The following is a 144,179-nucleotide window of genomic DNA, read 5'->3' as shown; positions in this document are numbered from 1 at the left end:
CGATAACTACAGCAACACCAAGACAGAGACGGCCTTAGTACTAGCCAAGCACACGGAGGGAAAAGCTAAGGCAGCCCTTACCTCACTGGAGAAGAGCCAGAGAGGCAACATGGTTGAAGTGCATAGTCATTACGAAGGCCTACAAAATAACCCCGGAGAAATGGAGACAGCAGTTCCAAGGTCTTGCCAAGGAAGTCGGCTGGTCCTGGACTGAATGGGCCTGTCACAAGACCCAGTCTGGTACCTGCTGGTTCAACTCATTGTCTTGCACTACGTCTGAGGACTTCTTTAATCGGACCATGCTGGAGCACCTTTACCAATGGAAGCCTGCCGCATGGCCGATTCATGGGAAACCTTCAACCAGTCTCACAGCACATCTCAGCCAGAACTCCTCTCCCTCTTCATCCACTCAACCCTCTCCACCAACAGTTACTGCAGGTCACCGAGCCCCTACAAGAGGCCAGTGCAAATCCTGTGGTGCTGCCAGCCACTACAGTGCTGGACATCCAGCCTGTCCACATCATGTCCCCACCACAAAGTTCCTCAACCTCATTCTCTGCGGCCGGACATCAGAAGATCCTTTACCCCGAGAGACTGGAGACCCAGTTCATCTCAGTGGCCTCTCTTAACAGCTCTAGCCTGCCGTGACCCTTCCAGTCACAGTAGACACTGCGGCAGACATTAGCCTGATCGCCAGGGCCCAAGTGCCAGCCGGTGCCACAGTTGACGAGAAAAGCCGGTGGGAGATAAAGTGGACAGAAGGCCACACCATTACTGTTCCCATGGTCAAACTCCAGGTCACGACACCTTGGGGCACGCTACCCCACCACCTTGGCGTGGTGGGTGGAATTCAGCCCTGAGTGGACTTCCTGTTGGGTCGGGACCTTCTCTGGGGAAGCCCTTCTCCAACGCCACTGCTCAGGCACGCTACCTCCACCACAGAGGCCCAGACTGTAGGAGAACCCAGTCAAAACCAAAACCCACCTTCCACCCACCAAAGTGGTCAGCAGAAGGGGCATACATTAACCCGCTCTTGGCCTAGCCCTCTCCAGTCGCGAAGGGCCGGCCAACCAAGAGGTCCTCCCTCTCCCCGAAGAGACGTTCAGGAGGAGTGTACTGCTCCTCCTGAATGTAGGACGTGCTAGCGGACAGGCCACTCCACAAATTGGGAGGGCTGCCTGAATAAGCAATGCCTAGCGGACGCCCCCGAGCAAGACTCTCCGAGAGGCTCTGATCTCCAGCTGTGGCAGGAATCTCTGCCACAGCCAAATTCAAGCTATCCGCAAGGTATTGCACCTCTGGACCCCTTGTCAGGCATGCCTGACCCTCAGCCGCTGCCACTGCCACTTGTGAGCTCTGAGCAGTGCCACACTCCGTCTGGCACGGACGTTGAGCCATCAATTAAGAAGGACCCTGTGCCCGGTCCAGATCATGAGGCGGATCCTCCTCCGGGAGATTCAGGATTCCCCACGGCACTAATCATAGCAACTGGAGAGCCTCCGGCACCCGACACTTCTTCACCAAATCCAGCCCCAGAGGATGAACCCTGGTGGACCAAACTGTCACACCTTCTCTGGGAGACCAGGAACTGGCCTCCTCGGATGCAGAGGTCGAGGTCGCTCTCGCTCCGGTTGTCGCAGCAGAGTAGGGAGACCTGTAGCTTCTGAAGTTACCCCTGACTTCACGCCTACTAGCCCTTCTAGCCTTTCCCCAGAGTCGGTGCCCTCATTACCTTGTTGGTCTGACATAGACAGGCCTTGGAGGAACCCAAAGAAGAAGAAGGGGCGGAAGAGAACCCAGTAGTTACAGAGCCATGAGCTCATCCTGGCAAGGGTGCCCTCTCCGCACAGTGCCTTACCAGAGAAGGTAGCCAGTGTGATCTTTTTCATACCACAGCCTAGACCAGATTAAGTACTGTACATCAGAGTAGTAATCTTGCCCCTTCCACTTTCCATCGAGCCACAGTAATCACGTGAGTACAGTGTAACTAAACCAGACAATCTAAATCATTGTGAAAAGAGCCACTACGCTCATGACATGCATGGCCTAAGACCTCAGTGAGGCAAGCATTTATCATATGAGGCAAACCTCATGTATTAACCAGTAATTACCAATTGTATTGCAGACAACCTTGTAATTTAGCTAGTTCATTGTCCCTTATGTTGGTGCTACGGTCATGTTAGGATAGGTTAGGCTAGGGAATACCATAGAATGTACCACTTGGCTAGGTCTAAAACATCACAATTACAGTGATTTTGGACATTATTCCAGTAGACTGTATGAAATTTACCGTAAATATTGAACATAAACGTTTATGTAATTAGTACCGCAATACACCACCAGGGCGGCACTGTGGTTTGTTTTACATATGCTCATGCCACAAGCTGCCGAGTGCCGACGTGCTTTAGGAAATTTTCCTTAATTTTATGATAACAGACATACAGTAATTCGGCTTATAAATACTGTATTATTAATTTACTGTAATAATCAGGCTTGTTTTCCAATGTAATCATTATTAACAATCGTTTTCATGTGTACCCATTACAGTACATTCTGGTAGTGCCTATAGGCTACCTGGCCTAGCCAGTGGCACTCGGTCTACCATCGGTCATACAGCCGCATTGGTCGTAGGCCAATTTTTTTGACAGTATGCTTTTAAAATGTAAAAAATGCTTCTGATATGGTAAGTTATTCAACTCTGAACTTATTTAATTGTAATTTGTGTAATGTTTTGTATAAAAAGACAAGGTTGGGGTAATGACTGGTGGTTAGGAATAGATTAATCCATTTTCAGTTATTTCTTATGGGAGAAATTGATTCAGAATTCAACTAAGTCGAATCTCGACGCTTCTTCTGAAACGGATTAGTGTCGAGGACCGGGGCTCTACTGTATATGTATTGTTACATGTGGGCTTTGGGTAATGATTTTTTAATCAATTCCTGTAATTTATGTAGCCCTGCTCTGCCGAAGACACATGTAAACTGTCAATTGAAGTCTTGCTCGGGGGTGTCCACCGGGTGTTGCTTACTAGGGCAGCCCTCCCAATTAGTGGAGCAGCCTGTCTGCTTACATGTCCTACAGCGGTACTGCTCCTCCTGAACATCTCTTCACGGAGAGGGAGGACCTCTTTGTTGGCTGCCCCTTTGTGAATGGAGAGGACTAGGCCAAGAACGTTTTGCTGTGTGCCCCTTCCGCTGACCACTTCGGTGGGCAGACAGTGGATTTTCTTCGTGGAGTTCTCCTACAGTCTGGGCCTCCGTGGAGGAGGTAGCGTGGCTGTGAAGTGGCATTGGGGAAGGGCTTCCCCAGAGAAGGTCCGAACCCAACAGAAGTCCACTCCAGGCCAAATTCCACCCACCATGCCAAGGCAGTGGGGTAACGTGCCCCAAGGTGTCGTGACCTGGAGCTTGACTGTGGGAACAGTAATGGTGTGGCCCTCTATCCACTTCATCTCCCACCGGCTTTTCTCGTCAACCATGGCACCGGCTGGCACTTGGGCCCTGGAAATTAAGCTAATGTCTGGTGTGGTGTCTACTGTGACTGGAAGGGTCACGGGCAGGCTAGATCCCTTAAGGGGGGTCACCGATATGAACTGGGTCTCCAGTCTCTCATGGTACATTATCTTCTGCTGCCTGGCCGTGGAGAATGAGGTGCTAATGAGGTTGATGAACTTGGTGGTGGGGACATGATGTGGACAAGCTGGATGTCCAGCACTGTAGTGGCCAGCAGCACCACAGGATCAGCAATGGCCACTTGTAGGGGCTCAGTGACCTGCGGTGAAGGTTGGTGGAGAGGGTTGCGTGGATGTAAAAGGAGAGGAGTTCTGGCTGTTAGTAGGAGGCTGCTTGTTAGTGCCGAGCTTGTATCGGCACTCAGCTTCAGTGTGCCCCACCCTCTTACAGTGGGTGCACCGAGGCTTGCTAGGCAGTCCATTCTTCAGGCGAGTTGAGCCTGAGAGGTATCCGGGGGGCACTATGCGCTGCTGAGATGTGCTGTGAGACTGGTTGAAGGTTTCCCATGAATCGGCCATACAGCAGGCTTCCATAAGGGTGGTGGGTTGCTTATCATTTAGATATATAGCAAGGGGCCCAGGCACGCATTGGTAGAGGTCCTTCAGCATGGTCCGATTGAAGAGGTCCTCAAATGTAGTGCAAGACAAGGAGTTGAACCAGCGGGTACCAGACTGGGTCTTGTGACAGGCCCATTCAGTCCAGGATCAGCCGACTTCCTTGGCGAGACCTCGGAACCGTTGTCTCCATTTCTCCGGGTTATTTCGTAGGCCTTTGTGATGACTCTACGCACTTCAACCATGTTGCCTCTCTGAATCTTCTCCAGTGAGCAAAGGGCTGCCTTAGCTTTTTCCCTTCATGTGCTTGGCAAGCACCAAGGCGCCTCTGTCTCGGTGGTGCTACAGTTATCAAAGAGTGCCTCTATTTCCTACAACCATGCTTCTGGCTCGTCCTCAGTCCACTTGGGGACAAGGGAATTAATGCTCGAGATTGGAGCATTTGGTGCAGCAGATGTGGGGTTGGAGGCTTGGTGTATAGCCATAGGTTCAGCATTTTCATTTTCAGCCTTTTCCAGCTCAAGCTCCTTTTCTTTGAGAGCTAGCTCACTCTCCTTGAGAGCTTGAGAGCTTTCCTTGAGTGCTAGTTCATGATGTCTTCTCCGTTCTTCTCTTTCATCTTTCAGCCGCCTCTGTTCTTCTTCATACCTCCTCCTCCGTTCTTCTTCATAAGCCCTCTGTTCAGCTTCATAATTCCGCCATTCGAGTCTTTCTTCCTTCTCTTGCTTGGCCAAGTCATCCAGCTGTTCCTTAACCCACTTGGTAAGGTCCAATCCCGTGAGACTTGCCGCCGTCCCCAGCTCCATGACGGCTCTATGAATCTCTGTTGCCATGGTTCTGGTGGGCTAGAGTGTCTATCCAGGTTAACTGAACGTACTTCGGCAGCGAGGAACTGTCCCTCAGATTTAGGGTGACTCTTCAGTGATGTGGCACCTTTCCAATAAGGTGGCACTGCAGTTGAGTGTGTCGTGTAAAGGTCACACTGGTGGCACTCAGTATCTTTATATACTGGTGGAACTTAGGTACAAAAGGACTTTTCTTCCGTGTTCCTTTTTTCTGGGTTTTTTTTCTTCTTTGTTTGGTGGCACTATGGTGCCAGGGCATTCCTAGGAACCCTTGACTTGAGTCCAACTAGTTTGCAGTCAAGGAAAATGCACTCTACCCCAGCAGAGTGTAACAAATGAGTGGGAGAGAAAGGGAAGGTAAAAGAGAGAGGGTGATGTAAGCTATTCAATTTATGACAGTGCCTCAGATTAGTGGCACTGTGGGAAAGGAAAATAAATTGTGGTTGCTTTGAGGCCCTCGTGAGTGACTAGTTCCTAGTACCAGTTGCTATTTTTTTCTGCTTAGGTCTGGATAAAAGTCCTCACTTGTGACCGACAGTTTTCTATAACTGTGATTTTTTGTTGGCTTAACTTGTCTGTATCTATCTTTGGGACAGAGGTGTTTCTTTTTATTTGGTTTAGTTCAGTTAATTATTCCTGTGTCAACCCCTTCTTTCTATGAAGAGGGTGCACGTACTCTCCCAGGTTGGGTTGAATGCTTACTTGAATATATGAGAGAGAGAGAGAGAGAGAGAGAGAGAGAGAGAGAGAGAGAGAGAGAGAGAGAGAGAGAGAGAGAGAGAGAGAGAGAGAGAGATTCAGCCAGCAAATTCGTGCTGCCTGAGAAAATAAGTAAAATTATAATTGTACACTGGCAGGGATCTTATTTGGAGATACGTCTTCTTGGGCTATTTTAGGGGATTGTCTTAGCAATCATAACTTTCCCTGTGGCCTGAGTCGTACGTCTTACTCTGGGAAGTTATGATGAAAATTGGAAGTTCTTTCCTTTCATATAATTTCTTACGTCGGGGTATTTGCATATGAACTTTTTTGTTATATATTTCCTAGATAAGTCCTATCATTCTCTGACTAATTTATGTCTTGCCTTTACCTACTGTCTGGAATCCTAACCTATTTCCTATCTATTGAAGCCTACAGTATTTCCTTTCTACGATTAGCAAGTCTATGTCTGGCTAAGATTTTGCGAGGGGGATTACTCTGCAAAACAAAGTAGTTCCCGAAGTGGCAATTGAAGCAGAACTATGGTGACTGTGGTGCCACCACAAACCATTCACACAAACAACAAGGGTTTCCCAAAATATCGGATGGGTCACGTGATCACACAGCTATTGATTCAAACAAAATGCGGCTAGGAGCAGTCGCAGCGGAGGAATACACGATCTTCCGTGGCGCGTTGTTTAGTTTACAATGAAACACACACAAAGCACTCTAATTCCTCTCACAAAATGGATGAAATAAATGTAGGAATACAGGTTTTAACTAAATACACCATCAATGCAAAGGATTTTACATTATGGAGATGGATAATGAAATTACTATGAGCTACGCTTTTTCTCTTTTTTTTTCCTTTCTAGTGCAGATTAATTGCTGTTAGCTTCCGACATTCTTACTGAGTGGCCAGTAGCGAAACAAAAAAGAAATGGATTCGTGACGTCCTGATGGGCCTGAATTTACGTTACTTAAAAATGCAAATTGTGAAATTAACTGTTGCCGTTCACTAGCTATATTAATGATACAGAATTTTGATATGCTTCCAGTGATATGAAAACTTATTAACTCTGTTACGCTCGCTCGACTGCCTCTTCGTAGTGACAACACGGTTACTGCTTTTAGAAATTCAACGAACTTCGCGAATTTTGTCTGCCCTACCTACGAGATACACATTAGGCACACTTTCTCCGTTCTTTGTCGTGCAACAGTTAACTCGTTCAAAAATCAATATCATGCATTAATCCTTGACCAAGGAAAATAGCAAAATATTAAATATGACTCGATAACTCGGCTAACGACCTTGGGAAATATGTGGCTAGCCGCATCCAAACTTGGCACAGTTTTTCTTTAACTGTGTAAATGTAAATTATATATTAGCTGCTCTCAACACACACTTCCCTACCTATGCTAATTTCTTAATTATAAAATGGTATTCTTATTGCTATTATGCCTTGTCCTGTCTCCTTGTTTGGAAGAATAACATGAAATTAAATATGATCTGACTTTTCTCTGAAATTAATGTGTAATTAATTTGATTCCCAATTCTTTTCTCTCTAAATTAATTAGAAATCCTGGCAAGGTCGCCAGTGTTACATGTGGGCTTTGGCTAATGAGTTTTTTAATCAATTACTGTAATTTAAGTAGCCCTGCTCCGCCGAAGACACACGTAAGCTGTCAATTGAAGCTAACAGTTACCCCCAAAAGACACAATTACTTAATTGGAGTAGGTCGCCAGTTGGAACTATGATTGAATAATTGGATTATTTCTATAACAAATGAATTACATCAAACCCCTTTCATTAGCCACCTAGTCCCAACAAAGAAAAAATGTGCTGTGATAGCGAGGGAAATTACAGGAACCACTTAGTCGACGTCGGACACAGTTAATTTTACCTGCCTCATTGAAGAATAGTGCAACGGCTCATATATTAATGGCTACCGTACGAAGTTAGTGTTGGTAAATGCCATTTCTCTTCCAAATAAAGGTGATCAGGATCCAAGGCTCCCCTGAATTTTTGCTTACACTTGACCTTCCCTAATTCCTATTTAATGCATGGGAATAGCTTATGCAATTTCACTAGGCAATGATCATTATGCATATACTTTGACTTCATAAAAGAAATATGGTTATACCAGGTTCTCTCGTAAATGGCGGCGAAAGGGGAAACAATGGAAAAATTAAGTACAGAGGAAGAGTTACCAGCAATCAGCAAATACTTGTCAATTCCAGACTTACAGTTTATGTGGGCTGCTTGCGCAATGCAATGGATGATCGGGATTCTTGAAAAAAAAAAAAAAAACGTTTATTATCAATCCACTAGTAAAGCAAAGACAGGAGGAGGACAAAGCACAAAGTTGGCCTAAGCACGATGCATGCTCTTAGTCTGAAAGTTGGTCTCTCTATGCCTTTCACAGGTCAGGTCAGGACACTGTGTCTCGCCAGTAACGTTTGTATGAAAAATTGACAAAACATTGCCAAATGCATAGAACAGGGAAAAAGGAAGCTTAATACTACCTTCACTAGAGGCAATTTGGCAAATCCCTCCCTGTGGGTTAGGCACCTAATGCTAACCTATCCGCTACTAAAGGACGTTACTTTTTTGAAAACACACAGCCCACCTCCCTTGCCCACGCATTCTCTTAGTTTCGACAAACTTTCCTGTCTTTGTTAGAATTATATCCCTTGCTAAAATGATGCAGAGAGGGTGAACAACAGAATATTTATAAAAGTATAAGTAATGCTAAAATGATGCAGAGAGGGTGAACAACAGAATATTTATAAAAGTATAAGTAAATATATATATATATATATATATATATATATATATATATATATATATATATATATATATATATATATATATATATATATATATATATGTAGAATCTACTGGTCACTTTTACCAGACACAAATGTAATTCTAATAGCCACAATGCCCTCTTAACTTCTCGAATTCTTTGCGCTTTTTCGGATATGCTTGCAACTACGAAGCCGTAACATCCAAAGGCAAGAAATTGAAGAGACTTGTGATTGCCGGTCATGGGACACGAACCAGCGTCACCATAACCACAAGGAGGTCACGTTGCTGACCTGACCACAAGAAGGTCAGGTCGGCAACGTGAGAGTCAAGATGAAATGGTGTTAAAATACAGGAGTGAAATAAAGGTTTTAAATCCAAAATTATTACTTAAAACACCATTATATTTGACAAAACTTACACTGTGTATATGATATATACAGTATATTACACTGTATGTAATATATATTAATAAATAAAAAATAGGAAATGCAAAAAATAGCTACATCATAATGTTCACAACAAAAGCGTTGAAATTTGTCTCAGGAATCTGGTTTGCTCCAACAACAAATATTTTCAAATGAATTATAATGAACACGTAATACATTTACTCAATTTATAACTTGATTCTGGTGTTTAGCTACCTAGTTATGTAAATATTATCTAGCGCTCTGGCATCCTGAAAGTTCACTAGAGTTCCCCATCCAAGCCCCAAAACATGCCAGTGTTTACCACCGATGTCAAGGAAACGGTGACCACGAGAAGGTCAGGTCGGCAACGTGACCTCCTTGTGGTTATGGCGACGCGGGTTCGTGTCCCGCGCCCGGCAATCACAAGTCTCTTCAATTTCTTGCCTTTGGATGTTACGGCCGCCGTAGTTACAAGCATATCCAAAAAGCGCGAAGAATTCGAGAAGTTAAGAGGGCATTGTGGCTATTAGAATTACACACACACACACATAATATATATATATATAGTCCCGGTTTATATATTCCGATATATATTCAAATATATTCATCAGAAATTATTTCCTGGCTATATATATATATATATAAATGGCAGAATAATCATAATTTGAAGGTTTTTTGATGTAAAACTCAATAATAATGCAGTTTACATCGTTTTCATTCAATACCCAGAGCATTAAAAGTATTTTCTTATATTTTTGACATATAAATACATATATATATATATATATATATATATATATATATATATATATATATATATATATATATATATATATATATATATATATATATATATATACAGGCAGTCCCCGGTTTACTGACGGTTCCGGCTTTACGACGTTCGAGGTTACTGACGCTTTTCAAATATATTCATCAGAAATTATTTCCCGGCTTACGGCGCTTGTTCTGGGGTTACGACACGTTGTCGCCGATCCGACGGAAGAAATATGGCCCCAAAATGGCAGAATAATCATAATTTGAAGGTTTTTTTATGTAAAACTCAATAATAATGCAGTTTACATCGTTTTCAATGCACCCAGAGCATTAAAAGTAAGGTTTTCTTATGATTTTTGACGATTTTCGAAGATTTTCCGGCTTACGACGATTTTCGGGTTACGACGCGGCGCAAGAACGGAACCCCCGTCGTAAACCGGGACCGCCTGTATATATGTAATATATGGTATTTCTAAGTAATAGCTCTGCATGGATTATATGGAATGGTTCAGCAAATACGAAAGTCATTAGGGAGCCATATGTTCAAGAAGGGATTGGCTACGGAAATCTGTTATAAAAGGAACCATACTAACCAAACGAACCCTAACCTAACTTCTCCTAGTAGGCCATGTTACTTAGCCAGGGAGCTCCTGCCCCTGGAGCCACCAGTAAAGGAAACCACTTTTTACCAAAAGTTTCCCTAGGGTAAACGCTCGGAGCGTGAGACACTGCAACATTCGTCCGCTGTTTGGACACTTCAGGCAAATGGATTCGAACGCGGCCCCCTTCAGCATCAGTGAGACTTGTGCCCCTCTTCACAACACGCCAAGGACTCTACATTCTTATCAATGTAACAGTTTTCTCCTAAATTACGAAACAATGGCATGTTTCCAATTAAACAGAGGTTCGTTAAGATTTAGCCGTGTGTGGTGCTAACTTACTGGCCATGACGCTCTCAAAACTTTTACTTAAAACACTTTAAAAGTGGACGAGTGACGCCATCTCAATATTTGCAGTCACTTGTGTAAACAAACTGCCCATTTCCTGTGTTAAATCTACAAAATATTTGTACCAATGGACACTGACACCGTTTCCTTGACATCAGTGGTAAACACTGGCATGTTTTGGGGCTTGGATGGGGAACTCTAGCGAACTTTCGGGATGCCAGACCGCTAGATATTTACATAACTAGGTAGCTAAACACCAGAATAAAGTTATAAATTAAGTAAATGTATTACGTGTTCATTATAATTCATTTGAAAACATTTGTTGTTGGAGCAAACCAGATTCCTGAGACAAATTTCAACGCTTTTGTTGTGAACATTATGATGTAGCTATTTTTTGCATTTTCCTATTTTTTTAATTATTAATATATATTACATACAGTGTAATATACTGTATATATCATATACACAGTGTAAGTTTTGTCAAATATAATGGTGTTTTAGGTAATAATTTTGGATTTAAAACCTTTATTTCACTCCTGTATTTTGACACCATTTCATCTTGACTCTCGTGCCAGTTTTAGATAAATTGTCATACTCAACTTTCTTGCACTTTTGCCAAAGTGGTAACACTCATATGTACACATTACATGTCTCTGAAGTATACATAGTAATATGGACTTAAATAAATGAAAAGTCCTAACAACAAATACTACATTTCTATCGTCAACAGTTCACTAATGCATCTTCTGCTCTTGGATGTTTGTGGCAGCCAGATGTACAATAAGGCTGAAAAATTGTTCCCACCACAGTCTCACCACTTTGAAGTAAAGTTCTGTAAACAAATATTCTTGCGTATTGTAAGTGGTACTGTGAGTGAATTAAGAACAAAATGTGCAAAATTACAATCAAATAAGCACTGTTGAGCTTCAGTTGTGATGTCAGTAAGGATTAAAAATGAAAATGCATTTCAGCTCAATCACATGACAGGCAGGAATTCCATGTCTCATACTTTCACTAATATAGGCAACAAAATGTTGGGTAATTCTATAGGGTAGCTCCGTGCCTGTTTTTACCTTGGGAACTAACTTCCTTTTCCTGCACTTTTAGACCTCCTGGTAGTGGAGTTGGGCTTCCTTGTTGGTGGTCAAGTGTCATTTGCCCCCTATGTTAACTCAAAAGTAAGGGGGAAGTGTCGGAACACAGGGTTGTGGGTGGGGAACAAGAATGTTGCGAAGTCAAAATGTTTACATTACGGGTGCGCAAGAACAAGTGGGAGCCATGCGCAGAAACGAGGGAGCAGCTGTGCGGGGAGCAACGGGGGCGGGAGGAAGGAATTGCCTCACGTACCCAAATGCGGGGGTAACTGAGAAAACCATGGCGGGGGTAGGAACACTGCCAAGCAATGGAAATGGGGGCAAAAAACATGGCCGTGAACAAACAAAACCCAACACCAGTACCAGGACACCTAAAAGTGCAGAAAAACCAAGTTCCCAAGGCAAAAACAGGGGCAGGAAGGTACTCAACGCCAGCTGAAAGCAGCAACCTGTAAAAAAATGTTGAGTTGCACAGGAAAATACCTTGAGGGGAAAAGAATCTGGGGGACTTACCTTAGGTACCGGGAGGGTAGAGGTCAGCCACTGCCTTTAGGAATGCATGGAACCTGGTGTTGGGTGCGGAGAAGTGAATTTTAAAGTAGGCTACAGCCAGGTAGCCTACAAAATTGTATTTCCTCCTGCCGTACCTGGGGGTGCTGGCTCTGAGTTCCCGCCACCTCCTCTCAATGGTGTTGGTGTGGGCACCGGTTTTGGGGTCGACATAGTTGAGGGAGTGGTTGACCGTCAGGTGGGTGTAGCCTTCGGCACCGAGGGTATCGTAGGCCTTCCAACAGTCAGAGACAACACTAGTGCCGGGAAGGATAAAGTCCTTGATAATGGCCACTAAAGTTGTGGCACTCCTGTCCTCAACGGGGATGATAAAGAAGTCCCGTCTCCCGGCAAATAGTGCCAAAGACCCACTGGCCCTCAACCACCCGGCCAACGTTGTACTTGCGTTTCCCGAACTTTGCCTCATCTATCTCGACAGTAGTGGCAGGCCCACCAATCCTCCTGTTTTGCTTCACACACCAGTTGACGATTACCTCACGCGCAAAACTAGACCAGTCACTAATTGAGGCGTCGCTCAAGTTAAGTTATGACCTAGCAGCGGCGTAAGAAAACCAGTCAGACACGTATATGAAGTGAAAAAAAAGGACAGTCTCAACGTCAAGGCGGGAACCAGAAAACCAAGTATTCCTAAACAGCGACTGGTAATAGCTGCACCTCTTCCGGCCCTTCTTCTTGGCTGCTCCATAGTTCCTTTCGCACCTGACAGCCCGCTTGCGGATGTCGAGGCGGCACTCCTTGCCGCAGTGGGGGCAAATGCACTGGGTCTTGAGGAGGCCGTGGTCCTGGCACAGCTTAATCAACCGCTCGTAGTTGCCAAAGTAGTAAGCGGAAAAATTACGGTAACTGACAGAGCAGTTACCGCAGGTTAGTGGTAAGCTGTGCCGGGTTAACGGCTCAGGCACGTGCGAAGTCGACGGAACGGATTCAGCCATTGTACTGAAGTTATAGGCATGGGTAGCAGGTGGGGGTTTGGTGGATTACAGAGGGGGGTGAATTGTAGGGGTTTTAGCGCAATAGTTGTTGGGGGGAGGGAATGGGTGAGGAACTTGGGGGTGGAGAGGGAAACTTAGGCGGCAACGTAGGGGGCGTTGGAATTTCCCTGCGCCGCGTTCAGTACTGGCTCGGGGTGGATATATGTGTTGCAACAAGTGGCAGTGAGTGCATCAGGGGGCGGGGGAACTTATGAAAGAATAGTTTGGAGAAACTGTTTTTTTGGGGGCACAAATACACTTTCGCTGGGTTCAGTACTGGGTTAGGGGGTATATGCATATGTGGCTTTTGGGGTGAAGTAAAGAAACGGAGTTGGGGTGCGAAAAATGAGTTTGGGGGAATTGGTTTTTTGGGGGCACAAATAGACTTTTGCCAAGTTTAGGGAACTTACGAAAAAATAGTTTGGAGAAACTGTTTTTTGGGGGGCACAAATACACTTTCGCCAGGTTCAGTACTGGGTTGGGGGGGTATATGCATATGTGGCTTTTGGGGTGAAGTAAAGAAACGGAGTTGGGGGTGCAAAAAATGAGTCTGGAGAAATTGGTTTTTTGGGGCACAAATAGACTTTTGCTGAGTTCAGGGAACTTATGAAAAATTAGTTTGGAGAAACTGTTTTTTTGGGGGCACAAAATACATTTAAGCAGTAAAGTTTTGGGGGTTTTCCTTAGCAAGGGGCTAACACTGCAACCATGATTGGTTAGTTAGGGGTTTTGGTGGGTTAGCTCCGTAATCTTGGAATTTCCTCAGTGAGGGGCTGAAACATGAACAGATGGCTCCCCTATAAGTGTTTGGAACGGTAGCAGTAATGCTGGGGTTTGTCTTTGTGTCGGCTCAATGTTCTTGTTTGTTCTCTGTTTATTTCGTAGTTTCTCATGTCTGGGGTGCCAAAAATTGTAGATTTTGACTGGTTTCTCATCCCCCGCCGTGTACCCCACCCAGTAACCCCGCTTTCCCTTGGGGTCCCCTAAATTGTATGGCAGAAACAAGCAGGGGAGCCGTTACATAGCCATCTAACACCCTCCTGGGGGTATACACCACCCAGAACCCCGCATTCCCATCGGGTCCCCTACCTTGCTGGATGAACTTCAGGGGTTAATTACAGGTTAATTAGGCTGGAGCGCCAAAAAATGAATGAACATTACCTATATAGGCAATTAGTGCCAGTACACCGTTAAATGAGCGCTGGGAAGGAAGTGTCTAATCGCCTCTCAATTTTGTCTCAGCATTTGGGAAGACACCATATTGGATTCAAAATTGCCTTCAACACCTATTTTACGAAGACTTCACCTGCTTATTTTAGTTCATATGGCAGTTTCCTTTAATTCATTCTGTTAATGAAGCTTCAAATTTTTGAAAGGTTTTCTTAAAGGTTTAATTTTTTTCTTATTTCTCCAATTAAATATCGAGTGAAAAGTGAAAATTTTGCCATGCATGTGTCTAAACTCCAATCATTTATCCTATAACACTGCGCATGCATGATAGCATTCCAGGATGGCCAGCATACAAAAACATAATCAGGGAGCGCCTGCAGTTTATGTTGACACGGGGTGTGTCTGCCAGTTTTCTAGTCGCGGAGGAATACCAACATATGAAATCGGTACTGAAATGATGAAAACATAACTAATCAACCTAACCTAACCTAGTGCAGCATGCCCTTACCTAGCTGGGGGCTGGACCCCAAAAAGCTAAAGAACATGGCGTTTCATGTGGAACTACTTACCTTGGCGGACGGGACAAACGGCGTTATGTGGCGTCAACGTAAACTGCAAACTACCCTCAAAGGCATTTGCACAAGAGTTACACAGGCAAATCATTGGCCGAAAACGAGCTAAAATCGTTTATTCTGATGTACCTCTCTATGCATTTATTCACAATTTTTGGTGGTATATTTTGTATTAACCTGTATTTATCAAGTTTTGGTAATTCTAAGCCGACTGTCTGCGGTGAGCTAGACTATGGCAATTGACGTTTTCCTATGTTATTTTATTTGCTTTACAAGAATTTACAGTAATATTTTGTCGGCGGGCTGTAACTAAGCTGTCAATGACCTTTGAAGACTATGCGGCTTGAATTGCCTAAGGCAGGTAGGTCTAAGCCAGCATTCCGCGGCAATCCCCCCACCCCTCCATAGATAATACGGCAAAATTGTAACCAGGAAACACCCCTAAAAATACCAAAATAACGTACCCTAGAGGTGTTTATTGGTTACAATTTTGCCGTATTAGCTATGGAGGTGGTGGGGGGGCGGCTTGGCGCGGAATGCCGGCTTAGACCTACCCTGCGTTAGGTAATTCAAGTCGTGTAGTCTTCAAGGGTCAATTACAGTTTAGTTACAACCGGCCGACAAAATTTTACTTTAAATTCTTGTAAAGCAAGTAAAATGACATAGAAAATCGCCAATTGCCACAGTCTAGCTCACCGCGGACAGCCAGCTTAGAATTACCCAAGTTTTTGCCCTACGAGTCAAGTTGAAAACTTTAAACACAAAATTTTGCCTACGTTAACATCAACTTGCCCAGCAGCCTAGACTAGGTCTATAGGCTAGGATACTTCACATGAAGGACACTGGCTAATAAGGGCAGCCTACGAAAAACTTACTGGGTTAGACTGGCTGGCTTCTTACTAGAGATATCCGAAGCTAAAGAATTTAAATCATGCAAGATACAAGTGAAACTGCTTACCTTAAGCTAGCCTAACTGTAGGAACAGCAACCTTGTGGCTCGCCTACGCTAAGTTTTGGTTCAAAATCTCCATTCTAGTACTAAAGCAGTTTTCTGAAAAGTCAAAAAGCATAACACTCTTAAACTAGATAACTCGTGAATGTCACGACAGCCTCTTGCGCGGATATGACAAGTTACGATAAGGCAAATATCCTACCCAAACCGAAAAATCTACCACAACCACAATGATGACGGAACTGATTGCTGAATTGTGATACTCTTCTTCTCTCTTGTTTCAGTGAGATTTCCGGCATTCCCTATCGTAGTCACTGTGCAACGTGAACCTTCCAAAGTTATAACATATTAATAACCAAATTAGATAAAAATTGCAAATTTACGTGAGCCAACGAACCGCAGCCCTAAAAAATGTCAACTGAAATAAAATTGGTTTTCCAAAAATCATCAAAAACAGATGACCAGCATTACCAAGGATAGACACATTAATATATTAAGAGCGGCTCTATTTCTCGTCATGAAAAGTGCTTAAAATTGCAGTCATGTTTTCGTTGAATTTTATTTACTCCATTCTATAATGAAATTAATCCGACAGCAATACCAACAGAACTATGGGCTTTGATTATGAAAAATGCACCATAAACAGAAAAACAGTCGCCTCCTTCCTCTCTCTACAAGGAAAATTAAATATCTGCATTTGAAAAAAAATTAATAAGAATAAATTTTATCGGACATGCATTATTCCCATAGTGAAAAAGTTAATCTCAGGAGAATTATGTTACATTAAAAGCACTGAGAACTGAATATCATTTTCTGAACATTCCTGTAATTGTAAACGTAGGACAATTTTTGTACTACAGACAAGACTACTATCAGGACACTTCAAGTAAACAATTATTTATAACTGCATCAAGAAGCAAGTCTACTCTTTTGTCAAATTTTTTCATGCATTCACAAATTGCACACCAAAGGAAATCACTGTTCAATGGTCTATGCAAGCACTAATTAAAACACAAGGATATATTCGACATTTAGAAGTTGTAGCTATCTCCAACCACCTGAAGACAGCGAAAATTAACGTCGTAGCTAGAGAGGTAACACGTCGGGAGGTCGAAAGAGCCAACCACCAGACTATAAACAATGGAAATGTAACTAGGAGTTCCTAGATGACTCTGTCTGTTGCAGAGGTTTCCATACGTTTCTGTATCGGGGATGTGAAGGACTGGCTGATGAACAGTTACCATTAATCAAATTCGATCACTGCGGTTACTTTTGTGAAATCTGAGGTAGCCTAAATATAAATCACACCTGCTTGCTGATGCTGTTACGAATGGTTTACTTCACGTATTCCAATAGTTCGCCTCTCCTGCATAAGGATTGTTCCTACCTTGTCAAATATAGACACATTCATGAATATCCAAACCTTGTACACAAAAGTATTTCCACTAACGTGACAATGACTTTAATGTAAATAGATAAATCTCGTTTTAAATACAAGATGCTTTATCATTCTTATCAAAATCTTATGTAAGATCTTCGCAGATGAGCACAAGCTTAGTAATGCAGTGCCCGTTCCAAAGAACGGCAGTAACTATGTAAGAGGTGCAAAAAAAACACAGCAGGTAAAAGAGTACTGCTGCTTTATTCAAGATCCAGGCAGTTTATATAGCGGCAGACTGGCGCCGTGCCGTGAAAGACAATGAGATCGTGAGTGACCTGAAGTCGATAATAATTAACAATAAAATACAGCAAACGAGTACACTTTATAATGTAAAAATAGACAGAACTCAAAATGGATATAATCTTGATGCCTATGAACGAAGAAATACAAGATACACAATTGACAACAGGTGAACAAATATATACACAGTTTAAATGATTGAATTCGTGTGACCTGGCACGTTAGGCGTGACCAATTGTATGGAGAAGAAAATGGGATGTCACCATAGAAAACTTGCTCAGCGGAGACTTTACGAACGACGCGTTCAGTAGAGACGTCACAGACGGCTTTGCAGGTGCCTTTACAAATACTCCCCCCTCCCAAGACGTGGGATGCGTCTGATCAGTCTGCATATTTGCTGGGGCGCTGAAGGGTGCCACGGCTGCGTGAGAACAAAGGGGGGAGCACTCTGTGCGTGAGGCTGCCTGACTGTGGGTGAGGGCGGGCTTTTTCGGGGGCGGCCGCACACCCGCTGCTTGTGGGGGCCTGGCTGCAGCGATGGGTGACCAGGCAGGGGTTGCGCTGTGGTGACGTCTGTGTCCTCCTCCAGTAGGGCGGGCTTGACCCGATCTATAGATACCCAATCATTCCTCCCGGGAAATGCAAGCAGGAACGCCTTGTTGTTCCGCTCCAGCACGCGGAAGGGGCCCCTGTAGGGTTTTGTCAGTGGCGGGCGGACGGCGTCATCCCTGACGAAGATGTGTGGTGGATGCCAGCCCTGGTGGTGTGAAGGCGGCCGACCTGTCGGTGTATGTCCGCTTGCAGGGGGCAAACTTGCCGACCACGTCGTGGAGCCTCTGCACCGATGGGTTGTGGCGATCTTCTGTCACAAGTTTGCCCGGGACCACGAGGGACTTGCCATAGGTTTTCTCAGCTGCAGATGGGGCGCCGTCGGCCCTGGGGGCGGTAGCTGAGGAGACCCACGGTAGCTGATATTTACAGTCCTCGGAAGTGCAGTGGGCCATGAGAGACGCCTTCAGGGACCTGTGAAGCCTCTCAACCAAGCCATTGGCCGCTGGGTTGTAAGCCGTGGTGGTGTGATGCATTGTCCCCAGCAGCCAAGCCAGGGTGGACCACAACTCGGACAGGAAAGCGGGGCCCCTGTCGGTTGTGATGTGGCCTGGGACGCTGAAGCGGCTGACCCAACTGGAGAGCAGGGCCTCGGCACATGTGCTGGCGGTGGATTCTTGCATTGGTGTGGCTTCAGGCCACCTCGTTGAATGATCTACCACCGTCAGAAGATATCTGGACCCACCTGATGGGGGAAGGGGCCCGACGACGTCGATATGAATGCGGCCGAAGCGGCGCTCTGGTTGCGGGAACTCGCCTACCCCGGACTGTGTGTGACGTCCCACCTTGCTGGTTTGGCACTGCAGGCACTGTTTCGCCCAGGTCCTCGCGTCTTTCTGCACTCCGTGCCAGACGAACTTCCCTGACAGCAGCTTGGCTGTTGTCCTGCCAGAGGGATGTGAGAGGCCATGAATGATGTCGAATACCTGGTGGCGGCGGGAGGCTGGGACCAAGGGGCGGGCTGGCCGGTACTGACGTTGCAGAGGAGACTTGGGCCCCCAGAGGTGAGGGGCACGTCCCTCCACTTCAGGGACGTGACGGCGGTGCGGTAGGCTGGGGTTTCTGGGTCCGCGATCTGTTCCCTGGCGAGGTCTTCATAATTTACCCCGAGCTGCACCGCATTCAGCTCGACTCTGGAGAGGGCGTCCGCCACGGGGTTCTTCTTGCCGGGGAGGTACCTAACAGAGCAGGTGAACTCGGCAATGGCTGAGAGATGTCACTGCTGCCTGGAAGACCATGTGTCCCCCTGCTTGGTGAAGGCGTGAACCAGCGGCTGGTGGTCCATGAAGATTGTGAAGGGTGTGCCCTCCAGGAGGAACTTGAAGTGCCAGGACTGCTCAGTACACTGCACAGAGTTCCCTGTCGAAGGTGCTGTAGCGGGCCTCTGCGGGGTTGAACTTCTTGCTGAAGAAGGCAATGGGCTTGGGAACGCCACCGATGACCTGTTCCAGGACAGCACCACAGGCAACGTTGTTGGTGCCCGTCGTTAGTTGGAGGGGGGCGCTGGGATCCTGGTGTGCCAAGGCGGTTGCCTCGGCAAGGGCGGCCTTCGTCAGGGAGAAGGCCTGCTGCTGGCTGGGTCCCCAGAACAAGGACTTTGGTTGGCCTTTCAGAATTTCCGTCAGGGGGCCGTGGTGTGCGCGACCCCGGGGATGAACCGCCTGTAGTAGTTCACCATCCCGAGGAACTCCTGGACGGCCTTGACGGAGGTGAGGACAGGGAATCTGGTGATGGCTGCGACCTTGGATGTGAGCGGGTGGACACCTGCCGGGGATATCTCGTGCCCCAGGAAGGCAGCTTTCTGGACGCCAAAGGTGCACTTGTCAAACCGTACGATGAGGCCATTCTTCTGCAGGTGCTGCAGGACTGCCCGGATGTGTTTCTGGTGCTCACTGTGGGACCTGGAAAATATAAGGATATCATCTATGTAGCAGACACAGAACTTCAGGTCCCCCAGGATGCTGTCCATGAGCCACTGGAAAGTCGCCCCGGCGTTCCTCAGGCCAAAGGTGGAGACGGCAAACATGTAGGACCTGAAAGGCGTGATGATGGCGGTCTTTGGTATAACCTCTGGTGCGACCGGTACCTGAAAATATGATTTTAAAAGATCTAACTTAGTGAATATTTTGGCCACATGAAAGGAGGCCATGAGGTCCTGCATGTTCGGCAGGGGGTAGTGGTCGGGTTCCGTTGCAATGTTAAGACGCCTGTAGTCGCCGCAGGGTCTCCAGGAGCTATCCGGTTTCTGCACCATGTGGAGGGGGGAGGCCCACGGGCTGGAGGCCTTCTTGCAGATTCCCATCCGCTCCATTTCAGCGAATGCTTTCTTGGCCTCCTGAAGGCGTGGTGGGAGAATCCTCCGGAACTTCACATGTGTAAGGGGGCCCTTAGTTTTTATATGATGGTATATGCCATATTTGGCTGGGGCCCCAGGGATTTAGCGGAGCTCGGGCCTGAACACATCCGGGAACTCCATCAGCAGCTGTGCATACTGGTGGGGGGCGGTGGAGCAGATGGTGGGCGCCTTGGGTCCCGTTGCCAACAGGAGGGACCGGCAGGAGTCGGTGTCAAGGAGGCGCTTCTGCCCGATGTTGACTGCCAGCCTGAAGTGAGCAAGGAAGTCAGCACCCAGGAGCGGGGTCCCTATGTCTGCGATGACGAAGTCCCAGGAATAACTCCGGCCAAGGATGGAGATCGACAGGGGCCTGGTGCCATAGGAGAGGATGGGGGATCCGTTGGTGGCCGTCAGGGAGGCAGCCGGATCCGGTTTACGCTTGAGGTCCTCTCTGGATGCCGGTAAGATTGATCTAACGGCCCCTGTGTCGACCAGCATCATCCTGCCGGAGACGGTGTCGCGGACGTAGACATGTTCAAGCCCAAACTATGTCAGGTGCCCAGGGACCCTGCAAAGCATGGAATCTACCACCACATTAAAACAAAGGGTCCCCCAACACACCCAAAGTTCTGGAGACTCGCCCCTCGGCACCTTCAGGAGGCCAAGGATGCTTTCGCCAAGATGGAGCGTATGGGCATATGCAGAAAGGCCTCCAGCCCGTGGGCGTCTCCCCTCCATATGGTGCAGAAACCAGACAGCTGTTCAACGAATCTGGTTGTTCTTGGCAGGAAAATGGGATCAGGGATCAATTGTGAATGTGAAAATTCTCTGATAAAATACAGCTTATGAAAAATTGACAAACAAGAGACCATCCGTGAATGGTCCAAGGACATGACTGCTAATATTAGGAACAGAAACCTGCTACCACGAACCACTCTATCTAAAATAGATAAATCTCTGGCAGATACAGACATCCATACCAGAGAACAATATTCTAATAAAGGAAGGACAAATGACCTAAAACAGGTTGCACTGATGTTGTAAAGTCCCCACTCAAAGCATTCTCTATAATGAACATCCCGTTTTCTGTGGTGCCTTCACATCGACCTGGGGTCGGCAAAAACCCATGCTACCACCATATTTGTAAATTATGTATCTTATTGTCTTTCCAAATGATCATGCATTATGTACATGTAACGGAATATTTTTGTAACAAATCAGACATTATTAATCAAGTTTTCTGTATGAACCTGTACTGTTTTTGTAGAGAAATAGTTTGACCTCAGGTCACCTGTAAATCTTTGTACCCGTGGTCTCTGCAAAGTACGTAGATGTCCGCACACCACTTCATAAGCAGATCGCTTCATCAGTATACTAGCAGTACTTGTCTTCCTGCTCATTATTTCGCACCTCTCACAGTGGTGACCCACGGAGTGGTTCCCAGAAGCCATTAACGGACCCAAACGGCGACTAAGTCTTGGCCCGATGAACCTCACCCACACCCCTAACGGACTAACTACAGCGCTCTAACAAAGCGTTCGGGCATTTACCAACCCTCGTCAGCAGGTCACCAGCATCATTAGCAGACCCACATAGCACGCTCCCCCAGCGTGTTTTGACGCAAGTGTTTCCAGTCCTAGTGAGAGTGTGAAACGAGCATGGATGTGGACATTCCCAATCCCGTACAAATTACCGCGAACCTCTTGGAGGCAGACACCTTCCTCTCACAACCCGCTCCCATGCGCACCTCTATGCCGGTACCTGCACCCCACACAATGACCCCCCTGACAGAACAACCAAAGACGGCCCTTAACATAAGGCTGCCATCATTTACCAAGGAAAACGCAGCGTCCTGGTTCTACAGGGTCGAGGGGAAGTTCAGGGTAGCAGGCCTAACAGACGAGGTGTTGAAGGCCGACATCGCCATCAACGCCCTCCCGGAGGAGATATACAGGAAGGTCACCCTGTGGTTATTGATGACGTCGGTCCCCGCCACCTTCCAAGAACTAAAAGCTACTCTCGTCGAGACCTGCTCCCTGCCGGTCTCCGAAAGAGCTGCCCATGCCCTCGACCTCGCCCTTAACCCCTGGCAGGAGGGAAACCTCTTGGGAACGTGGCATGCCCTCCAGAACCTCCTCCTCCTCCCCGAGACTGACAGCAATGGCAGGCGCAAAGAAATCAGCCTGTAGAGGGAGATCTTCCTGCTGCAGCTACTGCCGGAGGTCCGTAGGCAAACCACGGACACATATACCCTGCCGGTCGAGGACCTGATCAGGGTAGTGCAGCAGCTGACGGATTCCACGAAGGCAGCCAAGCGGGTGACCACTCCTGCACACTCTGCCAACTGCCTCCTGCCGGAGGACCCAACCATGGAGGCCGTCAATGCCGTCAAACAGAAAAGGCCGTCCCACTGGCAGAAGAGGGAGGGGCCGGGGCTTTGCTATTACCGCCGGAGGTTCAGGAGAGCTGCCCGGAGATGCGAAGCCCCCTGCCCTTTCTTCCCTCCAAAAAATGGAGGAGGCGGCAGCCAACCGCACAGGCCACCATGGCAGCAACAGCAGCAGAAACACCCAGGTGCCCCTTACCAGTAGGGTTCTACGTCCACAACACCATCTCCAGCAGGATGATGTTGGTCGACACAGGAGCCGTGCCTTCGATGTTCCCGCCTTCAGGAGAGGACTGCAGACGCCCATCCTCTCCTACAGCACCAAGCTCCTGTCGATCTCCATCCTTGGCTGGAGGTACAGCTGGGAATTCATCTTCTCCAACGTCAGGACCCTACTCCTAGGGGCGGACTTCCTTGCCCACTTCGGACTGGCAGTCGACGTCAGCCACAAATGCCTGCTGGACACCGACTCCTGCCAGTCCCTGCCCTTGTTGCCGGGCCCCAAGGAGCCCTCCACCTGTTCTGTCGTGCCCCACCAATACAGTTCCCTCCTGAAGGAGTTCCTGGAGGTCTTCAAACCCAAGCTCTGCCAGATGCCCGGGGCTCCTGCAAAACACGGGATATACCATTACATCAAAATGAAGGGCCCCCAATGCACGCAAAGTTCAGACGACTTCCCCCGCAGCGCCTTCAGGAGGCCAAAAAGGCCTTCACTGAGATGGAGAGAATGGGCATATACAGGAAGGCTCCCAGCCCGTGGGCATCCCCCCATCACATGGTGCAGAAAGCAGACGGCACCTGGAGGCCCTGTGGCGACTACAGGCAGCTGAACCTTGCAACAGAGCCCAACCACTATCCCCTGCCAAACATGCAGGACCTGATGGCCTCTTTCCACGGGGCCAAAATTTTCTCAAAAATGGATCTCTTAAAATCATATTTTCAGGTACCAGTAGTGCCAGAGGACATCCCCAAAACCGCCATCATCACGCCCTTCAGGTCCTACGTCTTCGCCGTCTCCACCTTCGGCCTTACAAATGCGGGTGCGACCTTCCAGAGGTTGATGGACAGCATCCTGGGGGACCTGGACTTCTGTGTCTGCTATGTCGACGATATCCTAATTTTTTCCAGATCCCAGAAGGAACACTTGCGGCACATCTGGAAGGTCCTGCAGCACCTGTAGGAAAATGGCTTCGTTGTCAGGTTCGACAAGTGTACCTTCGGTGTCAAAAAGGTGGAATTCCTGGGCCATGAGATATCCCCAGGGGGTGTCCGCCCGATGTATCGACGGTCGAAGCCATCGAGAAGTTCCCCACCCCTACCTCCATCAGGGCTGTACAAGAATTCCTCAGGATGGTCTACTACAGAAGATTCATCCTAGGGATTGCTCACACCATGGCACCTCTGACGGAGGTCCTCAAGGGACGTCCAAAATCCTTAGTGTGGGGCCCCGACCAGCAGAAGGCCTTCCTCCTGACGAAGGCCACCCTTGCCAAAGCAACATCCCTAGCCCACCAAAACCCCAACGCTCCCCTCCAGCTGACGACGGACGCCAGCTACGTCACCTGCAGAGCTGTTCTGGAACAAGTCATCAAGGGGACCCCCCAGCCGATCGCCTTCTTCAGCAGGAGGCTCAGCCCCACTGAGTCCTGCTACAGCACTTTCGACCGGGAATTCTTCACAGCTTACCAGGTGGTACAGCACTTCAAGTTCCTCCTGGAGAGAACTTTCACAATCTGGACTGACCACCAGCTGCTGGTCCACGCCTTCACAAAGCTGGGGGACTCATGGTCCTCTAGGCAGCAGCGGCATCTTGCGGCCATCGCAGAATTCACCTGCACCATCAAATATCTCCCCGGCAGGAAGAACCCACTAGCTGACTCCCTCTCGAGGATCGAGATTGACTCAGTACAGCTCGGGATCGACTACGAGGACCTCGCCCACAAGCAGGCTGCTGACCCCAAGACCCCCGCCTACCGTACAGCCGTCACGTCGCTGAAGTGGGAGGACATGCCCTTCAGCTTAGGAGGATCAACATTACTGAGTGACATTAGCACTGGACGCCCCCGCCCCCAGTGCCTGCCTCCAGACGTTGGCGGGTCTTCGACATCATCCACAGCCTATCCCACCCCTCCAGAAGGACAACAGCCATGCTGCTGATGGAGAAGTTCATCTGGCATGGCATACGGAAGGACGCGACGGCCTGGGCAAGTCAGTATATGTAGTGTCGAGCCAGCAAAGTAGGACAGCACACCGAATCTGGCATGGGCGAGTTTCCCCAGCCAAAGAGATGCTTCGGACACATCCACGTCGATGTAGTGGGTCCTCTTCCCCGATCAGGAGAAGCCAGATACCTTCTAACAGTTGTTGACCGCTCCACCAGGTGGCCCGAAGCTACACCCATGGAAGAAGCCACCTCCAGTGCGTGCATGGAAGCCCTACTCTCCAGCTGGATCAGCCGGTTTGGTATCCCGGACCACATAACAACAGACAGAGGACCCGCTTTCCTGTCCGAGCTGTGGACCTCCCTGGCATGCCTAATGGGGACCACTCACCACAGCACCACCGCCTACAACCCCGCAGCCAACGGAATGATGGAAAGGTTCCACAGGTCTCTAAAGGCGTCCCTCATGGCTCGTTGCTCCTCTGAGAATTGGAAATACCAGCTGCCCTGGGTCCTCCTTGGGTTAAGAACCGAGCCCAGAGCCAACGGCGACCCCTCCTCAGTGGAAAAAGTCTACGGGAAGACCCTAGTAGTCCGGGGGAGCTCGTCGCAGAAGATATTCACATAACCACATTTTAAATTTCCGTTAGCAAGTACAGTATATCCACGATCTGTGTTAGCAGCAATCTTCATCTCATAGTCTAGAGCTTTGCATTCTTTTGAGTTCACCGCATGATCATATTTATGATATTTGTGTCTCACAATTAATACAGCGCATTCTAACAGCGTTGCAGACCTTTTTCCTGTGATTTCCTGTGCATTTTCCACATGTTAACTCATCAGCTTTATTTTTTAACCCACAATTTTTTTCTAAGCGACCATATCTTTGACAATAACAGCAAGTGATGACATGATACCTGTCTCTCACCGTATAGATGCCCCACCTTAGTTTCACTTTGTCGCCATTATCATGAACAACCTTCCTAACCACAGGCTCACACTTCAGTATCCAATGAAACTTTCCGCTGGAGGCTGGCTTTTTAAGCACAACTGATATCTTCTTATCAATTTCAGAGATTGATTGCGAATAACTGTTCCTCTCAATTACGCCGTTTGCCACATCCCGTCTGCTTCATATGTATTCCAAATCATGATCTTAAGTTTATATTTTCCAATCTTCTTAATGTCAGTTCCCTGAACCTCGTTGCTAACCTTATTCGCCACCACGCCCCGAATACGTTCATCTGCAAAATTTAAAATAACATGCCCATGCTTCGTCGACCTCGTATCAATAATAGGGATGTCATTTAAGACATTTGCAACATCATTCCTTTCAGTGACCTTCTCAGGCTGTTGTTTTGACTTAATGATCAACAAATTCTTTCGTTTAACTTTGTCAGCATAAGTTATCTCCTCAGGTTGAGGACCAGCCATATTTTTCATACTTAAATCAACTTTCATTTCAAGATTTTCAAATTTCGTCCATGTGCAGACTGCGCACTCCTATCGTCAAGTGCAGGGGACAGCTGATCCTGCAATTCAGCAATTTTGGCTTTTTAACTCTCAACTTCCTTTTTAAGCGAGACTTTTATAATTATCTCGCCATTTCCAGGCATACTCATAGCAGTTTGGGCGTAGCCACTTCAGTTTCGTAGTGTTTTTCTTACTTCATCAAGATGCACACATTCTTTGTGATGCATCCAATCCATTCTCCTTGCTCACTATCTTCATTCTTGCAAGAAGGACAGATCACTACAGTGTTTTTAATAGTCATAACGACTAGGTAACTCCATTAATGGGGATGGGACAGAGTTCAAAACAACTTCGTCCGTAATTGCACTGTTTCACTCGGAGCAACGCAAAAACACGTCCGATCCGTACAACCTCTCACTCCACGACAAATGATGTGATAGTAATAGATAAAATGAATAAAAGTGATTGAGCTCACATTCATAATAATAACAGCACAAGGAATAATGATGGCCTTCTCATACTACAATGCATTGCCTACCTAAAGAGGAAATGCTTACATTTAACTTTGTAAGAGATACTACAGTCATTAAAATGTATTTCATGCAGCTGCTAATTATTTTAAGTTGTGATAAAATATTTCTCAATTTTTTAAATGATTCAACTTGACAAAAATATATTAAGTTTTCTTAAAATTTCACAAACTTAACGCCGTTTTCTCTCTTATACCTTTTGTTTTGGTTATTCCTCATAGCGTTTGTAAAGTAAGCGATCCGTTCCAGTCTATCGGCGAAGTGTTTTGTATAGAAACGTCATAGTTGACTTTGACATTACTTGTCAAGTAGAAGAAGAGATTATGATTATCGACGACATAGGAATGGAAAATTATGACGAGGAGGATGGAGAGATGATGGGTAATGGCTCCGTGTCAGAATCAGAGGAAGATGACACCCAGCAACAGCCTCCTGCCACTTCTGTCATCGTGACCAATCTCGTTCTTCAGATTTTCGATGATCCAGACGAAAGGGTAAGATGATCTTCCCTAATGCACCAAGATGCTGTATAGCTCATTAACATTGCCGAAAAGTAATAATGTAGTTGAAGACGTTGTACTTCAAAAAATGTGTGGACACTGATCTCGGGCACAGTAGCACAGGGTAGCTGAGCCCAGAAGTCTCCTTCCAATAGTGGGAATAGCCTAGGGTGTCAGGGAAGACAAGCAGCCTAAGATAGTTTGCAGTGGTATTGATGAATACTCCCCCACACGCTGAGGAATGAAAATTCAGGTCTCACCAAGAGCACATCAGATAGTTCTAATGGACACATGATGGAATTTGATTTCATTAGCCCTTTTCTACCTTACTGATTGTCAATGTCAAATTAATATTAGCTTATATAGACCAGGTATTGCTGTTTACCTCATCATTTGTGGTTTCGTAAATTTTCTCTGATCCCATTTATTTTAATAGGTATGTATGCTTGGCTATAAAATTAATCATGCTAGTTGATTAAATCTTACAAGTTACCCATGTTCTGATCAAGTTCATCATTAAATTTTCATTTGCCAGTAGTTTCTCATGTGATTTTAATGAATTGTACACTCATTTTCATATGAAATTCATAGTTAACCCATAACACATCCTTTCTGTGCTTAACAGTATGAGATATCCAGTGAAAACTGGGGTTTCTAGGGGGGAGAATAGATATGAGTGAAATACAAGGAGGCATCCTAATATAACCTAATCCATGGTGCCCTGACCTTACCTGGTGGGGACTTGGGTAGCTAAAATTAGTATGCCACAAGTCATTGAGTAAAATGCAGGGATGCAATTAACTAGATTTTTGGGTCACCTCTGACCTAACCCATGCTAGAAAGCTATGGGATGTATGGCAGTATTGCAGACAAGGATGCATCTTCCTTTCAGAATTAATTTCTGCAGTCTACAAGTACTTTACATTTTTTATGAATTCCTCAATGAAGAAAATTGTAGCTGTTACCTAGGTAGTTGTATAAAAATAAAAAATGCTGTAAGTTATTAAGGGATGCTTCTGAGATAATGCCAGTTAATTTCCAGCCAAGCACATGAACTACATTGATTGTCCCTGCAGAAATGCAAACCATAGACTCATATATAGGAGTATTCCTCAGAGTGAAGTGGAAATGGTCATTGAAGCTTAGTATAAAGGTGGTTAATTGGTGGTAAACCAGCACTTTTTAATTGGCTGTCATTCATTTTAGAAGTGTGTACATTCTGCCTGGCTTGGAGTTGCACCTGTTTTCTTTCTGAATGTATGGTGTTTGCTTTCACAGTAGTGTGAACAACATAGGCAAGAAGGATGTGAAGGGATGGACAGCTGCTTTATATTCTGTGTTAGTGGATTCCGACCAGTTTTGCTTGTTGTACGGGGGGTAGGTCATGTAGCCCATATTTTTTGGCCCAGCTGCCCCATCATCACCTGCCTCAACCTTTTTAATGAGGAATCAGCTGGGCAACAGAACAAGACTTCCCAAGATGTTACTTTCTTCGTCTTCTAAGAAGTCTTTCAAGGAGGTGGGAGACTGGCTTTCGGACAAAAGGGAGCAGGGCAAAGCATCTTTCGCTTTTCCTCCCTCTTATTGTATCTGCAGGAGATACTTATCGTATGTGACCGGTGAAGCTCCTTCTTTGGGAGTTACTGCCTCCTCCCAAGGGGACTTCTCTGATTTCATTGACTCTTCTTGCCGTTCTGCATTCATGTCGGCAAAGATAATGTTTTCTTCTGCAGAACTAGATCATCTAGTGAAAGACGTTTTTAAGGTCGTCAGGGTCCTTAGTTTCCTGGATTGGACGGTGGGCACACTGGCCAAGAAGATCGAGGACCACCAGGAGCTAGCAGCAGATATCACCTCGGACTGGCTCGGGGTTCTGTCCTGTGCCAACAAAGCTATTAGAGATGGCTCCCTAGAACTTTCCACCCTTTTTACTACTAAAGAAAGAGAGCTCTGGTGCTCCTTTACTTCTAAGGGAGTTACACAAACTCAGAAGTCAGCCCTGTTGTTCATGCCACTAGACCAGCATCATCTCTTCCCGCAGGACACAATCAAGGGAATTGCATCAAATTTTCTAAAGAAATCTACGCAAGACGTTGGCCCAGTCGTCTAAGCATTCCAAGGATTCGACCACCTTGCAAACTACTTGATAATGTTTGGACCTGAGGGATATCAGACTGATATCTCAAGGGCAGAACTATTCTGTGGGGCTGGGCCATGGATTCCAGGGGGGTCTAGCTGTGGGGATAGGACTCTCGGCATTCTATCTGGTTTGCCCATAATATGATTAGGGTGGGGTGATTGTATTCTTGTCATACTCTCAGTCCCAGCAAGCAGGTTTGGCTTACACTTGGGCCACTCTAATCGTATTGTGCCATCCCCTGTGGGGTAGGGTAGGGGGCGGACATTTAGGAGTCAGCTCTCACTTGTGCCATTAGTGGAAGAATAAACTCTGTGAAAGGCTAATGATATCTTTTTAAAGTTTTCAGGTTTTTTTTCTGTCTATTCGATCTTTATGAACAGTAAGAATAAAGAATCGAGTACCCCTGGGCCCTCTGATGATACTGTTTTGGCACAGATGATGACCTCTGCCCCCACCTTGGAGATTGAAAATTCTCCAAATGTTGACGACCCATGCAAGGAAAAGGTTATCCCTGTAGAAAAAGAATCTGGCATTGTTACAATGGAACCATTCTCCTTTGAGCCAGATGTTTCTGTGCCTGTGTCCATATCAAAAAAATAAACAAAAAATAGTTCAAACTTTTCAGCCATGGGCCCTTTCGAGCCTAAAAGAATAAACAAAAGAAAATATAGACCTGACTCAACCTTGGTTCACTTTGATTCCCTTTTGGGAGAATCAAACTGGTCAAGGTTTTTGAATTTACAAGCCAACTAAGAAATATCCTTATTAAAATTGAAAAATTACTTGTTGAACCAATGCCCATCACAAGAGATGAGCATAAGACAGATTAAAAAAAGGGAATGGTTGGTTGAAACAACAACCGAATCCAGTCAGAAAATTATCAAAATATTAAAAACATAGAGAACATAAATATAAGCGTTACAGGGCATGATACCATGAACAGTGTACAAGGCCCGATACCATGAACAGTGTACAAGGCACAGTGATATTACCAAATCTAGAAGAAGAAATACAAAACAAATCATTGTTTCTAGATTCATTACAGAAAAGGTACAGCAATGTTGAAGACTGTGAACTATATGAGGTCCCAAGCAGGAAAGACAAAAATTAATCTTTCAAAATAGCAAAAATAAAGTTCAGAGGCCAAACCTTGCCCTTGAAAAATAAAATGCTGGGATTAAACAGGGAACTTTCTGTTTGCCTCCCAGTACAACAAAAGTCTGTAGGTTTTTCTGCTCCTTTGTACTTGACCCATGGGCTGCTACAATGAGGCATGCTGTCCTCATGGGAAACCGTCGATATCTGCGTCTTCCCTCCATATTTATCTGATTTGCTAGGGGTTCAACAAGCATTGTTCACCCTGAGTCATAGACAAATACTGGAAGACCTCGCCTGCCGCCTGACGCGATAGCTTTGCTTCTGAGGCATTGAGAAGAGTTCTCCATGACCCAACCTCCTGTGTCGGTTACGCAAGAAATGGTTCATCAGGCAGTACATCCCTGCTTCCCTTGCAAGCATAGCCTTCTTGCTACATGGCAATGGACAGCTGGATATCTCTTGCGGTCCTCTGCAGCACTGTTCCAGGGACTGGATCTTTCTTCGCTGGTTGGTGTCATTGATTGGACTTCTTCTCGGGTCAGAGTTGCTCTTCAGCAGGTTGCGGATTCATTGTATTCTCCACTGAGGGTTACTTCCCTCTGTTTCAGTTGTGGAGGATGTAGGCCCCATGCGGCCTAGTCTTCCATCTGAAAGTAGCCTTTTTCTCCTCAGTTGAGATGTAGCTACTGATGAGAAGCTTCTTTCGGTCTTGCCGTCCCAGGGACCTGAGGTCCCGGGTGGCATATGACTGTCGTTAGGGTTCCTGTCTTGTGCTTTGCACGCGCCCTTGTGAGAATCGGGCAGAGATCTGCCAGCTTAGGACCATCTCTCATCTCGCTCTGGCCTTGGTGTAGAAGGTGGACGATCTTCATGGACCTTCTTTGATGTGAGCCTACAAGGTAAGGGGATCAATACTGACTCCTTGGATGTCGTTGCCGACTCCGAATCCGTCGACATCTTTTGCCAGGTTTGAGTCGCTCTTGAACCCCTCCTCCTTGGACTTTGTAATCGATGATCCAGATCAATCACTACTTTGTCATGTTAGGGAGCTGCAGTACTTTCCGAAAGGCTCAACATTCCTAACCTGGATGTCGTCAACATTTTCGCTAGTACAGTTATACCTCGATCTTACACAATTCGAGTTGCGCGAATTCACAGACGTGAACTTTTCATTGGAACCTAACTAATTGTCATAGAGTGAGAGAGATTAGTGTTGTCCTTACTTAAGAGAGTGAAATTATTTAAAATTATTTATCAATGAGAGAGAGAGAGAGAGAGAGAGAGAGAGAGAGAGAGAGAGAGAGAGAGAGAGGTTGTCCTTACTTGAAATATCATCCTTAGTCCTCCTAATAATTCTCCATCAACTCCTATTCCTGGCTCCCATGCTTCTGATCCTGGTACTGTAGCCAGCCTCGAGAGTAAGGTTGATCATAAATTCAATCTCGTAGTTAATACTGTGGCTAAGTTGGGTGAATCGCTTAAAGTCCTTATGGGTGAAGTGCAGAGTATTAAACAAATGTCAGTGCCAGTGGAGGAGGTGGCTGGCCTTCCCGCTGACGCTCCCAGACGAAGGTCACTGCCACACTCCCCTGAACCTGGGAGCAGACACATTGGAGGTCCAAAGGAGGTTAGCAGGGTTTGCTCACAGGCAGTCGCCCCCTCATCCGACTCAGTGCTTTGTAATTCTGACAGCTGTTGGAAAGGTGCCACAGTGAGCACCCACCAGTTATTGTCTGACTCCAGTAGTGACTCTAGTACTAATAAGAGGCGTTTTTGGCGCTTCCCAGGTGAATCTTATCCCTTGAAGAGACGTCATGATGGAGACGCCTCTCCCTTTTCTCTGAAGCATGCAAAAGACTGTTCCGCTAGTCTGCAATCGGGTTGCAGTACGTGGCGCGGTCCTGTTCGTTCTTCTTCTGAGCGTTCACATGCTGAACTTCATCACTCAGCTCATAAGCACTCTTCTAAGAAACGCTCTCCTTCTTCTGGGTGCCCATATGAGTGTTTGCCAGACCGTCTCCCAGTTGTCGAGAGCTCGTCTCAGACTCTAGAGCGCCGCCTTGCTCCCCTGAGCACCCACCTCGAGCCAGCTTGGCTCCCACAAAGCACTCGGCGTTAACCGAGTGCTCGGCGCCAGCTGTCCACTCGACTTCCACTGAATGCACACCTACATCATCGTCTCCCACTCACTTGCCTGAAGATCCTTCTTTCGTGCATATCAAGAAGCAGTTGGAAGATGTTTTGGGCCTTCTGGATAAGGCTCCCCCTTCATATAAGCCTTCTCAAGACCTTATTTTTTCTCCTGTTTCTTCAGAGGAGGAAGTAGTAATAGTACCAGACCCCCCTCCTTTGTTTTATACTTCCTTTATGAGATATTTTTTGGCAACCATCCCCTCGCACTTCCAACCAGCTGCTCCAGTGTTGCCCACTTCCACATTCCTTCTGAGAAACCCAGCAGATTCTAGTTTGTGCCTACCTCAGATGATTCTCTCTTCGTCTGCGAGAAAGGCACTTAGAGAGGTAGAAGATTGGTTGTCCGTTAAGAGGGAACAAGGGAAGGCCGCTCTTGCCTTTCCTCCTGCTAGATTGACGGCCAGGAGATATCTCTCCTATTCGACCGGAGAAACTCCTTCCTTGAGAGGTGCTGCCTCTTCCCAAGGTGACTTCTCAGGTTTGATAGACTCGGCTCGTCGCTCGGTTTTTTCTTCAGCTAAAGTGTTCTTCACTTCTTCGGAGTTTGATCACCTTGTGAAGCACTTGCTTAAGGTACTGGAAGTCTTCAGCCTTCTGGATTGGTTGATAGGAGCTCTCGTCAGGAAAATAGAAGATCACGACATTTTAGCGCCCAACTTGGCTGTGGATTGGCTGGGCGTTTTATCCTGTGTGGATAAGGCAGTGAGGGATGGCTCCTTCAGAGTTGCAGATCTTTTTGCCACGGGAGTTTTAAAGAAGAGGGAGTTCTAGTGCTCCTTCATCATGAGAGGAGTGACGTCTGTTCAGAAGTCTGCGCTTTTATATTCTCCGTTGGATAAGCAGTATTTGTTCCCTCAGTCAGCAGTGAAGGAGATTGCCACTGATTTACAGAAAAAATCAACCCAAGACCTTCTTGCACAATCTTCAAAGCGCCCCAAGGAACTTTGTGCCTTTTCTGCCAAGTCTGTCTCCCCTCTGCAAAAGAGGTTTTCTCGAGACCCCACTCCAAGGGGCCTTTCTCCACCAAGTCCATCAAAAGGACTTCAACCAAAACCTCTTCCAAAAAGTGACTCCTCTATCCTTCGTGCGCCCGTGGGATGGCCAGACCCTCCCTCTTCTGGCAGAGGTGGAGTGCAAGAGGTGTGGAGCCTTGGACGATCAAAGTTCTCAAAGAGGGTTACTCAATGCCGTTCTTAGAGTATCCTCCTCTCGTGAATTTGCCGATCGCATTGACGGCATACTCGGAGGGCTCCGAGAAGTTCGTACCTCTCTCAGAGGAAGTGTTTTCCCTCCTAAGGAAGAAAACCATAGAGGTAGTGGGGGATCGGACTTCAAGAGGATTTTACAATTGCTTGTTTGTGGTCCCCAAGTCATCAGGGGGATGGAGACCTGTCCTCGACATCAGTGTTTTGAACTTCTTCATACAGAAGATGAAGTTCAAAATGGAGGCAAATCAGTGTTATCCTCCATCCAACAGGGCGATTGGATGATAACACTCGATATGCAGGACGTGTATTTCCACATTCCAATACATTTGGAGTCCAGGAAGTACCTGACATTTGTCTTCAGGGGCAAAGTCTTCCAGTTTCAGGCCCTCCAATGTCCCACAAATATTCATGCGAGTCCTGTTACCCCTCGCGAGATGGTTTCACCTCCTAGGTGTCAACATAACCCTATACAGTACCTAGGCGACTAGCTCCTCCGCTTACAGTCTCAGGAACAGTGCACGAAGGATCTGCAGACTACCCTTCTTCTTACTGAGGAACTCGGACTTTTAGCAAACCAAGAGAAGTCCCAACTAGCCCCAACTCAGGAGATTCTCTATTAGGGGATGAGGATCTACTCTTGAGTTTTTGGGCTTTTCCCTTCCCAAAGGAGATAGAGTCCTGCCTTCAGTCAGCACAGGACCTTCTTTCGCTTCCAGTTTGCTCAGCGGATCGATGGATGAGTCTGCTGGGAACCCTGTCATCCATAGAACAGCTTGTGAAGCTAGGAAGACTTCATATGAGACCCCTTCAGTTCTTTCTACACGCAAGCTGGAACAGAAGACAACAACAGGACAGTGATGTTCCCAGTTCCAAATGAAATAAAGGAGGATCTCCAGTGGTGGACGTCCAGGGAGAGGCTTTCAGTGGGAAAGTCTCTACTACTTCCGAGCCCCAACCTCTCCTTCTATGCAGACGCCTCAGACCAGGGGTTGGGAGCTCTTCTGGACACTCTGGAAGCTTCCAGCATTTGGTCTGTGGACCCACCTCGATATGGGACCACCTTGACCTGGTGAGGGGGCTCTTGAACCCCAGGAATTTGATCCCGGGTTTGAGCCCAAGAGTCCCATATAGCATTATATATTTCATTGGATTAATTTTTGTGGAATTTTCCACTTTTGCTAAAATTTACTGGACCTGATAAATAGGAAAAGATATCATAGCTGGGAATGGGTTTATATCCAAAGCTAAATAGTGAGAATTGTGGTAGGACCGACTGACCGATAATGTTCGGACCTGAGAGTTGTCACATTGATATCTCAAAGGCAGAACTATTCATTAGGGCTGGACCACGGATTCCAGGGGGCCTGGTTCTGGGGATAGGACTCTCGGCATTCAATCCTGTTTGCCCATGATATGATTAGGGTGGGGGACGATTGTATTCTTGTAATACTCTAAGTCCTGGCAAGTGGGTTTGACTTACACTTGGGCCACTCTAATCATGTTGTGCCATCCTCCTGTGGGGTAGGGCAGGGGGCTGACATGTGGGAGTCAGTTCTCACTTGTGCCAATGGTGGAATAATAAACTCCATGAAAGGCTGATGATATCTTTTTAAGGTTTTCAAGTTTACTTTTTTTTTTTTTCCTACCCCCAATCTTTATGACAAGTCATTATAAGGATTTGTGTACCCCTGGACCCTTTGGTGGTAGCGACACGTCACAGTTGACAACCATTGGAAACTCATCTGGCAACCCTTCTTTAGAAAAATCGAAACAAAATCAATATGTAATTACACTGGAACCTTATGCTCCAGTACAAAACAAACCCAGAAGAAGTAAATGTCGTCTTGACCCAACCTTGACTCACTTCGACTCCCTCTTTGGGAGTGGAAGTTGATCAAGGTTCCTAACTTTAGAAACAGAACAGAATATATTAGCCCTGAAGTTAGAAAACTACCTATTAAACAGACATTCAACAACAGAAATGTCATTTAGACAGGTAAAAGATGTGGCTTGTAGAGGCCACAACAGAGTCAATCTGGGGACTATATTTCTATAACAGCAATAGGTGATATAAATGTAAAACTAAAAAAAAACATGACATGTGAATAGCATTCAGGGTACCATTGTGCTTCCTGAGAACAGTGACGAACCAATTGAAAAGAATATTCTCTTGGACTTTCTTAAAAAAAGATATCCCAGAGTCCAAGATTGTGAGGTATATAATATACTGAGTAAACCAAAAAATAAGAAAATGTTAAAAATCACAAAAATAAAATTTGAGGGTCAAGGTTTACCCAAAAAAATAAAAATTGTTGGTCAAAACAGAGAAAAGATCCCAGTAGTGTCAACAATTATAGACCAATTTCTTTACCAAGTTGTTTATGCGAATTACTAGAAAAAATGGGAAATGCTCGACTAACATGGCACATTTGAGAAAATAAAATTTTGGCTCCCACTCAATTTGGGTCATAATGTATCAGATCTACACTGAATTCTCTGTCTAACTTGGAAGACCACATATGAAGAGGATTTGAATGAAAACAAATTACTATAGCTGTCTTTTTTGACATTGAAAATGCATATGATACTACATAGAGATATGCATTATCAAAAATGTTACATAAAAAGAGCATGCGTGGACACTTACCTAGGTTTATCCAAAACTTTCTGACAAGCACTTTTCAAGTGAGAATTGATGATGTATTGTCAAGTGCATTTCCACTTGAAAATGGTGTTCCACAAGGAAGCGTCCTTAGAGGCACACTTTACTTTAGCAATAAATGATATCGGTAATAATCTACTATCGGAATTAAAAGTAACTTGTATATGGATGATTTTGCCACATATTATTCAGCATCTTGCATAAAACATGCAGAGCGAATCATTAATAAAACTAGAATAAAAAATAGATGAATGGGCCTCATCTGTAGGCTTCAAATTTTCTATACAAGAGACTTGAGCAGTAATGTTTTATAAAAATAAAAAGTGGAAAAAAGATGAAGAGATAGATTAAAAAATCAGAAAATATTACATATCAGAAATCATTACATACCAATTGGCCAAACAGCAAAATTTTTGGGACTAGTATTTGATACTCACTTGAACTGGAAAACCCTTATAACATACATGAAATCAAAATGTAAAAGAGCATCAAACCTAATTAAAAAACTATCGAACACTACTTGGGGAGCCAATAGACATACCCTTACTGTACTGTATAAAGCAACAGTACTGTCTATCCTTGATTATGGAAGTGAAATATATGGCTTGGCATCAGATGCAACTCTGAAAACGTTTGACCCAGTTCATAATGAAGGCCTTAGAATGTGTTCAGGAACTTTTCGATCATCGCCAACGTCTTCTTTACAAGTTGAATGTGGTGAACTACCTCTCTCTCTCCATAGAGAGCTAGTAACGATGAAGAGTGCTCTGAGAATTCAGACAAATGATTCTCCAGCCCAAAAATTATTTGGATTAAGAGATGTGTTTGTAAACAATCATTCACCTCTTTTCCCAGTTAGAGCTAGAAGATTATTTGAGTCGCTAAATATAAATATTGTATACAGATACCTTTAATATAGAATTACCTCCTCCTTGGACAATGAGTAAAATGAGAATTGTACACACTTAGAATATTTATCAAAAAGTTATTCATATACCCCAGAACAACATAAACAACATACATATAGTAGAACATATAATCCAAAAAGGTCCACATTACACAATATATACCGATGGATCTAAGTCACAATACAGAGTGGGATATGCTGCAGTATCCCAAGACAAAACATATCAGTTCTCTCCACCAGATAATGCCTCAGTATTTACAGCTGAGTTATGTGCAATAGCGTCAGCCCTAAAAAAATAATTAACGAGGCCTCATTTGATAATTTTGTGATTTATAGCAACTCCAGAAGCGCTGTAGGAGCCATTCAAAGCTATAATCATAAAAATAATTTTGTACAACAAATTAAGTTTTCACTCCATAAATTGTACAATAATGGAAAAAAGTATTGAAATATGTTGGATCCCTGCAGCTAAAGAAGCAGTCCACATGACAAGAGCAAATGTAAGCATCCCTATTAGTGACTATATAAGATATATAAAAACAATCATTGTAAGTAAATGGCAAAATATTATGGAATGAAGAACCTGAAAATAATAAATTAAAACAGGTAAAATCTGGTGTTGAAAAATGGAGTTCATCATATCAGAGAGAGAGAGACACGCACAAGTAATTCTGACACATCTTCGAATAGGCCATACTGATTTGACACATGGACACTTAATGAATAGTCCATGTGGCCCTCCTCCCAAATGCCCAGATTGCAAATTTATGATGGCAGTGAAGCATGTACTGTGTGAATGTCCAAAATATATCCTGCAGCGATTATCAAATTTTGTAAATAGAATGATAAAAGAAATTTTATCAGAATCTTCAGCATTTTCAGTGATACCCAGTTTAATGTTCATGAGGAGCTGTGATTTAATTGATAAAATATAAAAAGTAAATAATAAAAATACAAAAACCTAATGAATTTAAAACAACTAAATTTTAAAATTTTACTTAATTTATTTTGAATTTTAATATACCTTTTTAGTGAGTATATATATGGAAACATGAGTATACAGGTAGTCCCCGGTTTACGACGGGGGTTCCATTTTTCTGCCGCGTCGTAAACCAGAAATCGTTGTAAACTGAAAAATCGTTGAAAATCGTCAAAAATCCTAAGAAAACCTTAATTTTAATGCTTTGGGGGTATTGAAAAAGATGTAAACTGCATTTTTATTGAGTTTTTCATAAAAAAGAACCCTCCAAATTTTTATTATTCTGCCGTTTTGGAGCCATATTTCTTCCGTTGGATCGGCGTACAACACATCGTAACCCCAGAACATGTGTCATAAACCGGGAAATAATTTCTAATGAATATATTTGAAAAGCATCATAACCTTGGAACGTCGTAAGCCGGACCCGTCGTAAACTGGGGACTGCCTGTAAATGTATTTATTGTGTGAGTGTGTACCAGTATGAGAGCGTATGCCTTTGTGCAACTTTTGATTTCATTTTCATTCATCCATCAACATACCGAGTGACCTATTTGGCCCCAGTGTTAGGCTTCTAGCCTAGACCTGACATTTCATCCAAATCCTTTGGGCCAGCCCTATGAGAGCTGATAGTCAGCTCAGTGGTCTGGTTAAACTTTTTTAATAATAATGATGTGGTCTGTGGATCAAAGGAAGCTGCACATAAATACCAAGGAGTTATATGCCATTCACGTCAACCTGAAGCATTTTGCAAAAGCAGTAGCAAACAGAACCATGGTGGTACATTCCGATGACACCATGGCTCTCTCCTATATCGAGAAGCAGGGCAGAACCCACTCGTTCTCCCTTTGTCAGACAGCAAAGCTGCTAATACGGGCAGACCAGAATCAGGTCAGACTTATTACCAAATTCATCCGTGGAAAGATGAACGTCTTGGCAGATGGATTAAGCCAACGTGGTCAGGTCCTTGCTACAGAGTGGACCCTGCACTCCAGTGTCTGCGACAACCTCTGGAAGTTGTGGGGCAGGCCGACAGTGAACCTGTTTGCCACGTTGAAGGATTACCGCCTTCCTCTACTTTGTTCACCAGTCCTGGTCAGGCATGGGCAAGAGATCCAATGCTGACAGACTGGTCAAACCTGGACCTCTACTCCATTCCACCATTCAGCATGGTGAGGGGGGGTTCTCAACAAATTGAGGAGTCACAGAAACATATCGATGACCCTGATAGCGCCCTCTTGGCCTCTTAAAGAATGGTTTCCAGACCTTCTCAAGTTTCTTGTGGACTTCCCAAGGTTACTAGTTCAAAGTCCACATCTTCTCAAACAGCCTCATCTTTGGAAGTTCCATCAAGGACTATCCACTCTAGCTCTGACAGGCTTCAGACTATCCGGAGACTCATCAGAGTGAAGGGCTTTTCAAAGCAAAATGGGGAAGCTGTTTCTAGATGTAGACATAGGTCTAACAGCTGAGTCTACCAGGCCAAATGGGCTATCTTTCACAGGTGGTGCAGCAGCAATAACATCTCATCTGGTAAAACCACTGTAAGCCAAAAGCGGACTTTCTTCTCTTTCTCAGGACTTCCAAAGGACTCTCTCCATCGACCATTAAAGGCTATATAGCTATGCTGGGATCAGTCTTCAAGCATAGAGGTGTAGACTTGGCCTCCAATAAAGACCTAACAGATCTGATTAATTCTTTTGAAACTTATAAACTAGTGAACTAACGGGTCCTGCTTTCAAACCTCTCCGTACCATTTCGTTCAAGAATTTAACTAAGAAGACTTTTTCTTGCTGCCTTGGCAACCGCCAAAAGATTAAACGAGTTGCAGGCTATAGACAAGCACATTGGTTTCTGGAAGAGAGATGCTGTATACACCTTCATACTTGGCTCCCTTGCTTAAGAACGAGTCCCCGTCTAATCCCTGGCCATGCTCGTTCTATATTAAAAACCTTATGGACATTCTAGGACCAGAGGAGGAGGAAAGGGTCCTTTGCCCAGTGTTGGCACTGAGGTTTTATTTAAACAGGACAAAGAGAACCAAAGGCCCTGCCAGTAACCTCTGATGTTCTGCCAAGAACCCTTCTAAACCGTTGTCTAAGAATGCTCTGTCATTTTTTCTTAGAAGCTTGATCATCGAGGCACTCACTCAAATAGAAAATGATGTCCTACCTTCCTTTAAGGTGAAAGCATACGATATTAGAGATGTTGCCACTTCGAATGCCTTTAGGCATAGTATGTCTGTCGACTATCCTGCAGTCGACATACTGGAAATGCAATTCCATTTTTGCCTCACACTATCTTAAAGAAATTGAAATAACGTACGAAAATTGCAGTACCTTAGGTCCGTTATCAGTGGCTGGCTCAGTATTGGGGGAGGAAGCATAGAAGCAACCCTTTCTATCCATAGCTCCTTCGCCTTGAAATTTTGGGTGTCAAGTTTTTTTTCGGGAGCCTGGGGCTACTTATACCCTTAGTGTCCACCTGTCTGTGGTAGTGGTATGATGGTTTTAATCTTTATTGTTGTTGGTTTTGGTAACTATTTTTTATTGGTCTATTGTATTTTAGTACTGCACCCAGGACAAGGGCAGTTTTCCTGTTTTGCTTTATGGGTGTTCGGAAGTCTCCTTCACTCAAAAGTAGGGACTTATCATGGCCATTCCCTAAGTTGCTACAGGTCGAGATGAGCACAGATCAAGGCAGTAATCATCTACTGCAGCTCTCTTACTAGGTAAGGTTACAACAAGCATTTTATCAATGCTAACAGATTTTTATGTTGCAAGTTCATCCTCTTATCTGATTGTTTCTGGAACAGAATATGTCCATTTATCCATTGTTTTTGGAACAGAATATGTCCGTTTATCCCACCTTCTATTAATGTGGGATTCAGCTACGTAATCACTCGGGAAGTTACTTATATGAAAATGGTATTTTCATAATAAAATTAAGTTTCATATATGCTTACCAAGTATTTACAAGATCAGAGCCCTCCCTCCTCCCCTCTGATGGACATTAAGCACAAAAGTAGTGACGATCGCTGTTAATGTTGTACCTATTGTTCCCTGATAGAGGACGGGGTATTTAATAGTATAAATAAACAAATCGCAACCGCGAACTTGAAATTTTTAACTGCCACGCGAGTGGAAAGTATAGTTATGTAATTACTTGGTAAGTATATATGAATCTTAATTTTATTATGAAAATACCATTTTCTTAGTTTCTCTAAATGCCGTCAGTTCAAGCTATAGTGTTAGAGATTTCATTTCTGTCTTTCTGTGTTTTAGGTAACGCTTTACTAGACATTGTGTACAACCTGCACCCCAGGAGGTCTTTAGGTTGGGTGTAATTAAGGTGCCTGGTACACCATAACTTTTTTTACCCTTGATGGGTTATTTCTGCTTGCAAAGCTGTTTGAGTCTTTAGTAAAAGCCTCCTGAAGGAGGTAAGTCCTCTCTTGGTAGCTCTAGGACCTGTGAAATAGTAAGAGAATTCCAAGTATTGCAGAATGCTGGCTTTTGCATTGAATTTACTAGTCTTTTGTTCCTGACCTACTGTAGGTTGAGAGGAAAAAATATCTATTTTTAGGCATTTTCCTTTTCAGGGTTGTTAAATGCAGACTGGACCTTATTTAAAGGTAATGAGTTTGACACTTTTATTCCATATAAGTGCAGTTAAAGTGCCCTCAAGTAGATTAAGCATATTAGAGATGATGATAAGCATTTTATATATAAGAAGGAGCAAACACTACTATTTCTGAATGCACTCCCCTATGTTCAGTTGTTTGGTCAAAGTAATTACTGGAAGTAATTATTCATAATGAAATTTCAGTGGATATACTCAGCCACTGAGATAAGTAATAGCAATGGAAGGAGCTCAACATCCAGAGGTTGGCTGTAGACAGTTGGCTGTGGGGATCCCCTGTTATTGACCTGTTTGAGACTAAGGGGAGTTTTCTTTGTTTGCCAGTTTTTTATTCACCTGTGCAAGATTCTCTAGCATTGGCAGGGACACCAAGCTGTTACCTGGTTAGGTCTAGACTGTAATGCCTTTCCTACATTTGCTAGGTTTCAGGAAGTTATCAGTGCATATTAGAGCAACTATGTAAGTTGTCTCTTGATGTTGATTACCCCAAATGACCAGGGACAACTCAGTTTCCAGTTTCTCTCATTGGTGCATGCAAGCAACCAAGTGATGTAAGGTGTCATCACAATCCCACAGGCTACAGATGACTGCAGGGTATGGTCCATGGTTCTGGTGAGCTCAAGGCAGGATCTCGCAGTAAGGCCTTTAGCAGTGCTAAGAGAATCTACTAATGGACTCTGCCAACACCAGCGGCCAGGGTGCAAGTCATGGTCCCATTAAGAGGATTTTTCCAGCATCAATACCTCTAAACAACATGGTTAGGTTTTGGCTGTTTCTCAAGCACGAGTAAGCTTCTTTATAGCAACCTTTAAGGCTAAAGGGCCATGTTGGCTTTGGCTATAGGCTTGTCTGATGACAAAGACATCTAGATGGCTTTAGGCATAAAGGTGGAGTTTCCCAGGTCTCTGCTACGCACTTTACCTTGGAATCTGTATGCGGCTCTTTAATTCATAATTTTGTTGCCCTTTGAACCGTTTGGCACTAGTTTCTTGTAAAGAAGTTTCTAAGGAAACTTCACAGTAGCCTAGACACAGCTAAAGAGTGAGAGAGCCACAACCTTAGTCAGATCAGGTAGGCTTTGTTAAGACAAGGCAATTATTTTTGCCGTATTTTGGGCTAAGTACAGCTTTGGGCCAGGCTCTTAGCTACAACAGAATCTTTACCTAGCCTGGAGTCACTAGACCATGAGGAACTTGACCTCTTGGGGATCCAGTATAGACTTTAGAATTGTTTGAATTGCACTAAAAGGATTAAACCTGATGTAAAGGTTCTGTGTACACTATAGTGATTTGGAAACCAGAGCTTCCAAAGAGGAGGAATGTAATGTCCTTTTCATTAGGTCTCTTGGTAAGGATTTTCTTGCTAATCTCTATCCTTAATGGAAGGTAAGCCACTGGACATGTGAGCAATGTCTGCAACTTTAAATTTGGAAAGGACAGTCCATGGGTAAGATATTGAAGTATCTCAGTGGCATGAGGCAGTCCTCGGTTAACGGCTGGAGTTCTGTTCCCAGCTGAGTGCTGATAACTGAAAATCGTCAATACAGTAACCGAAATATCACAATAATTATGGTAATAAATGGCGTTTACAATGTCGTGTGCGCCAATAAACCGCTTAACAGCGCCATTAACTACTTACCGACGCCAATAAGCCGCTTACCAACGCCAATAAACCACTTATCGATGCCGAAAATCACTTACCATTGCTGAAAATGTGGTTAACGACATCATTAGCCAAGTGTCGTAAAACCGAAACTCCGTTAACTGGTGCCGCCAGTAAGCGAGGACTACCTGTAATCTTGTATTTGCTATGGTTTATCTTCATGGTACAGAGATTAAATGATTATTGCAGAGTATTAACTCCTCTGGTTTTTGCAGGGGATATTATGTCCTAAATTGATCAGTACCCTTTGTTGGCCTACTGCCTTTTAAACCTGGTTGTAGTTTTTGGGAAGCTTGGAGGTATACAATGTTGAGTATTAGAAATATACATTTTTGTATGTTTGTACATGTTAGTTATCCATAGTTGGCTCTGCAGGGTTTTGGCACAATAACCCAACCCCTCCATCTGCTGAAGGTGGGGGGGCACCCTCCAAAGAGGCCTCGGGTATCTTCAAGATGAGGATCTCGTACTCGAGTGACAATCCTCCTAAGGCTGCAGTAGTAGCCGAAGGATTGAATTTACTGGGTAAACAAATTTTTTGTTTTGTACAAAATATTTTGTTACTAAGTAGCCTTTAAAGGGTTGGCCAATTTCCACTCTGCCCACCTCCTTTTTCAAATGTGGGAATCAGCTATATAATGGAGAGGTAAGGTCCATTTCAAAAATATAAATACTTAATTTAAGATTTATTTTTTAGATACTTACCTCTACATAAATAAATTGCCCTCCCTACCTCCCTACATTCAAAGTGGACAGAATTAGACTGACCGGCTACGAGTGCTTGTACCTATCGGTCCCCTGGGGGGTGGGGTAAGTAGATGGATAGAAGATGGATATTCATAGACAACTGAGTGTTCGTATTCTTTTGTTTGTTTCAATTTGCTGCGCTGATGCGGAAGTAAAAGCTATATAATGGAGATTTAGGTATTTAAAAAATAAATTGTAAATTATTAATATATTTCTTAGGAGCTTATCATTAATTCCAAAGTATTTCTCAGAGTTCTTGTAGATACTGGAGAATAGAGCAAAATGTGGCAATACTGTAACTTGACTAGAAATGTCATTTATTTTTTCTCTAAGACATATTTTTCATTAATTATAAACTCTATATAATAAACTTCTATGCATTTATTTTTGCAGGAATTATTTGAAGTACTTTTTCAAGATATTGACGAAACAGTAACCTTCCAATACTTCAAAAGCTTCCGAAGAGTACGTGTCAACTTTACTACAGCAGCCCAGGCTGCTGAAGCACGAACAAAGGTTCACATGATGGAGTATAAAGGAGAAATTATCAAGTGCTATTTTACACAGGTATGCCATTCATGACTTAAATAATTTTGCACTGTTACAGATGTGGATACTGTATATTCTTCTCAAAATATATGTGAATACTAATAGTTATTACAGGACTGTATTATAACATTGTCTCTCTTGTTTTTCAATACCATTTTTATTTAAGTAACTTACCCAGTAATTACATCGCTGTAGTTTTCTACTCGATGGCAGCTTGAATTTTCGAAATTCACAGCAATACTCTACTTCTTCTGTCCAATTTGGTGACTAGGCCCTACCCAATTTATGGAAAGGAGAGGAACAACCCTTGAAAAGTGCTTCAATTTGCTTTCTGCTGTCCTAGAGCTCACACAGTTGTAGGAACGCAGCTTGGTTTTTTGACAGGCCATTGGAGAGACGTCTCAGATGTCCACTGTCTCTCCTTGAGCCCAGCAACTCCCAGCTTAGGTTTGAAGCACCAGTGGCATTTCTCAAAGAAGTCTTACCCCTTAAAGAGGCATTCTTCTGCTTGGGAACAATCTTCCATTTGTTCATGAGACTTACCTGCCAGATATATATATAGCTGTATTCTCTGAAGTCCGACAGAATTTCAAAACTCGCGGCACACGCAGTGGCCGGGCAGGTGGTTAGTACCCATTCCCGCCGCTGGGAGGCGGGTATCAGGAACCATTCCCATTTTCTATTCAGATTTTCTCTGTCGCCGGACTGTCAACACCTGTTGTCAGTTCCTCCGCCATTTGGATTTCGAAATTTGTTGTCACTTAAGTATTTTGGTTGTTTTTGGTATTCGACTGGATCTGTGACTTGGCATACGCTCTTTGTGGACCGTTTTTGATTTTGCTTTTGACTTTTCTTATAATTAAGATGTCTTACCTCTAGCTATTGAGTCTGTAGCTTGGGTGAATGTAAGGTGAGGCTATCGAAGACTTTGATAGTTCCTCACACTTTATGTATGATATGTAAGGGTGTTCAATGCTCTATGATAATCGGTAATGAATGTGTGGGATTGTCTGAGGGTGAGTGGAAGAAATATGAAGCCTATATGCTTAAATTGGAGCGTGATAGGCTGAGGAAATCTTCCTCCTAGAGTGCATCCTTAGATGGACAGTCAGGTTTTCTCCTACTAGTAACCCTGTAGTAAATTTTAGTACTAACCCTGTAGTTTGTTGCTGCAGAAGGTAATTCCCTGGCTCTCGTGTGGAGTCAATGCGTGCTCTTGAAACTAAAGTGAATGCAATTCAAACGCATAGTGTTAGTGCTAGTGCCCCTAGTGTTGTGGAGGGGGCGTCAGATCGGCCCTATAATGCCTCTAGGCCTGGACCTCTGTCGAACTCCCAGGACCAGGGAGGGGGCATGTCGAAAGCCGCATGAGGGTTACGGGGGCTTCCCACCGATCTGGCGTCCCTTCGGCAGGTCCTGATGACGCTACCCAGGCTGCCAGGGATCGTGCTCAGGCACGCATCCTGAAGGATTGCTTCTCGTCCTCCGACACGTCCTCCCCGCCTTGGGGTTGGAGCTCTCGGTTGGACTCTCGCCCTCTTAAGAGAAGCTTAGAGGAGAGGACGCTTCACGTCCTCTTCCTCTAGACGTTTGTACTCTTCCCCGAAAGTTGCGTGGATATTCCTCTGCAGAAGAGAATAAAGTGTTTTTCGAATGATGACGCTACTCGACCCCCCTGTCGCGCTAAGGCAAGGGCTAGAGCTTCTTCCCCTGTGGAAGGAAGTTACGTCTCTCGCCCCTTTCCTTCTCTCAGGTTCAGCCCTTCTCCCGAGAGAGTTGCTTCTCCAACGCGTAAGATTTTGTTGGGTTTGCAACAACAGCTGGATGCTCTCATGAACCTTTCAAGATTCGAATCTGCCTGTTAAGAGGTACAGACTTTCACCTTCGTCTCCTGCTTCGTCTTCCTCGTCTGCTAGATGTTTTGGGGCTTCTCGTCTGTCGTCTAGAGAGACTGTTTAGTGGCTTCCTATTCGTCTTCCCCGATTTGAGGTGTTGGACTTTTCTCTTGTCTCGCGCCAGGAGCGTGTCTTGCTCTTCGTCGCGCTTCTCACGCTTCACGCCGCCTCACCTTGACCTTTCGCGCTTGCCAGACTCTCTTCTAGTACTTGCCACGGAGCCTCTCGCACGCCATGACGCTCCGCGCGCGCCCGTATAGCTTCAAGTCTTGAGTTGACGCCGCTCCAGTTGTTCATCATGTCGCACTACTACCCGCTTCAACATCTGATGTCCTTCTTAATTTAGCCAGTACTTGCTTCGGCAGTACATATACTAAAATTGGAACGATACAGAGAAGATTAGCATGGCCCCTGCGCAAGGATGACACGCTAATCGTGAAGCGTTCCACATTTTTTATGTTTACTATACGTACTCTAGTTGACGACTTTTTCGTTCGCGGGAGTTCCCGCTTACGTATCGGCGAATCGGAACTACTTTCACCACTCACTCAAGACCCGCCAGCTGCGGAAGAACATCCTCTTTCGTCACAGCCTTTGTATGAAGAGAAACTTCTTTCGTCTTCTTCTTCCTCTGATTATCAGACTCTGGCTTTTTTCTTAAGGATCTGTTTCCTGAGACTTTTCAACCTTTGGCTCCTCTCTCTCCACCTTCGCAGTTGTCTTTGTCTTAAGGGGAGCGTTTGACGAAAAAATCGGAAATCAATTTTCTGGGATATTTTATATATGGCATCATACATATCCTGACTATCTTCTCAGAAAGTTTTATTTAAAAGTTCGCCACAGTTAGGAGTTAAAAATAAAACAGTAACCCTATCATAGTCAAAATTACATTTTTCGTATAATGTAATGATATTGTCAGTATATCGGTGGTAATTTCCTTTAGCTATGAAATAATATCTAATGCGATCTATGGCAACCCTGTGGACATGACATAGTACGCATCAGCTTAAAGACAGGAATGCCGCAGGGCAGTCAGTGGCAGTCAGTCAGTAGCAGCTCAGAGCTTGACTAAGTAAGACGGCGCTGCCCAACCTGAGCCGTGTTTTGACACTCGCTTCATTTAGCTTCATTTAGCGAAGTTATATTACTTTGCAGGTCTATTTTTTTGGCTTTTCAATATGTCATAAAACATCAAACTGTGTAACAGCAAGCAAATAAATACACAGAGAAGCAAAAATATCGTTTTTCTCAAAACTAAAGTTATCGACATTCAAACTGCATCTCCTTCATAACGATTGCACCGATCTCAATGATACAAAAAGTAAACGAAAGCTAAATATTTGCCTAAAACAAAGGGGCTTCCATGGGAAGCAACACGAGACCCGCACCACGAGAGAGAGTTTTTTTCCCGAAGGAATGTCACTTCAAGAGAGGTAGCAAGTGACTCCTTTCATCTCCAGACTCCCTTAGCAACCAGGCTTCATTTTGCACAAGCCTGGAAAGAGTGAGGGGCAGACGTTTGGTCCCTCCTACTGTTAGAGAGAGGTTACTTGATTCCCTTCCTGTCTCCTCCTCCTTTGTTTTTTGTTTCCCAACTGCCTTCCTGTCAAACAGAAAATTGTTTGACCTGCTCGAACAGATGTTCAAGAGGAGAGCAGTGGAACAGGTCTTGACTCGGTGTTCCCGGGATTTTACTACAGATGGTTTCTAGTCCCAAAACTTTCAGTAGGCTGGAGACCCGTCTTGGGCGTCAACAGGTCGAACAACTTGGTCCGGAAGGAAAAGTTCAAGATGGAGACCTCGCAGTCAATACTAGGAGCCCTTCATCCCGGGAGTGGATGGTATCTTTGGATCTCCAAGATACTTATCTTCACGCCCCAATTCATCCACGTTCGATGAAGTATCTCAGGTTGTCTTGGGGGACTAGACGTACCAGTTCAGGGCTCTCTGCTTTGGACTCTGCACAACGGCCATACCACGTTGAAAACACCGCTTCTCGTCCGATCAGCGAAGTTAAGCAACGTTGGGTCTGGTCAGTACTTGGATGGGTGACCGCCTGGGAACACCAGATGCTGTTGGCGTCACATTTTGCTCCGAGGGTGTTTACACGTCTCATGAAAAACGTTGCGATGCAGTTGCACCTGTCGCACGTCAGGATCTCACTCTACTTGGACGACTGGTTGATTCGAAAGCGTCGTCGGCGGCGGGTATCTGGAGGACCTTCAGTTGACTCTGCAACTCGTGAAGTCCCTGGGACTTCTGGTCTGTGGAGAAGTCGCAGCTGATCCCCTCACTGTCCATTGTGTTTGGGAATTCAGATGTATTCAGCGGCTTTTATAGCGTCTCCGTCGCAAGAACGGCAACTTCTATGTACGAAAAAGTCTCGGCCTTCTTGGAAAGGAAACATGCTAGGTGAGGGAAGGAATGAGTCTGCTGGGGACCATTTCCTCGCTGGAGAAGTTTGTTTTCTGGGAGTCTGCATCTCAGGCCTTTTCAGTTCTTTCTGTTGGAGAACTGGCAAAGCAAGGAAGACTTGAAAGAGGAATTGAGAATTCTTCCTTATATAAAAGAGGATCTGTAGTGGTGGCTCGATCCAACGAAATTGCAGAAAGGGATCTCCCTCAAGCTTCTGAACCCCAACCTAGTGTTGTTTTTCCGACGGGTCGTCAACAGGTTGGGGGGCAACACTAGAGGGAGAGGAAGTGTTAGGAACCTGGAGAGAGGAACAGGTGTCCTGGCACATCAACTTCAAAGATTTGGCGGCTATCTTTTAGCTCTCCAATTCTTCGAGGTCCAAGTTTGCAATCGTGTAGTTCTAGCAAACGCGGACAATACTACTTGTTCCTGTTCAGCCTTGCAAGAGAGATTATTCTTTGAGCCTATGCTCGCAATATTTCGATTCTCACAAGTTTTGTTGCAGGGGTCGAAAATGTTCGAGCAGACCTGCTCTGTTGGCGCCATCAACTCCTGCCGAAGGAATGGACCCTTCATCAGGAGGTTTGCCAAGATTTTTAGAAATTTTGGGGTCGCCAGCTTGTGGATATTTTCACGACCTCAAGAACAGCGAGGCTCCTCTATAAAGCTCATCTGTACTCGACCCTGGGGCAGTTGCGATAGATGCTCTTCCTGGGATTGGACGGGAATAGATGTTTACACCTTTTTCCCCGTTCTAAATTCTGGGAGAAGTCATACGCAAGTTCATGCCTCACAAGGGACGCAGGATGACTCTCATCCCCACGTTTTGGCCTTCAAACCACTGGTTCTCGGAGTTTCTCTTCTGGTTGGTAGACATTCGAGGACCCTTCCTATGAGAGCAGACCTGCTCATACAAACCCACTTCACGAGATATCTTTGAATCTCCCCCGCTCTGAACCTGACTGCTTTCAGACTATCGAAACTTGGTCAGAGCGAAGGGGTTTTTTCTGGCCAGGTGGCACGGGCCATCGCTAGAGCCAGAAGTTCTTCATCTAAAGGATATATCTAGCAAGTGAGCAACCTTCAAAGGTTGGTGTAGAAAGAAGGGCTTTTCCTCTTCCTCTATCACTGTGATCCAGGTTGCAGATTTTCTCCTTTACTTAAGAGAAAACTCGATATAGCAGTTCCGACTATCAAGTGTTATCGGAGCATGCTTTTGATTGTATTCAGACACAGAGGATTAGATTTGTCTGACAATAAGGACCTCCACGATCTTACGAGCTCTTTCAAGACGTCCACGGTTCCTCAGCTAATTCCCCCTCAGCTAATTCCCCCTGCTTGGAACTTGGACATAGTGCTCAAGTTTTTGATGTTTAGTCCTTTTGAGCCTCTCCACTCTGCATCTCTTAAGGATGTTACTCGAAAACGGCATTCCTCACGGCTCTGGCGGCGGCGAAAGAGAGTGAGCGAGTTCGAGGCCGTCATGTGGGCTTCAAGGAACACAATGCTGTCTATTCTTTAAGCCCTAAGTTCTTGGCTAAGAATGATAGGTCTTCTAACCCTTGGCCTAGACACTTTGAAATTAAAGGTTTAGCAGAGACCTTATTGGACAGGAACCTGAGGGAGTTCTATGTCCAGTTAGAGCTCTCAAGTACTACCTTAAAAGAACACAGGACACTCGTGGTCCCTTGGATATTTTATGGTGTTCTGTGAGGCAACCAGTTAAACCTATGTCGAAGAATGCACTGGCATTCTTCATTAGGGACGTCATTAAGGACGCACACTCTAGTTGTGACGACTCCAACTTCAAGTTGTTGAGAGTTAACGCTCACGAGGTGAGGGCAGTTGCTACCTCCATGGCGTTCAAGAAAAATATGGTACTCAGTGACATTCTTAGTGCCACATTTTGGCGAAGTCAATTCGGTGTTTGCCTCACACTCTTGGCAAGATGTTTAGGTAGCATACGAAAATTGCTTTTCGCTGGGACCATACATTGCTGCTTCAGCAACCTTGGGGACAGGGGTAACTCTGATCCTATCCCCTTTTAATTGTGTTTTTATGGTTGTTGGGTCGACTACTGGAGGCAGTCTTCCCAATCCTTTGCAAACTAACGCTTTAGGTGTTGGTTAGGTGGTTAGTAATGCTCTTTTGTCCTCTTTGTATGGTCTATGATCTAGTCACATTGTGGTCACGCCCCCCTGTTGACAGATCATCTAGAAGTTGCCAGCTATATAGGTCACTACCTCGCTGGGGTCTCTAGTAAAGCAGAAGCAGACTAGAGTGACAGTAACCACTCAGTCAGCTACGCTATCAGATAAGGAACCAAAATAATTTTACCAATAATTGGTTTTTTCCTAATTCTTGGCTGTCTCTACCCCCTCCAAAGGTGGTATTCAGCTATATATATATCTGGCAGGTAAGTCTCATGAACAAAATGATATTTTAATGATAAAATAAAGTTTGTTCATACTTACCTGCCAGATATATATATTCATATTGCCCTCCCTCCTCCCCTCAGGAGTCAGTGGCGTTAGAAAATCTGAATAGAAAATGGGAATGGTTCCTGATACCGCCTCCCAGCGGCGGGAATGGGTACTAACCACCTGCCCGGCCACTGCGTGTGCCGCGAGTTTTGAAATTCTGTCGGACTTCGGAGAATACAGCTATATATATATCTGCCAGGTAAGTATGAACAAACTTTATTTTATCATTAAAATATCATTTCCCTGCAAAAGGCTTAAAGAGCCTCCCTGAAGCCCCCAAGCGTCTTGCAGCTTTTGGGATAGCCTCAAGCAGCGTCCTTCCGCTCAGTGGTCTCCTGACCGCCAGTATCTGGCACCCAGGTGCCATTCTTCATCGTTGAAGCATCCAATGGTGCCCAAGCTCCCTGTAGCACCCGAGCATTGTTTGGCTCCTAAACTTCTGTTATCCTATTAGCACCTATTGGCCGGGCACCCAGTGCCAGCTGTCTGCTCGGCGCCAACTCCGGCTATGCATGCGGGCACCAATTCTTTCTCATCAAGTTTCTTCTGTGACAGAAGAGGAGTTAGACCCTTCTCTTGAACCTGTTCAGTGCCAGCTGAATAGTATTATAGACCTTTTGAAGAAACCTCTTCCATCAAAGACTTCCACAGTCCCTTCGACTTTGCAGTTATCGTTGGAAGAAGAGGAAACCGTACAAGATTCTTCACTGTCTGCATTTGTTGCCCTCCTGAAGTTTTTCCTTGTGACATTCCTGGATTACTTCTCACTTAAGGATCCTGACAGTCAACCTTTTTAATGAATAACCCATCTGAATTCTCCCGACTCCCGAGGATGGTTTTTATCTTCGTCCAACAGGAAGGCTCTGGAAGATGTGGCCTTTGGCTTTTGGAGAAGAGGATTCAAGGGAAATCCTCTTTCTGCATTCCCCCTTTGCACCTGTTTAAGAGGCGTTACCAGTCTTATTCTACCGGAGAAGCTCCCTCTCTGGGAGTGGCTGCTTCCTCCCAGGGGACCTCTCTGCGCTGATAGATGCCGCATGAAGGTTCGCTTTTGCTGCTGCTAAAATGATGTTTTCTGCAACAGAAATTGATCACTTATTGAAGAATCTTTTCAAGTCTTTGGAGGTGCTAAATTTCCTTGACTGGTCAGTTGGAGCATTAGCCAAGAAGATGCAGGATTTTCTCCACTCTCTGAAGATTGTTCCTCAGATTGGCTCAGTGTGATCTGCATGGACAGAGCTATTAGAGATGTTTCCCAGGAATTGGCCTCCTTTTTCGCTATGGGAATTTTAAAGAAAAGAGAGCTCGGGTGTTCTTTCACCTCCAAGAGTGTTACTGCCTCTCAGAGTCAGCTCTTCTTTTCTCCCCCCTTGATTGCCATCACCTTTTCCCACAAGCAGTAATGAATGAGATTTCTCTTGAACTCCAGAAGAAATCTACCCATGACCTTTTGGCCCAATCCACCAAGCGCCCTAAGGATTGGTCCACTTTTTCTTTTAGATCGTCCTCACCTCTTCAGAGACAGCCCTTTTGAGGAGGAAGACAACATTCTCAGTCTAGACCTCAGGCTGGAGTCCATTTCTCCTCCCAAGCCAATAAGAAATCATCTTCTAAACCTGCATCGAAGAAGTGAAGATGTAGTCCTCCATGCACCCATGGGTGCCAGGCTCCAACTGTTTTGGGAGAGTTGGAGTGCCAGAGGGGCAGACCCATTAATTGTAGAAGTAATGAGGGAAAGGTACTCGATTCCTTTCAAGAAAAAGCCACCCCTAGTCAACACGCCGATTGCCGTGACCGCATACTCCACAGGTTCAGAGAAGTTTTTAGCCATGACGGAGGAGGTCTCAGCGCTTCTCAAAAAAGAGGCGATAGAAGTAGCAGAGGACATCACGTCGATGGGGTTCTACAATCAGCTGTTTGTGCTCCGAGACTGGTCCTCGATGTGAGTGCCCTGAATGTTTTCATCGAGAAAACAAGATTCAAGATGGAAACAGACCAGTCATTTCTTGCGTCCATCCGTCGGGGCGATTGGATGATCTTCCTAGATATGCAAGATGTGTATTTTCACATCCCGATTCATCTGGCGTCAAGAAAGTTTTTGAGGTTTGTGTACCAGAACAAAGTATTTCAATTCAGAGCACTGTGTTTTGGCCTGTTGACAGCACCACAGGTCTTCACAAGAGTTCTCGTCCCCCTGGCAAAGTGGTTGCACTTAAAAGGTATCAACATTCTTTTATACCTGGACAGTTAGCTGATTCGTTCACCCATGAAGCTACGATGTATAAGACTTAGGACTAATAGTAAATTTTCAGAAATCTCAACTGACCCCATCTCGGAAGATTCTCTGTTTTGGGGATTCAGATAGACTCAAATTTTTGGGACTTTTCCGTCCCTCTAAAAGATAGAGTTGTGCCTGAAAACAGTGAATCATTTCCTTACTCTAAAGAATTGCTCAGCCAACAAATGGATGAGTCTGGTGGGCATGTTGTCTTCAATAGAGCAATTCATTAGGCTGGGAAGACTCCACTTAAGACTTCTACAATTCTTCCTGAAGAGCACTTGGAACAGGAAGACTCAGCCAGACTCATTTGTCTTTCGGAACTCAACAGAAATCAAAGAAGACTTACGGTGGTGGCAGTTCAGTTCCTCTGAACCCAGTCCTAAACTACTTCTCCAAAGCATTGGACACATGTTGGGGAGCCCATCTAGGAGACAGAGAGACATCAGGAACTTGGTCTCGGAAGGAGAGCACTCTCCACTGGCACAACAAAGAGCTGAAAGTGATTCATTTGGGTCTCATGCACTTTCAGGAAGAAGTCCAGGGCAAAGTGATAGCAGTCCACTCGGACAATACCACAGCGTTAGCCTATATCAGTCGCCAAGGGGGAACACTCACGTTTGCTCTTCGAGACCACGAAGTCGCTTCTCCTTTGGGCAGACCAGATAGAATCAAAGTTAGTCACCTGATTCATCCAAGGAAAACTCAATGTGTTGGCAGATGGGTTAAGTCGACGCCACCAAATCCTTCCCACGGAGTGGACTCTGGACCTTTGAGTATGCACAGATTTGTGGAAGATGTGGGGGACACCATTCCTGGACCTCTTCGCCACATCCAAATATCGCCACCTTCCCCTGTTCTGCTCCCCTTTTCCAGACCCTCTAGCATGGGCAACAGATCCCCTTCTGCAGGACTAGTCTGATCTGGACTTGTACACGCTTCCCCCATTCAGTCTAATCAGAGAAGTACTAAACAAGCTTCAGTCACACCCGAATGTCAGAATGACCCTCTTGGCTCCATTCTGGCCCCAGAAGGAGTGGTTTACAGAAATAACTTGCCCTTCTGGTGGACTATCTGAGGCTCCTTCCCACCATTCCAGAGCTGCTCAGACAGCCCCATTTCTGGAGGTTTCATCCAAACCTGTCCACTCTGGCCCTGACAGGGTTTCAACTGTCATCAAACTCCTACAATTGAAAGGATTTTCGAGGCCTGCAGCTCAAGCTGTTGCCAGCACCAGACGACAGTCATCTAATAAAGTGTGTCAAGCAAAGTGGTCCATCTTTAGACTTTGGCGCAGAAGACATAACATCTCATCTTCTAAGACATCTGTGACGCAGCTAGCAGACTTCCTCCTGTATTTAAAATCCTCCAGAGGCCTCTCCTCCTCTACCATCAGGGGTTAAAGATCTATGCTCAGCTTGGTATTTCGCCACAGGGTCTGGACCTTACCTCAAACTGGGACATCTTGGACCTCATTAAATATTTTGACTCTTCCAAACCTAAAACAGAATCTACAGTTTCCTGGAGTCTTGACATAGTTCTTAAATGGATTTCAGGACCACGTTTCGAATCTCTTCGCTCAACCTCCCTTAGGGACTTAACTAGGAAGACACTGTTTCTTACGGCACTAGCGACAGCTAAGAGGGCTAGCGAACTCCACTTCTTGGACAAAAGGGTGTGTTTCTCCCAGGGTGCGGCAGTCTGTTCACTAACTGCGGGTTTTCTTGCCAAGAACAAAATACCCTCGAAACCCTGGCCCTGCTACTTTACAGTGAAGAACTTGATGGAGATTTTAGGCCCAGAGGAAGAGGAAAGATCCCTTTGTCCTGTGAGAGCCCTTAGATATTGTCTTCATAGGACTGAGAAGATCAAAGGCCAGGCGAGCAATTTGTGGTGTTTAGTAAAGAATCCTTCCAGACTTCCCTTTAAGAATGCTATCTCATTCTTTTTAAGGAACCAAATCCTGGAAGCTCATTCACAAATTGGAGAAGACTCTCTGCCCTCCCTTTAGGTGAAGGCTCATGAGGTAAGAGCAGTGACCACCTCGTTAGCTTTCAAGCATAATCTGTCCTTGTCTTCTATCCCCCAAACTACATACTGGAGATGTAGGTCAGTTTTTGCAATGCACTATCTCCGAGACATTGAAACCACCTATGACAGCTGCAGCACCTTAGCTCCCTTGTCTGTAGTGGGTATGGTAAAGGGGGAGGAAGCCTAGGGGGCAACTCTTCCAACTGAATGTATATCTGTCTGGAATGTATGGTATACCCAAGTTACCTACCAGTTTATTAGTGGGGTGATGGTATTTTTTTTTCTTTCTTTTTAAAAATTTGTCAATGTAAGGTGACTAGGCATTGTGGTTGGATTACTTGGTTTCTGGTGCTTTGCCCTAGGTTAGGGCAGGTTTTTAAGCTTTGTGTGGCATTGGCAGTGTGTCCTTAATATACAGCTTTAATTAACACTTTCGCAGCTAGCAGAATACTCCTTCGCTGGAAAGTCCCCGTGTCAATAGAGGTGTCCCAAGGCTATACCGCCACACCACTACAGGTTGAGATGAGCTCCAGCCAAAGGCAGTACCTTCCTGCAGTAGCTCTCTCACCAGGTAAGGAAGGACAAGTATTTATCGATGCTAACATCATAGATATATCCATAATGACTTTAATATTTTGGGTATAATATGCCGTGAATCCCCACCATCCACCAATGTGGGATTCAGCGACGTAATTACTGGGTAAGTTACTTAAATAAAAATGACATTTTTATATAAGTAACTACCAAGTAATTACATGGCTATGGTTCCCTAACCTACGGCAGCTTAGAAATTCAAAATTCGCGCGGTGGCGCTGTTATCGTTAGTGTGTAGGTGACGACGTCCCGCCACCATCCGGGACTCGAGGAAACAAACCAGCAGATAGCTCAATTCGTTTTCTGCCGGCTTCCGGTTAACATCGGAAGTTTTCATGCAGCTGCTTCTTCGCCTTTCGGCTTTGTTTTGCATGAATTTTGGTGAAGTACTCAGAATTTGTTGCTTTGTGGCTTGCTGCCATTGTTTGAATTGTTGTTTGAGTTAACTTTAGTTTATTTAGTTAACAGTGTCGGATTCCAGTTCATTTAGTATTCGCTTTTGTTCCGAGGGTTGTAGAACTAGGGTAACTAAGCTTTCTTACGATTCTCATACAAAATGCACTAAATGTAGGGGCAAGAATGTAGTAAGGATAATACTTGCAAAGAGTGTCAGGATTGGGAGGATAAGAAATGGAAAACAGTGAAATCTCATCTAGACAAATTAGAAAGGGATAAGAAGAGGAAAGCAGCCATTAGGGCTGAAGGTTGGGCTAATGCAGAATCCATGACTTTGGAAGATGTAGGGGATGACAGAACTATCACTCCTCCAGTTCCTCCTCCTCCTCCTGTCCTAACTACTCCTACTTTACCGTCTGCTCCTGTTCCAGGTTTCCATGATTCCGCTCTTAGTGCCATTGCCAGCCTCGAATCTAGGTTTGATCAGAAATTTACTGTATTATCTACTACCATTATGGAAATGGGGTCAGCTATTAAATCTTTAATGGGAAAAAAATGAAAGTGTTGACAGTGCAGTGACAAGTGATAGTGCTGTGAATATTGAGGAGGTGGCTGTCCGTCCCACCAGTGCTCCTAGACGAAGGTCACTGTCCTGCTCCCCTGCACTGGGGAGAAGAATACCGGAGGTCCAAGGGAGGCTGGTGGGGTTTGCCCACAGGCAGTTGCCCCCACCGTCGAGCCTGTCGTGCGCTCCCAGGCTTCAACTAAACGCCATTGGAAAGGCATTCCTGTGCATCGACTTTCTGATTCGGAATCTTCCAGTCAGCGCCAGAAGCCATATCGCTACTCGTCTTCTTCGCGCCCACTCAAGAGACATGCGAATATTAGTGATTCTTCTCCCCTGGCTGTCAAGAGGTACAGAGAGACTAGCCCTCAACCTTCCTTCAGCTTTCAGCTCCTGCCTGATTCTCCTGCTTATTTCTTTGAAGACAGTCCTGAACACTATAAGTGTTATAAGCGCCCATCTTCTTCCGAGCGCCAAGTGCCAGCCAACTCTTGCCAGACTTCCACGGGTGAGTGCCCGGTGCCCGCCGACTCACGCCAGAATTTCGCCAATGAGCGCCCAGTGCCCACCGATATTCGCCAGAATTCCGCCAATGATCGCCCAGCGCCCTCCGTCTCACACCAGACTTCAGCTCTAGAGCGCACGGCGCCAACTCCCGAACTTCCAATGCCCACAACCAAATTCCCAGCTTCTTCCTCTGGAACCAGTGCACCTTCGTCGGCTATTCCACCTTCTTCATCGGTCCAGGAAGATTCTTTCGCCCCACTGAAGCACCAATTGACCGAGCTTGTGGGTCTTTTGAAGAAGTCTGCGTCTGCTCCAGAGTCCAAGGATAAATCATTGTCTCTTATCTCTTCGGAGGAAGAAGAGATTGTTCAGGATACGGTTCCCTTTTCTTCCTACTCGTCTCGCCTGCGTTTCCTCCTGGAGAATTACCCAGACTTCTTCAGGCCTGCTTCACCTACTTCTCCAGCTTCTACCTGCCTCACGAAAAAGCATCCGTCGGAGGGTACCAGACTACCCAAGCTTGTTCTTTCTTCCTCCTCGAAGAAAGCTCTCAAAGATGTTCATGCCTGGCTGACCGCTAAGAGAGAACAGGGCAAAGCGACTTTTGCCTTACCGCCCAGCAAATTGTTGAAGATGAAATACTCTTACTATGCCACTAGGGAAGCTCCTTCCTTGGGAGTTTCTGCCTCCTCCCAAGGGGACTTCTCTGGACTGGTGGATTCATCCCGTAGAAAGGCTTTATTGTCGGCCAAGATAATGTTTTCCTTAGCCGAGCTAGACCACCTTATCAAGAATATTTTTAAGGTGTTAGATATTTAGTTTCCTAGACTGGGCCATCGGGGTACTAGGGAGTAAGATTGAAGACTGCCCGGATTTAGCTGAAGATATTGCCTCCGATTGGCTAGGAGTTATTTCATGCTCAGACAGAGCAATTAGAGATGGCTCTTTGGAACTCGCCTCCTTTTTTTCTATGGGTGTCCTTAAGAAGAGGGAGCTCTGGTGTTCGCTCGCCTCGAAAGGAGTCTCACCGACGCAGAAGTCGGCTCTACTCTTCGCTGCCTTAGACAAGTCTCACATCTTTCCTCAAAACATAGTGAAGGATATTCTTTTAGAGTTACAGAGCAAGTCCACCTCTGACTCGTTGACTCAGTCCACTAGACGTCCTAAGGCACCTGTGGCTTCCTCATCTAGATCATTCTCCCCTCTTCAGTCTCAACCCTTTCATGGAGGGAGAACTACAACCCAGCCTTGACCTAGATCAAACTTCCGACCTCCTATGAAGTCCATCAAGAGGTCTTCCTTCAAATCCAACCCCAAGAAGTAAGAAGTTAGTCCTCCGCACCCAGGCAGGAGCCAGACTTCTACTTTTCTGGAAGGAATGGGAGAACAGAGGAGCAGACCCCTGGGTGATCAAGGTTCTCAAGGAGGGCTACTCCATTCCTTTCGTAAAGACTCCTCCCTTAACTACATCTCCTATCGCCTTGACAGCATACTCAAAAGATTCCACGAAGTTTTTGGCCCCCTTTCAAGAAGTCGAACTCCTTCTTTCAATCCAAAGGAGTAGTGGAAGAAGTCCTAGAGCCCCATTCAGAAGGTTTCTCCAGTCGCCTTTTCGTGGTTCCAAAGGCCTCGGGGGGCTGGAGGCCTGTTCTGGATGTAAGCACTTTGAATGTGTTGGTACTGAAGACAAAGTTTCACATGGAGACCGTTCGCTCTGTCATGTCCTCACTACAACAGGGGGACTGGATGGTCACCCTGGTTATGCAGGATGCATATTTTCACGTCCCTGTTCATCCAGAATCTCAGAAATTTCTGTGTTTCGTTTTTCAGAACAGGATACTACAGTTCCGGGTCCTATGCTTCGGTTTATCGACGGCTCAAGTTTTCACCTGAATCCTTGCTCTTCTGGGGAACTGGGTTCACCTTCTGGGAATCAACATCAACTTATATCTAGACGATTGGCTTCTCCGCTTGTTGTCAAAGGAAAAGTGCGTGGAGGACTTGAAAAGAACTCTTTGCCTGACACAGGAGTTAGGCATCCTCATAAACAAAAAGAAATCCCTTCTGATTCCATCTCAGGAGATTCCCTATTTAGGGATGACACTGAACTCTCAGACTTTTCGGGCTTTTCTGTCATCCAAAAGAGTCAAGAACTGCCTTCAGACTGTCAGTCAGTTCCTTACTCTTCCTTCCTGCTCAGCAGTGCAGTGGATGAGTCTTCTGGGGACCCTTGCTTCACTAGATCAGTTTGTAAATCTAGGCAAACTGCACATGAGACCACTTCAGTTTTTCCTCAAAGCGAATTGGTGCAGAAAAACCCAACCAGACTCTTTCATCTTCCAGATTACGTCGGAAATCAAAGAGGATCTCCAGTGGTGGTGGTGCGGAAAAAGACTTCGGGAAGGGAAGTCTCTTCTCCCAGTCCACCCAGACCTTCAATTTTATTCAGATGCCTCCGACCTAGGCTGGGGTGCTCTTCTGGAAGGTCGGGAAGTCTCCAGAACATGGACTACAGAAAAACAGAATGCTCACATCTACATAAAGGAACTGAGAGCAATTCACCTGGGCCTTCAATACTTCTTGGATCTGGTCCGCGGCAAGAAGATTGTAGCACATGCGGACAGCACCATAGCTCTTGCATATATTCGCAAATGGGGGGCACTCATTCCTTCTCCCTGTACGAGACGGCGAAGGATCTCCTCCTGTGGGCGGAAGAGAACCAAGTCTCTCTTGTCACCCGGTTCATTCAAGAGAGGATGAACGTGATTGCAGACGAATTAAGCCGTCTCAAACAGGTCCTTCCAGCCGAATGGACCTTAAATCCAGTAGTCTGCGACAACCTTTGGAAACTGTGGGGCAAACCCACAGTTGATCTTTTCGTGACGTCAAGAAACTACCGTCTCCCCCTCTTTTGCTCTCCGGTCCCGGATCCTCAAGCATGGAGCACGGACGCAATGCTTTTGGATTGGACAAACTTAGATGTGTACGCCTTCCCTCCTTTCGGAATGATCAGGGAAGTAATCAACAAGCTGTCAACGCATCAGAACACCTCCATGACCCTTGTAGCCCCATTTTGGCCGAACAAGGAATGGTTTCCAGACTTGATTCGCCTCCTGGTAGACTACCCAAGACTTCTTCCACAAAAATAGTCTCTGCTCAGACAACCCTACTTTCTCAGATTCCACCAAGGATTATCCGCTCTGGCACTGACAGGCTTCAGACTGTCAAGCGCCTTGTCAGAGCAAAAGGGTTTTCGAGACAAGCTGCAGAGGCAATTGCGAAATGCAGACGAGCTTCTTCTACAAAGTTCTACCAATCAAAATGGACAGTCTTCAGAAGGTGGTGCAGCCGCCATAACATCTCTTCTTCTGAAACATCTGTAAGCCAAAGAGCCGATTTTTTTATTTTCCTAAAGCCCATCAGGAAGCTATCGACCTCTACCATCAGAGGGTATAGGTCAATGCTCAGCTCAGTTTTTAAGCACAGAGGAATGGACCTGTCTTCTAATCAATATATCACCGACCTGATCAAATCCTTCAATACGTCCAAGAAAGATAGTTCTTCCATTGTCTCTTGGAACTTAGACGTTGTACTGAAGTGGCTCTCAGGTCCTCAATTTGAACCTCTTAGTTCCATTTCCCTCAGGAATCTCACGAAAAAGACTCTCTTTTTAACAGCTCTCGCTACTGCCAAATGTGTTAGCAAATTTCAAGCAATAGACAAAAGAATAGGCTTTGCACAAGAGGACGCAGTCTGCTCCCTTTCTCTTGGTTTCGTAGCAAAGAACGAGGACCCTTCTTAACCCTGGCCTAGGTCCTTTGTCATCAAGAACCTTATGGATATCTTGGGACCTGAGGAAGAAGAAAGGCTCCTATGCCCAGTGAGGTCCATCAGGTACTATCTTCAGAGGACGGAAAAGATTAGAGAAACTTTGAGCAACCTCTGTGCTATGTTAAAAACCCAGTTCGCCCTCTCTCCAAAAATGCCATATCCTTTTTTCTGAGAGAATTAATATTAGAAGCCCACTCTCAGATCCAGGAAGAAGCTTTTCCTCTACTTAAGGTTAAGGCTCACGAAATTAGGGCAGTAGCAACTTCCCTCGCCTTTAAACACAACTTGTCATTTTCTTCAGTCCTACAGTCGACATTCTGGAGATGCAAGTCCATATTCTCTTCTCACTACCTCAAGGACATAGAAACTGTTTTTGAAAATTGTAGCACTTTAGGACCTTTGTCTGTGGCTGGGATGGTGCTGGGAGAGGAAGCATGAGGAATGTATCTGTTCCTTTGCTATCCATTCGCCTTGACTTAAGGTTTTGAGTCGTTGGGAAGCCTGGGGGTACATTGTACCTGGAGTACCCACCAGTTCGTACTTTATCTTTGATAATGGTTGGATTGTATTCTGTTTTATTCTGTGGTGTAGGTGACAGTGTTTTCATTTTGTATTCTGGTCTTCAACCAGGGCAAGGGCATCTTTTAAAACTTTGTCTGCATACGGTGTACTTCCTCCGCTGCAAAGTTTCCCACTAATGTAGTGGCGACCCTTGGCTATACTGCCACGTCCACTACAAGTTGAGAGGAGCGCCGACCAGAGGCAGTACCTTCCTGCAGCAGCTCTCTCAACAGGTAAGGAAACAGCAAACATTGATTCAATGTTAGCGACCTTTCTAGTTCAAACTCATTACTTTCTTAATGTTTTGAAGTAGAATATGTCCATGCTCTTTCCCACCTCCTTACAATGTGGAATCAGCTATGTAATTACTTGGTAAGTTACTTATATAAAAATGACATATTGCAATACACTCCCTGAACACCTGAATTAGCCCTGGTCACCTACCAGCCCGAACTACATCCCCATAGCTCTTACCCACTAAGTGGGTAATAAATTGTCAGCGTTACCAATGCTTACAGGAAAATCTTGTCAAATGAGTCACCTGAAGTACCATTGGCAACACTGCTGCAAGTCCCGGCCGAGTGAGGCCAAGATCCCCAATTGCTTTTTGTTCGCCATGCTGTGTGGGTGTGTCCCACATCAGGTGAACTTTTGGTCATTTAGCCCGACCCCCATTTAAGAACTTGGACATCAGATCACGATTTGGACTGTTTTCAACGCATTTTCTCCTGGATGGATACTTTATTGATAGGATTTGGAACTTCTCTCCCGAATTTGACTTTGGGATAGGTACTTTGGACTCATTTGGATAAGTCAAACAAGAAGACGCCGCCGTATGCTAGTGCCGATGCTTCCACTTTGTTTACATCTTCGACGACAGAGCCTTCTGCTGGAGATACTGACGCTCATCGGCCCTACACATCCTGCAAGCGTAGGATGAGTACCCTCAAACACGATCAACATTCTGCTTGTATTTTATGTAGGAAGATATGGTGTAGTATCAGTCAGATAGGCGGCGAGTCTTGGTCAGTAGATCAGATGGAAGAATTATTCAAAAAGTTAGAGGACAAGTCACTAGCTGAGTATGTCTAGTCTATTTTTCTAGCTTTATGACTAAATTAATGGAAACTAGATATAAGGATAATAGTAATAGTGCTGTAGATTCTAATCGTTCTTTTTCAGCCCCCCTGCCTGTTCCAGAACCAGCCCTAACGGGTGTCGGGGGTCACGGAGAACCGCAAACCTCGAAGGTAGGATCTGCCGGCCCCCCCCGGCACGGAGCAGGCAGTGTTGGCAGCAGATTTCCCCCTTCCCTCTAAAAACGCAAGTTCTAAGGTGGATTTAGAATTAGGAATCTCTCAGAAGGGTAGGAATTCTAATTTAGGAAGTATTTAGGAAAAGTAGTTGAACGTGGTCTTCTTTGGGTTCAGGTTTGGTTGGGATCGCTAATGTTTAGATCTCTCATTTAGATCAATCGTTGGTTTTATTTCTTGCTTCGGCTCTGTGCAACAAAGGTTTCCAGATCCATGGAGGGTCGTTCAGATTTGGTTTCTGATGTATCTGGTTCTGAATTTTTGTTTTCCTTGAATACTCCTTCTTCGAAGGTTCCTTATCCTTTGTGGGTTTTAAAATTTCTTTTGTCTTGCGAAGGTGGTAATTCTGGTGATCGAGTTTTTCCAATATTCATTATCATGTCTTAAAGAATTTTCTGGTTTGATAATGTTTATCAAGATTATCCGGGGCAGGGGGAACAGAACCAGTCTATTTTCTTTGAAATCTATGGCCTCTTCGGCCGCTACGGAATTTTCCCGTTTTTCCCCTTTTTCTTCTAAGCCTTCTTCCATTGCCCTTCTCAATCTTCTTTTCGGTCTGCTCTTTGGAGGGCTCTCGGGGTCTTTGTTGCGCATCCTGTTTTCTTGGCTTTTAACTCAACAGAGCAAGGCTTTCTTGCTTCAACCCTGTATATTAGAGCTTCAGCGGCCCCCTCTCTCTCTTCGGGGTTAAGGGAAGGGGTACTTTTTACGGATCCATCGTCTTTATCACCTTTTGCAATCCGGTAGTCTCTCGGCATCCAGTCTAGTTGCTTCTCAGGTGTTTGCAGAGGCGTCAGCAACTCCTTATTTCATTCTTTACGCGTTCCTAACTGTAATGTATCCTCCACGATTCTTGCGGATGCTACGGCAGTTGGCGATTCGCTTGCGCCAGCGTTCAGTGTATCAGCACCGATAGTTTCCTAACTGTACTGTATACTCCGCGATTCTTGCGGATGCTACGGCAGTCGGCAATTTGCATGCGCCAGCGTTCAGTGTATCAGCACCGATAGTTTCCGCAGCCTTTCCATTCTCCAGGATAGTTGGTAGCTACCTTCTTCTATTACCTTTGGTTTGATACCTCGTAACTTCCCCTTCAATACTCCTTTGAGTTCGGTCCGGTTGGGACCTCCTCCATCTGTCCGTCGGCGTTGGGCGCTCTGGTGGTTACTGTGAGTGTGGCTTCTTCCTTCTTCCCTCCTTCAGCTTCTTCTTTCTCAACTTTCTGGCAGGTTTTCTCTGTCCCTCCGTCTAGGCATCCATGTTGGTTCAGGGTTGATTCCGGGTCTTCAGTTCTGGATTCCGATTTTCGTGCGGTTTTGATACATCCAGATTTGAGTGGTTTGGGTGTTGCGGCCTCTTCGCTCTCAGGAGTGGGGTGGTCTGCCCAGGTGTTGCGTCATCCCCCGTTGGGTGGTGCGGGGTTTGCGCAACCTACTTTGGTGCCTCCAGTATGTTCGCGATTGATACGTCAGGTTTCCGTCTCATGCACCCAGGTGTAGCAAGTTCCAGGTTTTCGAGTTCGGCGTTTGCTAAGGCAGGCCGCCTCTTTCCTGTTCTGGCTCGGTCGGACCAGTCCGACAATCCTCCAGCTTGGTCGGACCAGTCCGACAATCCTCCGGCTTGGTCAAACCATTCTGACAAGGATTGTTCATTTGAAGAAGAGGATCCGGTACCGGATATTAGTTCTCCTTCAGCTAGTGAGAATGAGTATAAGCGGATGGTAGACTTCATCCTCACTTATTCTCAATCCAAGGTTCCAGAGGAGCCTACACTACCAAAGCAACGATGTTCGAGTCGCTATATGCGACAGAACCGGTAGTTGCTCAAACAAGATGATACTCCCTCGGTCCGGTACTGCCTGACACCTCATCTCTTCTGTGTCAATAAGGCTGGCATACCAGGTTAACATTCGCCTGACTGTACAACGTTCTTTGGCAGAAGAGGAGGGGCTTCTTTTGAAGCTTCCGCCTCACTATCTGGACATTCGGAGAGGGTTCTGTTGAGGGCGCCTTTTGCGCTCTGCAACAGTCTTTTAGGGAGGAGGATATCTCCTCCATGGTCTATTTCGTGTAGCCGTCGTCAGCAGTAGCATCACAGCAAGTTATGATTAGTGTGGCCATTTCAATTTGGTTTCAGGAAAAACTACACCCTGAATCCCTTGCTGAGGCTGACCAACCAAATCTAGCAAGGATTTGCCAAACAGTGTCAGACCATTGGCATATTTTTTTACTTAGAGAAAGCATATGACACTACCTGGAGAATTGGCATCATGAAACAATAGCACAAGATGGGCATATGTGGAAGAATGATCAGGTTCATATATTCCTTTTTAACAGAGATTTTTTAAGGTAAGAGTGGGAAACTCCCTTTACCAACCTTTTATGCAGGAGGAAGGAGTTCCCCAAGGAAGCATTTTAAGTGTAACACTCTTTTCAGTGGCAATAAATAGTGTGGTTGAAAAAATCTCGCCCCCTGTTAAATGCTTGCTTTTTGTCGACGACCTTAAATGCTTGCTTTTTGTCGACGACCTTGCAATATACTGCACAGGATATGATTCCTTGTGTGTATGTAAAACATTTGCAAAGGTATATTAATGCTATTACTAAGTGGGCTGATGAGAATGGTTTTAAATTCTCCTCTTCCAAAACAGTTGCAGTAAAATTTACCAGGTGCCGGCATGTGGAAGAGGTTCCCACACTTAGTCTAAAACGGTCTATCATTCCTTATGAAAACGAAGTAAAATTTTTGGGGATGACTATAGACCATAAATTAACATGGGCCAGCCACATAAATGCCCTAAAGATTAATGTTAAACAGTCTTTAAATATTGTAAAGGTTGTTTCTGGATTTAGTTGGGGGCCTGATAAGAAATCCCTTCTGGGGCTATATGACTCTCTATGTCGATCTAAGCTAGACTGTGGCTGTCAAATTTATTCCTCAGCTTGTAAAACCAAGCTAAAGGAACTGGATGTTGTACACAACACGGGGTTGAGAGTATGCTCAGGAGCTTTTAGAACTTTACCTGTTGGAAGCATATACAGTATGTTGATACAGATCATTTTCCCCTTGATCTAAGAAGGCAAGAGCTAGGGTTGTAATATGTGGCTAGAATGAAAAGTGCTCCCAAAAATCTGTCCTTTCAAATACTAAAGGAAACAGACTCTCGAAATATTTTTTGTGCAAGAGCTTTTAAACCATTCCAAATTCAACTGAATGGGGATGTTAGGAATAATCATCCTAAATCCCAGAAAGTCCTGGAAGTAGAATATCCTGTAAATCCTCCATGGCTTATTCCAGAAGCATTAGTATGTAAGAAATTGTTTAACAAAAAAGACTGCACTGAAGAAGAGTTTAGGGGAAAATTCTTAGAGCATGACGTTACCCATGCTAATTTTACAAAGACCTATACAGATGGATCAAAGTCAGATAGTGGTGTTGGTTGTGCTGTTATCCTTGGTGATACAGCATACACAGCTAAATTACCTGACTCTGCATCAATGTTTACTGCCAAATTAACAGCTGTAGTCTCTGCCTTAGATTTAGTTTTTCAAAGTAACGACTAATTTTGTCATATACTCAGACTCTAGAAGCACTTTAGAAACTATTAAAAAATTTAATAGCTTTCATCCATTAATTCAGAAAGTTCAGGAGGGGCTTTCTCCAATCTATTGTCGGCATAAATCAGTTTCTTTCTGTTGGGTCCCTTCTCATGTGGGGATTTGCGGAAACGAGATGGCAGACAGGGAAGTGAAAGCTGCTAGTATTTTATCAGACATCTCTTTCAGAAAAGTGCCTCATACAGACCTAAAAGGCCCTATTAGATCTTATGTTTTAAGTAAATGGTAAGAAAGGTGGACTTCTCTTCTTGCCAATAATAAAAAAATATAGACATATTAGAGATAATATACTGCTGTGGTCTTCGTCATTCCTGCTTGACAGACAAACAGAGGTTATTTTAACCAGATTAAGGACTGGGCACACTCGTTTAACCCATCAGTTTATTTTAGAAGGAAGCAGCCCTCCAGAGTGTGCTTACTTTGATGAGACTAACAGTGGAGCACATTCTGGTGGTCTGCCCCAGATATTTTAACCAAAGAGAAAGATATTTCCAGGGTAAATCCCTCTCTGATATTTTGGGAGATGAAGCAGATATTTCTGCCTTCATCTCTTTTTTAGTGTATAAAAATTTTTAGCAATATTTAATTTTTTTCCTAATATATTTATTACATCACACAGAATTTTGACATTAAATTTTTTTATTATGTATACAGTATATCACATCATGCATTGAACTTCATATCTTTATTTATTGGTCATATCACTTCATTTTATTTATTAATCATTTCCTTCATTCATTCATAAATTCATTTACCTTAAATTTATTTTATCTTCATCACAGCGCTGAATGGCCTTCTTGGTCCCAGTGCCTCGGCTTTTGCCCTAAATATCATACATCCATCCTTTCTGTTTCTGCTATTAAGGGCTATAGGGCTGCCTTGGGGTTGGTTATTCATTTGAAAGACATGGACCTAACTTCATCTTGGGAAATCTCTATGCTGCTCAAAAGTTTTGAACAGTCTTGTTCTCCTAGAGAACTGAAACCTCCTGCCTGGGACCTGACGCTGGTGCCAAGTAGTCTCACTCGAGCCCCAAACAAACCACTGCGTCGGTCATTGGGCAGAAACTTGACCTTTAAGACAGTTTTCCCTCTAACCTTGGCTTCTTCAAAGAGAGTGGGTGAACTCCATGGTGTAGCTTTTGATGTTAAACATACCAGGGTTGGAAGTCAGTAGCGTTCGAATTTGTCCCACAATTCGTGGCTAAGACTCAAAACCCCTTGGTTCATGATGACAGGTTTACTTTTCTGTCCCTTCCCTTAGGGATTTGGTTAATGACGATCCAGAGGAATTGCTCCTTTGCCCCATCAGAGTACTGCGTTGTTATCTAAAAAGGACTCGACATCTCAGACCAGGATTCCGAAGACTTTTTGTTAGCACAGGCCGGATCAAGAAAGAAGTGTCCAAGAATACTATTTCGTTTTGGCTTCGTGAAGTGATTAGGCATGCCTACTCCTTGTCATCATTTTCTACTGCCAGTACTGTGCATGCAAGAGCACATGACATTAGAGGACTAAGCTCCTCCTTGCCATTCAAGAAGAACTTATCTGTTCGTAATACTGTATCCTGAATGCTGGTTCTTGGCTCTGCCAAACCACATTCACTTCCTTGTACCTGAGGGATGTTGGCCACAGGCCCTTGGACACTTTTTCCTTGGGTCTGATGGTGGCTGCTAAACAAATTATGTAGCTCATCCAGTGCCCCTAGCCTGACAGTTTTGTATCTTGGGTAAGAAGATGGTTCTATCATACACTGGAACAGGCCAGATACAGGTTAGTGTAGTAGCCTTACTGTTGGTTTGTTTTTATTCTACACGAATATACCTAGCAGTAGCAAACCCTTCCTCTCTCTAGCAAGAAGAGAGAGAAATGATAACAAACACATGTAGGTGGTTACCTTAGTTTGTTATGTGAACAGATATAGCTCTTTAACTTACTCTAATGCTCTGAATTTCTGCATTGGACTTAGCCCAGTAATCTGACTGTTGGATACCCATATATCTAACAGATCAGAGGCCTAGGTCTCCTTCTTTTGAATTCTCTTATTCAGGAAGTATGACCGGGTGTGCCAAACCTCCAGTTGGTTCAGGATTCCCTTACCTCCCACCAAGAGCAAGTCTATCCTAATGTTAAGACCCTGGTTTGTTCTATATATGAACAAATGACAAATTTAAATTAATTTGTATTTTTCATAGCTAACAAACCTGCAGTCTTAACATTTACTGCCCACCTCTAGCCACACCTCATTCAGTTAGCAATGGGCTGGAAGAAAACTAAGACGTAACGGGGTTGAGATCAGGTTGCTGGCCGCTTCCCATCTCATCTCCATGACGGATGCCAGATGCCATCGATTCCTTGCGTATACAATTCTTGTTTTTATTTTTACCAGTTTCCAGCTGGCGCCAGAAGATTTATCCTAATGTTAAGACTGCAAGTTTGTTAGCTATGAAAAGTACAACTTAATTTAAATTTGTCATATTTCCTTTTCAGCAGTGAATGACCTCATAGGTCCAAGTGCTTGGCCTTTGGCCCTGATTTTATATTGTATTCCATTCTTATTTGCCATCAGGATTCATCTTTGTAAAACCAAAGCTTTGGGAAAATGGGTAACCAATTGTTTTTAACCACTGGTATGTGTAATGTGGAATTGTCTAAAAACTGGTTTTATTCTGGCCACTTCAGTATCCAGCCTCAAGGTTAGTGGTTGTAATGACATTTATGACCTTAAAAGAAATATAGAAATTGTTTTCATAGCCACTTTGCTTCATGGAGGTTCCAGTGCCTTTGTGCATTTTTGCCTGCAGGACCTGACTTATAATTGCTTCATCCTGTTGGTATACAATAAAGGAATAATGACCTTTGGTGGTATCTGGCTGGTGGCCTGGGAATACACAGCGGGTCTTTTCAGGATTAACAAGTTGGTGTGACTGGAGAGCCATTGCACAGAACTAAGGCTATTTATGATTGATGGATTTTTGTGTATAACAGGTTTTAATTTGTGAAAACATTGTTTTTTTTGTTTATACATGTCCGTTGAAGATCTTTGGTCATTCATTTCTCCAGAGATTACCTGTTTTTTAATTCTCCTGAGAATTTTTTGTCCAAAAATATAAATATCTTTATAAAAAATACCAGTAATTACTTTTTGAGTTCATTTAGTTTGTATTTTTCCGTTTCCTAGTGTTCAGGATTTTTTATTATTCCAGAACTTGATATATGAATTTAGGGAGGGAAAAATAATTCTCTAGCATAAAGAGATTGAATGCCTGATTTGCTTTGTTTGAGTAATTACTCTGATTATTGTAAATAGATTGAATGTGATAATTGAAACAGAACATTTCAGAGGCACATATTTATTGGTTGCTGTATACATTAATTTAAGATATTTTTTCAAAACTGAAAAATTTATCTTTATATGATTGAGAACATTTGTTCTTTTTACTGATAAAGTGACATAATTTTGTTCATTCCATAAGCCTATTGTACTGGGAAGCAAATTAGAAGGTGGGCCACACCTGCAACCTCCAAAGAGAGACAAACAGTTTTTGATATCACCACCTGCTTCACCTCCAGTAGGATGGGAGCCTGTTGAAGAAGCTGAACCAATTGTCAATTATGACTTGATTGCTGCTGTTGCTAATCTTGCTCCAGGTAAAAATATTTCTTTTCTTTAACTAAAATCATAATCCTCTTTTTGGTTAATTTGAGTGCTACATCAGATGTTTTATCTTATATAGAAAGAACTGATGCTAAAGTCATCCAAATATGCAATGATCAGTTTTCACCCAAGTAGCCAAACCCCGTTGCTACCAATACAATACCTTGTTCGACAATTTTACGTTTTTTTCACAGTTTCCAGCTGGCACTAGAAGATTTATCCTAACATTAAGACCATAGGTTTGTTGGCTATGAAAAATACAAAATAATTAAAAATTTGTCATTTTGTGGTTCAGTATATTTCAACATGGGTACCATATTTCATCATGTATACCAACCTACTTGTTGCAGTAGTTAATTACTTTAACAGTTGTCTTAAAGATGGAGGTACTTCACTCTCATTCTGTAGAGGATTTACGAATAAGTGGAAATCTAAGCGTTGCTTCACTCTTATTTTGTAGAGTTACTACAAATGAGACTTAGATTTGCACATGGGATTCACCTTTGTAATGAAACTTTACTCACAACAAATATACAGTTAAAATAAAAAGAAAGAGAAAAAATGTCAGTATGCTACTTAGACACTGCCCATGTCATTGGGCAAGTTTAACCATAAGATTTTCCGTTTTATCTACCGATTAAGTACAGGTCAACCATCACTGATCTGGCATTATTGGGACGTGTAGGGTGCCAGATTAGTGATTTTCCCAGATTATAGACTGGTTAGGTTAGAATATACTTAACTCAGCAGTTAACCACCTCATCCTGCCTTTAAAATACCCTATAAATCAGTACAAGTTGTTTAATGAAGTTAGAAAGAAATATTAAATGAAAATCTAGTGAAATTTTGATGAAACGCAGGCAAAATTAATGGTACAGGTAATTCTATCGACTTACACAAGAAAGTTCATCACTGTCACTTCCAAGGTGAAGAGCTGGAATTTGCAACTAAGCATATTTATGTTTTAGGTGAAGGGCTGTCAGGATTCCCATTATTTGGGATGAGTCTTACCTACTGTTAAAGTTGCTCATATCTTCGTACCATTAGGTGCGATCAGCATTTAAAATAAAACATAGTAACGTTTGGCTAACCTGCTAAGACTGTCTCTATAATCACTGTTTCCCACCAGGTGGTGTTGGAATATTTACGTCTTGACAATATTCTTAGAATTCTGCATGCCATATCCTTGTGCAGACAGTGTGAATCAGCGTTAATAATTGTGGTTCAGTTTCCACAATAAGCTGTAGGTCCCGTTGCTAAGTAACCAATTGGTTCTTAGCCACGTAAAATAAGTCTAATCCTTCGGGCCAGCCCTAGGAGAGCTGTTAATCAGCTCAGTGGTCTGGTAAAACTAAGGTATACTTAACTTTCAGCGTTAATAATAATGTTGTCTATTTCTTACTGATTTTCTCCTGTACAGTATTGTGCTTGTTTTCTGTGTTTGCATTATGTCATCTACAAGAAGAAGAGATGAAAGCATTAGGCTGTATATAGGAAAGAGTTTGTGGAAAATTAATGTTTCGGTTGTGCGTGATGGCTTTGTGTGTGTGTTAGCCTGGCTGTTGAGGCACGAGTGTGGTTTTCTTGATGTGAAGATAATGAGAGATCTGATAAGAGGATAAAAATTTCTTGAAGTATTGGAAGATGCTAGAGGCCCATAGATTTTGTAAACAGTTCAGTAGGGCTCACCATAAGCCTATAATTCCTTTCACTCCTGCTCTGCCTTCTTTTGCTCCCTATGTGGTTCAGGATAAAAGTACAGTAATAGGTAATTGAGAAATATTCTTTTGTTATGGTTAGAAATTTAGCTGTATATTAGGGCAAGACCGCCCCTCTCCCCTCACTGCAAAAGAGAAGGTTTTGGAGCCTTGGTGTCTATCTGTAGCCCGCCCTCTGGACTGCCTTGGGTCTGTTGGTCTTCTCCACAGACAGGGAACCATAACGTGTCTCGGGACCAAGGTCTGTGACCTTCGCCATCTCTCTCAACTGTCTTCGTTTCGAATTCGACACATTCTCCAGATGAGTTATTTGTTAGTTCAGCAGGTCACGTATCATCTGTTTTGGAGAGAGTGATAGTGATGTCTGTGAACTGGTATAGTTATTTAAGGATACAGAAGCATTACATTTACTTCAGTACAGTAAACCCCCATATTCGCATTCTCACGATTCGTGGGATTTTCTGTGGAACAAATCTATTAATTATTCGCAAAAAATTCTGCAATTCACGGACTTTTTTGTCTAGAAATATTCACTAATTAGTGTATTTTGATATTATTTTCATGACTAAATACATTTTTTATGATAAAAAATGATTTACAAATTTCTAAATATTATTAAGATTGATAATAATAATAACAACAACAACAACAACAATAATACCGTAAGATTAAACCATACATAACTCGAAGAGAGAGAGAGAAACTGGTTTTCTCCCCTCCATTCAGGATGGACCCAGACTTTATTAAACCAAAGATAGATGCTCAAAAGTAAGTATATCTTAGTTTTACCAGACCACAGAATTGATACTATTGAAATATTAAAATTATATTAAAGTACTATTGAAATTATATTAAAGTCATATGTAAGTGTTTCAGGATGATGGTATAACCACTTTTAGAGGGTACATTTTATGATGAAATAATGATTTACAGTACTAATTTTCAAATATTAATATTAAGTTTAATGAGATTAAGAAATAAATGAATAAAAATAACAATCTCTCTCTCTCTCTCTCTCTCTCTCTCTCTCTCTCTCTCTCTCTCTCTCTCTCTCTCTCTCTCTCTCTCTCTCTCTCTCTCTCTCTCTCTCTCTTATCACACAAGTTATGAAAATAAACTTGTGTTATTATTGTTAGTATTTCTTTGCACTAAAGTTGAGTGGGAAACTAGTCTTGGAATTCGGCTACGTCTGAGTGTCGATGGTCTGAAATTGTACGGTGAATGCCTAACTGTGTTCAGTAATTCATCGAAGACTCTTTGCATTTTACAATAAAATTATTCAAATTGAACACACCACATGATATATGTATAAAAATGTTACACTATGCACACAGTACCGTAAAATAAAAGAAACTATCAAAACCTAATAGTCAAAAAATTAAATTCTTAAATTGATTTCAAGTGCACAAGTAAAATAAATCCTTCAAAAGTAATCATTCAAATACACACCAAAAAAATATCTTATGTGAAATTGGGCATCATATCATCAAAAAAGATATCCATCACAATGAGCACACAAATTTGCATATAATTACTCAAAATATTTATCACCATCCGAGTGAGAAAAAATAATTCCCTTTCTAGATTATTTACTAAACAAATAATTATCATAGAGAGAGTAATAATTGTAATTACGCTTACAAAAAAAAAATTTTAATTCACTAGAGAGAGAGAGAGAGTTTCCTTAATTTTCAATTTGATAAAGAGAGGTTAAATAATCTACTCTATTATAAATTAAAAAATTCTTCTTCTTTACACATTTAAAGAGAGAGAACAGTAAATCTCACTTTCTTGATAACTTACAGGTTGTTGTTATGGAATTCTTTCATAGTCAATAAGTTGTTCTTTTGTTGTTGTCGCCTTCGGAGCTTCATTGAAACACACACTGCATTGTTTCTGTTACACTCGTGGTGATAGTTTGTTAAACACACTTGCTGCCTGTTGTTGCTCGACGATGTGCTGGCTCACTGTGTTGTGGTTAATTGTTCTATGTGTTTTGCTTCTCTGTTGTTTACTATTACAGTTTTATGTTCACTTCTGTTTGACGCTTTATTGCAGGATTTAATTTCTTCATATAGGTTTTGCTTGCCATCGTAAAATCTAAGTTCATTTTGTAGATTTTCGTTTCACTGTAACTTACGCAATTGCGCTGATATTTCTGTTAATGTCTGGCTGTTTTGTCTCGCCTTTTGGATCCTACATCACTGCCACCAAATTTATGTCATGCACAAGTTTATTTTCATAACTTGTGTGACATATTATTGTTCCCTTCTTACCTGCTTCTTTCTTCTAAGTCAGCGAAGTATTCGTCCACAGCGTCTCCTCCCGTAGTCAGCAGCTTACGAGTTTATTATTTAGAAGGGATATATATGAAATGTAATTATATCTCTTAGAAAGGCGTAATGAAGACGAAATGGGTAGCTTCTTACTTTAATGATGAAAGTTAATTACATACACAAGTACAATTACGGTTACAGTTTACTATCTCGAAAACCACTCTTGCTAGTCGAAGTTCAGTTTATGTTTGGTTAAGTAGCCTGCGGTCGGGGTATGGTTAAGTAGCCATGGACAGAATCTGGTTAAGTAGTCCGTGGTCAGAGTCTGGTTGGGACCAGAGAAGCTATGGGGAAGTGCTGTGTCTTCTTGTATTGGTCTTGATTGGGAAGGACAGTTGTGGGTGTTGTTAAAATCTCTCCTTAGAGGATTTGATTGAAAGTGACCTCAGGAGGAGGTGTAAATGACTCCTCCTGCTGTACTTAAAACTAAACAACCTTTCAAAGGCTGCACCAACCCTGTCACAAGGTGTTCTTCTAACAAAGACATACTTGCGCCAGTGTCGACCAACGCCCTTTGCTGTCGCTCTCCCACCCATATTTCCACGATGGGCACTGCGACTTCCTTCGCGGATTGGGGGCGGGTGGTAGGCTCTTGCATTACCTTCCCTCCCTGCACTGTCAACGTTTGGGTAGGGGCAGCGACAGTTGGTGGACTGTCCACTACTTCTTGTTCTATCCTCTATCTTCTTGTTCTATCAGGGCCATGGTCATTGTTTGGACCTTATGATTGTGGTTGTAGTCGGGGGTCCTCCCAACTCCCCCTCCACACTGCCTTCCCCTTCCTCCCCTTTGTGTAGGGGGAGCATTGTTCTGCTGGCCATCGTCGTTTTTTTGAACAAGCGTTCACGAGGTGGTCTGTTGCATTGCATCGAAAACAATGCCGCGGCTCAGTGAGAGAGGCACTGGGCCCTCATGTGGCCCTCCCTTCCACACCGCCAGCAACGGCCAACCGTCCTTTTCCCGGCTGGTTTCCCCTTGCCTCTTTGAGGTCCCTAGGTGCATGACCCTGCCCCCTGGATGGTGGGTGTGGTCTGCCCCCTCTCCCTTGCTTGTTGGCATTGTTTATGGTCTAACAGAAGTTGAACCTTCAGCAGCAAGGCTTGTAAGGGCCTCTCATGGCCAATAAGGAATGCCACTGTGGAGGTGGGAAGAATTTGCTTCAGCATGCATCGGCGAAGTCTTCTTTTCCCTTTACCGTCTGGTCTCTTTCAGGGGTGAGGGACTCGCAGTCTTCACTGATGCAATTACAGAATGCTGAAATCGACTCTCCCACCCACGCTCCATCCATCAGAAAGTTATCTGAATTTCACCTGACTAAGGCACAGTGGACTGTCTTAGCAGTGACATGTGGGGGCAATGTAACCAGTAATATGATTGAGGCACAAATCAAATGTATTGCAATTCAAGCATTGATAGACTCTGGTAAAGTAGATAGAGAGTTAAATGAAGCATATGAATTGTTGAATGCAGCTGAGGGAATTTACAGTACATATGAGCAAGGGCAAGAGAATGAGAACGGTGATGCAGAGGCAGAGCTTAGACGTTTAGAAACAAGAAAATTTGTGTAGACTGAAGGTGCTAGAATCAGAAGAAAAGTTACTTAGGCTGTAGATGCAGGCTGATAGAGAAAAACATGAAAGGGAGTTGGAGTTCATCAGAGCTTGATCCACAGTACCTGTAAACCCATATAACTATACCCAAGGTAATGCAGACCCTGTGTTTGATGTAGAAAGAGTGCAGAAGTTAATTCCAAAGGTTACAGAAGAAGCTCCAGATGAGTTTTTTGAGCACTTTGAAAAAGTGGCTACAGGTATGGGATGGCTGCCTATTCATCCTTATCAGATGATGAGTGTAAAGAGTACAGTGTACTGAAACAATGTGTTACAAGTTCACCAGATGACCCCTGAATATTACAGTGAAGGATTCAGATCTTTGAAGAAGGATGACAAGATGACTTTCCTGGATTTTGCCTATAAAGTAAGATGTTTCAGACAATGGTTGGAGGCCACTAAAGTTAAGTCTGTGGACGAATTTGAGGAGTTAGTAGTCTTAGAACAATATCTGAGAGGAATTCCTGAATACATAAGAGCTTATTTAAGAGAGAGAGAGAGAGGTGAAGAAGCTTGACAAAGCTGCTATCCTGAGTGAGGATTATAATATCATCAGTAGCAGAAAGAGTTATAATGTCAAGTACCAGAACCAACAACTCAAAGGTTATAGGTCTCAGTTGAATTTTAAGAACATTGATGTGAGAAACCCTTCTAGTAGCTTTGCCAGTACAGAGCCAGGATATACCCCTCAGCAATTGAATGGTAAACCCTCACCTTCCAGTTTCTCAAGACAGATGCAGAAGACTAATGTTGTTTACTGCAAGTGTGGAAGAGTAGGACACTGTAGTCAAGATTGTTATAAGATGCAACAGCAGACCAGGCCAGTTGGACAAGTGGTAAAGGGTAACCAGGTAAAACCAACTACGAGGAATAGTGTGGGAAACAGTGAGACTAGACAAGAAGAGTGTTCAGCAACCAGTGGAAATGTAACTTCAAGCAGCACGTGGCTGAACAGTGTGGAGGCTTTTAAGCCTTATATTTATGAAGGTATGCTGAGAACTCCCTCCTTGAATGTGCAGGTACCAGTCAAGATATTACGTGATACAGGAAGTAACCATAGTGTGGTAGTTCGTGGTGCTCACCCACAGTTGGAGAAGAATCTCACCGGAGATTCAGTTATTTTGAAGGGTATAGGAGGAGAGGAAGTAACTCTCATATGCCGCTTGCATTTGTCCTGTGAATTGGTGACAGGAAGTATTGATTTTGCTGTAAAGGACTCACTAGCTGTTGAAGGTGTGCATGTTTTACTGGGTAATGAAGTTGGTGGTATACCCTTCGTTCCTTGTCCTATAGTGACAGACAAACCATTGAGGATTACTCCTACGGTAGAGACAGAGAAGAAAAACCCCCACCTGTTTCCAAGTTGTGTAACTACCAGGAGTATGAAGAGAACTACGTATGGAAGTGAAGAAACTGAGGAGTTGCTTGTACCAGAAGAGCTGTTCCAGGACAGTGAAGATTTCCCTAGTGTTAATAATGAAGAAAGTATCCAAGAAGAAGAGGATCCTAGTGAAACTACAGTAGCAGAGTTAGCAGATATTGCGAATTCAGCCCTTGAAGTTCAGGTGACTAGAGAGAAGCTAATGGAACTGCAGAAGAAGGATACAACGTTAGCTGATCAGAGTTGTTGATCAAGAAGAGATGCAACAAACTCCTACCTGTTGTTATATAAAGGAAGGATTACTTATGAGGAAGCATCAACCTGCAGATATATCAGGAAATGCTGAATGGGGGGAATATCATCAAATTTTTATTCCATATCCGTTGAGGAAGCAAGTAGTAGCAGTAGCGGATGAGCCTGGACATATGGGAATCAGGAAGACTGTTGAGAAGGTCCTTATAGGATAACAGAGAAGTTAAGTGATCAAACTTGTGTGATTGAAACACCAGGAAGAAGGAAACGACAGAGGAAGATACACATGACTCTTTTGAAACTTATTTCTCAGAGAGTAAAACTGAAACAGTGTCAATAACACAGACAACTTCATCTACAGAGGACGATGATGGCTACGAATTGGGAGCTAAAAGTAAGATGAACAATTCTTCAATATTGGAAAATTTGGAGGATAAACTAAAACACCTGAGTGTTGAGCAAAGTAGTGTATTAAGTGTGGTGATTTGAAGTTTCCCTGAAAATTTTGCAGATGTACCTAGGCGTACCGATCTGACAAAGCATGAGATAAAGATGAGAGAAGATGGAAAACCTTTTAAACAGAGAGCATATTGCTTATCACCTTTTCACAGAGATATTCTGAAGAAAGAAGTTGAATATTTGTTGCAGCATGGATTATCAGAACCCAGTTCAAGTCATTATAGTTCCCCTTGTGCGTTAGTGAAGAAACCAGGTGGCTCATTTTGGGTGTGTACTGATTATAGGAAACTGAATTCCATCAGTGTGGCTGACAATTATCCCTTACCTTTTATTGATCAATTACTTGATAATATTTGGCAAGCCAAATTGGTTTCCAAGATAGATTTGTTGAAAGGATATTATCAAATTCCCTTGGATGAAGATGCTAAGTTGCTGTCAGCTTTCATTACTCCTTTTGAACTGTAACAATACACTGTTTTGCCATTTGGTCTGATGAATGCGCCTGCAACATTTCAACGAGTAATGGATCAACTGCTAGGATCAATAGAAGGAGTGGGTGTATATCTTGATGACGTTGTGATTTATTCTAACACATGGGAAGAACTTCTGAAGATTTTAAGGAAAGTGTTCAAGAAATTACGGGAAGCAGGATTAAAAATCAACTTACGAAAAAGTGAGTTTGGAAAGGCAACTGTTCAGTATCTAGGATTTAAAGTTGGAAAAGGCCTTCTTGTTCCTGTTGACGCTGATGTAGAAGGTATCCATGAGGCTACCCCCCCCCCACTACGAGAAAACAGCTACAAAGATTTTTGGGCATGGCTGGATTTTATCGCCGATTCTGTCCAAATTTCTCAGCTGTAGTAGCTCCCTTAATTGACTTAACCAGTACGAAGGCAAAGTTTGTTTGGACTCCAGAATGTCAAGAATCATTTGAGAAGGTTAAAGCCATTTTAACTTCAAGACCAGTGCTTCAAGCTCCAAACTTCCATAAAAAGTTTGTGATACAAGTTGAGGCATCCGACTGTGGAATTGGAGCTGTTCTACTTCAAGAAGATGACAACAGAATCTTCCATCCAGTAAGTTTCATGTCTTCAAAGTTGAAAAAGCATCAGAAAACTTACTCAACAATTGAAAAAGAAACGTTAGCATTAATCACCTAGGAATGAAGAAATTTTAGTGTTGTCTGACCACAACCCTATCTCAAAGCAATCAGAGACTGACCAGGTGGTCTTTATGCCTACAACCATAATGTAAAAGTTAATCATATTTCAGGAAAAGATAATGTCATTGCAGGTTATTTATCCTGTTGTGAATCATTGGATTCAAACCCGGGATAACTAATCTTCTGGGGGAAGGAATTTCATGATGTGGCCTTGTAATATGTAATATTTACTGTTTCATTTATCATGTAGCATGTGTAATGATAATGATTGTTGAAATACTGTATGTAGTTTAGTATCAGATCTCCAAAGCTAGTGATTTAAGTAAATTAACAATTTAATTTAGAATTAATAATTTCTTTCCTGATAAAGCTTAGTATAAGGAACACTTGCGCCCTAGCAAAGGTTTGTTTCACTTGAGCTGCTATCGCAAAAGATAACGTGTTGACAGGTTTGGAATACAATCGCTGCTCATTTGTGAAAACCAACTGGGGTTTTCGTTTTGTTTTCAAAACGTGCCAATCATAATTACCCAATTGCCGACTGTTTGAACATGTTTTTTGAGATTACATGGCTCTAGTCACATATGCAATTTTGAGAGTAAGATCTCATGATCGATTGCGTCATGTATTTGTCCCAATTGCGTTCAAAACATTTTGACGGAAGTTACGTCATCTTCCTTATTCTAGAAGTTTCCGAATTGTATCTCGCAACCAAGATGCCTTAATGACGTCATATGTTGAATTTCATACTGGAATCCAAAGATTTTTTCATTCTTATTTGGGAGACTGTTAGCTGTGGTTCCCTCTCTCTCGTTCTTAAAAAGTGTCTCTCGCTCTCTGTATCTCATTTTTAACGTAATATATTTGTGGTCACTGGTATTAAATATAGCTTTTGAGATCTGAGTATAGGGAAAATGTATACATTTGGAAGGTGCCATATAAAAAGCGTGTTTTGTGAAATTAAAGCAGCAGCTGCAAAGGGATTTTGTAAAAGTTTTCACAATGTTGTGTAAGGTAAAATGAACTTTACTTATTATTACCTTGGTATAATAAGGTATATTTGAGAGAATTTTTGCCTTAGTGAAATTATTATTGATAAATCTTTTGTGTCATTTTTTGTGTTCTTGTGTTTGCAATCTCTTGATTTTTATTAGTGATTTAACAGTTATTTACTTAGCATTTTAAATATTTCTTGATAATTTAATACTGTATACTTGGTTTAATTTTCATATATTAAGATTTTCTTTTCAAATCTCGAATAATTATTGATAGTTTAAATTTTACTTGATTGATTTAATTTCTTGATAAATTAAAGTTTTGTGATTTAATTTTGTTTAATAATTTAATTCAACAATTAATTAAATTTTGTGTTGTTTTCAAGTAATAGTAAATTTTTCAGTTTGTGAATTCTGATTATAAATTTTGAAAATAACAATGAATTTTTGTATTTAAATTTTTGTTAAAAAACAGTGTTTCATTTATTGACCACCAGTGAATAGGATTAATAGTTTGTGCATAAGGCAAAATGATAAACCTGTTTTGTTCCTTTAGTTTTGCTGTAGTGAATTAAGACCAGGGAAACAGTTAAAGTTGTTTGATGGAGTGATACCCTTTTATTCTAGTATATTTCTTGTTTAATAGTGGATACCTCACACTAATCTTGATAAACTTAGTTTGATTTTTCACATGATTAATGAGCTTTTTAATGGATCACTGTTACCTTTAGAGTACTCATAGTTCTTTTGTTATGAGAGTTCAAGTATCTGGCTGAAGTGAGGTATATTTTTGAAATCTGTGATTAGTTGTGTAATAACCAGGTACTTGGTATGCATCGTGACAATATATACATATATAAAATTATATATATATATATATACTGTATATATATATATATATATATATATATATATATATATATATATATATATATATATATATATATATATATATATATATATATATATATATATATATATGAATATATATAAGATATATAAGAATATAAGGCCCGTAAAACACTATTTAAATGTTGAAACCATATATTTCGGGCACTTGCTTCTGTGCCCCTGTTCACTGGTAGAATATGGACAGAGAAATGTTACAAGGGTATATATACAAAACATAAAGGTGTGGCCTTGAGGCTCCGATGGTATGATGGTGACCGTTTCCTAAGAAGGAGGAGAAAGACCAATTCCCTAGTAGTTTTTGGCCTCATTAGCTCCCGTTGGGCGATGGATCTGGAGGTCGCGTTTCTTGGGTCATCTTCTTCAGGAGGGGTCTGAGGATTAAGGCGTCGATGTCGTCCGATTTCCAGTGTCCTCGTGACAGGTTCATAATGCGAATAAAATATACTATAGAAGTCCCACTCACAACAGACAAATAGATTTCAACAACAAAATAAAGCTTCCATATGACGAAAACATCCAAAATGTCACCGAACAACTCGGGTCTAACAATCCCTTCATTTTCCATTATCCCAAATCCATCGGGAGTTCGCTCATTAACGTATGCTTAAATAACAAAGGGGAAGAAGCCAGAGTTTACAAGATACCGTGTAGCAATTGTAATGACATTTACATAGGCGAGACAGGTAGATCGCTCTCGCAAAGAATAACAGAGCACAAAAGATCAATACATTACGCTTCGGAGAGTTCGGGGATTTTCCTACATATCAGAAATACAGGACATGTCATAAACTGGAGTGGGGCGGAGTTGGTTTTCAAAAGTAGCTGTCCGTACAAAAGAAAGATGCTGGAATCTGCTATCATCAATCAAACCAACAATATGAACCTGTCAGGAGGACATTGGAAATTGGACGACATCGACGCCTTAATCCTCAGACCCCTCCTGAAGAAGATGACCCAAGAAACGTGACCTCCAGATCCATCGCCAAACGGGAGCTAATGAGGCCAAAAACCACTAGGGAATTGGTCTTTCTCCTCCTTCTTAGGAAACGGTCGCCATCATACCATCGGAGCCTTAAGGCCACACCTTTATGTTTTGTATATACTGTATAACCATGTAACATTTCTCTGTCTATATTCTACCAGTGAACAGGGGCACAGAAGCAAGTGCCCAAAATATATGGTTTCAACGTTTAAATAGTGTTTTATGGGCCTTCTTATATTCATATTACACTGTAGTATTACAGGAAAAGACATTTATATATATATATATATATATATATATATATATATATATATATATATATATATATATATATATAAATATATATATATATATATATATATATATACATATATATATATATATATATATATATATATATATATATATATATATATATATATATATATATATATATATATATATATATGTTATATAATATAATATACATATGTTGTAGGAAGGTATTTCATCAGAAATTCCCCCTGGTGTTTGGTTATAAGGACTGTGTTTGGAACTCAGTCAGAGTTTGGTTATGACATCTTCAGTTTCTCCATGGCTGTAGAATAAGACTGTTTTTGGAAGATCAGACCAATGTTCTGCAGGATTTCAGACAAACTCCATAGTGGTTTTTCTTGTATTTCGTATAAATGCTATATACAAAAGAATACAATTGGTCTGCACAGGATGATCTCCCATGTCGATCTAATATCTAAGCTGTCACACTTTTACATAGCAAGACTAAGATGCACACACACGAACAAACATATGACCTCATTCCCAAGGACTTCCCACGGCTACGTGACTTTGCCTCAAGCTCTGAGCAAAAGGAGAACGCTGAGTTTATGCAAACGCATGCTAATGTATGATGACGCACTGTCTTAAAGCACTACACAGGTACTTATTGATGACGCTGTCCTGGTTTGACCAAACGGAGATTTCACAATAGCCTTCCTTTCATGTGCGATAGAGATATACATTGGGAATTATCTTAGATTTACTAAGAAACGTAGTTTATTTAAATGTGGCATAAATGAAATATGACACATATATGATATATATAATATATACAATAGAAGCGGAAAGTTTGTACAGGGTGACGAGACATGCACAAACTTATTGCTATTTCTTAAAGATCCCCTGTCATTGTTTTCAAAGGAAAACATTGATTTTTTTATTTGTATTTCTGTGAAAATGCCTTCCTATCTATAATGTTTCGAACACTCAGTATTGGCTTAACCTTGGCACGAAAGCTGCGATATTTTGCCTGATGATCACTTGTGCACCTCACAGAGACATGCTGGAGATCGTCTGGATACTCTTCTTTCACTTTGCGAGCTATAAGGGAGGGCTCTTTTTCCATTACATGCTCTATTTTGCCAGAAACTCTTTCAGAAATTTCCTGGGATGCCCAAACCTAGAAGAGCTGTTGGAATATTTGACTCCCCATTTTTACAATATCTCGCCAACCACCTCTGAACTACTCTTTGCTTTAATTTAAGCTTCGGCTATGAGCCCAGATCTTAGCCCCTCTTTGTAAAGGGTTATGATGACAACAACTGTTGTTTGCCTGGAGCCATGGGACTCAAGAAAAATAGCACTGAATGTCAGAAAATCATGCTCAAGTACGTCGGAAGTACCAGTTAAAGTGCCAAGCAGTCAAAATAAATTTTTTCCCTTTGAAAACAATGGGAGGAGATCTTTAAGAAGTAGCGATAAGTTCATGCATGTCTCATCACCCTGTACGAACTTTCCACTTCCATTGTATATGTAATATATATATATATATATATATATATATATACAGGCAGTCCCCGGTTTACGACTGGGGTTCCGTTCTTACGCCGCGTCGTAAGCCGAAAATTATCGTAAACTGAAAAATCTTTGAAAATCGTCAAAAATCCTAAGAAAACCTGACTTTTAATGCTCTGGGTGTATTGAAAACGATGTAAACTGCATTTTTATAGAGTTTTTCATTAAAAAAAAAAAACTCCAAATTTTTATTATTCTGCCATTTTGGAGCCATATTTCTTCCGTCGGATCGGCGTATGATGCGTCGTAACCCTGGAACATGCGTCGTAAACCGGGAAATAATTTCTGATGGATATATCTGAAAAGCGTCGTAACCTCGAACGTCGAAGCCGGACCCGTCATAAACCGGGGACTGCCTGTATATATATATATATATATATATATATATATATATATATATATATATATATATATATATATATATATATATATATATATATATATATATATATATATATATATATATATATATATATATATATATATATATATATATATACATATACAGTATACATACGGTCCTGGTCGTTTTATACGTAAGTCACTTTAGGCCGCAAACATCCAAAACAATATAAGACGTTATGTTTATGGTATTTACCATTATTATTTCATGTTTTACATACATCCCCAAGGGGGCTGGTACTAAACACAGCGCCCATTTTGCAAGTAAACGTGCTTTTACTTCCGAAACGACCCAAATGCTATATATATATATATATATATATATATATATATATATATATATATATATATATATATATATATATATATATATATATATATATATATATATATATATATATATATATATATATATATATATAAAATTTTAACTACATATAAATGTTTGTTATCATTTATGGTGTCATTTATGATTTTGCACTTGTGTGTTGGACTTGGAACCAGTTTACCATAGATACAGTTCATATGAACCAGAATAATTTATGAAAGGAGTTTGGTATGAATGGAATGATTACATAATGTACAGCTAACAAAGGTGAAAAGTACACAGTGTAATCAAACACATTCAAGATTAAAGTCTGTTGGAATTATTGGATCTCATACTAAGAATAATTACACTAATGGAATTTAATTAACTGATATGGGTTCTAGTGCACAGCTAACAGAGGTTAAAAGTACACTTAGTGTAATCAAATACAGTACATTCAAGATTAAAGTCTGTTGGAATTATTGGATCTCATATACTAAGAATAATTAATGGAATTTAATTACCTGATATGGGTTCTAAGAGCATAGTATAATAATTAAATAAAACCTCACATATTGTAGGAATTGTCATATCCAAAATAGTATTCTTAAATCTCAAAATTTTAGAACATTTTCTGTCATCCCCTACTCTTATATGTACAGTATAGCACTACTCTACTAGAATTTGTATGTTTTTAATCAATCTCAAAACAAGTTGTATTATCTTTGAGAGTACAGTATTTCCAGTGAATGTCAGCAGTTGCATGCTGTGTAGAGGAAAGATTTTAGTTACCTTCAGCTACCAGTTTTGTTAAAGAATTCTGACTTTTCCCCGTAGGGTTGTACCTTACTCTTAATACAAGAACTTGCCGTTTATCATTTCACAGGGGAAAGTCATGAACTTCATCCACCTATGGAGGACAAGCCAGGGATAATCGTTCATATTTGTGAGGAAGCAGAAGAACAAGGAAACGGGCCCAGACCTCGAATCATTCAGACTCGTCGACCTCAGTCCTCATCTTAGTGCAATTTTTGTGCAATAGCATTTTATGTTGACAAGTGAGGTTTTGAAAATGTTTGAGCTTTATTATAATTCAAAGAGGATTTTGCAGTTATTTTGATTTTTGTGTCCATACAACAGACAAACCACTTATTTTATACAGTACTTGCATGTCTTGCAGGCATATATTTACTGTATATATACACTAAGACAGTGTGATCTTAGGAAAAAATTATTTTCAGCTTTGAAGATACTTGCGAGTTCCAGATTTTGTTGTATTTGCTCATTTCATGTTTATGTTAAATATGGACTTTTTTTAGGACATTTTTTGTATTCAGTATTCTTACATATAGTTTATTATTCTTACATATAGTTTATTTCTAATACTGTTTCTGTTGCTCTATACAGTACCAAAGGTTATAGAATATTGTTATATTTAATATGAGTGCATTACATATATTAACCCTCATTTCTTTTATTATGCAACTATTTTATATCAGTTACTTGTATTTTATTCTTAAAGTCATATAATAAGGCATCATATCTGTTGTTGCAAATTGGTGCATTACTAATTTATATTTATTTGGCATATATTTCTAATACTGTGCCTAAGGTAGATTGATTATGCCTTTGTTGGCCATATTTAAGTATGTAAGACCTTAACATTTTGGGGGGCAATGAACTGAAATTTGGTTAAAAACTGCATGACCAGGAGGAGTAAAATTGCTTTTCCGGTAATACTCTTCATCTGTGTATCATTCATCTTCCATTCAAAAGATGATAAATTCAGATACTGACCAGTTCATAAGATTTTTTACATTAGTTAATGCTTCAAGCACAATCTCCCAGTTCTGTGATTTGTATGGTATACTCATTTTGTTACATTGTAGATGATTGACAAATGGTATTCTGATAGAAAACATTCTATGTGCTTGATGGGAATTAGTCTCAAGAGATGAAGAGGTTCTGACTTCTTCACTTTGTCATGAGGATAATAGTATAGAAACAGGCAATCTGTGACTGCATGTGTGAGTTTGGACCTCTTAATGGTTATGTAAAATTCTGCCATAATCCATTTTATTGCATATATCTGCATAATTGCAAAATAATGAGGGCTTATGCTAGTTTAGTGTATTTTTATGCAGAAAGTGCTTTATCATGAAAACCATCTTTTCTGTAATGAAGGAATATGTATGTTTACTGAGCTTGAAAGAAATGTGTGTGAGGGAGGATAACATTTGTAACAAAGTACATGATGATTTGTACCTCTTTCTATCTGAAGGATTTAATCTTGGCCTTGAACTTGGATCTCAAGTAGGAGCACTCTATGTGATACACCTTTTTAAAATAGAATGATAGTTCTAATTTAGAATGACACTATAAACAAATACAAAATATTAAATTTGATATGAATTTTCATATAGCACTTGCATTCACACATCTAGTAGTGTGAATAAAACTTTACTGTAGCTACTATGAAACTGCCTTCCTGAATGATAAGTGATATCCAGTGAACTTTTTGTGATTTCCATTTATTTTTTGTCTTTTGCCTTTCTTATCTTTGTCTCATTTCAGATGTTAGGCATCTGTCAACTTCATGCAAATATTTTTGTGTATAAATGATTGAGAATGTGACAGATCTCAGATTGATGTACCAAATAGGTATTTCATAATTGCTGAAAGCATAATTGTATTGCAGTTGGCAAGAGTAAGCAGTTGATCTTGAAAGACTGTGATTTTGAATGCTGTTATTAGGAAAAATCCTTTACTACAATATAATGCTGGATTAAATCTTGTGGCCAACTGTAGAACTAAGTAGCTGTGCATGATTGTTAAACACCATGTAAGTGCAGTTCAGAATGTTCATCTGTTTTACATGCTAATTAAAGAATTATGGTATTTAATTTGACTAGTATTTTAAAATGTACAGGAGGAATATTTTGCAAACAAGGAATCTGAGTAAGATTGTGGATAAACCGTGAGACTACAATGCATAGCTGCACAGCTTTTCATGCCTCTTAACTCATGTAATGTGTAGAAACCCTAAAGAAGTAGTTTAACTTATCATTTATTCATGAAAATGATAAAAACTTATCATTTATTCATGAAAATGATAAATAATAGCAAAAGTGGTATAGAAGTGTTTGTATATGTAGCTCTGTGGTGTAAACTGGTCTAACAATCATGCGCTGTTATACCAAGTGTATATTAGTTTTAAGTTTTAAAAGACCTGGATGTCATAAATTTGTCCAGTGTTGAATTATACAGAATATTATTTATTTATGAGTTATATATTTGTCAGGTGGTATATGTTATGTAATTATAATTTATTGTTTTGGGTTGTAATCAGGTTAAGTGATTTGTAAATGTATACTGTAATATAATAAAGTATTTTCTGTGATTTATGGTTTTTATAAGGTGTGAAAAGACTGGATATTAGTGGGGAGAAAAAACCATGACAAACAAGGAAAACTGTTAATTAGCATTTTCATAATTTATTCTTTCTGAAAGAGAATCTCTCTCTCTCTCTCTCTCTCTCTCTCTCTCTCTCTCTCTCTCTCTCTCTCTCTCTCTCTCTCTCTCAGTGGAAGATCATGAATAACCAGCTGTTTGATTTCTGTAATGTATGTAGTAAATTTAATAAAGTGGAGCAGTAGATATACTATCTGGATTTCCAGAAGGCATTTAACAGTGTGCCACATAGAAGATTAATAGCAAAATTAAGAAGATCTAGATATCACAGATGTAGTAGAAGACTGGCTAAGTAATAGAAAACAATAAGTCTTGAAAGGGATACAGTATTTACTCATTAGCAAAAAGTCACAAGCAGGATGCCATAGGTTTCAGTGTTTGATCCTTTTCACTATACTGTAACATAAATGACTTTGACTTACAGCTAACCAGCAAAGAAAGAGTGGTGATGGCACAAAAATGAGTATCATTGGTGATATTGATACAGCAATAACACAGTTGCAAGAGGACCCAGAGAAAATGGGTGAATAGTCAGTGTTCTAAGCTGATACCATTCAAACTAAAAAAAAATGCAGTCTTGCATGTAGGATATAAAATTAAGAGCACTGATTGTGGCTTATGTGGCAAGGGGATAAGTTGTTATCATGAGCAAGATCTTAGAGTCAATAGCATCCATGACATAAAACCTTTTAAGCAATGTACAGAAGGCAGAAATAAAGCCAGAAAATATTAGGATACACTAAATGCCAATTTACTAGTAGGGAAAAGAAAACAATTCCTACCATATACAATGCACTGGCTTGACACTACAGACCCCCTTTGAGAATTGTGTTAACTAGACAGTTCTTAGTAGACTATTTATTTATGATAGTAGTTGTAATAGACCACACAGAATATGGTGTCAAGGCCTTGGTGACATTCTAGGGGAAGGATACACAAGCGGTACAGGTGAAAGCAAACATACTAATACTATCATTCAGACACTTTGGATACCAAAGGAGGCTAGAACACCCTAGCTTGCCCAGTAGAAAAGAATTAACTAGGAGGTCACGGGGTGAAGGTGTTTTACCTTGGAGCCCCTTACAGCCTTTTTGAAAGAAATTTTTTGTTTCACCAAGTTAAACCATTTATTTTTAATTTTTAGAATTTTCAAATGTATAAATGGTATGTATGTATAGTTCTTATGCATTAGTATGTGCTTGTCTATGAGTTTTTAATATGTTAATTATATTTTTTAATAATTAACTCAACTCTTTATGTTGCAATTTTGGAACTGGAAGACCTTCCTAGTCCCAGCATCAGGCCAAACTGCATAAAATTTCATGTTTTTCCATAAAGAGGTCATTTGAGGGAAACATCTACGATAATCAAGGTAGTAACCAAACTAGATCCAACAGATAGGAACTTATCAAAAAGCTATAGTACTAGCCACTTTGATAAGTCCTTCACATGTATTGAATCATTTTAATGTGTCTCATCAGTGTTTATTGTAAAAGGATGCTGCATTATTGCTATGTTACCTTTAAGTGTGTTTTAATATAATGATACATATCACAAGAAGGATAGCAAACAAATATATCATTACTGTACTGTATTCATAATCGGACTGATAAACTATGCTAGTGCTTAGATAAATGTCTTCCATTTTCAGACTTCAAGATGAAGTCTACTGTACAGTTGAAGTTATGAAATCAACTTTTTCTTATAGATGTATAAAAATTACTTTAATTCTTTATTTTACAAAGCATCATGTATATCTGTTATTTCCTCATTCATGAGTCTGTGAATCCTATGTACCTCATTTCTAAAAACAATTAGAAGTTGGTCTGTTGGCTGTTTGGCAAGAACATGCTTGTGCACCTCTAGTTTTCTAGTTCCAAGTAGGTAAGAACCTCATTTCTTGAGATTCTACCTTGAAAATGTACTCTTGGACTCTCATTGCTGATTTTAGCTCTTAGTATCCATTTCAAGCTGATTTCTGCAGCTTTTTCCTTTTGTGTTTTTTCACACTTCTCAGAGGATTGCTTCATAAAAACAATTGATCCACACACACCTTTTTCCTTGTATAAAACCAAGCCATTCCTCCCCTATCAGTACTAATGTCATTTATCTTATTTTCTCAGTCAAAATCCTACCATACATCATACATATCCCTAGCATACTAAGTAACATTATGCCACTGTAATTCTTTTTACTTTTACCTTTATGCAATGTAACAATAAATCCTCTCACTTATTCCTTTGAAACCTTTCCCTCTTCCAGACACACCTTGCAAACCTTGGCAGCCACCTAATCCCACCATCACTGCTGTGAATTAGTATCTTGCATATAATCCATTAACCCATGGTGTCTTTACATTTGTTACCTCTTGATTGCCCTCTTTATGTCCTCAACAGTTACTTGTAAAAACATTCTCAATCTTGCAGGAACAAAGTAAGAAGAAAAGGGCAGTAGCATCAAAGAAAGAATATATTTAACACATACAGTAATTGTACGAAAACAGTGAGGGATACAAATGATGTTGATCTTTGTTTACAATTTCTATAATGCATGATATTGTAAGGACATTTTTAACTGTCATATCTTTGAAAGCAATCCTTACCACTCAAGAACTGGCTAACCAACCATATTTCTACTGAATCTGTATTTTACTATATGGGTTCCTTTTATGTGTTCAAAAGCCTTCTGCTATAAACCGTAAAATGTATTCACACCTTTACTCAAAACCTGAATGCTGTATTAGCACCTTGTACTGTAGGCCTTATGTTGTATTCACATCTTTTATTGTATCCCTCTACTTAAGACATTTTCTTAATATCTCATTATAGTGCTCAACTGTAACTGCTACCAAATAATGTGGGATCATTAATAACAGAGGAGGGAGGTACTGAGAAAGCAGTGAGACAGAGTGAAAGAAGCATGGCAAAAATGGAGAGAAATAACTGGAGTTGTTTTAGACAAGAAAATGCCATTAAGGCTCATAATGAAGATTTATAAGACAGTTATCAGGCCCGTACTATTATGTGGAGCAGAAACTTGGGCACTTAGGAGAGGAGGGACTGTCGGCAAGAACCAAGATGAGGTGGAACCAATCAAGAGAGCTAAGAACACGCAAGTGATGGGGAGGAGTGTGGCGTATCAGCGGATCAGGTGGATGGATGTGGTGAGGAGGGATATGGGTGAGGTGGGACTGGGGTAAGAAGATGCAAGGAGTAGAAATAGATAGAGAAAGTTGACTCGAATGGCTGAGCCTGCTAAACAGTGGGACTAAGGAGGTCGAAAGAAGAAGACATACATATATATATATATATATATATATATATATATATATATATATATATATATATATATATATATATATATATATATATATATATATATATATATATATATGGTTTTCAAACTGTGAAATCAGTCATTTCGTGAAATGACTGAAATTTCAGGCAGATAGCAAAATGCACTTAGGACATTTGATCCCCAGGAGCTAGTACTAAACACGGTGAAATACATTTGACCCCTGAGGGACTAGTACTAAACCTGGTTAAACAGTGTAGGTGACTCACTGTTTCGCTGTGTTTAGTACTAGCTCCTGGGGGATCAAATGTCCCCAAATGCATTTCGCTATCTGCCTGAAATTTCAGTCATTTCACTAAATGACTGATTTCACAGTTTGACTGTAATATATATATATATATATATATATATATATATATATATATATATACATAAATATGCACACACACACACACACACATATATACACACACATATATATATATATATATATATATATATATATATATATATATATATATATATATATATATATATATGTCTTCTTTTCGACCTCATTAGTCCCACTGTATATAGCATGGTCAGCCTCTTGTGTCAACTTTCTCCATCTATTTCTATTCCATGCATCTTCTTCCCCCAGTCCCACCTCATCCATATCCCTCCTCACCACATCCATCCATCTGATCTGCTGATGCCCCACACTCCTCCTCCCCATCACTGGCATGTTCTTAGCTCTCTTGATTGGTTCCACCTCCTCTCTTCTTATTACATGGCCATAGTATCTCAGACGAGCTTCCCTAGCCTTCACCTTTACATTACATATACCACACATTCTTCTTATATCTTGACTCTCCTTCCTTCCCAGTAGTGATATTCCAATAATCCATCTCACCATCCTCATCTCGGTTCTTTCCAACAGACCCTCCTCTTTCCTCTTAAGTGCCCAAGTTTCTGCCCCATATAATAGTACAGGCCTGATAACTGTCTTATAAATCTTCATTTTGATCCTTAATGTCATTTTCTTGTCTAAAACGACTACAGGTAATCACAAATAACCATAAAGATAGAAAAGAAGTGAAAGATGAAAAGTAGCAAAACAGGTGTTGGAAATTATGAGGACAAAGATCAAAAGCAGTTGCACAAGATGTTTATGGCATTTATTTCCAATTATTTCAATGCCCTTTTCAATTTTTATAATTATATATATATAATTATGAAAATAAAAATTGAAAACATTGAAGTAATTGGAAATAAATGCCACAAACATCTTGTGCAACTGCTTTTGATCTTTTCCTCATAATTTCCAATGCCTGTTTTGCTACTTTTTTCACTTCTTTTCTATCTTTATGGTTATTTGTGATCTTTCATGTAGGAGCAAAAGTTTCTATCTTTATGGTTATTTGTGATTATCTATAGATATACATACATGTAGGAGCAAAAGTAAAGATGGAAAATATGAAACCTCCTTACTAATTTGTGTATATATATATATATATATATATATATATATATATATATATATATATATATATATATATATATATATATATATATATATATATTATCTAATAAAGGAAGCCCATAAAATCACCAAAGAGGGTAGCTTTTACAGTGTTATATTTCAGAAACAACTGTTTCCCCTCAATTGACAGTTAATGAATTAAGAAGTACAGATCAGTGGTATTTATACAGCTGAAGGAATGTTACATCTATTAGGTTTCAGTATTTACCATCACTTATTCATACCATTATTCTGGTTTGCATGATTGATCTTTCATATCACAATCCATTAAGTCTCATATCATTCACGTTTATAAACTTTGTGAGAGAGGTGCGAAATAATGAGCAGGAAGACAAGTACTGCTAGTTTATTCATGAAGCGAGCCGCTTATAAAGCGGGATGCGGACGTCTGCGTACTTCGCAGAGACTGCAGGTACAAAGATTTACAGGTAACCTGAGGTCAAACTAATTCTTTACAAAAACAGGACAGGTTCATACAGAAAACATAGTGATCAATAATGTCTGACACATAACATAAATAATTCGTTACTTGTACATAAAGCATGATTGTTCAGAAAGACATTAAATATACAATTTACAATTATGGTGATAAACATATATTCTGATCGACCCCAGGTCGATGTGAGGGCACAGCAGAAAACGGGATGTTCTCTAAAGAGAATGCGTTGAGTGGGGACTTTACAATACTCCCCCCACAAGACGGAGGCAATGTCTGATCAAAGTAGGTATCTGCTGGGGCGATGAAGAGGGCCTCGCTTTCTCGATGTCAACATGAGAGGGTGGTCGCCTTCCTTGGTGTCCCCTGGATCGGTTTGTTGGGGTGTCTTTCTGTCTGGTTTCTGGGTTTTCCGGGGACACCCACGCCTCCTTCCTGCGCCTGGGGCTGTCCAAGGGGGTGCCACCTCCTGCAGGAGGCTGTGGGGTCCGCCTCCATTGTCCTCCTCCAGGAATGAGGGTTTGAGACTATCTATAGATATCTAGTCTTCCCGCCCGTGGATGGCTATTCGGAATGCCTTCTTGGTCCTTTCCAATACAAGGAAAGGTCCTCTGTAGGGTCTAGTTAAGGGTGGGTGTACGGCGTTGTCCCTGTTGAAGATGTGGGTGGCAGAGGATGGCCCAGGGGGCATGAAGGGGGACGTCCTGTCAGTGAATGTCCTTTGGCAGGGGGTGAATTTTCCAACCCTGTCACAGAGCCTCTGCGTCACTGTGTCGTTCCTGTCCTCTGCGACCAAGTTCCCCCGGGACTACCAGGGTCTCCCCGTAGACTTTTTCCGCTGAGGAGGGGTTGCCGTTGGCTCTGGGGGTGGTTCTCAACCCAAGGAGGACCCAGGGCAGCTGGTATTTCCAATTTTCGGAGGACCAACGAGCCATGAGGGACGCCTTCAGAGACCTGTGGAATCTTTCCACCATTCCGTTGGCTGCCAGGTTGTAGGCAGTGGTGCTATGGTGAGTGGTCCCCATCACACATGCCAGGGCGGTCCACAGCTTGGACAGGAAAGTGGGTCCCCTGTCTGGAGGTGGCTTCTTCCATGGGCGTAGCTTCGGGCCACCTGGTGGAGCGGTCAACGACTGTCAGAAGGTATCTGGCTGCTCCTGATGGGGGAAGAGGACCCACCATGTCGACATGGATGTGCCCGAAGCGTCTCTTTAGCTGGGGGAACTCGCCCACTTCTGATTCGGTGTGCCGTACTACTTTGCTTGTCTGACACTGCATACACTGCCTTGCCCAGGCCGTCGCGTCTTTCCATATGCCGTGCCAGACAAACTTCTCCGTCAGCAGCCTGGCTGTTGTCCTTCCGGAGGGGTGGGATAGGCCGTGGATGATGTCGAAGACCAGCCGACGTCTGGAGGCAGGCACCAGGGGGCGGGGGCGTCCGGAACTGACATCGCTCAGTAATGTTGATCCTCCTGAGCCAAAGGGCACGTCCTTCCACTTCAGCGACGTGACGGCTGTAAGGTGGGCTGGGGTCTCAGGGTCAGCAGCCTGTTCGCGGGGGAGGTCCTCGTAGTTGATCCCGAGCTGTACTGAGTTGATCTCGATCCTCGAGAGGGCGTCAGCTACTGGGTTCTTCCTGCCGGGAGGTATTTGATGGTGCAGGTGAACTCCGCGATGGCTGCGAGGTGTTGCTGCTGCCTAGAGGACCATGTGTCCCCCAGCTTCGTGAAGGCATGGACCAGCAGCTGGTGGTCAGTCCAAATTGTGAAGGGCGTCCCTTCCAGGAGGAACTTGAAGTCCTGTACCACCTGGTATGCTGCAAAGAGTTCCTAGTCGAAGGTGCTGTAGCGGGACTCGGTGGGGTTTAGCCTCCTACTGAAGAAGGTGATGGGCTGAGGGGTCCCCCTGATGACTTGCTCCAGGACAGCTCCGCAGGCAACAATGCTGGCATCCGTCGTCAGGAGGAAAGCCTGCTGGTTGGGGCCCCATACTAAGGTCTTTGGACATCCCTTGAGGACTTCCGTCAGGGGGCCATGGTGTGAGCAATCCCCGGGATGAATCTTCTGTAGTAGTTGACCATCCCGAGGAATTCTTGTACGGCCCTGAGGGAGGTAGGGGTGGGGAACTTCTCGATGGCTTCGACCTTCGATGACATTGGGCGGACACCCTCTGGGGATATCTCATGGCCCAGGAACTCCACCTTTTCGATGCCGAAGGTGCACTTGTCAAACGTGACGATGAGGCCACTTTCCTGCAGGCACTGCAGGACCTTCCAGATGTGTCGCAGATATTCCTCCCGGATCTGGAAAAGATTAGGATATTTTCAACGTAGCAGACGCAGAAGTCCAGGTCCCCCAGGATGCTGTCCATCAACCTCTGGAAGGTTGTGCCCGCGTTCCTCAGGCCGAAGGTGGAGAAGGCTAAGACGTAGGACCTGAAAGGTGTGACAATGGTGGTTTTGGGGATGTCCTCCGGCGCTACTAGTACCAGAAAATAAGACTTTAACAGATCCATTTTGGAGAATATTTTGCCCCCATGGAAAGAGGCCGTCAGGTCCAGCATGTTTGGCAGGGGGTAGTGGTCGAGCTCTGTTGCAAGGTTCAGCTGCCTATAGTCACCACAGGGCCTCCAGGTGCCATCCGCTTTCTGCACCATGTGAAGAGGGGAGGCCCACGGGCTGGGAGCCTTTCTGCATATGCCCATTCTCTCCATCTCAGCGAAGGCCTTTTTGGCCTCCTGAAGGTGCTGCGGGGGAAGCCGTCGGAACTTTGCATGCGTCGGGGGCCCTTCGTCTTGATGTAGTGGTACACCTGTGTTTTGCAGGAGTCCCAGGTATCTGGCGGAGCTCGGGTTTGAAGACCTCCAGGAACTTCTTCAGTAGGGAACCGTACTGGTGGGGTGCGATGTCCAGCAGGTGTTTGTGGCCGTCGTCGACTGCCAGTCCGAAGTGGGTGAGGAAGTCCGCCCCAGGAGTGGGGTCCTGACGTCCGTGATGATGAATTCCCAGCTGTACCTCTGGCCAAGGATGGAGATCGACAGGAGCTTGGTGCCGTAGGGGAGGATGGGGGAACTGTTTGCGGCTGTCAGGGAGGTAGTCTGGTCCAGTGGGCGTCTGCAGTCCTCTCCTGAAGGCGGGAACACTGAACGCATGGCTCCAGTGTCAACCAACATCATCCTGCCAGAGATCACATCGCGGACGTAGAACCCTAATGGTAAGGGGCCCCTGGGTGTTTTTGCTGCTGCTGCCATGGTGGCCTGTGTGGTTGGCCACTGCCGCCTCCGTTTTTTTGAAGGGAAGAAAGGGCAGGGGCTTCGCATCTCCGGGCAGTTCTCCCGAACCTCCGTTGGTAATAGCAAAGCCCTGGCCCCTCCCTCTTCTGCTGGTGGGACGGCCTTTTCTGCTCGATAGCGTTGACGGGCCCCGTGGTGGGGTCCTCCGGCAGGAGGCAGTTGGCGGAGTGTGTGGGTGTGGACGCCTGCTTAGCCGCCTTTGTGGAATCCGTCAGCTGCTGCGCCACCCTGAATAGGTCCTTGACTGGCAGGGTATACGTGTCCGTGATCTGCCCATGGTCCTCCGGCAGTAGTTGCCGCAGGAAGATCTCCCTTGAAAGGCTGATTTCTTTGCGCCTGCTGCTGCTGTCAGTCCCAGGGAGGAAGAGGAGGTCCTGGAGGGTGTGCCATGCTTCCAAGAGGTTTCCTCCTACCAGGAGTTGAGGGCAAGGTCGAGGGCGCAGGCAGCTCTCTCAGAGGTCGGCAGGGAGCAGGTCTCGATGAGAGTGGATTTTAGTTCTTGGAAGGTGGCGGGGCCCGATGTTGTCATCAACCAAGGGGCGATCTTATTGTATATCTCCTCCGGGAGGGTGTTTGTTGATGGCAATGTCCGCCTTCAACACCGCATCCGTTAGGCCTGCTACCCTGAACGGCCCCTTGACCCTATAGAACCAGGACACTGCGTTCTCCCTGGTAAATGGTGGCAGCTTTATGTTAAGGGCCGTCTTTGGTTGGTCCGTCGGGGGTCATTGTGTGGTGCACAGGTACCGGTGTGGAGGTGAACGCGGGATGGGGTTGCGAGAGGGAGGTGTCTGCCTCCGAGAGGTTTACAGTAATTTGTACATGGTTGGGAATATCCACGTCCATGCTCATTTCGCGCTCTCACTTGGAGTGTGAGGGAATACTCGCGCCAATACACTCTTGGGGAGTGTGCCGTGTGGGTCCGCTAATGACGCTGGCGACCTGCCGATGAGGGTCGGTAAATGCCTGAATGCTTTGTTAGAGCGCCGTAGTTAATCTGGTAGGGGCGTGGGTAAGGTTCATTGGGCGAAGACTTAGTCGCCATTTGGGTCCGTTAATGGCTTCCAGGAAACACTCCATACTGCTAGTTTATTCATGAAGCGAGCCGCTTATAAAGCGGGATGCGGACATCTGCGTACTTCGCAGAGACCACGGATACAAAAATTTACAGGTGACCTGAGGTCAAACTAAATCTTTACAAAAACAGGACAGGTTCATACAGAAAACATAGTGATCAATAATGTCTGACACATAACATAAATAATTCGTTACGTGTACATAAAGCATGATTGTTTAGAAAGACAATAGATATACAGTTTACAATTAGCCTATGGTGATAAACATATATTCTGATCGACCCCAGGTCGATGTGAAGGCACTGCAGAAAACGGGATGTTCTCTATAGAGAACGCACTGAGTGGGGACTTTACAAGTTAGCACGTGAGGTTTTTAATAGATAATCTCCAAGTAGTTTTATTGGTGGTAAACCAGTTATTGCAAGACTGTTTATGTCTTAAATCCATTACAAATTGTTTTGGACTCTTTCATAGTTTTTATATAATATTTTGTTTCATTAAAAGCTACTGAAGGTGTTATAGACTCGTAGGTAAGACTGAAATTACTCTGCCAGTCTTACCGAGAGAGCTGCTTGGTAAACAGTTAACAAGTATAAAATTGGAAATAGGAAAACAGAAATCTGAATAGGACTTATTAATCCCATACATGGAATATCTGAAACAAAGAACATTAAAGATGATGATGATAAAGATAGTTATTGATAGAACATTTAAGAAACTTGACAGAATCGCATACCATTTGATTGGTTAATTAACCAAAGTAACAGTAATTGAAAATTACATAAGCAACGAGGGCGTTGGAGTGGCCATCAAAATATAGATAACTAGGGACATAAGGAAAGCATAAGTGTGTGGGACTCTTCTTATCTGGGGGACCTGAACTCTCTCTGCCTGAAATATATTTTGCCCGCAAAGCCAAGCAATTACATTATATATATATATATATATATATATATATATATATATATATATATATATATATATATATATATATATATATATATATATACATATACATATACATATACACACATTGTGTGTGAAGGAAGAAACCACACTCCATGAGGACACTGTAAATTTGTTCTACACATCTTGTAAAAATGAAGGTTAACTGCTAAACTTCATCCACATTTACAAGTATTACATAAAGCCTACAATATAAAATTGAACTGAGTAATTAATATGGGTTATACTTTTTAATGTAATATACTAAATAAATAATAGCTGTTACTGAAATAAATTGCAGTGGTTGAATGGTGTAAATAGAGATTATTTATAAGCAGTAAGAACTAAAAAATATTTTTAAAAAGTACAGAAAAGAACAGTTTTGGCATTACGTTTTAAGGGAAAAGTAAAATTTCATACATGAAATAAAAAAAAAAAAACACTCATGGACCGGGTTTATCTCACGATCTGCCAGTTGAATGGCCCAACTACATTGGCTACTCTGCCCAAAAAATTTGTCTGCCAAAAAAATTTTTTTTTATTGGGTGAGGGTCGACGTCTGCAGTCCCAACAGCCCCCGGGCTCGTACTCTTATGAAGGAAAGTAAGGACAAAGATGAATAAAGGGAGAAATCCACTGGATGGGTTTACGTAGAGAATGGAGAACAAAAAGTAATTTTTAATTCAGATTATTGTTCATCCTTGAATAAAAAAAAATAACCGCTGTGGTATTGTTGAATGTGTTTGTGGGATTGAGGTTAGAAGTTGAATAATTTCCATGTGCTGAAAACTGAACAGTAAAGAGACCAAAATTTCAAGATTCCGAAGAATAACGTTTGGGTAACGGAGATTATATAGAAAGTTGCATACAAAAATTATGAAGAAGGAAGCGTTAAATGATGAGAAATGGAGTGCCGTTATAGAGAACCTACCTCAGATACAATTTAAAAATTTATTTACTGTTCAAAGAACATCAAATAAATAAATAAATTGTTCTGAAAAATTGCTATTCTTTATTTTGTGTTTCAAAATTCTGCTTATTTGAATTTGAAACTCTTGGGTTTATGGATCGAAAACAGGTGTACTGGCATTGTATTATACTGATGATGCCTGATTTTTATTGTATAAAAATATATATTGCATTATATTATATTGTATTGTATGATATTATATGTTATATTATATTATAATTATGAATAAATGCATGGAAACTCGGAGTGTTGTGCTATTTTGACATGACGTGGTGATCATAGCGGATGTGACGTCACGGGAAACCTGGACGTGGAGTGGCGAAAACGGGCTCGAAGTCTCAAACCGTAAAAGACGTCGTAGACTCGTAGTCTGTCGGCAGTGGTTGTCATCGTTCCTAAAAGGTCCCGTCTATCTTGAAATTTTTGACGTTCTTCGACTGTCGACATTCTTTAAGGTAAGAGAACCACAAATTTTAGTCATCGTTTAACTTGAGCCTAACGAATACTGTAGCAGGACGTAGGTGAAATTGTTGTTGCCAGATAGGCTAGCATATCCCAAGGTAGGCCTAGTTTGCGTGAAAGCGAAGTTGGGCCATATCCTAGCCCAATACCGGTAGGAAAAGAAACGTTTTGCGTTCAATAATACGAAATTGACGACAACCTAGTATCCTCGTTCGTTACTAGGCTAGGTTGAACCCCACAGGGTAGGACGTAGGCTGTATTGACCTGACCCGTGTTGTGAGACGCATTAGGGTAGCTGAAAGGGTGCTCACCACATGGACATGGTCCTATACCCATATGTGGCCTTCGTTGAATTGTATAAAGCATGTCATTGTGAATAGTTGAGTATCCTACCAGGTGAGTTGTCTGCCTTGATAGCCTACCAGGCTCACTTGTATCCGCAGACAAGGGGTGCCATGTCCCCCTCCTGTTCAGTGGAAGCCTTGCTCCCTCAGTCATAGATTCTTAGGTAAAACTTTGGTCATTCTAAGCTTGCTGTCCGTGGTGGCATGGCAATTGACGTTTTCCTGTTATTTTACCTGCTAAACATAAATTTAAAACATTTTGGCAGTCGGCTGTAACTAAAATGTAATTGACAATTGAAAACTGCACGTCTGTACCAGTCGGTTGCACACAGCTCAAGGGTAAATTGCAGTTTAGCAGCAGCTGACCAGCAAAATATTACCTTAAACTCTTTTAAAGCAAGTAAAATAACATAGAAAAACGTCCGTTGCCATAGTCTAGCTCTACTGCACGCTGTTCAAAGCTTTTGTAATCAGTTAACAAACCATTACCATTTCCGCTTTCAACTTAGGTGGCCATGGCAGAATGGCGCTGCATGCCTTATCTGCACTTCAGATTTCTTGGCAAGCTCTTGTATGTTCTGGCAAGAGGTAATATTCTTGTCTAGCAATTAAAATAACATAGGAAAACGTCAGATTCGTCAGTTGCCAGAGTCTCACTAAGCGCAGAAAACTGCCAGCTGATTGTGAACCGAAAGCTAGTGCATGCGTGTTAAGGCTTAGAATCAGCAATACTAGTAATGAATGAAAAGTGCCTTTGGAATGGCTCCCGCTGTCCATTTATTTGCCCTTCTTTTTACGTTTGTTTTTCGTGTTCCAAATGACATATATAACAGGAAATACAACAATAAGGTACCCAAACTTTTTCCCAGGTTATTTACCCCACCCAAAACCTCGAATTCCCAACAGGTCCCCCTTACTGTTAGCTATTCTCGAAAGGGTTTTACCCCACCCCAAACCCTGATTCCCAGCGGGTCCTCTTTACCGTCGGCTACAGTTCTAAGGTAATTTATTGCTTAATTTTGACCGCCAAAATATTACTTTAAATTCTCGTTCAACTGGTAAAGTTCTATAGAAAAATGTCAACTGTCATAGCCTAGCTCACCGCGGACAGCCGGCTTAGATCTACCAAAACTTTAGTTGCGCTGCCTGATTCCCGCCAGTGCCGACCAGGACAGGTTACTGCCTTTTTGAGGGGGTCCAGGGAGGCAAAGCACCCTCGGCTAGGTCAGGGCACATCCCCCTAGGTTAGATTAGGTAGGCAAGATCTGGTTAGGTCAGGTCCTGGAATTATAGGAAAAGTTGTCATCTTATGTATGAGGAACTTGTCCTGGTCGACGACTGGCAGGAATCAGGCCGCATAACTAGGCTAAATTAAAGTTTTAGCGATACTTCCAGTCTTTTCTAACGTTCCTGCTCTCTAGTAGATTGAACTTGGGAAGTCACAGAGTATGGTGATTACAGCGTTCTTAGGGAAGCTTCTAGTGTGGCGAATTTGTTTTTAGGACGACTTTCACTAACCTATACTCAACCTGGAAAAGTCACTCATACAAGGTCTTGAGAAGAATGACTATAAAACTAAAGATTACTATCGCATCCTTCCCGTAGGGGTGTAGTGCCATCAGTGCACCTGATGTGGTTCAGTGTATGCATTACTAAAGGTTCTTAGCAGAGTCCCTTCGGCCCCTAGCTGCAACCCCTTTCATTCCATTTGCTCTAGCTCCATTCATCTTTCTTCCATACTGCTATCCACCTCCTTATTCTTTTTTCGACCTTATCAGTCCCACTGTATAGCAGGTCGGCTGCTCGAGTCAACTTTCTCTCTCCATTTGCAGTATTTCTATTCCTTGCATCTTCCCCCAGTCCCACCCACCCTTATCCCTCCTAATATCATCCATCCATCAGATCTACTGATGCCCCACACTCCTCCTTTGCATCACTGTCATGTTCTTAACTCATGATTGGTTCCACCTCCTCTCTTTTTATGAACATGGCCATAGTATCTCAGACGAGCTTCCCTAACCTTCTCCTTTACATTACATACACCACACATTCTTCTTATATCTTGACTCTCCCTCCTTTCCAGTAGTGATATTCCAGCAACCCATCTCACCATCCTCATCTCTGTTCTTTCCAACAGTCCCTCCTCTTTCCTCTTAAGTGCCCAAGTTTCTGCCCCATATAATAGTACAGGCCTGATAACTGTCTTATAAATCAGCATTTTGAGGCATTTCCTTGTCTTAAACAACTCCACTTACTTCTCTCCATTTTTGCCATGCTTCTTTCACACTCACTCACTGCTTTCTCAGTACCTCCCTCTGTTATTGATCCCAAGTAGTTAAACTCGTCGTTCTGTTTTAGCAGTGTACCATCTTCCACTTGAATGATTACTTGTTCATGTCATTCTTTACTACTAATCGCTAACTCTGTCTCTCCAGTGTTCACTTTCAATCCTTTCTTTTCTAAGGTTCCTTTCCATGCTAAAAACCTCTTTTGCAGTAGTTCCTCTGTGTCTGCTTTAAGGGGCTCGCTGATCACAGAGTTTCAAGTCATTATCGATATTTAGTTTTTACAGTTTGGGACTTGTATGTCTTAAATAAATGTCTTGAAACATTAGTATTGCTAAAAAAAATTTTTTTTTAATTGTTTTACATTTTTGTTCACCACATCTACCAGCATTTGAGCGGTATTGAGCGAAAAATTATTGCAAAATTTCTGTATGACTTTTTAGGTAGAAGTGTGAAATATACTTTTACTTTCTTACAAAAATACACATTGTCAATGATAAAAACTGGCTCTCTCCCTCAAAAAGTATATCAGCGTGAATATGTATCTAGTATACATATACTGTACGGTATTTTATATTTCTTGACATATTTTTGCTGCGTATTTTCGGAAATATGAAATGGTAAAAGTACATAACAGTTCCAAACAGTCAGGTTTTACCAATAAACCATCTGATTTGTGTGTGGTTCTGGTTCAAGCAATATCCTAGTGCTTTGTGACACATTTCCTTTTCGGATTTTCGTACCACATCGTGCATTCACGCAATTCCATTGCCATAAGCAAGAGAAGTACCATCTTATGAGGGACAAATTTGAATGATTGTGTCTCGTAAGTTTGTTACAAGAGAGGGAAGAAGCAAACGGGAATTGTCTCGCCTGGGATACCAACAACACCGGAACGCCCATATCTAGGTAAGGGATTTGTTTTCCTATATTAGTGATATTCTAACTCCAAGAAGACTCAACCAAATTTGATGAAACTTTTACAGAGTGTAGTATAACTACATACCTCGATTTTTTACGTTGGAAGTTAATTTTCTTTTGCATATTTTTTAAGTTTTAGAATCTTTATCAAATGCAAAATAAGATGAACTTAGAAGTCGAATTTCTAAATTTCCCACATTGAAAATATTCATTATTAGTTGAAGAATAAGTGGTAAAATTTTGAATCAAATCCCTTCAATCATAAGCACTTACTTTATAATGGGGCCTTATGGAGTCAGCACTACTTTATAATGGGGCCTTATGGAGTCAGCAGCATTCCCCTTAATGACTAAATCAGCAAACATCAGTTCCCACAGTTCTTTGTTGTTCCTTTTTCTGATGTCGAACCTAACAACAACAAACAAGAATGAACTCAGATCTGATCCCTGATGGAGGCCAACCTCCACAGGGAATGCCTCAGTCTCCCCATATTTTGTCTGCAGTTGTTCTTGTCCCCTCAAACATCTTCACAAACCTTACCAACTTCTCTGGTACTCCTCTCTTTCTCAAACCCCAATAAACTACCCATTGGTACCCTGTCATACGCCTTTTCAAGATCCACAAAACACGTAAAATTAACTGTTTCCTTCTAAATACCTCTCTTGGACTTGTCTAACTATAAAAATAGCATCCACTGTGCTCTCTCATAAACCCAAACTGCTGCTCATGTATATCTATCAACTCTCAACTTTCCTTCTGCTATTCTTTCTAGTATCTTGAATACATGCTCCAAAAGCTTTATTCCTCTGTACAGTAGTTCCTACTGCTTAACAGTTCTTTTTGTTTATACATTTTAATTGTCCAACTATCATTCCAGTCCCTTGGCATTTCCTCCACATCCCAGATCTTTTCTAATATTGTGTGCACCTGCTCTTCGCCTAGATTTCCCAATGCTTTAGACATTTCTGTTACTTTTGACTTTCCTGTAGCTTTTATTTACTTTTCCTTTCTTTATAGCATTCTCGACTTCACACACACTGATGTTTGCCATTGGTCGTACTGGAGGAACATTTTCCAGTTCTTCACACTAATTCTCAGTGTTTAATAGTTGTGAAAAATATTCTTTCTATCTTGTCTTGACCTCTTCTTCCTCGGTTAAAATATTTCCATTTTCATCTTTAATAATTCCTACCTCCTACATCCTGCCAGTCTTTTCTTCTCACTTCTGGAATTCTGTATATTATCTTTTCTCCCTCTGGTGTTCCCATCTTCTCATACCACTTATGGCTTCTTCCATTGCAGTCACTACCGTTCTTTGTTTCCCTCTTTGTCAGTGTGTACTCCTCTCTTGTTTGGTTATCATCATAATCCCACCCTCTTCTGGCTATACTCGTTTCCTTCACAGCTGTTTGAACCTCTTGATTCCACCAGTATGTTTTTCTTTCCTGTTGCTGCTTACCACTTGTCCTTCCACACACCTCTGCTGCTGCTGGAACCACAATCCCTTTCATTTCATCCCATATCTCTTCAAGCAGTTCTGACATTCCATTTACATATCTCTCTTCTGACCCTTTCCACTTTTGAACTCTTGCCTTCTTCCCCACCAGCTTCCAAGTTTTGATCCTCCTATTCCTGGCTGGTACTTTTCTTTTCCTTATTGCTTTCAACCTAAAATTTGCCACTACCATTTATGTGGAGCTACAACAGATTCGTTTGGAATAACCTTGAAAATCCATAATGATTTTCTCGTCTTCATTCCTAACCAAAACATAATCAATTTGTCTCATTTTGTCCACTTTTGTATGTTACCAGGTGACTTCACCTATTCGCAAACTGTGTATTCAAGATATCAGATTCATTGCTTTTGCTAATTCCAACAATCTATCACCTTCCTAGTTTCTTCCTAAACCTCTTCCTCCATGTATATTTCAAAGCCTCAGAACTCTCACCTACATGGCATTCATGTCCCCAGATAACACTATAATAGTTCAGTTCTTGGAACTCTTTCTATATATTCTAATTTCCCTCTGAATTCCTCCTCCTCTTCACTGCACCCTTGTTGAGGGGTTATACCCAGGTGATATGCCGTACTCACTCTTACCTTTCATAAACTTGAAGTCCATGAGCCTGTCACTGATATGCTGGACTTCTGTGACATTCTCCTGCCGATCTGGATGGAGAATAATTCCTACCCTATTTCTCCTTGTATCTTCCTTATGTAGTGAACCTTATATCCTTCTCCAAGCTTTCTTGCACTTTTCCCCTTCCATTTGGTCTCTTGTATACATAGAATCATAATTTTCCTTCTGTGCATGATGTCAACCAACTTTCTTCCCTTTCCTGTGATGCTATCAACATTCCAATTTCCAATTCTCATCTTTCCTTTCTTTTTCCAATCCTCTCCTCACCAGCTTCTTTAACTGCAGTCGTGACTTCTGCAGTACCCTTTGCATATCTCACTGCTGTCAGGGGACACTGCAGCACGTCGCTTATGAGTTATGCCCTAGCCCTGTTGCATTCCATTATTGACTTGAGATTTATTTAGTTTTTGCCACTTTTCATTCTTGGTTACACCTTTCAAACCTACCTACTCTCAATTTCCTTCCAGTGCTTGGCCTTTGGTCAAAACTCTATACAGTATTCCATTCCACTGTTGATCCTGGTTCCTGCCAGTCGCAGACAAGAGTATTTACTGCATTTCATTTGTTTTTGGTTTTTTGTCCTTTGTTTTGTCTTTTGCTCATGTCTTTACGTTCATCCCCAAGGGCCTGGTACTAAACACAGTACATCACTTACTTTGCACATTAATTAGTAGTCTAACCAGAGGGGCGCAGTGCCCTACAATCGCCAACAGAAATTGTCCACATAAACTGGTAGTTGCTGAATTATAGGGCTGCAGTAGTAGTTTGTGATTTTATTATTGTGTGGACTGTAGCCTGTTGGTATGAGGAGATGAACACAGGCTTTCCTAAGGGAATAACACGTAGGCCTGTAGGTTATCTGATTAGCAAGAGACTTCATTTCACAAATTCTTATCCCTTATGCTCATGAGGTAGTGATTTTTTGCTGGAGCCAGAAGACAGAGTAAAATAGCAAATATTGAAGGAAATTTTTTTTTTTTTATTGATAGTGAAACGATATACTTATATATCAAAATGAAGCTAAAGACCTGAAGTGTCTGGTAGAAGTATTGAAACAAAAGAATTCTCCAAAAATAAGACCATGTCTATTAACCTAGAAGTATAATGATAAAAAAAAAAAAAAAAAAATGGGGTTACATTCACTGCACCACAGAATGATCTGAAATAATTTTATCTGACAGAAATGGTCTTATTCAAGTGTGTACTTCATGTCCCCTCTTGGACATATTATAAAGAAAATATACCTACTAAGAAATAAAGTTATACACTGGAAAACAAAAAAAGGCGCTACTATAGTATACATACCGAGCTATTCACGACCTTCCAAAAATTAGGGTGCTGTCTACCAAACAGCCCAATTAAGGCCTATGGCAGTTACTTCCTCAAACTATATACAAAACTGTTTGATCCCCCAGGGCTAGTACTAAACACGGCAAAACTGTCACCTACACTGTTTTGCTGTGTTGAGCACTAGCCCCTGAGGGGTCAGATGTAGGAAATGGATGCTAGATATCATACTATAGTAGCACCCCAAAAAAAATTGATTACATCATCATACATTATGAAACAATGGAAAAATAAACTTAAAAAGATTGTACTTTTCCCCTGACTAACGTACATAAACGTAGCATAGACTGGAACAGAAAAAAATTTTCCTTTGGAAGAAAGGAAACATCTGTGCAGTAAATCCACTCAATGCTATTCTTCATATATTGATTAACATATAGAACGGTATTAACTATGCGTTCAAACCACTTTATTAATGATGCATTAAAAACACACATTTGTCACATGTCGGCAGATTTATGTGAACTAGAGGCTGCTTCCTTCTCATCAAGAAGAAAATGGAAACTTGATTGGCTGGCAGGTTGCCATGGAAACTTGTTAGCCAATGACAGCCCTCTACTTCTATTCCAAAAATACATTGTCAGATGTAAACGTTAGGTAGGTAAAAGACCAGAAATAGTTGGGGTGCCACAGTCACGGCAATTTTACTTCGGGCAAATTCTCGATTGTGGTGTTTAGGGGCATAAGGGGTTAGTGTCGCTTTACTGATGTTGTCAGGTTTGGTCTGTGGTAGATTCTCTCCCCTCACAGGCCATGCAAATTGTATAGTAATTTTTTAATCACTGTGTAACCATATCTTAGTGCTACATTAATAAATTTGACATTTTAAAGTTAGTGTTGTAATGTAATGGATGTTAAGAAAAAACCTTATTTAAAAGTAATGCATCCATATCACAAGTTGAAGCTAGCCATAATAGACATTTTTAATATTTTAATTCACCAAAAGATAGCTTGATACATACCGAATCTTTTTTTATAGCACCAAAGTACAATAAATTGCCTTTTGATATATTCATTTATTTATTAGGTATGATACGACAAAGTACAATGAAACAAATGCAAAATATGCTCACACTTTGTAGGTTTTCACTAAGCGACACCTGTTTGTTACTGTTTTCTCTATCAAAAATGAGTGTTTAAGATAAATTTTTCTTTACATATAAAGGTAGTATAATTGCATTTCATGTGATACTAATTCATTATACAGTCTTTGTACAGCACAACACCTCCCCAAAAAAAGTGTCTGCGCCTTTGGCTACATCCTCGCCCTCCCAGGAGTCTATTCTGTTGGAAGGGAAGCTAGAAAAGGTAGTCCGCAAAGTCCTTGGTATTCCCGAGGATAGAGTAGTCGTTCCTCCTCAACTCCTGGACGGTCTGGGCACGGAACCGATTCTTTCTGGTGAAGAGGAAGGCCCAGATGAATTGGGGCCTTGTTCACATTACGCTTCTCTACTCAGCTTTCTGCTGCAGTCGTACCATAACATTTTCAGCCGACAGCCCCCTCTTCTCCGACTTCTACGCTAAGCGCCTGGGAAAACAAGGTCCTGCCACTTCACTTCCCAAGTTGGTACTCTCCACCGCTTCCAAGAAAGCATTAAAAGAGGTAGAGGCGTGGTTGGAAGCTAAGAGGTCCTCGGGTAAGTCGTCATTTGCATGCCCTCCTTCAAAGCTGTCGAAAAGGAGGCAAAATTATTACAGCACAGGAGCTTCTCCTTCACTGGGATCTGCAATTTCAGCACAGGGGACTTTGGCTCCCTTGTGGACCCCTCAAGACGCATTTCATTCGAGGCAGCCAAGACCTTCTTTTTCTGCCCTAGATGTAGAACATTTTTCCAGGAACCTCTTCAAGCTCCTAGAGATTGTCAGCTATATCGATTGGTCAATGGGAGCTGTTTTCAAACAGGTGGAGCAGGCTAATCTCGCAGAAGACGTCTTGGAAAAAATCACGGGGTTCCTTTCCTGCACTGATATTGCTATCCATGATGCGGCAGGCGAAATTTCCTCCCTCTTCGCCATGGCCACTCTGAAGAAGAGGGAAACTTGGTGCTCGTTCTTGTCTAAGGCTGTGACTTCTTCGCAGAGAACGGCTTTGATGTTCGCACCCTTTGACAAGGAGGGCCTCTTCCCAGAAGCAGTAGTGAAAGACGCCCTGTCAGCCATGGATAAGAGGGCGTCGTCACACATCCTGTCTGTCTTCCACCAGACCGAGGCCTGCTCCCGCTCCTTTGACCAAGATGGTATCTCCTCTTAACAGGCATCCGTTTCGTAACTCCAGGTCCAAACCTTACCCAAGGTCCCGCTACAACTCCAGGGGTCACAAGTTCTCCTCAAAGCCACAAGGTCGTCATACCAGTAAGTAGGATCCCTGTCCTCCATGCACCGGTGGAGGCCAGACTCAGCCTCTTTTGGGAGGAATGGAGAGACAGAGGTGCAGATCAGTGGGTGGTGCAAGTGCTCCAGCTAGGCTACTGTCTGCCGTTCGCCCAACCTCCTCCTCTCTCCAATTCTCACATTTCCTTGACAGCATACTCAAGAGGCTCAGTCAAGTTTTCGGCCCTAGAGACAGAAGTCCGGTCTCTCTTAGGGAAAGCGGTCATCGAAGTAGTGCAGGACGTGTCAACCCCAGGTTTCTACAACCGCCTGTTTGTAGTCCCCAAGTCATCGGGGTTGGAGGCCAGTTCTCGACGTAAGTGCTCTCAATATGTACTTAGTGAAAACCAAGTTCTCCATGGAAACGAACCGCTCAGTTCTTCAGGCACTAACTCTGGGGGATTGGATGGTGACCCTCGACATGGAAGATGCCTACTTCCACATTCCAGTACATCAGGACTCCAGGAGGTATCTTCGCTTTGTTTTCAAGGACAGAGTTTACCAGTTCCGGGCCCTCTGCTTCGGCCTGTCGACAGCCCCGCAAGTGTTCACCAGGATTCTCGCCCCGATAGGTCATTGGCTCCACCTGGAGGGAGTTCGGATCTCCTTGTACCTAGACGACTGGCTACTCCGTTCATCATCAAGGGACCGCTGCATGGAGGACCTTCACAGAACCCTAAGGTTAGCTCGGGACTTAGGGATTCTGATAAACACGGAAAAGTCGAGCTTAGTTCCTTCACAGAGGATTCTTTATTTGGGGATGACTCTGGACAGTCTAGCTTTTCTGTCCCCCCAAAGGGTCTCCTGCCTACAGATGGTGGAGAAGTTTCTTCTCCTGGACAGTTGCTCCGCCCGTCAGTGGATGGCTCTCCTGGGAACTCTGTCGTCAGCGGAGCAATTTGTAAGGTTAGGCCGTCTGCACATGAGACCCTTACAGTTTTCCTCAGGGACTCTTGGGACAGAAGGACCCAAACGGACTCCACGGTCTTCAACATTCCCCACGACGTCAAGGGGCATCTTTTCTGGTGGAGGTCGCCGGAAAGGCTTTCGGAGGGTCTGGATCTCCTCCCAAGACAACCATCCCTGCAGATGTTCTCAGACGCGTCCAATGTTGGGTGGGGAGCACATCTAGCCAACCTCAGGACGTCAGGAGTTTGGTCGGACGAACAGAAGTAGTTCCACATCAATGTCAAGGAACTGTTGGCCATTCACCTCACTCTCCAGGAATTTTCGACCCACGTCTCAGGCCAAGCAGTAGCTGTTCACGCCGACAACTCGGCGGCTCTAGCCTACATCCGGAAACAGGAGGTACCCATTCCTTCGCCCTGTTCAAAGCTGCGAGGGACCTTCTTCTGTGGGCGGACAGCAACAGGGTGGCCCTGTTCCTCGGTTTGTGCAGGGAAAACTGAACGTCCTGGCGGACCAACTCAGCCGTCGGAACCAGACTCTCCCTCACGGAGTGGACCCTGCACCCGCAAGTGTGCCTAGATCTGTGGAATCTGTAGGGCACTCCCATAATAGATCTCTTCGCTACCTCCAAAACCATCGTCTCCCAGTGTTCTGCTCACCAGTTCCAGACCCACTGACTCACTTGGTGGACGCCATGCTCCTAGACTGGGCGAACCTGTTTGCCTATGCCTTCCCTCCTTTCGGGCTCATCAGGCAGGTGATAAACAAAGTGAAATTCCATCAGCAGGTCGAGCTGATCCTCGTTGCCCGTTCTGGCCAAGGAAGGAGTGGTTCCCGGACCTGCTAGATCTCTGATAGACTTCCCGAGGCTTCTCCCCTCAAAAGAAGTCGCTTCTCAGACAACCCCACCTAATGAAGTTCCACCAGGGATTGTCCACTCTCGCTCTGACAGGCTTCAGACTGTCAGGAAGCTCATCAGAGCGCGAGGTTTTTCAAGAAAGGCTGCAGAGGCTATTGCGAGGTGCAGAAGGAACTCCTCGAGCAAATTATACCAATCCAAGTGGACAGTCTTCAGGAACTGGTGTAGAAAAAATAGTATCTCCTCTTCTTCGACGTCTATAACTCAAATTGCCGATTTTTCATTTACTTGAGGGATTCAAGAAAATTGATGCCATCAACCATCAAGGGCTACAGAGCTATGCTGTCCTCCGTCTTCTACCATAGGGGTTAGACCTATCAAATAACCGAGACTTGTCAGACCTCCTCAAGTCCTTAGACACAGCTAAGGCCCCAAAACCTGCCCTTGCCTGGAATTTAGATGTAGTTTTGAGGTGGTTAATGTCTCCAAGGTACGAACCTTTACTTTCTTTAGAGAGAGAGAGAGAGAGAGAGAGAGAAACTTTCTCTTAGAAAACATGACCTGATCACTAAGAAATCACTTTTAAATGAAAGTTACTTTAACAGAACCAGTCGCAAAGAGGGTTAGAGGTGAAATTCACAGATGGTTCCATTGACAAGGAAGTGGGTTTTCCATTATATCTTCATTTTGACTAATGCTGTTTGCTCTTTGCACCTCTCTCTCGAATTTTCTGGACTTTCTCTTTCCAGATATACTTTCCACAGTTCTTCGTGGGAAAAGGCACTCCTGAATACTTTTATTTATAAAAGGCACCTCACTGTGCTCTCCTTCCAACCAGTCCAAACAACTCCCCCGTGGCCTAGTAGTCCTTTACCCATTCAGAACCTCATCCAAAAACAGTGGCTGGGACCCTCAAGAATCTGGAACACTGTAGGCTTCTTTGGTAGTAGCAACGGCAAAGAGGGTTAGTGAAATACAAGCAATCAAAACTTTGGCCAGAACGGACAGTCTCCTTCAACCCGCCAGCATCCCTCAAGAATTGGAGGCGCCCGTTCTATCAAAACTCTAAACCTCAGTGGTGTTCAGTGAAAGATCCAACCAGACCTTTATCCAAGAATGCCCTGGCTTTCTTCGTCAAGGAACTCATCTTAGAGGCGCACAGGCACATCAACGAAGAGGACGCATGCCTAGTCAAGTCTCACATTCACGAAGTGCGCTCAATAGCAACTTCAGTGGCCTTTCGTCATAATAAGTCACTTTCGCAGATCACACAGAGCACCTTCTGGAGGTCGAAGTCGGTGTTTGCGTCTAACTACCTTAGGGAGGTTGAAGTTGCGTATCAGGACCTGTTTGCGTTAGCAGGCTTGGTTTTAGGGGGAACACACTAGGGGGGTAGGTTCCTTATCTTTCCTTCCCCCTGTGGTTTTATGGTTGCTGAGTTAATGGGAAGCCGGGGGTGCTCAGTTCACCTGGAGTACCCTCCATTCTAGTTGAGCTGCCGAGGGTATTGGGAAGGGGGATGTATTTAACTATTTTTAGGTTAGGCGGTGAGACCCGTTTTTCAGTCTGGTTGCTTTCCAATTGCTCAGGGCAAGAGCAAAAGGAAGTCACCCCTTGTCTCAGTCAGCAGTGTACTTCCCTGACTGCTTGGGTTGTTATGGAGCAGAGTGGCTAGCAGTGCTTACGCCCAAGGCCTCTGCAGGTAATGGAGCTTCAACCAGCAGCAGTACCTCCCTGCAAAAGCCCATCTACCAGGTAAGGTGACTCCTGCCCTTTTGTTGGTATGGATCCTTAAGATACCCATGGTTAGAGTTTGTTCCTTTTCTTTTTTTTTTTGTGTGTGTGTAACCTTTCAATAACTGGTACCTCATCCCCTGCCCTTCCACCTTAAATGTGGAATCAGCTCTTACAGTGTTTTGGTAAGTCATTATAATGAAAATGACATTTTTATGATAAAATGTTTCATTATACTTACCAAAACACTGTAACGTAAAGGCCTCCTCCTCCCCGCAGGGGGAGACGTTATCTCAGGTTTTCACTAATTGTGTATACCGAGAATGAAACTGACCTGGGTTTATGGGTATGTCTCCTGCCACGCTACCCCCACCGGCATCCGGTGGGGTTGGGTCTCCCGCCAATTGTATCAGCGTTCCAAACAAAGTTTGAAAATTTATATCTCGGACGTGTCGATTTTAAAGAGATAAAAGCTTTTACAGTGTTTTGGTAAGTATAATGAAACATCATTTTATCATAAAAATGTCATTTTTGTTAGTAGTAGTAGGTCTATACAGCAACTTGTTTAATCTCAAACTCAACACCATAATAATAGGAAATAATAGCACTGTAGCACAGAATACTTCAAACAGAACATAGCAAGTTTAAAATCTGCACAACACAGATACTGTATTAGAAATAAAAACAATCTTCAAAACCTGAAAATATTAATTTCGGTGAAGTACTAGATGAAAAGGTTTGATTATGGTAGTTTTGCTATAGTAAGATTTGGTGGTTAACCACTTAATATACCGTAATTTTAGTAATGTCAGCCAGTAATGTTCCTGCAAGCCACGAGTATTATGAGGAGAGTGAAGATATTGATGATATATACAGCATTCATGTTACTGCCAATCTGTTGACCCGTGTACCATTGTCTGTCGATATGGCGAAGAATCTCTCAATGTATTTTCTTTGAAATTTGTGTTTGCTATTTTAACCAAGTATAATTCATACAGTTCACTGAATTTCATTCAGTGGTCATGCACAGGAGTTTGAGTATTGTGTAGTAAAGCCAAGCTTCCTCTTGGGTTAGGATAGGCCTGTGAACTAAATCTTTGGGGTCGACAATAGACAGTAAACTTTCGAGGCTTATTCGATGGAAAAGTGTATTCAGTGCTGGTAAATACAGTAATGTAGATTCATATCAGTGAGGCACATATCTAGTGTCATGGGCTCTTCACAAGAATTTCTGTAAATGAAGGGAAAATTAGAGCAAGAAAAGTTGAACTTTCAGAAGTTAGGCTGGTTGTGGTATGGATGATTCTTGCTTTAATGGCAGTTTGATGTATTATTGATATTTCCTAGTTCAGAAGTTAGGCTGATTGTGGTATGAAGGATTCTTGCTTTAATGGCATTGTGATGTAATATGGATATTTCCCAGTTCAGAAGTTAGCCTGATTGTGGTATGAATGAATCTTGCTTTAATGGCATTGTGGTGTGTTATGGATATTTCCTATTAATGGTATTGTAGTAAGATGTACTGTATTAAGATTGACAGTATTAGCTTGCTAAATTTCTGTAATTGGAATACAGGATATATAGAAGTTTTAGTTATATACATAATATATTTGCATTGCAATTTATTAGTATTTTAACTTTTTCAGGAACATGGATCAGGTTATGACACTTGTTGAGCCAGCAAGGCAGTTTTCTAAGGATTCCATCAGGCTTGTCAAGAGGTGCACAAAACCTGACCGTAAAGAGTTCCAGAAGATTTCCATGGCAACAGCAATTGGCTTTGCTATTATGGGGTTCATTGGATTCTTTGTCAAATTAATCCACATACCTATCAACAACATCATTGTGTAAGTAACTGTGCTATTATAGTCCTCCCCTTGCAAAATGTTGGTATTCCAACTCATGTTTTGTTTATTCAGGTAGGAGTTAGAGATGATTCAGGCTTTTCTGGTCAGAATTTGAATTATCAGCATATACCTTAGAGTTAAAGTGTGGTCAGTGTGCTTAAGTCATCAGTTCTTGCTTTTAACATGGTAGGGTGTACAGTATAATTATCCAGGTAATGTAAATTTTGACTAGGCATGTTTTAGACTTAACTCTTGTGAATTTGAAAATGCCAGCATCCAGAGCTGGGATGGGCAGCCTTTGGCAAGCATGGCTAAAGTTCCACGCCATGATGTCTTTGTGGGGTTTAAACCCAAGGCACATCCAAAAAAACTGTCATTAGATAAAGTCCATTTTTTTTCTCACTCCATGTGACAACATGTCTCTGCGATGTTAACTATATATCTATATATATATATATATATATATATATATATATATTTTTTTTTTTTTTTTTTTTTTTTTTTGAGAAAGCTGATGACTAATTTATCTCTTTATAAATGTTTAGTGTTACTTAAGCTAATACTAATACTTATCTTGAAATGTTAAGTGTACCTTAAGCTAATACTGATATGTATCTTGTAAGAGCAGTTGGCCAGCATAATGTTTTTAGTAGTTTTAGCAAGGGACCATTATCATTCCAATAAACTGCATTAGTCATTTTAGTGGGCTCCAAAGACTAGCCAGAATGTTTGTAATACCTTGGCAAAATGTCAAGAGTTCAATTGACCAGTTGAATAATCTGCTGAAAAATTTTATTGCAGTTTCAAAGACATGACAATAAATTTATTTTAATTCCATTTCAGGGGCTCTTAAGTTATGCTGCAGTGCGGAAACTACTTCAGAAATAAGGTTTCACCTAAATATTTTATTCCCTTAGTTGTAAGGCAAATTAGACTTTTTCATTAAAAGTTTTTATTTTAACTTGCTTTTAATTTATACCTTTAGATCATAATTTGACACATTTTTTTTACCTTAGCCAAAGGGGTTTGTTATATTAATATTTGCATCATAAGTGGATAAAAAAAAATTCTTGCTCATGAAAATTGGCAGTTTACAGAGGTATGCAAACTAAATGCTCCAAATTGTTAACCAAGCTGTTAGCTATGCACCGAATTAAATAGTGCAATTACAGGACTATTGTTGAAAAGGTTGCGTTTACCAAGTTATAGGGGTCCTGGGGTGATTATTAATATCCGTAAGTTTCTACTCAACCACAGAATGCAGTAACATTTCCCCTTCAGTGTTTTGGCCTATTTTAACATGTAAATTGTTTGTCTTTTGTAGCATTTTCCTTGCAGAGCTGAGTTACATTTTAGCCACATGTTTAGAATTGTGTAAGGTGATAACTGATTTTTGGCCATCAAGGTTTGACAACTGCAAAGGAAAAGAATTGCATGCAAATTCTTGTGCCTAATTATTGCAATTGTAGGTGTTAAGATTTAAATCTCTTAAAATAGTACTGTACAATGATACTATACAGGTACACCTTGCTTAATGTGTAATTAGTTTAAAATTTTATGTGATTTGACTTTACTGCCTTCAAAAGTGACTTTACCTTTGTAACACCCCGTAACATCATTATTAGCATTGTCACATAACTTAATTGCAGTCTTGAAAAAACTTTCTTAATAATGTGAAGAATGCCCAAAACCATTTGCCAAGAAACTCTTGCTCACCCTGTATAACAACCAATAACAAATATGAAAAATTTTTAATTAAATTGTATTTTTCATAGCTAACAAACCTGTGGTCTTAGGATAAATCTGGTGCCAGCTGGAAACGGGTTTAAAAACAATAAAAAATCATATATGCAAGGAATCTGTGGCATCTGGCATATGGTAAGCAGATGAGGTGGAAGTGGGTCAGAGACCCAGCTAGAACCCTGTGACGCTTTCAGGCTTTCTTCCAACTCAGGGTAAGGGATGGCTAGAGGTCGGCAGTATATGTTAAAACTTCAGGTTTGTTAGCTATGAAAAATACAAATAAATTAAAAATTTGTTCATATGCAGAACAAACCTTCGGTCTTAACATTAGGATAGACTCATCCTTGGAGGGAGGTATGAGACTCCTAAACCAAATGGAAGTTTGGCACACCTGATCACTGTAAGAGCCTGATGCCGTCTCTTCCAGACGCGTGTTCGTCATCCATTGGAGGGGACAAGACAAAACGAGTTCTTTCTCTGAAGGAACGAAACTTCTACCATAAAATATTTCCATCTGTTTCTCCCTAACCATTTTTGTCTTGATATATGTACAATCACCACTACTTGCATTGCCATGTAAACATTCTAATCATGTACTCAGTGTTCCACCAAATCTTCTGTATCAAACTGTATGTATGTTTCTGTTTGTGAAGAGGCCAAACGTCTTGCCATTTCACATATGCTACTGCATTGTAGTAATTAATCTGTCTCGAATCTCATGCAATTGGCCATGTGTAGAATTTCCTGGCCTTTTCATTGACATATGTTTCAACACTGTATGTTTATTATGTCTCTCAATATCGCCATCTGGTTGTCTGCCGACAAACACAGATGCTCGAATCATTACCTCTGTTTTCCCCTGTCTGGGTGTAGATGCTACTTTACCGCTCGCACACGCCAATAACATCTTCGAAGATTCAGTATATTCGTGCAGTAATGAACAACCAATAAACCAGTCAACACCCAGCCAGTATGTCACTCAATCCCGTCCTTACAACTCTTCCTAGAAATTAGGGTTCTAAGGAAGTGGACTTAAGCCTGAGTTGTTAGATAAGTGTGTATCTAACACCCAGTCCACTGGGTTACAACACAGTGTAGCATGTTAGATTCATTACATATATGGAAGTCAAAGAGAACTATATCTGTTCAAGCAACAAACCATGCTGGCCACACAGGTTTGTCACCACTTCTCATTTCCCTTGCTGGAGAGAGAAGTAAAGGCTACTGAGAAGCATATTTGTACGTTGCAAGGAGCATATAAATGCTGTAACAGTATGGCTGCAACACTCGCCTGTATCAAGCCAGTTCCAGTGCAGGATGTTTTATTCTCCAAAACCACCCATAGGTAGAGAAGAAGGAAAAAGGTTAGGAAAAAAAAAGACCAGTCATCTCACTCATTCTCTCTTCCACACTATCATCTTAGGCAAGATACAAATGGTCCTGCCAGGGACTGGATGAGCTACACAACTTGTTGAGCAGCCACCACCAGACCCAAGGAAAAAGTGTCCAAGGACCTGTGGGCAATGTCCTTCAGGTAGAAGGAAGTGAAAGTGGTCTGACGAAGCAAAGAACCAGTGTTCAAAATCCTATGAACAGACACCTTAAATGCCAGAGAAGAACTTATTCCTCTGATGTCATGTGCCTTAGCATGCACAGTAATGGAGACAGAACTTGATGATGAGGCATAGACTTGCTTAACCCTTAATCGCCGACTGGACGTATCGCAAGTCGATTAAAATTCTGTCAGGTGACTAATGGACATACCGTACGTCGACTACAAAAAATTTCAACTAAGGTCAAATTTGACTACCGAAATGGTCGAAAACGCAATTGTAAGCTAAAACACTTACATTCTAGTAATATTCAATCATTTACCTTCATTTTGCAACAAATTGGAAGTCTCTAGCACAATATTTCGATTTATGGTGAATTTTTGAAAAAAACTTTTTCCTTACGCACGGGCGGTAACTCGGCCGAACATCTCTGAAATTCTTTCGTCACTTTGTCGTAATGTTTGCACCGTTTTATATTAGTCGTTACATAAAGTAATATTCAATCATGTACCTTCATTTTGCAACAAATTGGAAGTCTCTAGCACAATATTTTGATTTATGGTGTTTTGAAAAAAACTTTTTTCTTACGCACGGGCGGTAACTCGGCCGAAAATTTCATAAATTCTTTCGTCATTTTGTCGTAATTTTTGCACTGTTCTATATTAGCCGTTACATAAAGTTTTATATATGAAAATGTGCGCAATTTCATGTACAATACAGCAAAATACAACCCATGGTTGTAGCTTTTATCAGTTTGGAAATATTTTCATATAAACCACGATAACTGCCAAAATTTCAACCTTCGGTCAAATTTGACTCGACCGAAATGGTAAAAAAACGCAATTTTAAGCTAAAAATCTTACGATCTAGTAATATTCAATCATTTACCTTCATTTTGCAACCAATTGGAAGTCTCTAGCACAATATTTCGATTTATGGTGAATTTTTGAAAAAACTTTTTCCTTACGTCCGCGCCAGAAATTCTTTCGTCACGTTGTCGTAATGTTTGCACTGTCTTATATTAGTCGTTACATAAAGTTTTATATATGGAAATGTGTGCAATTTCATGTAGAATACAACAGAAAATAACTCATGGTTGTAGCTTTTATCAGTTTTGAAATATTTTCATATAAATCATGATAACTGCCAAAATTTCAACCTTCGTTCAACTTTAACTCGACCGAAATGGTAAAAAAACGAAATTATAAGCTAAAACTCTTACATTCTAGTAATATTCAATCATGTACCTTCATTTTGCAACAAACTGGAAGTCTCTAGCACAATATTTCGATTTATGGTGAATTTTTGAAAAAAACATGTTCCTTACGTCCGCACGGTAACTCGGCCGAACATCTCTGAAATTCTTTCGTCACGTTGTCGTAATGTTTGCACCGTTTTATATTAGTCGTTACATAAAGTTTTATATATGAAAATGTCCGCAATTTCATGTAGAATACAACAGAAAATAGCTCATGGTTGTAGCTTTTATCAGTTTTGAAATATTTTCACATAAATCACGATAAGTGCCAAAATTTCAACCTTCGGTCAACTTTAACTCGACCGAAATGGTAAAAAAACGCAATTGTAAGCTAAAACTCTTACATTCTAGTAATATTCAATCGTTTTTCATTTTGCAATAAATTGGAAGTCTCTAGCACAATATTTCGATTTATGGTGAATTTTGTAAAAAAAGCTTTTTCCTTACGTCTGCGCGGTAACTCGGCTGAACATCTCAGAAATTCTTTAGTCTCGTTGTCGTAATATTTGCACCGCTTTAAATTAGTTGTTACATAAAGTTTTATATATGAAAATGTGTGCAATTTCATGTACCATACAACAAAAAATAACTCAGGGTTGTAGCTTTTATCAGTTTTGAAATATTTCCATATAAATCACGATAAATAGAAAAAATTCGACTTTCGGTCAACTTTAACTCGACTGAAATGGTCGAAAACTGCAATTGTAAGCTAAAACACTTACAGTCTAGTAATATTCAATCAATTAGCTTCATTTTTCAACAAACGGGAAGTCTCTAGCACAATATCTCGATTTATGGTGAATTTTTGAAAACATTTTTTTACGTCCGTGCGTTACGAATTCATGCATGATTTTGTGATATTTTCTGTGTTGCTTTGATCGTTTTAAAATTTGTTATATACCAAAATCATCGCAATTTAGTGTACAATACAACTAAAAAAAAATTAACTCCTTAGCTTTAACCGTTTTGCTTACAGCGCGATTTGTATACAATTATATACGTTTTTTTTTTTTCGCTGTCATATATTCCAATATTTATATATGATAATGATTACTTTTTTTCATTTCTGATGGTTGCATACTAAACTTCAGGCAATGACAAAAAAAATGAGCCAAAAATGAACTCAATCTTAAAAACTAAGCGTGCTGTGATTTTTTGAAAAAAACCTTTTTCCGCTTCGGCGCTAACTCACCGAACGCCGCCGGCATACGGGGGACGGTTTTGTAAATAGGGCTTCGGCGTTAAAGGGTTAATAGGCCAGCTCGGTCAAGAACAACAACAGTGGTCGCCTCAAGCAGCCATCAAGGGTCAGCGGAGGGTATGAATGGCCCAAGGGATAGCCAAAGCGGATCAGATCTCTCCACCGCCAACATCTTCGCTCTCAGAAACAAGGGACTGTGTAATTAATGGTAAATTATTTTCCTCTTCTAAATGATGAGTTTATTTAACCTGTAGAGGTACTGAAAAAATCTAATCATGTAACCAATAAATAATTGCTAAAATAGAATACGGATAATTAAATGGCTTGAAAAGCTATTCCTGCCAAACCACCCTCACAAATTTAAATTATGTATTAAACATGTTATGATATAAGAACCATGATTATTATTACATTAAGCACACAAAGAAAGAAAATTCATTAAGAATAATCAAAATTTACTCAAGCCTTTTTTTTTTTTTTTTTTAGAAAATGAAGTAAACGACAGATCTTGAGTAAAGCCATAAACAAGGGATTAACCTTGAGGGTGAGATTAAAAGAGATAAATACATATGGCAACGCTGTATTCTTTTCCTGCCCCCACCGTAACTGACTGGTAGGTTCACCCAACCTGGGATGTGTCTATCTGGTCCAAAAGAGGAGCAGAGAAAGGGATCACACACCTCTGGCATGCTTTAAATATCTGATGTGGAGTAGCCAGACTTCTGGACCATCATGTAATGGGTTTGTACATGATTACTTGATAAGGCTGGAAAAACCATGTAAAAAGTCACAACTAGACCTGACTATTGTAAACAGGTTTGTATTGGCTGCCCCTTCCTCCCTTAGCCAAGAGAAAGGGGGAGAACATGCATCCTTAAACTAAAACACATTAAGGACTCTCCTTATTGTGTAACTTGCCTGCACAGCTCATCTGTCCGGTGTGTACTCGGGAAAGAGAAAGAGGGGAACCAATCACTCACTGTCTCTCACTCACCGAAATGCCTTAGGCGAGATGCTGCCTGTCCCCTCATGGGAGCTGTGCTAGCTACACAACTTCCTGGGCAGCCACCACTGGGCCCAAGAAAAACACCGACTGAACTGACTGGTTCTTCTTGAATGCCATATCTAGCCTTTGTCCCCGACTTCATGAGGTTTTGCCCAGACTGTACACTTGCCCTCCTTCCTTGACAAATCACGTGTCTGCTTGATTATCTCTTGGAGCCAGAAAGAAATTGTGTTCTTGGACACCTCTTTCTTGGCCCTGCCAGTACTAACAAAAATTTGTTGACACTCAGGCTTGAGTTATCAAGTTCTCTTTAGGTAGTACTGCAACACACACTCTAACAAGACATAGTAGCATCTTATCTGGATCATTACCAACAAAGTCCTCTATGGAGGGGATTGAGGACTTCAACCAGACTTCAGGGACTGACAGGTTCTAAGTCTTCACTACAAAGTCCGGGACAAATTTCAGCAAAACCAATCCCCATCCCCTTGAGCGTTATACATTGAAGGAAAGGCCATGAAGCTCACCTACTCTTCACTGATGCTAAGGCAAGGAGGAAAACAGACTTAAGAGTCAGATCCCTCTGACGACTCTGAGAGACTCGTACAAGCGACAAATAAGGCTCCTCAGAATGAGAGTCACGTCCCACTCAGGGGGTCTGAGTTCCCTGGGGGTTACAAGACTGTTCAAAACTTTTCAAAAGCACGAGAATCCCGAGGAGATTACTCCTTTAAGCCTCACCACATGGCCTAAGGCAGAACTGTAGCCTTTAATGGCTGAGATGGAGAGGAGCTCTCTCAGCAAAGGAAGATGAAGTTCGTTACCTGCTGAAGAGTTGCTCTAATGGGAGAGAGATCCTGTCTATGACACCACCCACAGAAGACTGCCCATTTCTCATGGCAGACAGCCGCTGAGGATTTGCATAGGTATCCAGACGTCCCCTCGAAGTTTGGCGCAAAGATCATCTTGCTTGGAGATGCTAGATAGTCTCCAGGCATGAAGGGCCAGCAACTTCACAGCCTGGGGCAGCTCTCTTGGGACCTCTGAAAGCAGAGCCAGCAGGTTCAGACACCACTCAGCATAAGGCAACTACTACTGTGCATTTCCTCAGCATTGCACTTATTCTCCTGGAGGGCAAGATCCTTCTGCGAGTCAGAAACCTGACAGGATCGCAAATAAGGGGTGGCAGAGATTCGAAGAGGAGTAGATATCCTCCCCACAGGATGTCCACTACCACATAGCCCACTGGCCCAACAGGCAACCCCCAACTTTTGGCAGCTGGAGAGGAGCACCACCCATAGTGTCCTCCTCCCTTCTTCCTACCCTTGCCCTCTTTCCCAGGATGGGAGGGAGAGGGCTAAAAAGGAGCAGAGCTGCATGCCCTTCCCTAAAGAGGCAGAAATAGTTTGGGGCATTTCCTCTGCCCTGAAGTAGGACCAACCAAACCTGATGGATTGGCTGAAGTACCTCGTGAAGTCCAAGAGGTCTTATGGGCCACTGCTCGATGGACAATTGTGTTGTCGTTGTCAGCACACATACTGTCCACTGCAGTCTCTACCTCACTACAAGGTAAGATGGGTAGACCCCAGAACCAGTCTGTTTCTGAGCACAAGAACCAACTCTGGTCCAAGGCTCCTAGAAAATTGGGATAAAACTGCATCTCTCCTCTTCAGGACCAGGTTGGAACACAAGTTTGCTATCTGATGGGCTAGGTAGGTAATTGCCTACCTCCATACAGCAGCAGTCTAAGGGAAGAACCACCCTTGTTGGGGGCACAACCCGATTAGGAGGACATACAGGTTACAGCAAAGGACCATAGGTCCTGCCAAGAGACTGCTTAGAGAGCAGCCATGGCCATTGACTCCTAAGCCACTGCCTCCAAGTGAGAGGAAAAGAGTGACACTCAGATTGGAGGTGATCTAGCAAGATACCAAGCGCCAAAGCACGTCAGGTCTGAGTCTACTGGAGGGTTGATGTAGCTCTTGAATCCAGGACATATTTTCTCTGATGAGTTAGAGGTGGAGGAAGTAGCCGACTGGACCAGCTAGACTGAAAATTCACCTGGTCCAAGACGCAGCCAGCAAGCTTGGACTATGGCAAACCAATCGAGGACCGAGGATCTTTTTGAAGACCCCATTCAGGCTCGATGGCGGAGAAACAATATGTGGGAACAGCCACGGTCCCTTCCTCTAGGCTGTTATGGTGCCTGATCAGCCAAATGACCTGTGGAAACTGCTTCTATAACTCAGGGGTATCAGAGTCCTGGGGCAGAGGACCTTCGAGTCCTTCCAGTTCTCAGATATCCTGAGTTACTCCCTCTACTGGGGAGGGAAACTTCTCAGAACCCCTCATTCACCCACCCAGGGATATGACCTGTCCGGTCCTAGGACTGGGCCAGGTTCATATACCTTCATGGATGGACCAGGCAGGGAACACAAATGGTCCCTGTCACTGTCTGGGGGACCAGATCAGGAGCATGAACGATACCTGTCACAATCCAAGGACCTGTTTAACCCCCTCCTGACAGAGTAGCTTGCAGGTGGAAGAAACAGGTAAACAGTCCCTGGCACCCACACCCAATCAAGAGAAGACCTGGGCCTTCTCTGGGGAGCAAGGTCAGGGGCAGTTGCTGAACATGCCACAGCATTCTGAGAAGCTGAAGCCTCTACCAACAGGGAAGACGAAGTGGGGAGATTCCTGGTACCCCTGAACTGTTCATGTTTCAGAATGAGAGAAGTTGAGAAATGACAAATTTGATATCAATCTGTATTTTTCATAACTAATGTAAGGGAGTAAACCTGCTGTTGTTACGAAAGGGAAAATTCTCTACTGCCTGCTGAAGTCTGGTTAAAAAAAAGTACAGGGATTTTGGTGGCAGCAGGAGTTAGCCAAGATGACGAAAAGGAGGGCACAGCCGAACTGCCTTAACCCATCCCAGCTACAACGCATGTTTCCTTTAGCCCAGTTAACTAAATGAGGGATAGCTCGAGGTGGGCCATATATGTTAGGACTGCAGGTTTGTTAGTTACGAAAAATACAAATTGATTTATAATTTGTCATTTGTTCATATACAGAACAAACCTTTGGTTTTACTTATGCCCCTTCCTCATCTTCTCTCGGTCATGGACTTAAAAGTCTATGAGTCCTGGCCGGACCAGTTAGCCTTGCTTGTTGGTCTGGCACCAGTACACCTAGGTCTGGGAGACATTGGGGTAGTGGTGGTATCCTTGCTCGAAGCAATTATGCAGGGGTACAGGCTGCAACGCTAGCGAGAGCCCTGTAGATCCTTTCCACAGGGAAGGATTGACCACCAGAAGTCTTGTGAGACTTCCAACAGGAAGACGAAGCAATCTTTCTCTTCTGTTTATTAGCAGAACAGGCAAAAGGGGAAGGGGCGGAAGAATCTGATGAAAACAAAGATGAAGGAGACGACGACTTCTTTGTGCGTTTTATCTCCTTCAGGCTTGCTGAGGTCAAATCAATGGTGAAGGAACGAAGGACTGCCCCGAACTCCGCAGCACATATCACAGAAGATATATGAGGAATTACAGATACAGTGACCATTGAAGTTGTGGCCGTCACAGAGGTCTTAGTCACTGGAGTCAGAGGAGTCACTGAAGCAGACAGGTGACCCAATAAGGACACCAACCAAGTTTCTCGGCACCCTCTGGTCCTGACCCGTACCATCCACTCCTCCATACTGTACTTCTAACAGTTGCTCTACTTGGCTGCTAGGCACCCCCAACTCGTGGCAGCTGGTGGGGGGGGGGGGTTTGTTTAGAAGCCGCTGACGTCTCACCAGGAACCTCCCCTCTTCCTGGTCCTGTACCTACAACTGCCATGAGAAGACTGGGAGCCACTGAAGGGCTGGTTGTTGTCCGAAGCCTGGCTCTGTTCTGGCCTGACTCTGATGCCAGAATCTTTTGCTGGGGGAAGACTGACTACCAGAGGAAGAGGTCCTGTGCTATGGGGGGAGTCTTCTCGCTGCTCAATGAGGCAGGGGTGCCAGTTTTGGGGATGAGGCCTTTGAGAGCAGGGAATCCCACGAGTCTTCCCTCTAGAATCACTGGATAGCACAAACTTTTGTGGAAGCGTATTTTTTATAACCTCAATAGCAGACACTACTGCAGAATATTCTGCTGTGAAAACAAGAGGCTTTTTTTTGGTAATCCCTTCTTGGAAACATGACCTGCCTCACCCCATCTGGGTGAGAGATTTGGATACATATGTTCAAGAGGGGTGAGGCTAGGCATGTTTCCAAGAAGGGAATGCACAACTTGACACTGAAGAAAACATAGCCTAAGAGGCACTTATTCTGAAAGTTCCCTACCAGTTTTTTTTTTTTTTTTTTTTTTGCCAGAACCTTAAAACCTGCAGAAACCTTGGTGAAAGAACTTTTTCACCTGGGGAGCAATCTAAGATCAATCAGAATGGGATAGGAGGAACCCCCAACTAAAAGATTTATTGAAAATTAACTTTTTTTTTCTTAAAATACCAAACAAAATCAGGATATCAAATCAGCAGTAAAGAAATTTTCTTTTCATGTATGAAGTGTCATTGCATATAGCCAAATAGCTTTTTGGTTAGCCTTTCATGAGTAACAGTGACCAATTGGCAGAGTATTGAGTGCTTTGGAAATTTAAGTCACAGATATGGGTATATCTAAACCAATATTGAGACACTGTAGTAATACACAGTCAGGCAAAGGAATGATAAAGAACACATGATTACTCGACTTCCTAATACAGTATATTAGAATAATTGCCTAATGCTGACAGATGACCTTGGAAGGTGTGGAAAACTAGCCATTAAAATTGGCTGGACAAAACCAAGGTAGTAAAACATGACAAGAAAACATTTCACACACTGAGCTTCAGTCATGGCAGGTAGTTCTCAACTTGGTAACCAAACTAAATGTGTAAGGGAAGAATGCACTGTTGTGAAAAATTCCACAAAAGCTATGATTAAAGGGTAACATTGCTATGAATGAAGGGTAAAATTCATGTGTAGCCCTTAAACCAAGCAAATAATGTGGAATGACCGATTAGAGCAAGTTTTCTCAGAAATTATCATCACCCAAAGAAAGGAAAAAAGCAAGAAAAGAAAATACTCTTGGCATAGGTACAATAATTACTAATAAATAGTAGGCAAGCTAAATGATAAATAGATCTTTTAAGTTTTATTCTGCAATTACTTCCACTTTATTCAAAATCTGACTCCTGTATACTTCTGGTACTTAACTAGTTACTATCCAATACCCCTTTGTATATTAACAAGTTCTCCTAACATAAGTACCAAAGAAGAGTTAAAAAATAAAAATTGTCGAATCAATTTAACACTTTCTCTTTAGATTATACTGACAAAATACCCTGCTAACACTTGTACATGGCCTGACACCAACCATAGGTATTAAGCATGGTGTGATGAACAGCAACTGAATAAAAAATAAAACACACAAGTAAAAATGAAGGGTAAGGTTTCAAAATACTTTTTTTCCATATACCAGTCAATAGTACAGCTATTGTCTTAATTTTAGAATTGTAGAAAACTTAAAATCTTGCAATTTTTTAAATGCCTTAATACACCACATTAAGCCAATCATAAAAAAAAAGCTTAATACCATATGCATTAAATAAATACTCCACTTTTGTTCCCATATATTACATCATATTGAACAATAAATACGCAATATAGGATTATACCTCTTCTTTATTACAATGCAACCTACCTTAGAAGTTATCATACATCTTACATTTTGAAAACTCATTAAAATAATGCTTGGGTGGAGATATTTTGACATCAGAAATTAAATAAAAACTGGATCCAAGGCATAGACCCTTAGGTGTCTCAAACTTTAAATGTGAGGGTAAAAACCACTCTATCAAAACATTCTTGGAACACCACAATACATGGAATTGAAACTCACATCCTAGCATCACTCACTTGTTGAGTCTATTTAATTAAATGGAATCAATTCAATTCCTTTTCTTTTTAATCTTGTACTGTAATACCAAAGAAGTTATATTCTTACATTACCTTCATTATCTGAAGATACAAAATTTTCCCACGTCTATTCAACAATGAAAATGACAGCTGCAACATCAAACTTCTTTGGACAAAATATTAAAGATTACTACTTTTTCCAAATCCTGTAGTATTTTAAATCTATACCTGACTGTAAAATATACAATTATGATACACGTATAAATTTTCCTTTTATACACAGCTTACATTTCATTCAGATATTGTTAATTTATCAATATGTCCAATACCTTCCTTAATTTTACTGTCAATGTTCTCACTTGTCACTGTTAATTCTTTTACCGAAGTCTCTTCCATTTGTTCTTTCTCATTTCTGCTATCATCACAGGCTAAATTTACTTCACAACTTTTAGAACCATGAAAACCAAATTCAACTTCCATTTCACAGTTTTTGTTAAATTTGTCTGAACAGGAAATCTCATATGCTCCCTTCCCAGTACTGCTTATTTTCATCTTTTTCTCATTTTCATTTACATTAGATTCTCTTTGTTCAGCAGAATCATTCTCCTTTTTTTCAACTGAATCATCCTGAATCATATACTGATGGGTGCAGTTTTGTCCAATGTTTTGAATGGGCTCTCTTCCACTTGTAATAACCTCCTCTCCCTCCAGATCCAAATCATTCTCATTTTCGGCTTCTTCAATGTTCTCTAACCCTGAGGCTATTCCTCTTACCATTAAGAACTTAGACACTGACGCCGGTTTCAGGGGATTCACTTTTATTTTGGCATCCCTCAGCCTTGGACGAGACAGAGCTTTCTTCTTTCCCCTCAGTAACGGTTGGGATTGGGATTTTAGGGGGAGCTGGGGTGAGGATTGTGGTTGTGGAACGAACTTCCCCAGTAGGGGGGAGTGTGGCAGTCTGAAACAGAGAAAAATATCATGAGTAAAGTTTTTCTTACTTAAAAATCTTTAAATATTATAATATAGATTCAACAAATGCAGTATTTTATTTTTTCTTGCTGTTAAAAATTCAAAATACAAATGAAAACCATAAGAAAATGAAGGAAACACCAAAAAATTTCCACATCTTTTAAATGTGTGGACAGGTATACATCAAACCTGGGTAGACATCAATTTACATAACACTGAAATTCTTGGTGCTTGAGACAGTTTTAATAAAACCACCACCACAATAATACCTGAAAAAATTTGAAAAGCACAACAGTCATCATTTTGTTGTGCTTCACATTTCATTTCATTCTTAAATCATAATCGAAAAAATGATTTCTATGCTTTTAAAAAATGCCTGAGCAATACTCAACATTAATTAAATGACATGTGGTCATCACTTTACATAGAAATTTGAAAATAACAAAACATGACAAGCTCCTTCAAGAATGCTTGCAGTATTAACACTAGAAGTATCAAACATTTAAGCATAACAAACAGACATGAACTCTTTGGAAGTATTTACAATATATAAAACTTACAACACCAAAAAACATAAAACATCACTCCTCTGGTAGGAGGTACTTTACCACCATAAAAAAATTTGGTAAATAGAAGATGAAGGATAAAATTTATATCTAAGAATTAATAACACAGAGGCTGCATGAAACTAGATTAACTCTAACATTCATGTCAGATTCATCACTAATTACATAGTTGTCAGAATATACCCAAACCTCTGAAAAACTAGTGAAATATGGTTCATCTGCAAATGTGCCAACCTTTCCATTTCTATCAATTATGGGAATGTGTGTCACTCAGCACAAGGAAAATCACTACACTATTATACATGCAAACATAAAATTGACATAAGAAGTACTGTACAGTGAACTCTCTATTAAAACACCATAAAATCTTAGCCCATCAAGTTCATGGTAAAAATTCTCACCAAAACCCATTTTAAAATAATAGGTGAATTTACTGTACTATATCTTTTTATGTGGTGTACACCCGTACACACATGAAATTTATTAGGACACTTCAGTAACAAAGAATTTTGCATAGATGAGAGGATGCAAAACACAACCTTCTTTAAGACAATACAAGATGTTTTTTCTTTTTTATATACATCCCTAAAATACATTCAGTAAATATTAATACATACTTATCTTGGATTTCTTTAAAAGTATTAACAAATGGTAAGGGAGAGGGCAGAAAGTCTTTACCTTTCAGTTACAACAGCCAATCTTATTTGCCTTGACTGATGAAGGGTGGGTGCAAATCTATTTACAGTAGTGGGGAGCAACTTTAAGGTTTGCAGAAGACTGTGCAACATGGACTTCCATTGGGTGATTGTGATGAAATGTTCTTGCTTCATGGCTCTCATCCTCCACTAATCTCAACCCTTCTCCGCTGCTATATTATTTATCATATGTAGTTTTAACAAGACTACAGAGTTAAAGTATTTAGCTATTATAAGGTTGGCATTTTAATCAGATAAGTCCATAAGGGGAATGCAGCTATCCACACCCTTAGGAGTTATAAGTCACTTCTAGGCCGATGATTGGGTTTCCAATAATCTTCCATGGAGAAGAGTTCTTACTGAAGTTTACTGGTGGGTGAGGAATGAAAGCTTTAAAAATATCTGAATTCAATGCTGACTGCTGAAACCAGAACTGATGTGAAATGAGTTCATTACAAACTCCTTTGGGCTGATCACTTTTGCTTGAACTTCCATAAGTTCTAGGTCCCCATCTGTATCCTTTGACCTTGATTTCATGGACTTTCCTGTTATTTTCATATCCTCTGCTTTTCCACAGTCTTGTTCCTACTTTTTATCATGTCCAAATCCTTTCAATACCTGAGATCTGCCTATTTTTCCAGCTGCTGGATACGACATTCAGGCCAAGATTCCTACCATATGGTGAAACAGGCCTGATGTATGAATCTTATAGTCTTTGCTCTACTAATGGGATTTTAAAATTCATTTCAACCAGGCTGCAGCTACTCTTCTTACTGCCATCTAAATTTGATGCAGAAAATAACAAATGATGGAATCTTCAACATCTTGCAAGAACAGCATCATATCTAAGTACAATATTCACATTTGTCCTGTTCACATTCAATGTTTTCTTATGCATTAGGCTGAGTGTTTATGGACTTAGCAAGCATCCTCTTCATCATCTGTTGATATTCAAGGTTGCCTTCAGGCATGCCACACCACATCTTACTCCATTAACTGTACAGTTTATCATAATTTCACAAAGTGGCAGTCTTGGTCACTGACAACTTATTCCATTTGTCAACAAGTGGTGAATCAGTAACTCTTTCCACAATTCAGCCACGCAATGAATGACAGCGAGAAGATCATATGCTTTCAGCCAACCATCAGATGCCTTAAGGTGGGATCGGGTATTGTCATTTACTGCTATGCCCCTTTATATATTTCTAACCAACTATTTATTCACTGGTTAATACATCTGTGGCAAGTTTCTTTCAAGATCCCATACTAAAAAATTAATTCAGAGTAGAGTAACTAATAAAAAAAAAATACCACAAACACCTTACAAATTCCATTGTTCAGCCTAACCACAAGAAAATCACCGCAACAATTCAACAGTTAGAGACTATTGCATGAAACTGATGATGCATGTAGTTACACATGCGATTCAGACAGTTTACTACTGTGAACAGTGCTTAGTGGAACTGTCACCTGAGAACTGGTGGCAGTAGTAGTTACCCAAAATTTTTACTGTACCAACCATTAGTGTAATCTATTTAAAAATGTGTTCAAGCCATGAAATTACAGTTCTGTTCTTAAATATTTGCAATGCCTTTCGTTTTTAAGGATAAAACAACAATACAAATAGAGAGTTTACTGTACTTTACAGATAATGAGAGAGAAAAATGCACAGTACTGTACCACCGGACAGAATGTCAAGGATTGCGGTTGTCCATTGTTAAGCATCAGCACTGATAATATATAGCTACTACTAAAAGTGGCCTTCTTACTGCTATTTACATCTAATAACGAAAAAGAAAAAATATAAAATTTTGCAATTTACAACCTCTCTTACACGTACAAGCAAGAGGATGCAAGAAACTGAGGAGAGACTAGAGACGCAGTTTTCCAACTTCAATAATACCATGAAAAATATCTCATGGTTAAATTTTAACTATTCCATCAATTACCATACTAATCTCTAACAGCAAAATGTGGTGCAAAGAAAAATGGTATCTGCTTTCAACAAGTTATAAACCTTAGCTGCTTATGACCATGTCTTAGCAAGAGAAAAGCTAATGCTACAGAAGATTGCATCTAAGAGAATTTTTGATCAATGTAAAATCACCTGAAAACATTCCAATAGTATATAGTGATACCATTGGGCCTTCTTAATACTCATGTCCATTTGGCTTTCAGGGTGAAATGATATGTTAACTGCTAATTCAGTATTTCCAAATACGTGGAGGTGTCACATAATCCTGTAAAGTTCCATAGAATGCTTTGAAAAATCTCTGCACTTATTCTCAATCAATTACAATTCTCCCATTTGGGCAACTGTCTTCCTATAATGATTAATTTGTTCACTGAATTCTAATGTACCACATTTAAAATGGTAATATCTGCAAATTACTATGCATACAGCTGTACTGAAAACTCTTAAACTACATAATACACAACCAATATTTGCCAGCTATATAAAAACATTCTTCAGCTTTACAGTAAAGTAAGAAATTGGGTGCCAGCAGCACAACAAATTAACAGGCGCTGTGCAGTCACTGTCTCTATGACAGAACATTTCCATCAATGCCATAACAATAATTGTGTAAATAATTACAGGACAGTACTTGTTATATAGTTTAATCAGACCAGAGTCAAAACAATTAACTTTCACAGGACTGGCCTAAATTTTGAACATAAACTAGAATAATGTTAACTTTTATTTCACAGGACATAAGTTCTTTACATCATTAAAACTTGCAATGAGAGCTCTGAGCTCTCAATCAATACTTACTACATAAAGTAACCTAACCCACAAGTTTAATTTCTTAGCTCTTACAGGCCTGACTAAAATGGTTTCTTGAATATCTTCTCTATATCTAATTTCCTCAAAATGTAAAAAAGTTGAAGATTTTCATAAAAGGGCTTTGTTTCTAAAGGTCCATTTGGCGGTTGTGCTGCTTATGAGAACGGGATTATTATTATTATATTATGAGTTAGTTTAACCAGACCACTGAACTATTTTATTTAGCTCTCACAGGGCTGATCCAAAGGATTTGCTTTTATTTAAGAAATAAAGTTTACATTTTATTTTTTACATTAGAACCTTAAAAATTTTATAACTGGATTCAATGAAAATGACAAAGAATCTGACGTTTAGTTGACTAAACCCTTTCCAATGCTTGACATTTATTGTCCATTGCATACTGACCGTTCATAAAAAAAAGGTCAACCGTTAGCGATACTCTAGTCTCTACACATAGGAATTGGATCAAAATATCCATGGGTCAAACGAGTGACTAATTCTAAGACAAGTCAAGAATTACTTGTGTGGAATTCATTTTTAGATGATTAATTCCATATTTCCACACTGGTCTTGATCTGTTTTAATTTAAAACTGTCATGTTCCTTAGTCTAAATGTTCTGCCACGTTACGTTGGGTTTTAGAAATGTTAATTATTAATAGGAAGGTGTGTGTGATCTTGTCATATTGGCTGCTTTATAATTTCCTTAAATACCTACCTACATGGGCAGGTATCAAACACATTTTGACATACTACCATCTTCATACAATTTGTGAAGTCGAAATTGAAAATATCACCATCTTCATATAATCTGTGTTGAATCTTCATATAATCTGTGTTGAAATTTAATATGCTTTGCAAGGGTCTTTTCTGAATTATAATTTTGAAAGTTTCTGTAGCATTTCTTGTCACTAAAATTTACAAATTTCTGAGAAAGGAAAACTGCTATGTTTTGTTGGGTGATATGGCAGCAAATCCCATTCCTGACAAGGATTTTGACCAGTGTACTGCATGTGTGAGCCTTTATGTTATATATGTTCAGTTATTTTGTTTATCATGTTCAGTAGAACATCCATAGGTCAGCCAGAGATGACCTATTCCAAAAATAAGACAAAATGATTTCGGTGTAGAATTCTTTTTGAATTAAATCAAAAATAGGACAAAATGATTTCAGTGTAGAATTCTTTTTTAATTAAACCAAAGTCCTAGTTTGAATTTCATCAGTTTTGATTTGTTACTCTCACGTTCATTATTCCAAAGTCTCCTGTTTAATAAGAAGAATGAGTTTCAAAGACAACTAGCTCTGACCTAGTCCTATCTATAGTTACAACTTCAGATTTGACAGCATCTCAATTTCTTTCACATCTACTTGAGCTTGAATTTGGTGATCCCAAAATTTATCTGTGGCAATGTACAAAGAACAATTGTGGATACGTTTTTCTTTCAATGCTTGTCGTGAAGTTATTTTTCATGGTATAAAGCTAGTTTGGTGTCATTTGAAGTTGAATACTCGTACTTTACTAAAAAAAAAAAGTTTGCTGAAAATTTTTTGGGGAGATGTTACTGGAATCTCTAGGGTGGGAGCAGGATATCTGATGTCATTGGGAAACTCAAAGGATTAAATGCTATGAAAAAATGCCTTCTTATGGTCGAATACTATTTTACAAATATCACTGTTGACAACACTGCAGACCGTTGTGCAATCAGGTATTTTACGTTACGTAACAGTAAGGAGAGAACAACCCCATTTTCATACAATAAATGGCAGCTAATCCCATATCAAGGGATTTGGATCCATCAGTATAAACTGCAAAACATGAATTTCTGTGCTTTTTATTACTGATTATTTATAATGTTCAGGAGTGTATGTAGTTTCTCTATAAACCTAAAAAATGACTTCATACTTTAACTGAAAATTATGAGGTTGCAGCAGGGAAAAAATAGATTCACCTGATTATTTTTTCTTAAATACAAAACTAATCTACTTATTAAAAGTCAAGACAGATGCTAATTCAAATTTTAATTTCCAGTCCTGATAAAACTTGCTTTATAAAGCAATACTGTATAACGGTTGATATATAAGCACACCATATACACTGGAAATTTAAGTTTTCCAGTCAAGATTTGTAAAAAAACACTGGAGCTAAAATTTTTGTTTGGCTGATGAGGTCTAGTCATTTCTTATTCTCATTTTTTATGAACCACAATTAAATCCAAATTTCACAAAAAAAGACTGAATTCATATCAAAACTACATACCCATGACTTGGTTGAATGCTAGTTTCCCAAATATATCTGTATATGATGCTAAGCATCAGTTGCAAGTGCATCAACTCACTTCACTTTTTTCTTGCCCCATATTCTCATGTTTATAGCCCAGGTGACCAAATCATTACCTCGCCTTCGTATCAGAAGGGCATAATAATACAACAAAAATACATTTTGAAATGCCACTTGAGATCTTATAACAAATGAGGTTGGGCAACTTTCTCAAAATTTATTTTACTTAACTTTTAGGGCTGAAGTCCATGCTTTGGGACCTAGTCAACAATGCCCATATGACAACAATGAAATTAGTTCTCCATATAACTTTTACTGAAATATTATTCTTGGTAATGCAGAATTTATACTGAGCATTTTCAAAATAATTTTGAATTGATGCGGTTCACACTTCAAAAAAAATTGTAGTAGTACAAGTCTTCCAGCTTTCACTTCATGCACTCATGTGAGAATAAACAGTCTGAATATCTACTATTCTGGACTCTTGCATTTATCACTATGGTACCAGGGTATAAAATAAAAAAAACTGTCAAGCGTCTCAAGTTAGGATGAAAAAGGTAAGTCAATCAGCCCCACAAAGCAAGCAGGGCAAAGCACAGCATTGGCACTGACTTTCGTTTTGTTGTGAGTGCTATATAAAAACAACTTTTTTAAAAAGACAAAATTTCCCATTATTCAAAAAATTTAATATTCTTGTCCTCTTGCCTCTTGTATGTACTGTTTATGTTTATTTTGTATTTAGATTACAATTTGTATCGTATAACTACATTAACTATAATAACAAATACTATAATTAAAAGTTACGGTACAATTTGTATCCTGGAGCTTACAACATAGTGGATATTATGGTGGAAGTTTATTATGTATATATTTTAATTAAATTTTAATTATATTAGGCATCTGCATATGTACATTATAATTTAAAAATTTATTTACATATTTTTATTATTGAAGATGATTTTAAAAACTTCAGATGCTCCCTGCATTTATCATATGAGTAACATAGACACTTGATGGATAGTACACAAAAGAAATATATATATATATATATATATATATATATATATATATATATATATATATATATATATATATATATATATATATATATATATGACTTGTGTGGATAAGTTGGTAGCAACCTTGCCTTTCAATTGCAAGACCTAGGTTCGATCCAAATTGAGTCAAATTTATTTTGTTATACACATGATTATGTGTTGATTACTTCTATGATATTCACTCAGGAGGATTAATTCCAATGAAATGCTATCAACTGGCTCAAAACTGGGTAAAACTTACAGCATGTTAGGCAGTTAGCCTACCCAGGTAAAAGCCTTAGGTACATAAGTATTTAGGTTCAAACTTCTTACGCACACACACACACACGCACATACATAATATATATACAGTATATATATATATATATATATATATATATATATATATATATATATATATATATATATATATATATATATATATATAAATATTTTATAATCTGTAATAATAAAATCCAAGTGGATCTTGTTTGTCCTCCCAGGTGACAGCAGGGGAGACATGAAACAGCCACCAACCCCCTGTAAACCAGTTTGTTTGCGCCGGGTGGGGGCAGGGCAGGTAGGGGAATGGGAGGATAAAGGGAGACATCCCACCCCCTCCTGCAAACCTGTCAGCCCCAGGGGTGGGGTAGGTAGGGGATTGGGAAGGAAGGGGGGAAAGCAGTACAGGCAGTCCCCAGTTATCAGCGGTCCGGTTTTTCACTGCTTGTCTCGACCGAAAATCGGTGATTTTCAGTGCCCATATTCAGCGATTTCCACTTGTTGGCGCTGATACACACCTAACAGATGTGCTGAAACTGATGATTTTCGTTTACTGTCACGCTGTCGGAAAGGAATCCCGCTTATAACCATGGGACTGCCTGTACCGGGTTCCAGCGCGCACCAACAAGCTCGTGTATGTGTATATATATATATACAGTGAACCCTCATGTTCGCGGGGGATGCGGACCCCCCCGGTGAATAGCTAAAACCGCGAATACTTAAAACCCCTCTAAAAACACTTAGAACTGTCCATTTTGATAGCTTAAACCAAGAAAAACCCTGTAAAAATGCTTATACCTGAGTATTTTAATAGTTTTATCACAAAAAGTGCATTTATTCATGAAAATTATATGAAAATACAGTAATTAGTGAATATTTCTCAGTGAAAAATACCGCGAACGGGCGAATTTTCCACAAAAAATGGCTAGATATGTTCCACAGAGAAACCCGCAAATGCGTGAGTCTGCGAACCGTGAGAACACGAATACGGGGGGTTTACTGTAATATATATATACACACACACAGGCAGTCCCCGGTTATTGGTGGGAGTTCCGTTCCAAAGACAAGTGAAAATCGCCGTTGGTTATTGGCGCCTCTGTTAGGTACGTATTGGCACCAATACCTGATTATTGGCGCTGATAAGTGGAAATCAGCAATGAAAATCGCCGATTTTCGTCACTACAAACGCGCTGAAAAACAGGATCGTTGATAACCGGGACTGCCTGTATAATTATATATATATATATATATATATATATATATATATATATATATATATATATATATATATAGCTATCCTTTTTCTACAGTGTGTACTTACTTTGATTGACCTTTCTGATGATTTTCACTGACCTATCCCATAATTAATTGTTTGACCTTGTAAATTTCACTATCTATCCCTTCTTAAAAAATTAAATAAAATAAACATATACACACATATATAACTATATAATTTTTAAAATTTAGCTATCCTTTTTCTACATAGTATGTACTTCCTTTCCTTGACCTTATAATTTACACTGACCTTGAATTAGTTGCTTGACCTAGTAATTTTCACTGATATATTTCTTCTTAAAACACACACATATCATATATTTATGCATGCATGTGTGTGTATATATACATATACACACATATATACATACATGTATATACACATACATACACACACACACACACACACACACACACACATATATATATATATATATATATATATATATATATATATATATATATATATATATATATATATATATATATATATATATATATATATATATATATATATATATATATATATATATATATATATATATTATATATATATAACAGATCAGTATATAAAATTATAAGGTCAATATAACTAAAATTACAAGGTCAGAACTAATTCAGTCAGAGTAAATTCTATATCTTCAAGTTTTTCCTAGTACTTTTTTCACTCTTTACCTCCTACAATTTCTGCAAAAAAACACATAAACCACAAGTAGTAAGTGTACTAGTTATAGTTGTGTACACATAAAAACATTTTAAATTACGACCCAGTCTAAAGTTCGGGTGTACACACATTACTTGTGGCTTGTATATTTTGTGCTTTAACACATTAACCGTCATTTGTACCATCGGTGGTACACTGTAAACAAGACTTAAAGGCCACATGTACCACTGGTGATACAATTTTGGATTTTTATGATTTTATAAAAGTAAAAAAATAAAAGTAATCCTCCTGAATTATAAAGGAAAAATTTTTATGTCATATTCATGATACTGTGATCATATGAAAAGTAAGCAAAAAAGTACAATATTTCAACTTTTTATGGGCTGAAAATCATGAGTATATCAATATTACACATTTCAGACATCCCAGTAACATTAGAACTCATCTGAACGCATTGTTTCAAAGCATGAAGGGCATGAATGTGGCTTGCCTTCACACTGACCACATACTGTCTTTACTCCCATGGTTTTACATGGTGCAATTTGGCTTCCTGCATTTTTACTAAGTATCTCATAACATCCTCTACATCTTTTCCTCACTTCTCTACATTACCCTTGCAACTCAATCAAAATTGAAATGATCTTTTTTCCCCCAATGGGTGAAAACTCCTTTCCAGTCTTTATATCTTTAGTTGCTTTACCTGTCAAAAGTGAGAGCACTACAGATTCACGAACTTTTTAAATTGAAATGGATTGGTTTGTGTGAAATTTGTTGAATAGTATATAGGCACTGACTGCTGCTGTTCTGTGAAGTTCAAAAGCCCCTTTCTTGTACCACTTTCTAACTTTTTGTACATACAAAGTTTCTGGGGGAGAACAACAGCATCTTGCCATACAGTACTTACATTTGATTCAGATGACTGTTGCTTTACTTCTGTTACATTAGCTATTGGTAGCAAAATACCATCATCCTCTGATTTGCTATAGCTACTAATTTCTTCATCTAAATAAAATCAGATTCACTTTGGGAGGAAACTGAATGTTCATCAAAACTGTAATCATCATCTAATATGATTCTGCATGACCATAAAAATTTTTTAGTTTTTATTTACTGATTACACAGACACTTTCTTAATGAGTAGAATTTCCTTCGTCCACACACACACACACACACACACACACACACACACACACACATATACATATACATATATATACATATATATATATATATATATATATATATATGTGTGTGTGTGTGTGTGTGTGTGTAAATCAGTAATTAAAAACTACAAAACAAATCAAGTAGCAAAAATATTAAGATTTGGCCATGTCATGTTTTAATTTGCTTTTATATATTGCAACCCTGAAATCAATTTATAATTTGTCAAAATGATTAATTAATTTGTTTCTATTCTCTCTCTCTTACCCTTCTACTCTACCAAACAAATGACCAGCATCACCCCCTAATTGCTGTCAGCAATGAGCTGGGAAGGAGAGGGCTATGAAGTCATGGCACCAGGAGGAAAATGTCAAATTGCTGTATGGCGGTTAACGTGTTAAAGTGTTTGTTCCCATTAGTTATCTTCTTATTGTTTTTGCTATCTTCAGTTACCATTATTAAAATTATTTACCTTCCTTAATTTTCCATTTAGCTATCATTTTTCCTTTTAGTATATATATGTATTTACTTAAATTAGTTGCTTGATCTCTTTGAAATTTTGCTAACCTACTCTTTCTTTACATATATGTCTATGTGTGTATGTGTATACATACACACACATGTATATATATTGCCAATTTGTGTTTTGAGTTGAAGGGTTTTTGGGAAGGACCTGTCTCATAATACTGTGACTGTAATTAAATCATAATCTTGTGTACACCTGTCTGATGGTAGGAGGGTTTTGTAAATCCTGCAAGGGCCTCCATTGGTAGGAAATGGAATTCAAAACAATGAAAATGTAAACATATCCAAGATGGACCTTAGTTCCTTAGACTGCTACTCCAGACTTCAACAGCAGAGTGGAGGACACTATACAAGTATGGAAATTTAAAATCACAAGTAAATACATGCAAAATTTAATTTCTAGGAACCTGTAATGTAATTAAGCCAAGCCCTGTGTTCTGAATTGGGCATTATAAAATTTGTGTTATTCTATACTATTTAGCACACTTGTGGCCTATATTAGCACGAATATATCAATAGACTACATGTTCCCCAGTCAAATTACAGCACTCACTGGAATGGTAGATTAATTTGAAGTGTAGGTTATGCTAATTTTACTGAAAACAGGTTTTTGCAAAATTTTCATTAAAAAAACAAATGTAACTCATAAAACAAATGCTGCCCATTTCTTCTACACAATTCTATGGCAAAACTTGTGGGTAAGACATGATTCATATGATCCTGGCTTTCCCCACCATTTTTATTTAAAGCTTTACAGCTCTGGTCATCTCTACATAAAATATTTAATCTGTTTATCAGAAACTGATGTGGAAAAGATATTCCCCTTCAATAATTAATAGGTACAAAACTTCCAGAGAAAATATTAGCAGTTGGATGCAACTTTAAGAAAGAACTGTTTTAACTCCTTATCTTCTCAGGAGACTTATCATAAAGAGAGACAGCATATTATGGAACAAATGTAGACTAATAAACCATGCAAGCTTTAAATGCCGAACCCATTTCATTCATATGAAAATATTCAACAAAAACTTTGATAAAGTAAATGCTCAAATCAATTAATTATACTTTATCCAATTCAGTTTTTGGGAATCGTAAGCACAAGTTTAATGTGACAAGATGAAAATTTTCTGGGTGGCAGTATTCTTGCCATTAATATCTTAAATATTCACATTTTGAGTTTCATTTAGCAATTTTTCTTAAGAAATACTACAAATGGTGAAATTGTATGGTATAAGAGCAAGACTAAGGAAAGACACTAAAAAAAAAAACAAAATCTATCATACAACAATGAAATCCCATAAACATTTGCAGTGAGGTAGAAATATAACCTGTAGAACTATGCAATACTGAACATAGTATTGCACTAACCTACAGAAATCAGAGTTGGCAACACTAAATATGGTAAAGGAATCTGCAACACTGATGCAGACTCAAGATCACATCATTGAAAAAATTATTTGAATGATTAATTTTTACTGTATGTAATACTTAAGATATATCCCATCCTTTAAATATCCAGCTCTAATGGTCACTCAATTTATCTAATCTATTTACATTTACAGTACTACGATACTGCTTAATCAATATATTTCAAGCCATACATCAAGTGCCAAATTCTGGCAACCTTGTGACCTGTTTTTAGGTACACCATTCCTGACAGCCCATGAATCACTGCAAAAACAGGTTTCCAGTATGCAATTTATCTAATACACCCAATCATTTTTGGCAAGTTGCCAAGCCATTTTGGAATTCTATCTACTATGCTCTCATTTATGAAGAAAAAAAATGTAAACACCAAAATGTCTATCACTTTTCACTGGAAATCAACTTTGCAAACCTTACCATTTAACCAACACTGAAATGATGAATTTATGCTCACTTGCAACAAAGCTCTACATACTGAGACTTTCACTCAAAACAAAACTACAATATATAATTTGTGGCCTGAGAAAGTCCAACCATAACTACACTAATTCCATACTGTTACAATTATAACATTAAGCAATAACCTACACCCTAACGCACAAAAACCCACTGCATCAAGTAATATCCATTCCCTTGCTCTGAAATGATTTAAAAAAAAAAAAAAAAAAAAAAAAAAAAAAAAAAAAAAAAAAACAGCAATACTCTGTGCTCCATTACAATAAGTGGTGACTTCTAATCCTCAAAGTAAATACAGTACAGCTATTCATAGAAATAACAGTGTAAAAGTTTGCAACATCACGTGCCAACAGATTTAACAATTACAGCCACCACCATTCCCAACCAGCACACCAGTGACTTTTTTTGTGCTAAAATCAGTTCTTTTTAATTTTTCAAATCACAAAATAGAAAATATATTTAAGCTCACAAATGAATGAATGTTGCATGCATTATGGGTCCTGCTGCTCCTTGGGGCACCACCAATCAAAACCCCTGCTCCTCATTTTACATCACACAAGTTATTTTTCCGCAAGGAAAGAATTCTACACCTACCTGGAGGCGACCTTGTTGCTGCTTGTCAGAGTAACCTGAAACACAACAACCTGGAGGTCAGTTGTGCCCTCCACAGCACTAGTGCAAAGAATCCATTCCTTTTTTTTAAATCCCACTTTCACCCACTTCCCTTTCTTTTTACAGAACAGCACTTGCTTGAATTTCATACATTATTAATACAATACACACATATATATAATATATATATATACAATCTAAAAATACACACCCCATTAACAAATTGATTTCACAGTGCTTAGGAACATGAAATGTTATCTGTAGTAACATGAAATACTATCTTACTAATGGGTAACAGGATGACCAACAATAGAATTTAGGGTATTGGCAGCACGTGGGGAGGTTAAACTATGGAATTGAGACTTACAGTACACTTGTTTCTCTTGTTCTAAAGAATATGTACAATACAAATTTTTACCTTAATGTGAGCAAACTTTTGTTCTGCCAATGTTTTAGTATACTTCATAACTTTTTTTTTCTTTTTGAAATCTTTCTCTTCCCTTATTCATTAAATTGAATTATTTAAAAACCTGCATAAAGTTTAAATCAAAGGAAAATGGGCAACTAAATTTTAAAACAGTTTTGTTTACTAATGAAAACAGGTAAAGAACACAAAAATGCACAAAAAATTCATATATACATATAAATAAAATAAAACCAAGTTTTTTTCATTCCCACATAACTACTAAT

At 41.5% G+C, this 144,179-nt stretch overlaps 3 protein-coding genes and 2 non-coding genes across 14 annotated transcripts in view; 3 read left to right on the top strand and 2 right to left on the bottom strand.

Annotated features, from left to right (window-relative positions):
* The first annotated feature begins 27,253 nt into the window (after window positions 1-27,253).
* sra (RRM_RCAN_like domain containing protein Sra) lies at window positions 27,254-89,229 on the top strand. The gene is made up of 4 exons (XM_067096700.1): window positions 27,254-27,550; window positions 45,185-45,358; window positions 71,302-71,476; window positions 86,716-89,229. Exons 1-4 carry the CDS (start codon window positions 27,380-27,382, stop codon window positions 86,850-86,852), a joined length of 657 nt encoding a protein of 218 aa, XP_066952801.1. The 5' UTR covers window positions 27,254-27,379; the 3' UTR covers window positions 86,853-89,229.
* Window positions 47,585-47,690, top strand: LOC136838390 (U6 spliceosomal RNA). The gene has a single exon (XR_010852970.1). It is a non-coding gene; the product is annotated as a U6 spliceosomal RNA (small nuclear RNA).
* On the top strand, window positions 49,198-49,316 carry LOC136838379 (5S ribosomal RNA). The gene has a single exon (XR_010852967.1). It is a non-coding gene; the product is annotated as a 5S ribosomal RNA (ribosomal RNA).
* A 16,795-nt stretch (window positions 89,230-106,024) lies between the features above and the next one.
* Window positions 106,025-106,390, bottom strand: LOC136837558 (uncharacterized). The gene has a single exon (XM_067102415.1). It carries the CDS (start codon window positions 106,388-106,390, stop codon window positions 106,025-106,027), a length of 366 nt encoding a protein of 121 aa, XP_066958516.1.
* A 21,588-nt stretch (window positions 106,391-127,978) lies between these two features.
* LOC136834264 (tubulin polyglutamylase ttll-4-like) overlaps window positions 127,979-144,179 on the bottom strand; it is a 96,148-nt gene continuing 79,947 nt past the window's right edge. For 5 of the 10 annotated variants that reach the window (XM_067096624.1, XM_067096640.1, XM_067096648.1 and 2 more), the window contains exons 15-16: window positions 143,472-143,506; window positions 127,979-129,718 (exon numbers count right to left, since the gene is read on the bottom strand). In XM_067096624.1, coding sequence (XP_066952725.1) covers window positions 129,049-129,718; window positions 143,472-143,506 — 705 coding nt within the window. In that variant the 3' untranslated portion in view covers window positions 127,979-129,048. The remainder of the gene's footprint in view (window positions 129,719-143,471; window positions 143,507-144,179) is intronic. The other 5 variants (XM_067096677.1, XM_067096652.1, XM_067096662.1 and 2 more) reach the window with 1 other exon arrangement.

Source organism: Macrobrachium rosenbergii, chromosome 4 (genome assembly GCF_040412425.1).
Source record: "Macrobrachium rosenbergii isolate ZJJX-2024 chromosome 4, ASM4041242v1, whole genome shotgun sequence".
In the NCBI taxonomy this organism is placed as follows: domain Eukaryota; kingdom Metazoa; phylum Arthropoda; class Malacostraca; order Decapoda; family Palaemonidae; genus Macrobrachium; species Macrobrachium rosenbergii.
Note: the sequence above shows the minus strand (reverse complement) of the source record. Positions and strands in the feature narration are given on the sequence as shown.

Bases quoted from the DNA above. Each gene is read 5' to 3' on its own strand.
- sra (XM_067096700.1), top strand. From the start codon at position 27,380: ATGATTATCGACGACATAGGAATGGAAAATTATGACGAGGAGGATGGA. The intron at 27,551-45,184 runs GTAAGATGATCT...TTATTTTTGCAG, and splicing joins TCGATGATCCAGACGAAAGG to GAATTATTTGAAGTACTTTT. The intron at 45,359-71,301 runs GTATGCCATTCA...TCATTCCATAAG, and splicing joins TCAAGTGCTATTTTACACAG to CCTATTGTACTGGGAAGCAA.
- LOC136837558 (XM_067102415.1), bottom strand. From the start codon at position 106,390: ATGTCAGAACTGCTTGAAGAGATATGGGATGAAATGAAAGGGATTGTG.